The sequence below is a fragment of the Bacillus rossius genome, chromosome 11 (assembly GCF_032445375.1).
Source record: "Bacillus rossius redtenbacheri isolate Brsri chromosome 11, Brsri_v3, whole genome shotgun sequence".
Classification (NCBI taxonomy): Eukaryota; Metazoa; Arthropoda; class Insecta; order Phasmatodea; family Bacillidae; genus Bacillus; species Bacillus rossius.
The window spans coordinates 32,019,884-32,164,062 of NC_086338.1; the positions used below are offsets into that span (position 1 = coordinate 32,019,884).

At 39.9% G+C, this 144,179-nt stretch overlaps 2 protein-coding genes across 7 annotated transcripts in view; both read right to left on the reverse strand.

Annotated features, from left to right (window-relative positions):
• Positions 1-14,921: 14,921 nt before the first annotated feature.
• LOC134536758 (phosphatidylinositol phosphatase PTPRQ-like) lies at positions 14,922-114,734 on the reverse strand. Its single transcript, XM_063376668.1, has 22 exons — positions 114,587-114,734; positions 97,957-98,480; positions 90,675-90,932; positions 88,295-88,552; positions 87,046-87,303; positions 85,724-85,981; positions 82,793-83,050; positions 74,508-74,765; positions 70,761-71,018; positions 66,834-67,115; positions 52,681-52,965; positions 48,860-49,144; positions 45,876-45,984; positions 43,968-44,197; positions 40,660-40,733; positions 36,513-36,647; positions 33,773-33,895; positions 32,938-33,086; positions 29,561-29,696; positions 27,641-27,707; positions 26,478-26,615; positions 14,922-16,570 (listed from the first exon to the last, which is right to left on the reverse strand). Exons 2-21 carry the CDS (start codon positions 98,477-98,479, stop codon positions 26,479-26,481), a joined length of 4,341 nt encoding a protein of 1,446 aa, XP_063232738.1. The 5' UTR covers position 98,480; positions 114,587-114,734; the 3' UTR covers positions 14,922-16,570; position 26,478.
• Positions 114,735-139,643: 24,909 nt separating this feature from the next.
• LOC134536770 (Ca(2+)/calmodulin-responsive adenylate cyclase) overlaps positions 139,644-144,179 on the reverse strand; it is a 183,069-nt gene continuing 178,533 nt past the window's right edge. For all 6 annotated transcript variants that reach the window (XM_063376685.1, XM_063376686.1, XM_063376687.1 and 3 more), the window contains one exon: positions 139,644-144,179. This exon is cut by the window's right edge and continues 264 nt beyond it. In XM_063376685.1, the coding sequence (XP_063232755.1) occupies positions 144,091-144,179 (89 nt within the window). In that variant the 3' untranslated portion in view covers positions 139,644-144,090.

Here is a 144,179-nt window from a genome sequence, read left to right on the forward strand (position 1 = left end):
ATCCACCAACATTTGGTAACTGTTCAGGGCTCATGTTCTCACTGAAGTCACTTATAGGTTTGTTATCCATGATCAAACACCCCAAGAGCTTATAAAAGTGAACTCTACACGGCTGGATGAATGCTATAAAAATAATTTTTCCAATTGTAAACCTTCCTAATCTTCAAACACCTAGTATGTATGAGTGTCGAGTATCTGCCTTACTACTTACCCAAATGAATACAAGGTGAATTCTCTTTCTTACTGCCCCAATGTTGTTTAAGACTTTTGAAAGAATTAAATATTTGAAACAGTAAAACTTCACTAAAAGGCTTGATAATTGTATTTGTTGTTCTGGTGAAAAAATACATTTAACCTAAAAACACCCTCACGCAAAAAAATTGTTATATATTAAAATTAAAAGCATCGGTTTTAACTGTTAGTTGTCGGGATGAAATTAATAAATGGAAAATATAACCAAATATTAAAGCCGGTAGTAGGTTACTAGCTCCTATTACAAACACCATAAAACATTACATGCCTAACAAAAATATCTATATACAATATTAATGCCTTATGTTTTGCAGTAATATAATATATTCTTATCTACCTACCAACAGATACTTCAAACAAATTTACTAACCTAAAATGATATTTCTCCCAAACTACGATAGACGTGGGGAAAAAAAAAAAAAATTATTGTATTTTAGCCACCCCAATAAAACATTTATTTTAAAACGGTTTACAGACGTAGATAGGAAAAGATCGTCACGATATAATAAATGACATTTAAACCAGCATGTCAAATTTACGCGCACACGCGAATCAAATAAATGAACAACAAATTTAAAAAACACAATCTGTGAGAGAGTATATTTGCGCCATCTTGTGTGAAAATAGTAACTAATACGTAATTGAGTTCTACCATTTCTTGAAAGATCGCAGCACACGGTGATATAACGAACAGTGATAACCGAAGTTTTAAGTTTTGTAACATTCTAATAAATCGTTACCAATCACTCCTCCACACCCCATTTAAAACTGTTTTAAGATTTGCTTTGAGGTGCTTAAAATAAATGTATTACAAATTAATGTTATGTATTGTTATTATGCAAAGTTCGTATTTTATCATATGCTTGTGTTGCGTTTTGAACAGGAAGAAATTACAACTTTTCTTTTATTTGATTATTTAAAAATAGCTGGGAGCAAGGCAGTAGTACCTAAAGTCCCACTGAGGCATGATCTAAAGGCATATTTGTTCCACTTCGAATTATCTTCTCCATGGAACAATCTGCAGCAAACAGCCGCACAGACCCGTGCCTCAGCCCACTGGACCATCCCAGCACTTGTTAATTAGTCTGTTATATGATAGAAATAGAGTGTAACTATTTTTAAATTATAATGTTTTTATTCAATTTTTTTTTTTAAGTCTCGTATGAATTTGGAATATATTTCTACTTTTCGCCCTCCCCCTTCTACATTCGACTACAACCAAATATTGTAGGTAAGTTAACAGGGGCGCAACAACTAAATTTCCAAAAAGGGGAGGGGGGGGCAATACACCTTTTTATAAAGAATCATCAATCCCTCCCCCCCCTTTTGAAGCGGGGGGTCCTCCCCCAGGAAAATTTGTATTTCAAGGTGGAAAAAGGTGCTATTTAAGCAGTTTTATATCTAAAAATTGATTACACAGCACTTTCTTTGTCCCCGTTTGCCCCCACTTCAAGGTTTCAGAGGGGGGCAAAATACCCTTGCCTCCCCCTGTTGTTGCGCCCCTGGGTAAGTATTATATCTACTACAAAGCCTCAGTATATTTTCACGATGCAACGATACCCCATTAACAAAACAGTTTTTTTCAAGACAGGAAAAAAAAAATCCGTAAAAGTTTTTTCATCACAAAAATTTACTTTTAAATTAATGTTTTTTTTTTATGAGACTAAGATATTAAACCGTTATATCAATACAGAACATTAATTTATAGATACTAATATAATAAAAAAGTAGGGTAGTGAATTTGTTTGATTGTAAAAAGTAAACACTCTCGTGTTCATAAATAATAACCTTCTCATACAGCACACTTTATGCTAGCAATTTTCTTATAATGTTACAGTGTACAATACTCACTATAGTGTTTAACAGCATGTTACATGCACATCGCCTCAAATTTATAAATAAAATATAATTTTTGTATCAGCATTATACATTGGACAAGTGGCGTGACAAATTTTAAGTTAAGTTATATGAATTATGACGGTTACTGTGGCCGTCTAGTATATGCGTGGAACGACATTTAACAGCTAGCAAAATACATACTTTATCTATGGTCAGGATTAGATTCATACATATAAAATTACTGCAATAACAAATTTATATTTATTAAAAAAAAATAGCAACTGGGTCACTACAGCACACTATAATAATGACAATCCGTATGATGACCAGTGAAGAAATAATGTTCAAAGCTAGTTGCCGTTACGGTGCACACAATTATTTCAAAAGTCATTTATATTTATAGTGTTCTAAAAATCTCAGGGAATGTTTTTCTTAAACTGCTCCGGCGTAGTTCGGTAAGGTATTTCAACGAAACGGTACTCAGGACTAGTCTTGGTAACTCTAGCGTGTGAAAATGTATAATTGAATTTGTTAAAATGTCGAAATAGTTCACCTTGAAGTCCTAAAGTCACTAGGGAAACGTGATATAACGTGGCATCACCTCAAACCGTAATAGCAACAGCCTACCTTAGCCGATGGATGCTGGGGTCCAGATGTGAACGCAGATATCACACTCGCGCACGTAATAATCGCGGAGATTATTACACACAAATGTTCACGGCGATGTCGCGAAACCGATTTAATATGACAAGAGTGTCAGTGCGCGGATTATTAACAAAATATCCCGATTGCCGAGACACCGTCGGCGCGGCACGCACTCAGGACAGCCGTCCAGGAAACCTTCTATATTTTACATTGTCGCTTTCGTACCGGCCGCTCCTCGGCCGGCCAATCACGACGCAACATCGCGGAAACGTTACGCGGGGGGGGGGGGGGGGGGGGGCGCTCTGGTTGCTCGCGCGCCATTGGTTGGTAGTGTACGACGTCACTGGAGGGACAGCTGGTCGGGTGGAAGTAATGCCGCGCAGCGACGGTAATCGCCGGAGCTGTAATTAGGGATGCAAGATCGCTCTTAAAAACATCGATATCACCAACATCGATGTTCAAACGAAAAAGCATCGATGTCAAAAAACATCGTTCTGACAACCGATACATCGATGTTTTAACCGATGTTTTTAAATATCAGGAAAAACATGCCAAAATGATTTAAATTATAGTATGTAGCCAAAAACCATACCTACTATAGGTTCCTGACCACAATATCCACAACCCATTTACAGTCGTGTCCCATGCATAACAAAAACATGTATTAAAAGAAATTGAAAAAAAAAAAAAAAAAGGGAAAAAGCAAGAAGTGTATGTGCAGGTTTAAAATGTAGCATTAATTTACTCAGAGCTAGCGAGACCGTATCGGTACCAATCAATAGCTTGAGTGTACAACAAGCTATGAAATTGTCCATAAAGTTTCGCTGCTTTTTCCCTATATTTTTCAAAATATAAAAGAAAATTATTATTTAAACAATTTTTTAACGGTATTTATTTTTTCCAAATGATTTTACACATTTTAAAGTACTGGAAAAAAAATTGATACTGAAATCAACCAAACAGTTCAGTATTTACAACATTTTTGATACGTACTTAAAAATTTAGGTTTTTATAGTAAGTATAATGTTACAGTGTACAATACTCACTATAGTGTTTAACAGCATGTTACATGCACATCGCCTCAAATTTATAAATAAAATATAATTTTTGTGTCAGCATTATACATTGGACAAGTGGCGTGACAAATTTTAAGTTCAGTTATATGAATTATGACGGTTACTGTGGCCGTCTAGTATATGCGTGGAACGACATTTAACAGCTATCAAAATACATACTTTATCTATGGTCAGGATTAGATTCATACATATAAAATTACTGCAATAACAAATTTATATTTATTAAAAAAAATAGCAACTGGGTCACTACAGCACACTATAATAATGACAATCCGTATGATGACCAGTGAAGAAATAATGTTCAAAGCTAGTTGCCGTTACGGTGCACACAATTATTTCAAAAGTCATTTATATTTATAGTGTTCTAAAAATCTCAGGGAATGTTTTTCTTAAACTGCTCCGGCGTAGTTCGGTAAGGTATTTCAACGAAACGGTACTCAGGACTAGTCTTGGTAACTCTAGCGTGTGAAAATGTATAATTGAATTTGTTAAAATGTCGAAATAGTTCACCTTGAAGTCCTAAAGTCACTAGGGAAACGTGATATAACGTGGCATCACCTCAAACCGTAATAGCAACAGCCTACCTTAGCCGATGGATGCTGGGGTCCAGATGTGAACGCAGATATCACACTCACGCACGTAATAATCGCGGAGATTATTACACACAAATGTTCACGGCGATGTCGCGAAACCGATTTAATATGACAAGAGTGTCAGTGCGCGGATTATTAACAAAATATCCCGATTGCCGAGACACCGTCGGCGCGGCACGCACTCAGGACAGCCGTCCAGGAAACCTTCTATATTTTACATTGTCGCTTTCGTACCGGCCGCTCCTCGGCCGGCCAATCACGACGCAACATCGCGGAAACGTTACGCGGGGGGGGGGGGGCGCTCTGGTTGCTCGCGCGCCATTGGTTGGTAGTGTACGACGTCACTGGAGGGACAGCTGGTCGGGTGGAAGTAATGCCGCGCAGCGACGGTAATCGCCGGAGCTGTAATTAGGGATGCAAGATCGCTCTTAAAAACATCGATATCACCAACATCGATGTTCAAACGAAAAAGCATCGATGTCAAAAAACATCGTTCTGACAACCGATACATCGATGTTTTAACCGATGTTTTTAAATATCAGGAAAAACATGCCAAAATGATTTAAATTATAGTATGTAGCCAAAAACCATACCTACTATAGGTTCCTGACCACAATATCCACAACCCATTTACAGTCGTGTCCCATGCATAACAAAAACATGTATTAAAAGAAATTGAAAAAAAAAAAAAAAAAGGGAAAAAGCAAGAAGTGTATGTGCAGGTTTAAAATGTAGCATTAATTTACTCAGAGCTAGCGAGACCGTATCGGTACCAATCAATAGCTTGAGTGTACAACAAGCTATGAAATTGTCCATAAAGTTTCGCTGCTTTTTCCCTATATTTTTCAAAATTTAAAAGAAAATTATTATTTAAACAATTTTTTAACGGTATTTATTTTTTCCAAATGATTTTACACATTTTAAAGTACTGGAAAAAAAATTGATACTGAAATCAACCAAACAGTTCAGTATTTACAACATTTTTGATACGTACTTAAAAATTTAGGTTTTTATAGTAAGTATAGACAGTTAAAAAAATTGTATCTTAAAAACTAAATGTCGCATCGTAATGTTTTTTTATATATTCAATCAATATTCATGAAATGATAGCCAAACTATTATAAAAAACTAGGTTAATTTTAATGATGAACGATGTCGATGTTTTTGGACTTTTTCGTCGATGCAACGGCGATGTATCGCTCTTCAAAACATCGATGCTAACATCGATGTTTCATGAACGATACATCGATGTTATTGCTCCAAACTACATAAACATTTTACTTTCAGAAGCAGATACAGTAGCAAAAACAATGATTCGCAACACATGTATTTTACATTTATTTTGTAGATGATATTTATCAATAAATTACTTCTGTGTTGATAAATGTTTTAGTCCAATTTTTGAATGTAAATTTGCAGTTTTTTACTTGTAAAAAGGAAAATTCTTAAATTAAACGTATGTATAAGCTTAAATATATCTCAATGTCTTATCACTGTAAAAGAAAAAAAATCGTAAACAGTTTTATTTCTGCATGCATACTAGCTGCTAATATAAATTATTAGGCAATGTGCCCTCATGCATTTTTATTATCAAATCTACGCATACCATAAGCATAGTGTTTCAAATGTGAGTAGGCCTAGCAGGCGCGTAGGAAGCAAATATTTAATTTGGGGGGGGGGGGGGGGGGGCAAAGGAGAGTATCATTATAAGTGCTGGATTTAACAAAGGGGGTGTCCGGAGGCTCTCCTACGGTAGAAAAACATTTTATTCTAAGGATCCAAATGGTGCTATTCAAGCATCTTTCGTACATAAAAATAGAATGTTCTACTAGCAGAAATTTTAACTTTTTTTTGTAACAAATTAACTTAAGGCTCGGCATCACAAAACAGTTGTTCACTTTTCAGTTTTCGCCTCGTAGAATTCATTTTAAAGGCAATTTGTAGAATTTTCCCACTGCACAGAGTACATAAATCACAAGCACCTTCAAATTTAGTCCCCAGATATCATCAAGTTATCTAGAGCTGTAGAAAAGGCAAATATGTATTTATAATTAAAAATATGTTTGACTAATTGCATCATAATTATATGACGGTGGTTGAAGATTAATATTTGTAGTGTGAGATAATTTATATTTTGCCAACTATCTATAGCTATAGTTACATTTTCTTAATATGTGCTAACAAACAACTGCAATAATGAAAACAAGCTCTAATCAAATATTTAAGTGAGGCTGAGCCTTGAGTAAACAGTTTAACAAAGACATCATTATTCCACTCATTGCCCACTCTTAAGTAATTCATTTGAATATCAGGACAGGAGAACTCTTAATGTTACACACCTTTAATTAAATATTCTTAAATGATGCCAATATTCAGAATGTATTGACACAGGCATATGGTGTACCTAGTGTCCACTGAATATTAATTTAAAACGTGACAGAAAAACTGCTTTACCATTAATAAATCTGAAAATCTAAATATCTTATGATAAGTTATATGACAAAATAACACATTCAAATTGATAAAGTCAAATCACAATATAACAAAACTCGGAATAGTGAGCCGTTTGACATATTACTATCATAGCATTTTTATGTTCCTCATAATTTAATTTACAATACATAAAAACATTCTCGAAATTCTCAGAATTATTTGTAAGATCAATCCGTATTTTTTCATTGACAACTACACAGCTACTAGAAATAGCATCACAAGTTTTGATGTAAAGGAAAGAATTATTACAACACCCAGACTTCATGTTTTGATGAGTAGCAACAGAAAAATTAAACTTTACCAAAAACGCTCTTTCTCTCGTCCTTGCGACAGACAAATTCTTTCATAACCGACTTGATGTCTATTGATGCAGTTTTATCACTATGGATATGAAGCAAAGTCAAATGAGTGAGACGTCTTTGGGACATTGAAGATCGCAAGTATGTCTTCAAACGACGAAGTGCACTAAATGAACGCTCTGCAGATGCGGCTGGAGCAGGCACAGTCATGATGAGTATCATGAGTCGAGTTACTTGATCGAGCATGCTGCACAAGTGTCGGGGACATTTCCACGAAGATTCTTCAATAGCTGCAACTGTGTAAGGAGACTGTCTAAATTGAAATCTTCGGCAAAGAATAAAATAACGCACAGACAAGAAAATCCCACGAAACCAATTAGCATTGCAATGAAAACAATGTCTCTTGTTCATCTGATTCAATGGCCGGGCAAATCTGATTCAATGACCGGGCAAAACCATCACTTTGCCTGGCCATGAAATGTTATGGCCGGGCAGTCGCCTGGGTCGCCCCCCCCCCCCCCCCCCCCCACAATCGGTTCCTACGCGCTTGAGGCCTAGTAGTACTCCAAAAGTTAATGGCAAAAATTTGATACAACAATGCAACTTTTCCAAGTGGCATTTTATACACATTATGTCGCGATGTAAATTTGTATTACTTACATAAATATAATTTTATGAAGAACAAAAAGACGGCTCAAACCGTGTTTCCGTGACATTATTTATTTATACAGTTATAAAGTCTCAAGCTGAAATATATTAATTTACTATAGGTCATAAAATTGATCCTATCATTTTTAAATTAATCTTTAACATGTTTACAGCGGTTAGACCCGAATATTGTAAAATACTCCAACCACTTGTTTACCGACGTGTCACTTAATAAATTGAAGTCACTCTATGTTTTATTTAAAGCCTACGACCCTCCCTACATAAACTTGACCTGCCAGCTGTCATAATGAAAAAAAAACCTATAGCAGTTTTAATTGGTATATTAAAATATGTACTTAAGAAATAATTATTTCTCTAACGAATTCTCAATAAAAAGTTAGAAGTTTAAATTTCTAACATTTGAGGGTATGGCGTACCTGATAAAAATCTACATACATTATTGTGCTAAAATCATACATAAGGTCAAGAGAATGTATAAGGTTTTGAAGACTAGTTTACTATAACAAATAACGCCAAATTATAAAGTTAGAATTAAGTAAACACTAACGTAAATTACCTGCTCTTCCGATGGGTCCTTTGTTGACACTGTTTGTTGTGCATGCCAATTGGGTATTTGTTGGGAAGGAATTGCATTCGGTCGCAACTTCTTCCTTACTGGCAAGCGCAAAAGCTCGTTCCTTAAGTCTCGCTCATAGTCTTCTGAAAGAAAGTGGACTGAACACACGCGAGCATTGCTGATATTAAATTTATCTTCCCGCTTGCATCGTGATACCCACACCTTTTGAAGTTCGAAATTTGTAGGAAAACAATGGTAAATAATGTCTGAAGTCTTGCGTCCATAGTTACTGCAGCTTGCTATTGCACAGTTGTGATTGCTTTTACTCATTGTTGAACAGGATAACTAAAAATAAAATTATTTCTAGGAAATACTGTGAAAAGTTCAGGAAACATTTCCCGACACTCACACAAATTTCGTTTACGAAACGTCAAACATGTTCGAAAAAGATACAAAATATTCACGGATAAATAGCTACACAAGCATACGAAAATGATGAAAGATATTCAATTAAATATCGTTCAGTGTTTTATAAAATAGTACGGAAAACTATTCACAACACAATAACGTCCACGTCACTGACCAAAAGTCATAACCAACTAACAACTGCTATATTGCTGATTGTTGATCGCTCAAGCGGTGTGTCTCGTGTCCCCCATGTGACGTCACGGCGTGCGGCGAAGGGGGGAAAATAAAAGCGCGCGAGCCCGGAATGGCCTCCTTTTGGAAACGGCTGTTGAAGCTCTAATTAATTTCTTTATTTACTGAAAATGGTTTAAATTAGCGCAAATAAAACGTCCAAGTGTATTTAAAATTAAAATAAATAAGTCTGGAATGTTTACTGTTTATATTTGTAACAAATAAAGTTTGTTGCTAAGCAACGACGGGAAAATGTAACACACGGCGGGCGGACAGTGTTAGAACTCGGTAATATAGTAGATACATGTTACAGTGTATTTCACCTAGTTACATGCACCTTGCTTCAAAGTCATAAATGTGACATACTGGTTGTGTCATTCGGCACATTAAATGCAAGTTGCTGTAATGTTACTCAGTATGCACATATGAAATTTAATTCCAATATATTGTGACGTTGAGGGAAAATACCAGCCTCGGGGTCGATCTGGGCTATCGAAATCTGCAGGCATCTGGATCTTGCCTGATGGAACTAAGAACTGACTAAATTTTGAGATCTGAGTAACAAGTGTTTATAACTTCTTTGTTGATGGGTTATCAGTCATTCATGTACATAAGTAACATTACAAATGCGATGCAGATTAAAGTGTCTTTCAGCACTTTTCATTCATGCTGCCTCAACGTTATAAATGTGAAACTCTGTTAGTTCAACTCGGCACATGAAATGCCAGGTGCTGTGACTTTGCTAGTGCGATGTTGCATTTGTCTTTCAGCATGTTACATGCACAATACCTGAAAGTTATAAATGCGGCATTTTCTTTGTGTCGTTCGGTACATTTTATGTGCCTCTGCTGTTGCTTGGAATGTGCGAGCAACATGCTTCCTGGAATGTGAGGGGCAACATTTTCCTGGAACGTGTGAGCGACGTGCTGCTAGGAAGTTGCGAGGAATGTGCTTCCTGGAATGTGTGGGCAACATGCTGCCTGGAATATGTGGGCAACGTGTCGCTTGGAATGTGCTGTTATGGCGTAGTTTCTCCCTCAGCTACCCTTTGTTTAGAGACATAACATTAATAACAGTGTGAGGAGCAAGCGCGAGTGAGGCCGCCTGGCCCATTCCTCGTCCCTGGAGTGTATTTGACCTGCATGCCACCAAATTAAAAATTTTGGTTATGCAAAAAACCTCCGCGAGGTCTCGGAGTTCAAATCAAATGACACGAGGCCGGAAAATTCTCGCCAGTGGCTTCCAGATGGATCGAGTCATCGCCAACCACCATCGCTGGCCGGTATAAAAGCCCAGGTTTTGAGTGCAAGAATAGCCAATCAAAGAAACCGCATCAAGCTGCCGGAAGAGACATGACCAGACTCCGTTGCTGTCACGCTGCCCGACGTCACCCAGCTGCCCACGTCCATCCAGGACTAAGCATAGTTTATGCATAAGCCTTGTTTAAGTCAGTATTCAAGATAGTAGCCGGATATTATGTTACGGAGTGTGAATGCACAGGTCAAGTAACAAATAAAGAATACGTAAGGATGATAAGACATTTTCTTGGTGTGTCTACGAGCGAGTGACGAGCGAAGAGGTAATTGGGCTAAGCGGTTTAGAAGCAGTTGGTGCAGCTGGCAGTGACAAAGGTGTCGGTCTTGTGGCGACAAACATACATTACCTGACTTGGACGTGAGCCGATGTGAACGTAACAACAGTGAAGAGGTATGAGTGAGCGAGGAATCAGTTTACAGGCAAACCCTAGAGTCACCGTGTGGAGGGAGGTGCAGCCAAACCGAGGGACGACGATGCACTTACCGAGGTGCCAGATCGCTCCTAGTAAGAAGTTGGAGAGCGAGAGACAGGTTCGATCATCATGGACGACCAACCGTCTCAACAAGAGCACGTCGGTGCCAGGACAGGGTGACCCAGGCACCCAACTGGCGCGAGTAGGAGCCGCCCAGCTGCAGAGTGGACATCAGCGAGCTGCTCGAACCCCAGAGGTCTTTGCTAGTGGAGAAGAGACAACCCGTGCTACCAGCGCGAGTCTTCGGCCGCTTCAAAGGACCCCAGCATAGCCTAGAGGCGAGTTTCCGAATTTTCGGAACCACATGGCCGGCGGCAAAATTAACAGAGAGAACTTAACTCGTGGATTATAACTCTCGGCATTAAAATTGTGCGTTGATAATCAGACTTTGACATTGAGCCAGAGTTCTAACTTAACATTATATTTCGTTATCAGCTCTTATAATTTTACATAAAAGTTATGAAAATGAAATATCCTTGGTTATGTTTAAATGTAAAATATGATAGCCTATATGTGTTTTGATTATATTTTTAGTGTTGAAGGGATAGCTGTTAGAGACATATTAAGATTTTTTTTAAATTGAATAATTGCTGAAGTGCTGCCTTAAATTCATGTTGTTTGTTTGGAAACTCGCAAGTAAATGTTCAAGCCAGTTGTTTGTGTGTTTGGGAAAATGAGTGCGAGAAATCACGTTTGTGGCATCAGCTCCTCTAATTTTTTATAAAATGTACTTCTTAATTGTTATTTTCAGATTTGCTAAAATTAAATATTTTTCATTTCAGTCGTACATGTGTAACAAACGAGCTTGGAAGACAAATGATTATCTGAGATGTTTCGCAAATAAAATGTTATGTGCATTTAGCCCTCTCGTAAAATAACTTCCATTGTTAGGAATGTCACCCACACCCCTACCCCCCAACAGTGCATTAAACATGCACCTGAACCTTCGCTGTCCTAAGATATTAAGCTAGTCCAAGGTAGTCCAGTACACATTGCCAACATGTTGTAGCAACATTACAAAGTTACAATGAGACGTGCAGGGAATGTGCATACATTTGTGTGTTATATTGATTATTTGGCTAAAATTTCTTTTTTGTGATGATTTTGAGAATTTTTAAAACAAATCCTCGTTCAATTCCTTATATTTGAATACAGATACATACATATGAAAAAATATACGAGATTACATATATAAATATAATTTTAACACATTTTGATTTCTAGATATGACAAAACATTGTAGGACCACAAAATTTACATGGTCCGAAAGGGGAACTGCGCAGTAAATAAGTCGGCGTGTGACGTCAGCCCGGTCAGGAACTATATATATATATACAGGGTTTTCGCAAGCACAGAAACATGACGTGTCCCGGCAACAGCGTCCAGTGCTGGAGTGGCTTGAGGTGGGGTGAAAAGCCCGCTGGTATGCTGGCAGCTGCTCCTTGTCTCTCGGATGCCTGCGTTTTGCCCTCTGGCTGGGCAGGGGAACAAGGAAGGGGAAGGGTCCTAGAGCATAATCCTCAGGAGGCCGCTCCAGGAGGAGGGTCCTAGAGCGTAATCCTCGAAAGGCCGCTCCAGGGGAAGAGGGATGCTAGAGCGTAATCCCGAAGGCCGCTCCAGAGGAAGGAAAGAGAGAAGGAATGAGAGCAGAGAGGAGGAGAGCAGAAAGTAATATTCCCAATTGTAAATTCCTGCTGTGTTTCCCCAGATTTCTCTGGGGTAAGGATCTCTGATTGGTTCAGTACAAGCCAAGCTTATATACAAGTCGGTTACATAATCATTACAGTCAATATTTACAGATTTAGCCTTTGCAGCATGTTCTATAAGATGTCACTGACTGTCCTGATCATATGCTAATTCCTGACTCTCGGGATGCTCCCAACACGAGTGGAAGCCCGCTCCTTTCCAGAGTAATGACACAATGAATCCCACTTATTTACATTCTGCAGCAGGCGCCATCTATTGGCGCCGGGTGCATCACCATCTTACAGGATAACTAGCTTAGGCATAGAGATTAGGTAAAAAAATTCCCTGCGGTGTCGGGGCAGCCATGTTTGTTTCAGGGATGAGCATGTAGCACTCGCACAAGGGGGCCGAGGCCAATTGCAGGACACGACAAACACACTAGAAGAGGCATTAGCAGACCATTGCCATGCTGTGACTCCACATAAGTGCAAGGGCCTGCAATAACATCCGCACACGACGTAGTGCGAGATTCAGCCGGCGAGTAGCCCCAGTTGGGACGACCAGGAGGCTGGGCACCGTGTCGACGCTCGCACCTTACTCGCTGGCGAGGAGCGAGTAGCGGGTAACAGCGCCGGCAAGCGAGCGGGCGAGTGCTGCGGTGCCGGCTGCCTCCGGAGCGCCGCATCGAGGAGTCCTGCAGTCGGGGAGCGAGTCAGCTGCAGTCGGGGAGCGAGTCAGCTGCAGTCGGGGAGCGAGTCAGCTGCAGTCGGGGAGCGAGTCAGCTGCAGTCGGGGAGCGAGTCAGCTGCAGTCGGGGAGCGAGTCAGCTGCAGTCGGGGAGCGAGTCAGCTGCAGTCGGGGAGCGAGTCAGCTGCCGTCGGGGAGCGACTTTTCAAATGGAAGTCGATGAATGCTGACTCATTCGCTTCGCTGCCAGCAGTTGATGCCCAAGCAATAGTGCTTGGTTTAACAGTATAACTCGCTGAGCTAGTTTTTGTCGGATAACAGGCGACGTAAACTATGACGAATGAATAGGTACTGTTTTTTGTTTGCCTCGACAGGATTCTGTAAGTAACACGTCAGCGATTTTATCAGTGTACCAGTGACTCGCAATAAATGAGTAAAGCCCATTCGAAAATTTACCAGACCCTAAGATTAATTGTTATAATTTTGTGTTTTTATGCAGGATCGTGAGCACGTGGTCATTTATGTGCCCGCAGGGTATTCCTAATCACGAGAAGGCCGTTCAGTTGTTTATTATTCAACAAGAACGTGGACGTGATGTCATACTAGCTGGATACACACACACACACACACACACACACACACACACACCTTGGCATTAGTGTTGGGAGGTCAGTCTGTCGGTGACCTCCGTGGAGGAAGGGTCCGTGGCCATTTTTTGTTTTGCTCTCACAAGGTTCATACCGAGGACTCCATTGCGTAAGTGCGTTTTTAAAATATTTTTTTTAATTTGATTAATTATATTTTATAAATATTAAATTTTTTTCATTCACTAAAATCTGATAATAAGTACGGATTTTCAAGATGGCGGACGTGAAGTCATAGTACAAGATGGCGGAATGTTTTTAAAAATTTTAATATGTTTTTAATTCAAAAATTTTTCCCGAATTTCTAGCTTAATACTTACAGATTTCCAAGATGATGGCCGTAACGAAAATTGCAACAATGAAGTCGCAATTTTACGTGGCGGCCATGAAATCCTAATTGTCGAGGTCATGACCTCGGCAGCTTATGACTGATTGCTTTTAGGACTTTTAAGCTGCGTTTAGAACATTTCAAGCAGTTGAAATTTTTGAGGACTGAAACGGGAAATTTTCCCTCAAAACGGGCATTTTTTTTCCCTCAAAATAGGGAAATTTTTATTGATCTGATTTTTTGTCATTTTTTGCCTGATTTGTTTCTCCACAAAACTGGAAATTTTGGCGGATTTTGGGCTAACTTTGAGTCATTTTTGGTAAAATTTGAAGGTCAAGTACAAAGGTCAAGGTTATCCAATATGGCCGCCGTGACGTCACAATCCAAGATGGCGGTCGGCTCCACGACTCCACACACTGAACCCTGCCGCCGGACCGGCCAATATATACTACTGTGCTAGGTCCCCGTGTGTGAATTGCGACCAGCACTGATGTGGATCTCGATTTCCCTAAATTGCAAACAAGAATAAATAATTTAATTTAATAGCAAATAAAGCAAAATTACAAAACAACCAAAATTTCTCTTAATTTAGAATGTTCTATAATAACAAAATTTACATCAAAATATATGTACAGTATGTATCTGATTTTGAGACCAAATTTTGATTGAAAATTTATTCTGTTTCTTCAATTTGTGAGATAATGGTAGTCAATGTAAAAAAACAGGCGTTTGTTCAGATTTTAATGTCTGTGAAGGAATTAATCAACCAGCAAAATTTTTACACACATTTCAAAACAAATAAACTTAGTACAACTAAAGTAAAATAGTACATCTTTTAGGCTTAGCCTACAAAATTGTACAACAAATTTCTAGTCACATACTTCCAAATATTTAATTGTATTTTCACTGTAGATGTGAAGCCAGTTTAAATGGTGGTACTAACAGAGGCGAAACAAATATGTGATAAACATGGTGTACGGATTTCTTCAGAAAAAACAGTTTGAAATACCGTACCACTACTATAACTACCAAGAAATCTTTGATTTTTATTTACCACACGCTCTACTTATTGTCCCTTCACATAAAACACACAGGTAAAAAATATCTGACAAATTACATTTTTAACTTAAGTACGTGCCATTAAGAAAACTTTATAAAAATATATAAATTTTAATGTTTACAGCTAAAACATTACTATGTACATGTACATACAAGATTTTTAAGGTTTGATTTTTAGCTCACTTACGTTTTTAAAATTTAAAATTTCGGCGTTATTGTTAAAGATGTAAAATGTCGCTTAATACTTTTTTTTCCAACAAAATAGCACTTTTTTTTATAATGGTACAAGCTATATTTTACTCGTAACAAAAAATAAATAGACAATAATTTGTGACTTTCAATTACATATCACAAACTTTAAGATAAAAATTAGGTAGTAAATGTACATTATCAATTGAGGCTTAATTATTAGTTACAATCCACTTGGTCTGAATATTTTGTTAGTAATTACATTTTACAATTAAAGTATTTAATGAATTTCGGAATTTAATTAATATAATCTTGCGATTGAAGTCAAATTTTGCTGAATTCTTTTTCATTTCACGAATTATTGATGAGTATTTAGGTGTTTAGTGGTGTATAAATTTCAATTTCGGTGTTACATGGTTTATTGACATATATTTTGGTTTCATCGCTATTCACCATAAGATCTTGCATCTACTTAAATGGGCGAGCATTTTTAATACCTACATGGAGTCGCTCTATGTCTTAAAACTAAATAATTTTTTTCTGTCAGTTAAAGCCACTAAAAAGCTACTCATCAAACTCAAAGACAAAAGCTAAGACATACTAATCTTTGTCTTTTGTGCATATCTCTTCGGAAGACTGGCTCAAAAATTGCCAATAGAACTACACACATACACTACATACACTAGACACTACGCATTTATCTGTTTACTTAAGATCTGGTTTTCAATATTCATTCAGTCCAGACTCATGCATTTGTTTACATAAAATATTATTTTATGCTAAATAGGTTGTATAAAATTAGGGCGTTGTTTTGTGCGATTAATTCACGTAAATACTGTTTTTTTTTAAATATTAGATTCTAATATCAAATTTAAAAATGAAAACTTTGCACAAACATCATGGTTTTATGTACCTACTATTTACAAAACACCAATTCACTTTTGCACTGATAAGCAGAAAGATAACCGCCGAGAACCCAATGTCATGTGTTTTAAACCGTTCTATTGGCAATAAAACTGTTGCATGCTGGACCAAACTATGATACCCGCATAGCTAATTTGAGGTTGAACTTCGTCATATTCTTCATATGTCAGAATTATTGTTGTTCTTCTTGTTTCTCTTGGATTTCTGAAATTCATTAAAAAAAATACACAATTAGTAATGTGAGGTAACTAATTTCATATAATATCATAAAATGTCATGTAGCAGCAAACAAAAAATTAAATTATGGTAGCAAAGACATATCCAAGTAAATTAATACAATAAAAATCAGAAATGACATTTCAAATGTTATTGCACAGTAATTAAAACAGTAGAATACAGTATCTTAAATTTAAATATTTTAAATCAGTAGCGGCAAAGACGCAAGAACTAGCGTCTGTGCTCTTTCAGCAAAGTCAGAACTACTTTTAACTATAGAATAAGGTAGACACACGTAACATGGTACTGGAGGGCCACATCATATCGTCATCCTCACTAGGTCAGACCCTGCAGTCCTTAAGGGGCCCGCCTAGTCAGGAGTGTATTTGTATTCTTAGGGCGGGATGGTAAGTGCGACGCTCGCTGGTGCTTCTAGTGCGGTGTCGCCTCTAAGCACAAGGCTGTGGACTGGCGCGCAGTCTTTTCGTCGTGCGTAGGACAACTAATGGGATTTGAGTGGTAACCATAACATTTTAAGCAGGAGAAATTAAGACTTAAGTCGTAATGCATATCCCTTGAGTGCTTTCAAGAATCTGTACCGGACGTTTCATGCCCAAAAATTTTATTCTTTATACACGAATTTAAGCCATTTTCACTCTTTTAAAAATACAGTCTAAAAACGAAATAGTAAAAAAAACTTCTCATTATCTCTAAGCGTATTACTAAATGCTATTCGTAAATAGATCCCACTTAGCAGGGGCGCAACAACTAAATTTCCAAATGGGGAGCAATATAACTTTTTATAAAGAATCATCGGGGGGTCCGGTATTTCACGGTGGAAAATGGTGCTATTTAAGCAGTTTTATTATCTAAAAATTGATTACACAGCACTTTCTTTGCCCCCGTTTGCCCACACTTCAAGGTTTCAGAGGGAGGGGGGGGGGGCAAAATACCCTTTCCCCCCCCCCCCCTGTTGTTGCGCCCCTGCCACTCAGCTATCTTAATCAGTTTTCAATTTGCGTGGATTTTCCTGGAGCTCTGCACACCGTATCGATGTGTGTCCAGACAGGCGGGGCTATTTGGTGGCGTCACACCCTGCATCACCGCACACAGTGAGTTAAGGTGGGTTTACTATTGAAAAAATGAAGAATTATAAACGTAATCTGTACACCGTCGAGCACATGGTTAAGTAATATCCAGTTTAGGATTGAACTAGTGGTCATTAATTCTAGCCAATAAAAAAACAGGCCTGAAAGCAGCCATGTTATCTAAATTGAATTTTTGTATTCGTAGGTATCGTCTGAATTTTGAAATAGATTTCTGTTTATAAGCGTTGTTGGTTAATAATTTGTTTAGAGTAACATTTTTAGTCATTGTAAATTCATTTGTACTTGAAAAACCGACACATGGCTACGATTGAACGTAAAAATTGAAATATTTAAGCTTGTAACCTAGAATACATACAAAATTCAGAATCGAGGATATTTAACTTTAATATATTAACACTAGGTCACGTAATGGTAATATCATCAATTCCAAGCCATCATAAAGTGACTTTAGAGTAAGAAAATATATTCATGAATAGTAAATACATATTAATATATTCGCATAGTAGCTAAAAAATACGACAAATTCAGAATAATTAATTTCGGATATCATTATATATATATATATATATATATATATATATATATATATATATATATATATATTCCAATCAGAGATTTTCTTTTAATTTTCGTGCATTTTATCATTTATAAACATGATGCTACTTATTTTGTATTGCCTACTCATTTCGTACTACATCACAATCTACTTTCCAAAAGAAACATTATTTCGCGCCAAGAACACACTCTACTGTGCTCTGATTGGCGCTTCCCTTAGTTCTAAAGAAAAAAGATAAAATATAATCATCTATCTTAAGTTTTAATTCATCATATGATTCGCATACGACCCGTCAAAATTCCTACACAACAATCATAAACAATTCCACTAGTACACCTATGACCTATCCCTCACTTAGCACGACTAATGCGTTCCTAAAAATGCTCGTGTTATTCGAAATCGCGTATTCTGAAGCATTAGTTCCCATAAATATCAAGGCTAATTTATTTAATGTGTTCCAAAATTGTGTAGGAAAATATACTTTTCATACTAATATAAATGCGTAGAATAACGCTCAACGATAAATATGTATGTCACACCATTAATCTTTATGTGCCTCCCACCGCACTTTGTAAAACAAATACGACACTGCGTAACGGTTGATAAGTGGTTATGTACTTTATCGTCAGTTGGCTGGCTGACCTGCCCGCTAGGGCGTGACCAACTCACATCGCGTACCTTTCTAAACCAATCTTTACTGATAGTGAAACCGATATTACTGACCGGATTATTACATTTCAATTTTTCAAAAATTAAAGTGCTTATTCGCGTATCACCACCTGGTTCACATCAATCCTGTCAGGCCAATGATTATTTTTTTCATTGCAACATTCATTTAACAACCTTTTCCATGTGAATCATGTTTATTTCTGTTCCGGTATCTAATTACAAATATATTCCAGCTATTACAACCAACAGCATCAGACACACAAACTTTCGATAGAGTCCTTATTTCGTACGATTGTGCGCACAGTTGACTTGCTTAAAACTAAAGTGCGACCAACATAAGTGTGGCCTTCATGACAATCTGCGCGCCGTAACACTTCTAGTTTTGTCTCAAATACTTGAACACGATGCATTATGCTCTCACTTGGAAGCCTGAATCCATCATGATTCCAACTGCAGGTGATTACGCACGTACAGTTACCGGCAGATTAATGAGCAGACGTTGCTTTTGTTTGTGTGTATTCCCTGCCACTGGCTAGACTGAGTTCACGGCCCGGTTTGTGGCTAGGCGACAACGGTACGGCACGGCGGCATACGCGCGGATGTAAAAACATTTTGGTCCTTTACACTCCATAGCCGCAACTTAACTTGCCATAGCTGATGTTTGTACAACAGCCGATAGTGTAGTTAGACATGCACGCGCATCTCTTCTCCCCCCCCCCCCCCTTATATATAAGTGCATGCCACGGCACATCTGTTGTTTACAGAAGTTGAAACAGACTTCGTGGCGTCATGCACGACTTTTTTTTTTCGTACGGAGATTTCGCGTTGACTGAAATTTACAGACGTGCTATTCAAGACTGGGGCAGTAAAATTTTAACATCGTGCTAAATGAATTCGCGCAATCTGAAGACGTGCTAAGTGAGGGATAGGTCTATACATAGTCATGTGTTAAGTACACAAATAATTCTTAATTTATAATTCTTAATTTTCAATCGTAAATCCAGCTTTACACTAGCTGACATCCTTTATAAATACTACACCGAATCTTCACTCACCCGTTTCTCGCTCGACCTTTCCTGCACCCCCAGAGAGACAGCTGTAGCGCTCAAACACTGCACCTCCTCAATTGGTCGCACAGACATATTAAGGGAAAGAGATGGAAACCGAGATAGGCCTTGTTTTCAACAGTTTTTTACAACGCAACAAATTTTTAACTTTTACAATTGATATTTTACCTCCGTTTAGGGTTCCGCCTACCCGGGCACACATACAGTGTGCAGAGCTTCAGGAAAAACAACGCAATTTCAAAACTACTCAAGATATCCGAGTGGGGTCTGCTTACGAAAACATTTAAGAGTTCACTGAGGGCCGAAAAGTACTTTTGAATTCGGATTAAGTTTTTAAACCGTATTTTTAGAAGAGTTAAAATGGCTAAAACGCATGTTTTCAGAGTAATTTTTAGGCGTAAAACAGACAGTACTGATTCTTGAAGGCACTTAAGGGACTTGCATTACATCTTTATCTTCATTTCTGGGACATACAATGTTACAGTCACCGCTCAAATTTCACAGTTATCCTGTAACGACGAGAAGACTGCGCGTCAGTTCAGAGCCTTGCGCTTAGAGGCGATACCGCGCTAGAAGCACCAGCGAGCGTCGCGCTTATCATCCCGCCTCACTAACACACATACACCCCTGACGAGGCGGACCCCTTAAAGGTAGAGATCACCCATTAAGGCCCATTCTACAATTACACGAACATGTAGACGGATAGCGTAAACGGAGACGACGGAACTCCTGGAACATTTCACTATCGCGCCTGCTGCTTCAACAATGCACGGAAATGTAACAAATGCCAACCAACGAGATTGCATTTCAAGGTTACGAAAAAGTAACTCAAATTTATATATATGTATATATATATATATATATATATATATATATATATATATATAATGCTTTTAAATCATAGCACGGGCAGAATTTACATATAAAATAAAAATAAATGACAAATTATATTCTTGTACTAAAAAATAATTATTAACGTATTTAGAACACAAAGAAACATGGCTACCACCGAGGCCAAGTACTGGTCGCACGGAGCAACGTAAACGGAAGAGCTCTGCATTGCCGAGTTAACCCGTAAGGATCCGTCTCCGGTCGCGTACTATTGTAGAAAGAGTAATGGGAAACCCATCTCCGTTTCTGTGTCATTGTAGAACGGGAAAATTAAGATAATTCCAAAGATACTGTGACTATTGGCAGTTGGTATTATTAAAATTGTAGTCATTCCCAAATACGCATTCAATACCTACTCAACAAAACGACTTCACAGGTAAAACTATCGGTAGCAGCCGGTAACTGTTATATTTAACGAAGACAATTTTTGAAAATCAAACGACAGAAAAATGCTTTGGTCTAACATGTGTTGAAACCAAGATGGCGCCTCTCGGTTCTTATCCTTCTCCCTTAACAGAACATGATCCAAGTTTCTCATCATCGTGTGACGCTTGAAGCACGCCAGCATTTTTTAAAATATATATATATATATATATTTTTTTTCCCCAGTTCATGACCTCAGCGGCTTATGGCGTATTGCTTTTAGGACTCAAGCCGCTTTTAGAACATTACAAGCCGTTGACATATTCGAGGACTAAAACGGGAAATTTTCCCTCAAAACGGGATTTTTTTCTCTCGAAATAATTTTTCAGATTTTTTCAGATTTTTTGAGGAATATCTTTTTCCATATAAACTGGAAAACTTGGCGGTTATTACCGAATTTGTGGTAAATGTTTATGAATTTTGAGTCTTTTGGGCAATTTTTGGCAAAATTTTGAAGGTTAATGTTTAACGTCAAGGTCATCCATGATGGCCGCCTTGACGTCATATTCCAAGATGGCGGACCTGCACTCAATCCTCACTGCGACTCCAGGGGCCGACATACCAAACTATACTACTGACGGAGATTCTAATATTCATAATTATCAGGGGCGTAGCCAGGTTTTTTTTTAGGGGTTCAACCCCCCCCCCCCCCTCTTATCTCCAAATCTTTAATTAATTTCGTATTCATCACTATAACAAATTTCATATTAAAATTAATAAAAATTTTACCATTACAATATTTAAATTTAAGTACCGAAAACTGCTAAAATAGCACTATTTTACACCTTAAAATCCAAATTTTCCCGGGGGACGACACCCCCCGCTTTAATACGTTGGGGGGGGGGGGCGGCATGCTTCTGCACAGTTCCCGTGATGTTTTGGACGTGACAATGTGGGCGACGGCGAGGTAGACTACGTGACAGCATGCCGTCTCCCGACAGTCTCCAACTCCGTGGTGGCATTGAATATATATAACTTATAGAAGTCGCGAGGGGATAGGATTTATTATTCCAATTTTCGGATCCAAAACTGTGGTAGTTGTTAGCTCCGCCGCTAGACAGCTCTTCTTTCCACAAGAAGGTACTCGTAGTTACCAGCTTCCACGCCAGAGCGCTGTAGCGTCGCTTTTTTCAAGGTCATGCGCGTAATTCTCTGTCTCACTCTATCGAGAGGCGGTGCCCTTTTGTTGAAATCCGAGCGCTTAGATACGGGCGAGCGCAACTGAATTGGAGGAGTACGGCCACCGAAAAAAAAAGTGCGGTTAAAAGATGCCAACATCAAAATTTAAGTTTTAATTATAAGAAAACAACAGAAATTTCTTAAACGTAATAATGTAAAAAAAAATTACTGACATATTCGTAGTTCAGAATTTATAAAATGTTGTGTTAACGGAGTGGCGCATTGAGTAAAATGGCAAAACATAATTTGGAATAATTCTTGACAACGTTGAATGATTTTGGTAGCTATGAAACAACTATGGCTGCGATGACTGTTCAAACGCGTGCACGTAATGTTATTAGTAACTGAAACTAATGGTATGATGTCATACCATTAGTAACTGAAACTAATGGTATGATGTCATACTTTGTGGCTATGCAGTTTATATTTTCTTTTAACATAAGATGAAGCATTTTTACATAATGTTTTGGTTGTTTCGTAATTCAAAATAAATAATCTTAAACGTTATATGGTGAATATTCCCAGTAAGGAATGACCACTAAAAAAATAAATTTTGCCAACATAGATCTGAAAAGTTAACGATTTACTATGTTAAGTTGCTTATAAATAACTCACATTTTCCGGATCTCCAAAGAAAATAAGAGTTTTTGTTATAGCATTGAGTTGCCACTCTTTATATTCCTTGCTTTGAGGTTAGATACACAAGTTATGCTCGTAAAAACGATGCGCAAGTATTTTGAATACAAATATATTTTCTTTTAATAACCGAAAGGTAAATATTATTTCCATGAAATATAATACTATTATTTAAACATAGACAACATATAAGAGCTATTTGTATTTATTATTCCATCTGGCGTGATAAATATTATATTTTAAAAACAGTTTGTGGATTTTTAATATAAAATAAATATTTATTAATGACATCAATTTAAGTTGTTCAAAAAAATTCACTTTGGTATGAATTCAACCAAATTCATGTTATTCAGGGCAGAAAATTATAAACTACCAAAAAAGATTATCCACATTGCTGTTTTGTGTAAATCTGTGCACGGACTTAGTAAGTGATATATTTATAATTCCTCATTTTAGCAACCCATTTTAACACAAGAGAAAAAGGATTTTATACTAAAAATTATTATGTTAAACCATTAATTAGCAGGAAACATGTATGAATAATCTATTTAAATTTGCATTTGAACAGTGAATACTATTTTGCAATAATAAATATATTTTATCATCATATATTACGGATGAAAAGTTTGTATTTCCATCTAATCAGAAGAATTATGACACAGTTAATTAAATTGCTTTACAAGTTTTTATTCGCATGAAAATCATTAAAAATTGGTTGGGAAGTTATATAAATATACAAAAACAAATCATTATACATACAATTTTATTATCTTAGTGGATTTAAATTAATGGTGTCCCAGTGACTACTGCGAAGAAAAAAATCTTGCGAAAGGTTTCCTCGTAATTGAAATTCGTCAAAAAAAATCTATCTCTCATTTTTGGTGACATTTCTGACAAGTGGTACGATGAAATTTGAGACTGGCAAATGAATGTTGTGAAGCAATAAACAAAATATCACATTCGTTAACTACAAATGTATAGTTGTTTTTATTTTATAGTAAAAGTATATCTAATAACCCGTGGCTTTGCTCACGTAATTTCCGGGTATTGCTGATATTCTACCATTTTAAGAAAAGTATGTATTAAATTCCAAAGATTTTTGAAGAATTATACACAAAGAACTGTCAAGTATAGAACATATTTAATAAATAAAAATATTTTTACGACTTATTTTTAATTGGTTTAGCGTAAGCCTATTTTAACTTTTATTTAAAATGAAGTACCTACCTTATTTTCTATCTCCCGGTTTAGTGACTTTGAGAATATATTTTTCCTTGATGAAATCTTAACTCTTTTCCATCTGACGAAGAAGCCAATTAAAATATAAACTAAGACTCGCGCACTTATTGTATGTTAAGACTGCCATCGTTTTAAATTACTGTAATTTTTTTAGTTATAGTCATGCTTAGGATAATAACATAATATGCCTTATTACGCATATATTTCAGTATTCATGAAACCAATGCATTTTTATTTGAAATGTAGAGCGGTTACCAAATTTTTTTATCTCGCATATTGATTTTTTGGTATGGCTAGTATTACTTAAACTAAATTTTTGAATTTTCACTGATGTACTCTTTTCCCTTTTCTATGTGATTTAGAAAATATAGCAATATACGTAAACCAATTAAACCAAAATCCTGAATTTTTATTAACGAAAAAAGTTAAATACAAAAAAAATTTAATATGCGTATTTTATTATTGAATTTATATATATCTTGCCAATACTGATTTAGTGGGTTCCATTTGTTTTATTTTTTAAAATAATATCTACCCCTTTTACTACTTAATAGATAACGTTGAATAAAAGAAGGTTGTTTAAGGTATGTTGATTTTCCTTGCCAATATATAAAAGTAAATTTGTACAAACGCGAAATATAGTTTAAATAAGTATTTTACTTTTAAAATAAAACCATATTTTGAACGGAACACTGACTATTGGCCCAATACAAAGTTTTAATAGCTAATTTTCACTTCACTCGGGTACAGAATCCCATCATTCAGTGATTTCCGTGGCTAGCTTCTTTTGGGATTTCATCATTCTCAAAGCGACGGTAAGGGAAGCTCCTCTTCAAGGTCGCCTAACGATGCTGATAAGACCTGCAGGGTAATTTGAATCGTTGGTCTTGGATTTTCGGACGGTGCCTGGGGGCGGGGGGGGGGGGGGGGGGGTGAAGGATGATGTCACGACTGGGCTGGTTAACCAAGTTCTGCCAAATACCACCAGGGGCGTATACGGCCGATACCCAGCGATGAAAGCGATCGCAGCGGCGGAGCTTGGAACTACAACAATTCTTCTGAGAAACCGGACAGAAAATTTAACCTGGGTTCGCGACTTCTATACATTATATATATTCAATGGTGGTGGGGACTCCAACGGAGTTTGCGAACGGAAGACGGACGGTGAGCTAGCCAGGCAAGGAAAAAGGGGGTTTGGCCAGCAGGACACTAGCGCGTTGGGCCAGGATTCCAGAGCCCATGAAGGGACGAGTCAAGATGTCCGACACAAACACTCGCGTGTTTGATTACCGGCTTCTACCACTGAGGAAAAGTGCATACCTGTGGTGGTCCTTAAAGAGGTACTTCCAACACAATGGCGTCGTTCATAAAAGGCCTGATAAGCTAGTTACTGATAAATTCACACAGAATCAAGGAAAACATTGTCAATCTCAGAAATTCTTAAAAAAAAAAAAAAAAGTTAAATGTTGGGAGAGAACGGAAGTGTTACCGTAGGAGGACGTAGCGAGATGGAGGTATTGGTAACTTATGAAATATTTTAATGAGATACGTAAAACCTCGTTTATCCGGCCTTCTTATATCCGGTTAGCACACGACGATATTTCTGACAGTGCTTCATCCAAACGCCATTCATGTTTGAAATAGAAGAAAGTGACCAATTATTTGTAAAGAAATGACGTGAAAAGTTAATTTTATATAATTTAATGACTTGTAAACAATGTAGTTCATGTATACAATGTAATTTTGTTACAAAACATAGAATTTTTTTTTATCGTAGTGAACGGTAAGTCTGCTCCCGATTTAAGGATTTTGTTTTGCTTACTACCCATATTACCAGGATTATCGGGATTTTCGATTATCCGGATGAACAAGGTGGTGGCGTGAGTATGTCATGTTTGGCCACCTTCATAAACAAACGATTTCAGACCGTATCCGGAATTTCCTTCTACGTTGCAAATGAACTGTAATTTAAGTGAATTTTTTTTTTGTGCTCGAGAATCAGTTGACTTTTTTTTTTACGTCTGATAAGCGGTGTTTCTCGCGCGCAGGCGTGCCGGCGCAAACAAGCTGTGTTTTGGCGGAGCAATAGCTGAAGCATGAACTGCGATGGTTAGGAGAGCACTTACGCTATAGCTCGCTCTCTGAGTCGCTGCAAGCGATGCTCACCTTGGCCAGTTTTTCGTACGACGTGCTGTTTGTCGTCAAATTTATGTTCTCTACATTCTCGTAGATAGGCTCCAACGAAGCACGTGACGATGATTTATCTGGAAACAAAAAGCCAAGTCACATCATTGTTGTCCACGCGGATAAAAATGTTTTATTTGGCCTTTGTTCGAAAATAATTTTTTTTTTACGTGATAACACCTTATAAATCGATGAACGCCGGCTGCACGCACGAAAAATGTTCACATTCCGCCTGAGCCGAGCGTGCAAGAACCGGTCAAACCACCGTGCGAGAAAATCTTATATAATATCAAACAGGTAAAGGCGGGCTTTTTAACTAATTGTTCGTGATTATATTTAAACGAATTATTTAAATTAAATTTGCAAAAACTGTAAATAATATGTGAAAATTAAAAAGTATGCAATTTTTCATCAATGTTTTCTTATGACGTTATCACGTAAAATTATCGTCCGTAAACCGACTTTACAGACAACCCCCTTTTTTGAAACTATTTTCACATTGTTACACAAAATACTGTTACACAAAATATTGTTGTACAATAAGAATCACTGGAAACCACACAAGAAGGGTTGAATGTATTGAGGATTCAATAAATTAAGGCTATTCATTCGTGTGAAGAAATCAACTAAAGAGCATAACATTCAAAATCTGGAAAGCAATATACTCAATCATATGCATAGGTATGAAAATAGATTATCAGCTTCGTAGAGGATTGAAGACACTTTTTTTTTTAAATAAATTAGAATCAAACATTTTACATGTGGTGCATTACAACCATTTAATTGCATCAAAATATTTTCATATTAACAAAATATTTAATATTTCACATTTACAGTAAATATTTTTATCATTTGTATCTTGTTCTAATTTTACAAAGTTAACAATGAGCAGTCGTCAGTTTTGTTGGTAATGTGGTACGTAGGTGGTGACTCTTGCTCTCTACAAGGTTTCTTACCGACACTATAGGCACAATAAAGCACAAAATAGTTAAATTTGTTTGGAATTCTTTTTATCACTGATCGATTGGCGATTTTAAAATGAGATTCTTGTTTGGCACTGGAAAAAAAAGAAGCGAAATAAGGACTATTCTTGGCAATACCTTACCTGGATGCATTATTGTTTCATCATCCAGGGCGTCCCGAATGCACTGGTAGATATATACATATTGTGCCTAAATAAAACAAAAGAAAACGAGAATTAACATTTTAGCGGAATCACAGTCAATAATCATAGATTTTTTATTTGTAAATGGCTATCAATGGGATTTAAATGTTAAGTTGTTACAAATGTTTTCTCGAGTAGTTCACCAAACATCAGAAAATAAAGAGTATTTCTTCAACCGTGTCTTAATGGATTCCTTACTTTCTCAACTAATGGAAAGGGCTTCGATCGATCTGTACTTTGAATGCGTGCCGAATAAAGCTACCCCGGAAACATAACACTCAGTCATCCCACGTGGTACTGAATTTAAAGTAACGACCGCAATATTATCACTCATCGAGACAAAATACAAACAAATGATTGCCATTGCTGTCAAGTAGGCTATCACGGACTTTCCGTAATTATCACTAGTTTAAAGGTGTGTTATATATTTATTCATTATGGAAACAGACAAACTTAATGACAAGTCAGAAATACCGTATCTTTATCACCGTTTCACACGACAATTCTCGCGCAAATAGCTGATACGCTGTTGGCACAATAATTTTGGTTGCAGTTAATAGGCGTGCTACAAAAACAAACATATTCCCAAGGAAATTCAATAATCAAAGCACACAAAAATTTCATTATCAAATGTTAATAAGGAAACCGTTTGTAACGAAGTTAACATAAATATTAATCCTGAGACTTATTTAGTTTTTATTAAGTTTTTTTTTTTTGTTAAACCCGAGTAATTTTAAAACTATTTAGTACATGAATCAGCACATTGCTGCATAACCGTGTTAATTATTTTGTAGTGTCTGTTGTTTGGAGTAAGCTTTATTTAATTTTATTGTTTGCATAAATGTGTTACTGATGGATGTGCAGCACTGTATTATCAAACCATCCTCGCGTCAATGTACATAAAGATTGAATTGAACAAACACCAAGAGAGAAAAAAATGCGAGCGAGTCATTCAGTACCCGCCAGAGATGTGTAACATCTAACCTCGGTAATGAGCAAACTCATGTGTTCTCGTGTTGTAAATACACTTGTAACACGAGACTCGGACACGAGATTTAACGTGAAATACTTTAAAAAAAATAATGCCGAGCGTGATAAATATGCGCAAAATTTTGGTCCAACTACATTTCCGGACGCGAATCACACGTACCTAGTTTCCCCCACCCGCCGCTAGAATTCGCTGCCGGAGCAGCTACGTCAAATATTAAATCATTTTACTGGCAGACCGAAATTTTAAACTATCAAATGAAACGGCTCCGATAAAAACGAAAAAAAAAAGAAATACTTGGAAAAAAAATTACAAAAATCCCGGATTTTGACTTTATTTTCGACAAGGAATTTCATTAAAATAACGCTCAACTTTTTTTTTTTAATTCATGTTACAGTTAATACTATCATGTTTATATTGGTTTTGTGGCTTCGCGCCATCCGCCACAGATGGCAGCACCGTGGTTACACATTTCCGTTCCATCAGTGGCGTAGCCAGGATTTGTGTATGGGGGGGGGGGGTGTTAAGAAGCATGCCCCCCCCCTCCGATTTAAAGCGGTGGGTCCGGGGTCCCTCCCCGGGGAAAATTTGGATTTTAAGGTGTAAAATAGTGCTATTTTAGCAGTTTTCGGTACTTAAATTTAAATATTGTAATGGTAAATTTTTTTATTAAATTCCATATGAAATTTGTTTGAGTGATGAATAAGAAATTAATTAAATATTTTATGCTAAGGGGGGGGGGGGGGGGGTTGAACCCCTAAACCCCCCCCCCCTCCTCCTTCCGGCTACGCCACTGCGATCCGTTCGTGAAATGATTGCTACCAAGGGCTGAGATATTTCACTCCGGTGCGCGGGGCCTGCAAGCAGCTTACCTCGGACTGCACCATGTTGACGCGGTGCTGGCGCAGCTTGTACACGGTGTTGAAGATGTCCACCTTCTTGTTCTCCTTGATCTGCTGGAGCAGCACGTCGACCGCGATGTAGGTGCCGGTGCGGCCGACGCCAGCGCTGCGAACAACGTGCGACGACAACAGCGTGTCAACTGCGACCGTGGCGCCGTGGTCAGGCCAGGCCCGGGGTCCGGGGAGAATCAATCCCTGTTACTTAAGGGGCCCGCCTACCCGGTCACACACACGGTGTGCAGAGCTTCAGGAAAAACAACGCGATTTCAAAACTACTCAAGATATCCGAGTGGGGTATGTTTACGAAAAGCATTTAAGAGTTCGCTGAGGCCCTAAAAGTACTTTTAATTTTGGATCATGTTTTTAAACTGTATTTCTAGAAGAGTTAAAATGGCTGAAACGCATGTTTTCAGAGTAATTTTTAGGTGTAAAACAAGTGGTACAGATTCTTGAAAGCACTTAAGGGACTTGCATTACACCTTTATCTTCATTTCCCCGTAATATAAAAATACGGTCACCGCACAAATTTCACAGTTATCAATTGACGACGAGAAGACTGCGCGCCAGTTCAGAGCCTTGAGCTTAGAGGCGATACCGCGCTAGAAATACCAGCGAGCGTCGCGCTTATCATCCCGCCTCACTAACACACATACACCCCTGACGAGGCGGGCCCCTTCCCCTCCAGTGTTTCAGGGGCACTACGCAACCCGCGTTAACCTCATAAACATTCAATGTTATTTTCATTTTGCTTATAACTTATTAACTAATATAGATTTCGAAATGATGCTTGCTTGATATGTAAGACAACGATGCTCTTATCAAAGCCCCTTTCTTCAAAAAACGTGCATAAATTATGGTTAAAACCTGGACAAATACACTTATGCATATTAGTAAAGATTAGTATAAAACCATAATTTATGCAAGTCGGTTCACGGACGATAGTTTAACGTGACGTCGTCATAACAAAACATTGATGAAATGATTGCATACTCTTATGAATAAAATTGAATTATTTTTTTATTTTAATAATAAAATAATAAATACTTGAAATTATACTAGTAATCAGATTTTTTTTAAAATGCAAGAATAATCAACCTTTATTGCCGAAATTGATGTTGTAATAAGCAAGGAAAACCACATTAACTTTTCACTTCACTTTTATAACCGGTCGACGAAACAGTTCACATGTAGATTACTTGTAATTAATTTTTAAAAACTGGCGTTTAAATATAAAGTTTAAATATAATTATGAACAAGTTTTCATATAAATAAACTGTAATCAAATATCTATCATCAATTATATGAATCACCATAATTTTTTAGTCAATTGTAACATAACCTATTATTACTGCACTCGCCGACAGCGTAACGGAACACAGCGTAACGGAACAATGAGCGTAACGGGACTCAGCGTAACGGAACAATGATCGTAACGGCACACAGCGTAACGGAACAATGTGCGTAACGGGACACTTTTTCGTGCGTGCAGCCGGCGTTCATCGATTTATTAGACGTTGTCACGTCAATAAATATATATATCCAAGTATTATGTTATTGCGCAAGTATGAAATTGTTCAAGTATGCTGCGTCATCTCTCTATCCCTTCCCCTGCCGTCTCCTCCTCTGCTGGTTCCCCCACCACGTACCTGACTATTCTCCTCCATTCATGCGATCGGGATTTTCATCATACGCTCGAAAAATTGTAGCCCCCTCAGAAAAGAAGTTTCACTTCAAAGTTGTTAAAGACTGTAAACGTTACACTGGTCATAACAGTAAGCGTGATCTTTTCCTGTAAAATATATCAACAATATAGGCATGTAATTGAAAATTTTGGTCATATCAGGGTAAACCCAAGCATTGAAAAAAAACTTATAACTCAACCGGGTGGCTTTCCCCCCTCCCCTGGTCAACCGACCACGGGGATATTGCTACCCCCCTCCCTTTCCACTTCCCCTAGACGTCAGTGGCGGATAAAGCTTAGAATTTTGGGGAGCTGGGGCGGACGCCAGGGAAATTATTTGGGCGATACGTATAATATCTCCATGTTAAATGTAAAGTCCTTATTTTAAACTATATATATACTTGAAAAAATATTCTAACAAATTTATAACGCCTTGATTAGATTTTTCAAAAAAAAAAAAAAAAAAATGTCGTACACAGTACAGTAGCACTAAAAAAAATAATTTATAAAATAGGTACACATTGTTACAAAAAAAATTCACTGCTGCTTCATTTATACCTCTCCCCTGCCGTCTTTCCATCCGGCCGTTACAACTAGCATATAGCATGCTACGCTACGTACATAGTCCCCATCCTCCCTTTTGCCGTCTTCCCTTTCGACCGCTAGCGCATGCGTTGGAGTGGCGTCGTCGCAGCTGACGCACTCTCTCCAACCACGTACCTAACTATTCCCCTCATGCGATCGTAAATTTTTTCGCAAAGCTCGGAAATTGTAGCGCCCCCCCCCCCCCCCCTCTCCTTCTCGGAAAAGACATTTCACTCCAGAAACATCCCTGAAGGCAGGCAGGTAGCAATGCTGTCGAGACATCATGGAGTGAGGGAGGGTAAACCGAGTCCATCCCAATCCACCGACATCATTTCGCCAGGAGACGCGCTCCTAGTAGGCCACTCCTCCAAGGCTAAACTCCGCCCAGGCTAGAAGTATTTTGTGCTGCTCGCGCCGGATTCTGAGTAGCTATGGATGGGCAGTACGGTTCATTCCAGTGAGTGGTTCGGAACCAATTCGTTCTTCAAAGTGAACCAGTTCTTTTAAACGGTTCAGTGGTTCATTAAAAAAAAGTCTGGTACAACTCGAAGGAATCGCTCGTTTTCTCTTGATATCACGAGCGAGAGTCGAGAGAAGTGTAAGCGGATATCTGGGGGAAACAGAGAGAGAGAGAGAGAGAGAGAGAGAGAGAGAGAGAGAGCTAAAAACAGTGAAACAGTATCCTGGCGATCTGGCTGATTGCGTATTATTTGAATTGGGGGGAGGGGGGAGGAAGTTGTCGACGAGCAAAGAATCGTGGAGAGCGAATCAGCGTCCAGCGATGACAAGAAGAAAGGAGGAGGAACCAAGAACCACGAGTCCGCGCCGGACGCGATAGCCGAGAGTTGTGGAGGAGAAGGAACAAAGAACAACTAGCGAACCTCTCCTTCAGTGTTCTTCCCACTGCCCGCGATTGCTGAGCTGGTGAACCACGGTTCTTTTTCTGGGAACTAGTTCCTGAGTGTTCTCGGACACGAACCGTTTCATTTGAGTGGTTCGTGAACCATCGGCCCATCTCTATGAGCAGCCGCTTGCCTACATACCACTCTTAAACCCCAGGTCGACGTGAGGTGCTGCTCACCTGCAGTGCACCACGGTGGGGCAGTCCCTGCTCTCCGTGTTCTGCCGCCCCACCTGGCAGAACTCCAGCATCACGTCCGTGTTGTCCGGGCAGCCGAAGTCCGGCCACTCGCGGAAGTGCAGGTGCTTCACGGACTTCTTGCGGCCGTCCTGGCGCGCCAAGGGCAACAACAGACACGCTGGAGCGCGACACGTCGCCAGCTACCAGATGTGGTGCACACCTCATCTGCTAGAAATCGCTGCGCTCAGCTGAGAACGGACTTGGAGAAGTGATTTTTTTTTGTGGAAATTAACGTAATTCAGAATATACTCAAAGTATATTATCCAGACAGACAAAATGTGCCCCCATATACTATCGTATAAAAATGACAGTTGAAAATATTATGTTATTATAAAATGGCAGAAAACATTTTTACTTTCTTAAAATACAATTATAATAAATTATATAGGCTTCAAATGAAATTTACTGCAAGAAAAAACATAAAACGTTGTCTATTCTCACAAAAAAAAATTACACAATTATATTGCAAGTCCAGTAACAAGTGGAATTCGTCTGAGATTACTATACACGTGTAATTAAATATCAAAAGTTACGTTAACATTGTTGAATGAATTTTTATTTTTATTTTAAAACAAGCTAGGCTAGCTAATACTAGTGGTTAGCATTAACTATGGCCATCTTCATGACAATTTCGCTTAAAGATGGAGTGTATTTTGTTGACGAAATTTGCTTCTGAATACTAACAATCCTGCACACGATGTAAACATAGCTCTCTCTTCTTTTTTTTAAACGAAACAACGACAGGTGGTAAACACGTAGTACAGGGAAGCAGTACCTTGTATATGATGAACGTGCGTTGAGTGTAGATGGGGAACATCATCTCCGTGGCGCAGTGGACTGTGATGTCCCCGAACTTCACATTCCCTCTCAGGCCAGGGAAGTAACGGAAACATTTCACCTGGAACGAGCGAGAAACTGAATAGCGATGGCGATCGAAGAAAATCAAACCTATACACATATGCTATTGTTAGTACGATTTACCGGGTTCGTAAAGGATAGCCCAATTAAAGATTGTATTACATTCACGGTTTTATTTATTGCCACTATTTACATTACTAGCAAATAATCTAAAACATGTCAATTAATCAATTGTACTTTAAAATGTTGCTTCCTCAGTGACTCGTTTTTACACACCGCACACCTCGCTGGGCCGCACCTCTGGCGCAACTCTCGCCGCAGCACCCCTAGTGGTCCTCCGTCGCAAGACTCCGTCGCCGCACTTCCGCCGCCGCCGACGCACTTCCCCTTCGCCGAGATCCCACTCGACGCCTCGCTCGGAACTTCGCTCGGGACTCCGCCGCGCCCGCGACACTATCGCCCGGAACTGAACTCTCTGCCCTGGAACCTTCGTCCAGGGACTTCGCCGCTCTATCGTCCGGGAAATCCGCCGCGGGATAACTCCCGACTCCACTGAACTACTGCCCTGGAACCTTCGTCCAAGGACTTCGCCACTCTGCCGCACCCGCGGCACTATCGCCCCGAGAACTCCGCCGCGGAAAAGCTCCCGCCTGAACTCTGACTCAACTCTCCACTGCTCCCGGAGGCCGGCGTCCCGGGCTTATGTATCACAGGCGCCGCTTCTCGAATTCACCAGCGTGGCTGGGGCCAGTCGCGTCATTCCGCGCCGACGCGACGGCAGAAATCTCTCGAAACACGTGTCGGCGGCTCGCGTAACTCCGCAGCTGTCAGGTTTCGGATGTCTATCAGCGACGCGCGGGGAGCTGAGGGCTGGAGGGAGGGGAACGGCGCTCCTTGTAATCTACCGCGCGTCTCATGTTGCGGCGGCCGCCAGCCAGCTTTGCACCTGCACGTGTCGTGGTCTTGCTCACGTTCGTAGCGAGAAACTGAATAGCGATGGCGACTGAAGAAAATCAAACCTTTACACAGACACTATGTTTACGACACAGACACGTAAATAATTTGCAAAACAATCGCTGCTTTCCAATAATAACTGTACGTAAGGTATTCGCCATTTCGATCTGATGAAACGATTAAATACTTTTCAAGCACTGTGCTTGAATTCCAAACACACCATGTGTCATGAAGTCTTAATTCACTCCATGATTAAAACTTGGTTGTTCAATAATCAATTCTGGTAAAACTTAGAGGTCAAAGAGGAACTGTATCTTACAAGATTTTATTTTGTGATAGCCATGGCGTAGTCACCAATTTTTTATGGATTATGAAAGAAAAAAAAAGGGGGGGGGGGGGTCGTGGGGAACCGGTAGTTTGGAATTCCCCCTCCCCAATATAACCAGCGGACCAGAGTAAACTCCTTCACAAAAAAAAAAAAAACTTTAAAATGTTGAGGAATAAGTAAGAAGTTTTACTTCTGTCGTGCGTGGACTACATGCACACATTTTTTAAATTAAATATATCTGTGATATTTATGATCATTATCTGATTTTAAAATTTAATTATAAAATTAAATTAAACAAATTATCTCCTAAAAATTAACCGTTCATATGTGGCAATTGTATTCAAATACTTTATTTCGAGTTTATAATCCATAAATAAATAAAAATCAGATTTCTCCAAAACCCTGATACAAGTAAGGTTTCTGTTGTTTTTGGAAAAATAATTTTTTTTATTTATGAATGATATACTAAAAATAAAGTGTATGAAGACGAAGGCTACACACGAAAGGTTATTCCAAAAAAAGGTACACCACAATATTCCGAGCTTCTAGTACACGCGAGGACTGTCAAACATTTTATTTCGAGTCAATAAAAACCAAAGTACTTGTTTAGTAGAGAAATTCTTTTCATAAATAATTAAATTTTGTTATATATTTAATTTATTTAAAACCATGTGGAAAAATAAACGAAATATTAGGAGCAAATTATTTCAGAATACAAACATCCTTAAAGCGAATAAGACAGAATATCCTAATATATTGAAAGTTTTTGATATAAAAAATATTTAATTAAAATTATTAACTTCTACCCGATGATAACTTGTAGTTTACAGATAAATAGTTTATTAAATAGTTTATGAGTTTACATGCATACATACACATACACGCATATACAAATATCCACATATATATGTGTATACACACGGGGGTAATCTAGTGTAAATCAAGGGAATGCTGACTTGATGTAAGCTTTTGGACATACGCCATTGCTAAGCACATGTATGCCTGTAGAAGAAAACTAAAAAAAAAAAAAAAAAGACAAAAACACAAGTTAAGCAAAAAATTTGCTGTTGTCAACAGGATATAAACACCACATAATATTCCAAAACAGGAATATGGTCAACAAACAAAGAACATATTCCTGTTATGGAATATTATGTGGTGTTTATATCCTGTTGACAACAGCAAATTTTTTGCTTAATTAGTGTTTTTGTCTTTTGTGTTTTTTTGTAGTTTTCTTCTACAGACATACATGTGCTTAGCAATGGCGTATGTCCAAAAGCTTACATCGAGTCATGCACTCCCAATTGCGCAAATATTTCGAAGATAACAGGGAATGTTGTGAGTGTGGGATGATGACACGGCGGGGCGCGCGCACCTTGTCGTTCTCCTCGAACTGCGTGAGCATGATGATGAGCTGCACGTGTTGCTGCAGCACCATGTTCCAGAAGTCCTCGCACGTCTCCTCCTTGGGGCCCTGCGTGGCGATGTACTCCACCGCTCCGGAGTAGCCCTGCGCACGCACAGGGACAGCAACACTCAGGGTGTGGCGCAGTCCCACACCATCAGTCCAGACCAGGGGCGCAGCCAGGGGGGGGGGGGAGTGTTAGGGATTTCAAACCCCCCTCCCCCACTAGCACCAAATATTTAATTAATTTATTATTCATCACTCAAACAAATTTCATATTAAAATTAATAACATTTTTACCATTACAATATTTAAATATAAGTACCGGAAACTGCTAAAATAGCACTATTTTACACCTTAAAATCCAAATTTTTCCCGGGGGAGGACCCCCGGACCACCCGCTTTAATACGGGGGGGGGGGGGGGATGGCCGCATGCTTCTCAACACCCCCCATACACAAATCCTGGCTACGCCACTGGTCCAGACTGAGCAAGGACGGTGGACTGATCAGTCCGAACTGAACGGGTCGTTACCACAACGTCAAACCTACAATAACGCCGAAAACCATAACGCCGAATGCCAAATTGACCGCAACGCCGACAGCTAGAAAACTGCTGTGCACCACAACGCCGAAATACAGTAACGCCGAAAAATGGTGCTGCGGGGAAGGGGGGGGGGGGGGGCACAGGAGCAAAATGAAAAAAAAAAAAAAACAACTGAATGAATTTGTGTGCTAACCTTACCTAACCTAACCTTTGCGGCAGTCCTGCAATGACATTTTTCGGCGTTAATGTATTTCGGCGTTGTGGTACACAGCAGTTTTCTAGCTGTCGGCGTTGTAGTCAATTTGGCATTCGGCGTTATGGTTTTCGGCGTTATTGTACGTTCGGCGTTGTGGTATTTCGGCGTTGTGGTGCGTCCCCGAACTTGAACAGCCGTGTGATCAAGGACGGTGGACTGATGGATTGACGAATTTTTGGCTTCCCGTCGAATCGGCTGGAGAACACTCAAGACACGTGTGGGAACAGCGTCTGGCCAGTCCAAGCAAACAGTCCATCCGTCCATCAGTTGAGTGTCATGGCAGATATTTCGGTTGTAGCCTTATACCCTTTGGTTACTTTGCTATATTTCCCCCTCATTTTTTTTCTAGCTGAAAGTGCAACTGCAATTGCGACATTCAAAGTTTATGCCAATTCCTTATTATAATATAATGTACTAATTATAACAAAAATAAACATCACTACTGCATTCTCAAAAAAAGGAGAAACAAAATAAATATTAAAGCAATGACCAACCAGTAACCAAATTCTTTTTTTTTTCTAAATCAATCCACCGTTACACCCAACTTGTTTTCGAGTGTAAACACTAAATTTGAATTCTCTTCTCCGAGGTTCCGCCTCTGGTTTAATTTTGTTTTCTTAACTAAATATTAACCAGTATGTTATCTGGCCCTTTATTAAAGATTCAAATTATTTTAATGTTGTGCAAATGAAAATTATTTTCGATAAAAAATAATTCACAAAAATGTTTTTTTATAAAGAAGCTCTTTAAAAACTACATTACGGGTGGATTGTCTCATTCAAAAATTTTTAATGGATTATAATGTCATATTCACATAATCAAAATTGATTTTAGTGATAACTTGAACATTTACTTGCTTTGCGAAATTAGTTAATCAAATTAGAAAAGTAAAAAAAATCAATAGAAAATCACAACTTAAAAAAAAAACCTTTCTCTCTAACTTCTAGCGCCATATTTTGATGAAAAATTTCCAATGAACTCCTTAACACACATAAAAAATTGGTTGTCTGTAAAGTTGGTTTACGGACGATAGTTTAACGTGACATCATAACAAAACATTGATGAAATGATTGCATACTTTCATGAATAAAATTGAATCATTTTTATTTTAATAATAAAAGAATAAATACTTGAAATTATACTAGTAATCAGATTTTTAAAATGCAAGAATAATTAACCTTTATTGCCGAAATTGTTGTAATAAGCAATGAAAACCACATTAACTTTTCACTTCACTTTATAAACAGTCGAAGAAACAGTTCACGTGTAGATGTAAGTTGTGTGCTGCCGCTGTCTTTCTTCTCGGACGCATAGGCCAATCGAGTGGAAGAGAGATAGATGCGGCGCAAGCGTACAATGAGCGTAACGGGACACAGCGTAACGGAACAATGTGCGTAACGGGACACTTTTTAGTGCGTGCAGCCGGCGCTCATCGATTTATTAGACGTTGTCACGTCAAAATGAAAGTGTAAACGTGTGTGAAACAGCAAGTGCGGCTACCTGCAGAGTGCCGGTCTCAGACTCCTGGCGTGTGACTTCCCGCCTCGCACTGGCATTCTGCAGGCAGGCGCTATCTTTAAACGTTACCGAGTCCGTGAGCCAGTGATGAGCGTCGGTACCTGATTTCCTGATAGATATATTTTGACAAACGATCGAACGTGTCAATGTTTACAACAGCTGAATTTAATTGCTCTGCCAGCAATAGCAGTGTGATTTATTACACATATAATAATATAAATAAATTTACCATGACAGTATGACAAATTACAAGTCCAGTGCTAACAGAGTTCATTGGAAACTTTTCAAGTTAGGCAGTTCATTGGAAACTTTTCAAGTTAGGCTATATGCGCAGGTCACATGTGCAGTTATAGCCTCGGTAAAGTTTACAGTGTTGATTTTTGACGTGACAACGTCTAACAAATCGATGAACGCCAACTGCACGCACAAAAAAGTGTCCCGTTACGCACATTGTTCCGTTAGGCTGTGTCCCGTTACGCACATTGTTCCGTTACGCTGTGTCCAGTTACGCTCATTTTACGCTTGAGCCGCATCTATCTCTCTTCCACTCGACTGTTTATAAAGTGAAGTGAAAAGTTAATGTGGTTTTCATTAGTTATTACAACAACAATTTCGGCAATAAAGGTTAATTATTCTTGCATTTTAAAAATCTGATTACTAGTATAATTTCAAGTATTTATTCTTTTATTATTAAAATAAAAATGATTCAATTTTATTCAAAAAAGTATGCAATAATTTCATTAATGTTTTGTTATGGCGTCACGTTAAACTATTGTCCGTAAACCGACTTTACAGACAACCAATTTTTAGGCTTTAATAATTGTTTATTATTTTTTTTTAATTTTGGGCTTTGAATAATAGTATGTTAAGTGTTGGTGATCGGGCCCGACAAAGTTATTTACCCGCTCTACAATGTCTCGGGAACGGAGACGAGACGGATTTTTCGGAATATTTTACTGTCGCGTCTGCTGCTCCCGCGATGCACGGAAACTTAACAAACTGCAGCCATTGAGATTGCATTTTAAGGTTACGAGTATTATTTTAATTAAAATATGCTTCGAAATTATAGCAAGGGCAGAATTGACATAACTAATAAAAATAAACGGCAAAGTAATAATAGAAAGCTATATATTCTTATGATTTGTAAGCTTTTGGACATACGTCATTGCTAAGCACATGTATGTCTGTAGAAGAAAACTACAAAAAACCAAAAAGACAAAAACACAAATTAAGCAAAAAATTGCTGTTGTTAACAGGATATAAACACCACATAATATTCCATAGCAGGAATATGGTCAACAAACAAAGAAAGAAAGAAAAATGGACTAAGAGAACAGACATACATGTGCTTAGCAATGGCGTATGTTCAAAAGCTTACATCAAGTCATGCACTCCCATTGCACAAATCTTTCAAAGATAATATATATTATTATACTTGAAACCATTTTTAACGTATTTAGAACGTAAACAAAAATGGCTAACACCGAGGCCTAGAACTCTGCTTCTATTGGTTGCACGGAGCAACGTAAACGGAAGAGCTGAGCATTGCCGAACTGATCCGTACGGGTCCGTCTACGTCTGCGTGCCGTTGCAGAAACTCTTTTCCGTGATATCCGTCTCCATTCTCATGTCATTGTAGAACGGGCTTTAGTTTCTCTCTATGACATTGACGTCGGAACACAGTTTTGAAGATTTCCACAGATTACCTACACTATGTATATTTCATGTTAGTTTGAAACACAGAATCCTAACTATACTAAGAACTTCAGAGAATGAGTCATGCAATCATTCATCTTACCTTGATATATGATGCATTGATGTAATCCGACATGCCTTTGTTACTCGTTTCCAACTTCACTCGAGTTGCATCGACTGAAACATAGATGTTCCTAATAACACAAAAGGGTTTAAAATGTTCACGATTGCCCTCATATGTTTTCCAATTACCTTTGAAAATAAATACAATTAAAATGGAAGTTACTTCATAATTTTATAAGCTGTGAACGAAAGCATGCATTTAAGGACTAGGCAATGTAAAAAAAAAAAAAAAAAATTCAAACGATGTGTTTTACAATTTGCCTGACTTATTAGGTTGTGACTTATCAATACAGATTAAATTTCTGAACTTCCACAGGCAGGCAAAACATACAAATCTCATTTTCGAAATAATTCTTCAGAAGAATATAAAATTAGCAAAAATCAAATCAAATCTAACATAGCGAAGAGGCTGTGCCTTGAGGAAGACACTAATTCATAAGTGTTCTATAGTTCCATAATTAACAGAAATATTGTGTTTTATTCCGTGTAATTCCTTGAACACTATTGTATATATGGCATGAATACGTGTAACCAACATTGTCAGTTAGTAGACTTTCCTCAGTGGCTGACGCATTTTTTTTGGATGTGACTGTACACTACAGAGCCTTCACCGTTCCTATTTTACTTCGCGTGCGACGCAGAGTAGCCACGAGCGATGTACTTACCAGACTCTCGTCGAAATCTATAGGTCATGCACATTCTTCAAGTGTCGGGAGTTTCAACACGCACTCTGAACTCCTGTTTTGTAAAGTTTACATCTTATGGGTATTAAGCACATACCTATATTAATCAGAACTATGCTTGTTGTAGCCGCCAGTCTTTTGGTATTTGAATAACTTAACTGTTACATATTTCCGTTCCTTGACTTCAGTCGCATTAACGTAATTACTCTCACCAAATTCTGTATACTGGGAGCTAAGACGTTACACATCAAAAATTATAGAAGTGAAGTTTCAACGGGGCAGGGCAAACAGGGAGGGGATGGCCTTCCCATCCCCTTTCCACCCGTAATAAACTTAATCCCACTAGAAACATTATTTAAAGATGTCGCATTTTGTTCTCCTCTCAACCCCCCCCCCCCCCCCCAAGCAAATTAATAATGTTGGTATGGCCCTGAGTTATACAAACATTTTGTACATTACTGATTTTAAAATAAAGATTCAAAGTATTTGTTATAATTGAACTATTTCGTATACAAAAAAAAAGGCGTGTTTACTTGGGTACACATGTTTGAAGTTATACTTAAATGGCATTACTAAAATATTAACCTGTAACATTAAAAAATAACTTATTATAACACTATGTTTTTGCTTAAATGACTGAAATAAGTAGGTATGTAAAAACTTTATTAAAAAATCCTTAAACCTAGGTTTTCTTTTATTTTATTTTTATAAAGCTGACTCAATATTTAACATTTGCAAGTAAAGATTTAATAACGAAAATATTTTATTCAACATGGAATCGAATTTATGCAAGCTATCAATTTGTTGTGTCTCTACAGTATGATAATGCTGAGCTCATTCTACATTTCAAAAGTTAACAAAGGTTTTCAAAATTGTAATGCCAGGATTATAATGTACTTTTTAAGTTGTCATTATTTCTTTTTATGACTTTAATTATAACAAAAAGAATAAGGATATTTGTACTATTATAAAGTTTTATTTTTTAAATACCTGTGCATGGTGTAAATTCTGCGATGTTCACGAAAGCAATATTTATGAATGAATCACACATGTCCGTTTATAATTTTTGACATTTCCGAGGCTTCCACAAATTGCAGCACCGTGCTTACACATTTTCGTCCACTTCGACTTCCTTTTCACTCACGCAATTAGTCCTACCAAAGTCCGTATAGCGAGAGCTAAGATGTTACACATCGAATAACCAAGGAGAAACAAACCGAACATGCTCAAACGCTCCTCGGAATGGACTGGTGTGAACACAAAGGCCCTACGCACCATCAGTCCAACTCCCAGTTCGGACTGCTGAATTCGAACTGACAGTTTGGACTGAACTGAAGCCTTCCCCACACACGATCAGTCTTGTGGTTGCTTTTACTGTTGGATGTATCGTTTCATTGTAGAATTTGGCAGAAACTTTGGATTAGCAGTTGCAGTTGCACTTTTAGTTGGAAAAGGGGAGGAAAAATAGCGATGTAACCAAAGCGTATACACAAAGATGTCTGCCATGACACTCGGTTGATGGACTGATTGTGTTTGGACTCGCGAGACGCTGTTCTAAAATACGGCAGTCCGGACTGAGGATCTCAAGCCTACAATCCGCTTTGTCGGAAAGTCTGATAAGTCCGAACCATTAGATCGCGAGTGTGGGGGGCCTCCAGGTTTTCCAAGATTCAATAGCGGTGACTGTTCTCTCTGCACAAGTACTTTAGTGACTGCGTGGGTGTGTGGGAGAGAGTGGGAGAGAGAGTGGGAGAGTGAGTGGGAGTGTGGAAGAGAGGGAGTGTGGGAGTGTTGGAGCATGGGAGCGTGGACGAGTGGAGGTGTGGGAGCGTGGGAGCGTGGGAGCATGGGATCGTGGGAGGCGTGGGAGGCGTGGGAGGCGTGGGAGGCGTGGGAGGCGTGGGAGGCGTGGGAGTGTGGAAGCATGGGAGTGTGTGAGCGTGGGAGCGTGGGAGTGTGGGAGAGTGGGAGAGTGGGAGTGTGGGTGTGTGGGAGTGTGGAAGAGTGGAAGAGTGGGGTGGACAAGAGTGGGTGGTAATAATGGGCGAGGGAAAAGAGTGGGTGTGTGTGGGAGCGTGGAAGAGTGAGAGTGTGGACGAGTGGAGGCGTGGGAGCGTGGGAGTGTGGGAGTGTGGAAGAGTGAGAGTGTGGACGAGTGGAGGCGTGGGATTGTGGGAGTGTGGGAGCGTGGAAGAGTGAGAGTGTGGACGAGTGGAGGCGTGGGAGCGTGGGAGTGTGGGAGTGTGGGAGTGTGGAAGAGTGAGAGTGTGGACGAGTGGAGGCGTGGGAGCGTGGGAGTGTGGGAGTGTGGGAGTGTGGAAGAGTGAGAGTGTGGACGAGTGGAGGCGTGGGATTGTGGGAGTGTGGGAGCGTGGAAGAGTGAGAGTGTGGACGAGTGGAGGCGTGGGAGCGTGGGAGTGTGGGAGTGTGGGAGTGTGGAAGAGTGAGAGTGTGGACGAGTGGAGGTGTGGGATTGTGGGAGTGTGGGAGCGTGGAAGAGTGAGAGTGTGGACGAGTGGAGGCGTGGGAGTGTGGGAGTGTGGGAGTGTGGGAGTGTGGGTGTGTAGGTGTGTGGGAGAGCGTGTGTGTGGGAGAGCGGACTCACACGGGATGACGTTGATGTAGCGGTTCTTCTTCTTGTTGTCGGGCAGGTGGCCGACGGTGGAGGGCGTGGTGGCGCTCAGGTCGGCGCACAGCGACACCAGCAGCTGGTACTCGCTCTGCACGCGCGCCGGCGCGCTCAGCAGCTGGTCGCAGTACGAGCGGAAGTCCTTCAGCGAGATCTCCCTGTGCGTCACGTCCTTCCTCCTCTGGCCCGACTTCTCCCACGGCGGCCTGGGGTCCACGGCTGCGTCACTCACCAGTTCATCATCACTAGGAGTTCCCAGTGGCGTAGCCAGGATTTGTGTATGCCCCCCCCCCCCCCCGTATTAAAGCGGGGGGTCCGAGGGTCCTCCCCCGGGAAAATTTGGATTTTAATGTGTAAAATAGTGGTATTTTAGCAGTTTTCGGTTCTTAAATTTTAAATATTGTAACGGTAAAATTTTTATTTATTTTAATATTAAATTTGCTTGAGTGATGAATATGAAATTAATTAAAGATTTGGTGCTAAGGGAGGGGGGGGGGGGGGTTGAACCCCTAAACCACCACCACCCCCCCCCCCCCCTGGCTACGTCCCTGGGAGTTCCACTTGGTTCGGAAATGTCGGGAGACAGCGTGCCGTGACTTTGTTGAAGTTACCTATTTTTGACTTGAAAATGTCAGTTCGCTCGTTTTATGGTGATAGTCGGTTGAATTTTCTTGTGTGACAAAATACCAACAGATCTGAATCGCTAATATCTACGAGACGACGTGTTCAACAATGGTTGAGCCCACAACGAATGGATCATCTCGTGTTTGTCGCGCAGTATTTGTTTTGCCTGTGACGTCATAGTTCCAGGCGTAGACGCATGCGCGTGGTTGTTTGTAAACTGGTGTAGCGTGGAAACGCGTTTAGCTAGGACATTAATTATTCGGGTGTCACTGTGGAGGGCTTGCGAAACATCACTAGGACCCAAAGTAGAGACGGTAAAAATATTCGCGGGAATACAGATTTAAATTGAAAATCACGAAGTATTAAAAGATTTCGTTTCATGTGACTCGCAAATACGCTCGAGATTATAGAAAATACAAGTCAGAGGAAATCTCACGTCGAAAGGAATCCAAAAAGTTTGAAAAGTACAGTGCCGAGCTAATGAGAGCCACGGCGGCTGAATGACTTGATGTTCGGGCAAATCGGTGTGATGCCCGTGACGATTCCTGCCGCTACAACACTCCGCAACACACACATATGTATGTATGTATGTATGTATGTATGTATGTATGTATGTATGTATGTATGTATGTATGTATGTATGTATGTATGTATGTATGTATGTATGCATGCATGCATGTATGCATGCATGCATGAATGTATGTGTGTATGCATGCATGCATGTGACTTTGTCCGAGATAACTGTCGAAGTGTTTATTGGATTCTCATGAAATTTGGTAAGTTGTTAATAAAGTTTTTAAGTTCTTGTATAAGCAAAAAACTATCGATGTTTTTTTTTTTAAAATATATTCTATAAATACACAAATAACTTTCAAAATAACACACATTATTTCTGGTTTGGAATCCAAGCAGGATACTGTCTGAATATAAACAATACTTATGCATTATTTATATTCGATGGTACTAATAACCTTGATCATTACATAACATAGGTCTTAGTTCGGAGCGAACTAGCAGTAAAGTTTAATTTTATTGCTTTAACAACTGTTTACAACCACGGAGATTTCTTATTTCGACTTTAACTGTAATTTCATACTCCGTGATATAGTACTGAAAAGACTCGACCGTTATGAATCTGAGGTAGTTTTCTCTTTACAGTATTCTTTTTTAAAATTATTTAAAAATCACATGGGAAAAAAATTCGAAAGGAAAACATTTTAAAAGTTTGTGGCGTTAACTGCCGTTAACTTGCACACGTACCATACCAGGATTCCTTTACGGTACGTGTAGATCGTGCAGATTACGATGCCGCCCAACAGCAGCAGACTGATCACCACGGCAGTGACAACCTCTGACGTGTTCTGTGGTTCTGGAACACACGAGTCGAACACACACACTGCAATGTTTTATGTATATCCACTCAGGGACGTCGGAACGTTTTGATGGGTTGGGGGGGGGGGGGGGGGCGAAAAGATGTATCACACTTACCTCAGTCTTAGAGCGGGGAATCGGGGGGCCCTCCCCCGGAAAAAATTTGGAATTTTAAATGCAAAATTGTGCTATTTAATGAGTTTCCGAACCGATATATTAAATATACCATTCCAAGAATTTGATGACGTAGTATGTATTAAATACTATTCTGACAGTATATGCAGTACAATTTAAATAAAATACCATCTAGGAATTTGCAATCATTTTACAGTATATTGACAATAATAAATTTGATTTTCTAATCAATGTGATCACCAATGCAACGTTTGTAACTACTGGTTGAGAAAAATACTACTAAGACCAAACATTTATTCTGGGAAAAGGAGGGGGGCGAAATGCTACTCTCGCCCCCCCCCCCCATGCATAACAGCACGGGGGCGACTCGCCCCTGCTGCCCCCCCCCCCCCCCCCCCCTTGTTCCGACGTCCCTGTATCCACTTAACAAAACTCTGACGCTGATTGGCAGTGTGCCACCAACTAGTATTTTTGGCACAATTCTAAATTTTAATTTTTAAAAAAATAATGTCTCCAGTCTTTTTTTTTTTGCTGCAAGAACTTTAACTTTTTCCGCCTCCTGTACACTCCCGTTTAATCTTTGTCAGACCTGTCTCCCCAATCGTTCCCAGCATAAATATAATTTTGTCTATCATCTAATGACCCAGCATTATATCTTCAGAATAACATTAAATCACGACCTTGAAAAGATCGGAACACCAGAAATTTTTCTTTCGGGACTTTAATCGCTCTAAGCGTACTGGGATTGTAAAAACTTAACGTGTTTATTGTTTCTGATTATATTTTAATTGTGTACAATGATTAATGCTAATTTTCTAATTAGGGCCAGCCCATTTCTTAGAAAATGTAATTTCAAATCCATGTTAGTATAATTTAATAATTTTAATATATTTGTCAATCAATTTATCAAGTTTATTATTCTATGTGAAAGTAATCAAAAGTTAAATAAACATAGAGGTACTTATATCTAGAGGAAATCATTATTTTACCTTTTGAAACAACAAGATCCACCCGTTACACAAGTAATGAAGAGAGAGTGAAGTGTGACAAAATAATAGCAGAGCTTAGGTTTACTGTTTTCTCTGTTATTACTGACGTGTAACAGCAGACAACGCACAGCTTAAACCGGTTGGTCTAGAAGCATGACATTTTGCATAGGAGTTCCTTGTATAACGTAGTTGAGCACTAGGAAAGGATTTCGAAAGTTCATTCCCTAAGGGTTTTTTTGTTTGTATGGAAGTTGATCATTGTTTGAAGTTAGAAATATGGAAACTGGTTTAAAAATAAAAGTAAGTTGTATCAGCGTTTTTGGTGATTCATCAGAATTGAGGATCAAATACTTTCCCATCGAGCACACGGCTAGTTTATAATGTTCCTGGGGCACAGTTACAACATAGGTGCGTTTATTTTGAGAGATAGGCCGTGGTGCGCCGTTATTGCATGAAGGCACAAACATGTAAATACACAAAAATCGTTCCGTAATTCCGCACTTTCGAACAGGAAAGCAGAAATAATTCTATGCACTCATTCGGCGTTCAGTTATTAAAATGATTGATGCAAAAACTTCAAAATACTTCATTGTATCGGTAATATTTATAATATTAACTGGATTATTTTATTCCATTACCTCGGGGGGACTTCTACTCTATAAACTAACTACAAAATACCACTTATTAAATATACACTAGACTATCATTTAAACCGATAACATTTAAAAATTGCATCATACCCACCAAACGTTCGAGCCTTATGACGCCCACGCATGAACTACTTTAGTTTTAGACCAAGGATCGAACCGAGAATTGAGGATACACGAAGTACTTTAAAGTTTTACTCACGCCGGTTTTAGAAGCGAGGAGTTTTGGGTTCGAGTCCCGGGTATGGCATGGGGTGCAAATTTTTTAAAGAAGTTATTGTGAACTATGAAGATGTGATAAAAGAGTTTACAACTAGGATTTGAGTGGTTGTTAGCAGGGGCGTAGCCAGGATTTCTTTTCGGGGGGTGTTTACTTACACCCTGCCCCCGTACTAGGGAGGGGGTTTCCGGAGGCGCTCCCCCGGAATTTTTTTTTTGATTTTAATGTGCGATTTGGTGCTACTTAAGCACTTTCGTAATTAAAATATTGGATTTAAATAACATAAATTTTTTGTCCCGACTTTATGATATTTTTAACGAGACACTGTTGAAAACTATTGCTGAATATTAAGGGTTATCGGCTCAAGGGTTCTTTCATAGTTTCATCTAAGTGCATTTGCAACAGCTAGACAAGTGTAAATTTTGCTATAAGTACATATATATATATATTTTTTTTTTTTAATATTTCGGGGGGTGTTTGGACACATAAAACACCCCCCCCCCCCCAACTGGCTACGCCCCTGTTGTTAGCCCTGGTCCTACATACAACCAGTGGCGGATTCATAGGGGGGGTGGGGGCGCAGGGGGCGCACGCGCCCCCCCCCCCTTGCCCAGGGCAGCCCAGCACCAAGCATGGTTCTTGGCAAGGGGAGGGCGCGCACCCGGCCGCCGATGTTATACAATACACATTCATACACTTACATTTAATATTCGGGCGAGACGTAAATGAAACGGATAGAGCTTGGAAAAAGATCTCTGGCTGCATCCAAGCAACCAAGGTGACGTAACAAGGAAGTGTGTGGAAGAGGTAGACCTGCGCCCCCCCCCCCCCCCTGTATCCGCCACTGCACACAACACGGGGGAGGAGACATGGCGGCCTCACCGCTGGTCGTGAGGACGACGAGGTGGACCGGCTCGGAGGTGAGGTTGCCGCCGGAGACTGCGGCCAGGCTGAGCTCGTAGCGGCTCCCGGGCTGCAGGCCGGCGATGAGGCGGCCCGTGGAGGCGGCGGAGGCGGCGGAGGCGGCGGCGGAGGCGGCGGCGGGCCCCGTCCACGTGAGCAGGTAGCGCGCGACGCAGCGCGCGTGCCTGGCCGGCGGCAGCCAGCGCACCGTGGCGTTGCGCGCCCGCACTGCCTCGGCCGTCAGGTTGCGCGGCGGGCCCGGGGCTGCGGTCAGACAGTCAAGGTGGGTTTACGATTGAGAATTAAGAATTAAGACTTAAGGGGCCCGCCTACCTGGTCACACACACGGTGTGCAGAGCTTCAGGAAAAACAACGCTATTTCAAAACTACTCAAGATATCCGAGTGGGGTATGTTTACGAAAAGCATTTTAGAGTTCGCTGAGGCCAGAAAAGTACTTTTGATTTTGGATAATGTTTTTAAACTGTATTTCTAGAAGAGTTAAAATGGCTGAAACGCATGTTTTCAGAGTAATTTTTAGGTGTAAAACAACCAGTACAGATTCTTGAAAGCACTTAAGGGGCTTGCATTACACCTTTATCTTCATTTCCCCGTAATATAAAAATACGGTCACCGCACAAATTTCACAGTGTTATCCTGTGACGACGAGATGACTGCGCGCCAGTTCAGAGCCTTGTGCTTAGAGGCGATACCGCGCTAGAAATACCATCGAGCGTCGCGCTTATCATACCGCCTCACTAACACACATACACCCCTGACGAGGCGGGCCCCTTAAGACTTAGTCGTGTACTTACCATATGACTCTATGCAAACTAGTGGAATGGTTTATGATTGTCGTGTGTGAATTTTGACGGGTCGTGTGCGAACCATATGATGACTTAAGACTTAACAGAAATATTTTATATTTTTCGTTAAGACTTAAGGGAAGCGACCAATCACAACAAACCGGAACCTTTCAACCGGAAGTTTATGTCTTATTATTGGACCGAGCGAGGCAGTATTTTGGGTTAGAATTCGCATATTTGTCATTTGTAATCATCATCCATTTCGAAAAATAGATAGTATCCCATTTGTCAATAACCTATTTCAAACCTGCTTCTCCGTTTCGAACAATTGCCGACCATGTGTTTTGTGCTGTGATTGGTTAGAATTAACGACTTCTATGTCAATCATAAACTGGAAAATGTAGTTTTGACTTAATAGTGTGCTCGATGTTAAGTTATAATTCTTAAGGAAATCAATCGTAAACCCAGCTTCAGTGTCCCTGGTCGGGAAGCCTACAACTCACGTAGTTTCGGTTCCCTACCACGTTCGTGCAACTTCGGATTTCTCTCAAAAATTGAAATTTAAAATAAAAAAAAAACGAAGGGCTAGGTTAGGTCAGGTCTGTCACAACATGCTTGTTTTCATTGGAAACTTCTGATTTAGCGGCTAAAGTGGCGTTAATACCAAAACGCAAAACTTCGGAAATCTTCGGAAATTCTTGCAGGGAACCGAAACTATGTGAGTTGTAGGCTTCCCGTCCCTGGTCGGCGTGCACTCAGGGTGTCCACAAGGAAAAAAATATTTCGTACCAACTTAAGCGAGAAAAAAAGTACTAGATTTGAGAAAAAAGTACTAAATTATAATTTGTTATGGTTTGAACAATTTAGGAAGTTATTATAACATTGCAATGCTCTAACCTGAATATCACCACACACACACACATACAGTCCATAGTTTTTAAAAATAATTGCGCTTAATAATAAAACATATTGGAGTTACTGTAATATTATTATATTAAAGAAAAAGTACCAGATCTGAGAGTAAATGTACTAGACCACTAAAAAAAATTTATAAAAGTGCCAGATCTAGTACTAAAGTACTAACTGTGGACACCCTGCGTGCACTCTAGCTGCTGCAGACTAGAAGGAGCATGCCGTGTCTGCGGACACACGGGCCAGCAGCGATCCTCGAAGGACACTACAGGAGCTCAACACTGATGTCGAGAAGAGGCTTATACACCTTGCCTCCCCTCCGGCCGCTAGCTACACTGTTAGAAATTATAGTAAATGTATAGTCGTTTCAACGAATAATTCATCCTGAAAATTAATGTACAGTTCTTCGTCATTTCAGATAACTATGTCTTCGTAGAAACAACGTCGGAACTTCGACTTCCAATTTCTGTGTTTTAGGCATAAACAAGGTTAACACACTCGTGGAAGAAATAATCGAGTTTTTTTTTTTGCAGTATATTCTCGTGGATTCATTTTTTGAGGTAGCCTACGTGAACATTGGTACCCGCAAATCTACGAAGATAACGGGTGGATCTTCGAAGACCCCTGGATTATTTTGTAACCTGCGTTCTTCGTAAGTTTTAAGGTGGACATTTTCCAACAGTGTAGCTCGGGGACGTAGTGAGGTGCGGTAAGCCCATCGCCTGGCGCGCCACAAGAACATCTGCGACGCGCTCGTTCAAGCCGTGGACACTGAAGGAGCTCGCGTCGAGCGAGCCGGGGGAAAAAAAACACACACACACACACACACACACGCCACGAGAGCAATGCCAGAGCCAACATCAGAGAAAAAGAGTTATATTCTCAGGGCGCTATATAAACTGCTGTTGCACGGCGGGAAGATTCGAAGATCTGGAGGTGACCCCCAGCGGTGCAACACCTTTCAGGGGGCTGGGGGCACATTCTTTGGTTTTCAGAAGAAGGAGGAAAAAAAAAATATTTTTTTGACAGAAACTAATGTGGCGTGTATAAATATATAAATATCTATATTATAAATAATCTTATCAAATTAGTGTATTGTCATCGGTCCTCGATAAATCTACAAAGTTTGGATGAAATCTGGCCGTTTTTAAGTGGGTCAAAATCGCACCCGAAGGAGTCGGTTACAAACATACAAACATACAGGTGAAGCTAATATAAAGCGTGTAAAAAAAAAAGTTTTAAAATTTCTCTATGCCCAAGTTTTTTTTAATTTTTTTTTTTATCAATGAATGGGTTTAGATTATTACAAAACCGAATTATAGTTCTTTTTTTACACATCTACTCAACAAGTTTACTATTTGTTTTAAAAGTGTCACTAATTCAATGATAGCAAGTTGTAATGCTTATCCAATCAGAGTAATCCAAACATGATAAAGTATTGAAAGCAGTGGCGTAGCCAGAATTTATGTATGGAGGGGGGGGGGGGTTAAGAAGCATGGTCCCCCCCCCTCCTAATAAAGCGGGTGGTGGGAGTATCCACCCCCGGAAAAAAAAATTGATTTTAAGGTGTAAAATAGTGCTATTTTAGCAGTTTTCGGTACTTAACTTTAAATATTGTAATGGTAAAAATATTATCAATTTTTTAATAAAAAAAATTGTTTGAGGGATGAAGTAAGAAATTAATTAAAGATATTTTTATCCATCCAAGTGTCTTGTTTACGTCCACTCAAAATCATAAATCATGCTCGAAGCTCGACAATACAAAAAAAAAAAAGGAATAACAAGGGTTTGGGTTTCGGCAGAACTGATCTATTCCTGGAAACAATAATTAGCTTTAGCTTGAAGAGTTACATGACACCATGTCGTCGTCTCAATTCTATACACACACAGCGATCATTACACTTTTGGAAGCCCAGTCAACGCCGGTGATAGCAGTAAGACACCCAGGCTTTCAGCTAACCTGCTTTCAGTTAAGAAAAAAAATAATTGGGGCTAAGGGGCGTTTGGGGGGGGGGGGTTAGAACCCCTAAACCATCACCCCCCCCCCCCCTGGTTAGGCCCCTGATTGAAAGTGCAGTGCTCACCGGCGTCTCGTGTTTGAGACAGGGTGCTGACGGGAGAAGACGACCCGGCGCTGCCTTCGGCCGTGACGGAGACGTTGTAGGCCGAGCAGGCCTCGAGGTCTTGCAAGGCGCAGCCGGTGGCAGCAGAGAGGGAGCACCGCTGCTCCGTGGTGCCCGCAGCCACGTCGCGCCAGCACACCTTGTATCGCAGCGCGCAGGTAGGGTTGAGCGTCGGCGCTCCCCACACCAGCTGCAGTCGCGAGGCGTCGCTGGCGACCGTCGCGACGCCCGGGATGCCGTCTGGAACTGAGCAAACCCTCCTCCTCTCAGGCTGTCGCCCACCCGGCTAGATCGCAGCTTCACTTATTATATCACCGCCTCTCAGACGGCCGGCCCGCGCTGGCTGCCGCCACTAGCTTTGGGCCCGCCCCGCTAGATGGCAGCTTCACTATTATACCACCGCCTCTCAGACGGCCGGCCCGCGCTGGCTGCCACCACTAGCTCTGGGCCCGCCCGCTAGATGGCAGCTTCACTTATTATATCACCGCCTCTCAGACGGCCGGCCCGCGCTGGCTGCCGCCACTAGCTTTGGAACCGCCCGCTAGATGGCAGCTTCACTTATTATATCACCGCCTCTCAGACGGCCGGCCCGCGCTAGCTGCCGCCACTAGCTTTGGGCCCGTCCACTAGATGGCAGCTTCACTTATTATATCACCGCCTCTCAGACGGCCGGCCCGCGCTGGCTGCCGCCACTAGCTTTGGAACCGCCCGCTAGATGGCAGCTTCACTTATTATATCACCGCCTCTCAGACGGCCGGCCCGCGCTGGCTGCCGCCACTAGCTTTGGGCCCGTCCACTAGATGGCAGCTTCGCTATTGTATCACCGCCTCTCAGACGGCCGGCCCGCGCTGGCTGCCGCCACTATCTTTGGGCCCGTCCGCTAGATGGCAGCTTCGCTATTGTATCACCGCCTCTCAGACGGCCGGCCCGCGCTGGCTGCCGCCACTAGCTTTGGGCCCGTCCGCTAGATGGCAGCTTCGCTATTATACCACCGCCTCTCAGACGGCCGGCCCGCGCTGGCTGCCGCCACTAGCTTTGGGCCCGCCCGCTAGATGGCAGCTTCGCTATTATACCACCGCCTCTCAGACGGCCGGCCCGCGCTGGCTGCCGCCACTAGCTTTGGGCCCGCCCGCTAGATGGCAGCTTCGCTATTATACCACCGCCTCTCAGACGGCCGGCCCGCGCTGGCTGCCGCCACTAGCTTTGGGCCCGCCCGCTAGATGGCAGCTTCGCTATTTTACCACCGCCTCTCAGACGGCCGGCCCGCGCTGGCTGCCGCCACTTGCTTTGGGCCCGCCCGCTAGATGGCAGCTTCGCTATTTTACCACCGCCTCTCAGACGGCCGGCCCGCGCTGGCTGCCGCCACTGGTTTTCTCGGGGTATCTCCCACTGGACTGTTCATTACCTCGAGCTAAACCTCTATACCGCCTGGTGACTATTGCGATCTCTGAAATTGAGGAGATTCGTTCGTAGTACCGGACGGTTTGGCTACGAATTGAATTGAATTGAATTGAATTAAGAGGTTGTGGACTCTGCCCCCCCTCATCGTTGGGCCAATGGGTGGCAACGATTGTTGGCAATAAGTCGGCCAGCTGGTTTATTTACAGTTGAGAGCGTGAGCTTTGCCGCCATAAGCTCCAACAACGGCTAAGAGGGCAGCAGGTCGGGGGTTTAAAACCCACTGCAGTAAGCAGAGACCTGACGGTCAATAGTACCGATAAACTGAACAGTCCATTGTCCGGCACATAATGACACAAGAACAGAAGAAATGGTTCGAAGACCTATTGGAACCTCCTAGTGCGCCTTTTCAAGGCGATTGGTCAGAAAGACGGAAGGCAATGGCTGATGCCATAATTGGAAAAAATCTGGATGCAAAGAAAATTACTGTATTGGTGGACAAACTGCTGGAACCAAATATTAATTTGGCAAGTATTGGAACTCCTGGTCGAGAAGAAAGAAAATGGATTGTAAATATATGGCCCATTATCCATGGACAAGATCGTGCAGTCGTAGGACTCATGCTAAAAGATATTTTGAGTGAAGAAATGCAGAAGAAACATGCTGATAAAGATTTTAGTCAAATTGAATCTTTAGATTCAACAAACTGGGATGAGCAACAATTGTTATTTCAAGCTGAAAAACTTGTTAAAGATCTTACTTACTACTCAACTACTGAGATTTCTAAGGTAAACAAGAGTGCTACAAACTATATGTTTCCAAGAATTGTGGAATTAAAAGGATTAGTAGACAGAGTATTACTTGATAATGCAAAAATGAAGGGTATTATTGAAACCCAACAACAGATGGCCTCACGAGCTGTTACTGCTGGACCAACTTATTCATCTACCTTGATAAGTGGGAAAATTGACGAAACAACAGAATGGCCTATGTTGAAGCCAAAGAAGGAAATTGTGTTTGTTCTTCCTGAAAAGGAAGATCAAACAAGTGAAGGTACAAAAAAGGATCTTCTAAGAATAATTAATCCTATCAAAGAGAAAATGCAGTTCCAGAGTATTCGGAAGATCTCAAGAGGAGGGATTCTTATAGAATCTGAAGATAAGGAAACTATTGCGAAATTATTGAAGGATGAAAGATTCAAGAAATCGGGGATTCGGGTTGAAAAACCTAAGTCAAGGGGTCCAAAAATTATAATTTTTGATGTGCCCAAAGAGTATGACTCTAAAAAATTTTCAGAAGACCTTTATGAACAAAATCTCTCAGAAATGGATATTTCTAAGGAAGAGTTTATCAAAGATTTCCAAGTAAGAACTAAACGTGTACGTAAGGATAAGACAGACAGAATACACATGATAGTAGAGATAACACCTAAAATAAGAAGTCTTCTGAAGAGAAAATCATCTATATATATTGGATTTTCATCATGCCATTTTAAGGACTTCATATCTGTATCTCGCTGTTATAAATGCCAATCATATGGTCATATAGCCTCTAAATGCCATGGAAATTTAACCTGTTCGATATGCAGCGAACAGGGACATAAATATCAGGAATGTGGAAAGAAACAAGATGGTGATAAATGTATTAATTGTAGAAAGGAAAATCGGGAATATTGTCACCGAGTAGATTCTACGGAATGCCCGGTATATAAAAGATTTCTCAAAAAAGAACAAGAAAAGATAACATATGAATAGACAACAAATTATTAAAATTGGACAGTTGAACATGCAAAGATCTGCTGTGGTAACTAATGAATTAATTCAAATTGCTCAAGACAAGGATCTTGATATTCTAATGCTTCAAGAACCATATTGTGTTCGTGGGAAGATTGTTGGCATACCTGGCAAGATAATATGTGCAGGTGAACATCCTCAAGCTGCTATTTGGATTCGAAATCAAAGATTAACCTGTATGCCATTAGCAGGACTGACAAATCAATACCATGTATGTTTATTAGTCGATTGTGGAATCTTTAAGATTAATCTGGTTTCTTCATATTTTAAATTTTCAGATGATATATCAGTACATCTGGAACATTGGCAGAAGATAATGGATGTACTTAAGAAATCTAGAGTATTATTCTCTGCTGATTTAAATGCCAAATCTGCATTATGGAACTCTCCTATTACAGATGATAAGGGAGAAGAAGTTAACAATCTACTTATTGCAAATGAACTAGAAGTATTAAATAGAGTTGGCACACTCCCTACATATGTTTCACCGGCATGGGATACTGAGACTTATATTGATGTAACTATTTGCGACAGGACTTATCCTAAGATTTCGGAGTGGACTGTATGCCAGGAGAGTAGTAGTGATCATCGATTAATTCTATTTCAAATAAATCTGGATGCTGAAGATGTAATATATCAAGCCTATAGGAAAAGATACTCTCATAGAGCTATTAACTGGCGGTTATTTGATAAGGATTTATGCAGAAGATCGCAAATATTACTGGAAGATACTCCTGACGATATAGAATTATTTGTTCATAATGTAACTGCATTAATAATTGAACTATTTGAAAAATACTCTAAAGTTCTGCACCCCAAAAGCCCTGAACATCCCTGGTGGGATGATGAACTTGAGAAACTAAGGATCAAACTTAAAAATTTAAGAAGAAAATTGAAACAGATGTGGACTTATGAAGTAATGCACACACTTAAAGAAAATTATAAAGATACGAAGAAAAAATACAAGATGTTAATTAGAGAAAAAAGAAGATCATCTTGGCTTAATTTAGTTACCAAGAAAGGAAATGAAGATCCTTGGGGTGTAATATATCGACTATGTGCTGAGAAGAATAAGCTTCCTACAGAAATACCAGGCCTTGTTGTTGATGGATTACAGATATGCTCTATATCAAAGAATTTAAAAATTATTCTGGATGGACTTCTACCGGATGATTGTTCTGCAGACGAGGATGAATTATGCAAACAGAAGAGGGAAGAAATGAATCAAGTTCCTGCTACTCTTCCCATACCTGAGTTTACAATACAGGAGTTAAGGAAAATTATAAAGGAGCTAAAGCCGAAGAAAGCACCTGGACTGGATAATGTAACTGTAGAAATGCTCTGGAGAGTATATACTAGAATGGAAGATGTATTGTTGAAAATGTATAATAGGGCCTTGCTCCAAGACGTTTTCCCCAGTGCCTGGAAAAAGGGTTTATTGAAAGTTATATACAAAGGATATGGGAAGGACCCTTCGCTGGTTAAATCTTACAGGCCTCTTACTATGTTACCCATTTTGGGTAAAATATATGAGCGCCTAATAAGTAAAAGACTACATGCTTACTTGGAGAAAGTTCATGGTTTACATAATCGCCAATATGGATTTCGCAGAGGCAAAAGTACAGAGCTGGCTCTGATGGATGTGCTTTCTACAGTTGAATCAAGTTCTTATGAATATATAATGGGAATAACAATCGACATATCTGGGGCCTTCGACAATGCTTGGTGGCCCCAGATTATGTTTCGATTGAAGCAACTGAGGTGTCCCTCAAACATTTATAAAGTGATACTTGATTTCTTATGTGATAGAGAATGTACATGTCAACAGGGACACATAGTATATAATAAGACATTAACCAAAGGCTGTCCTCAAGGCTCAGTTCTTGGTCCACTTCTTTGGAATGTGTTATTTGATCCACTTCTTAGAGAAGAGTTACCAGAAGATTGTGTCATATACGGCTACGCCGATGATGGATTTTTATTAATCCCTGCTAATTCAAGATTCATGTTAGAAAAGAAGTCTGAAGAGGCTTTAGGTATTGTTCACCAATGGGCAACTGCTTCTAAACTAAAGATTGCTCCAGAAAAAATGGAAGGTATTTTACTCAAGGGTAAACTTAGTGTTAATAGACCTCCCACAGTTCGCTACGAGGGACGTGTTGTAAGAATTAAACAACTTGTTAAATATTTGGGAGTACAGATTGGGACTGGATTCCGATTCCACGAGCATATCAAGTACATAACGAAGAAATCTGCAATATTATTCCACCGATTACGATCTACTACACCTGTTAATTGGGGCTTAAACTATAAGACCCTAGAGATTATTTATAAAGTAGTTTATGTGAGTATTTTAACATATGCAGCTGGTGTTTGGAGTCGCATTGCTTGTCAAGTTCATCCTCGAAGAACTTTATTATCCAGCCAACGAACTGTACTTATTGCTATAACTAAATCTTATAGAACAATTTCAACAGATGCACTCCTAGTTATAGCCCGACTCATACCCATTGACCTAGTTATATATGAACGTGGGCAAGTATCCCAGTTAAATAGGGATAGGAAGATCTCTGTGGCAGAGAAGAAGGAACTTCGGCGGAATGTTATATCAAGATGGCAGGAAGCTTGGGACTCCTCAACAACAGGAAGACATACGTACAATATTATACCTGACATTAACGCAAGACTTAAATGTCGGTGGATCACACCGGACTATTATGTATCGCAATTTCTCAGTGGCCACGGAAATTTTAAATCAAAACTCTATTCACTTGGATTAGTACAGTCACCTCTTTGTCAGATTTGTGAAGTAGAAGATACAGTACTGCATGTTTTAAATCAATGTAAGAAGACAGAAGATATCAGAGAAAACTATACTCAAGAATTACTGACACTAGGATATGACTTTAAAGATCTTCGAAGTCTTATCCATAATAAGAATTCTTTTGAAATTTGGAGAAACCTAGTAACAGAAATGGGGAAACGGTTAGAAGAATTTAACCGGTGGTATGCATCTGTGGAAATGGACAGCGATGAAGATTGACTGTAAGAAAAATTTAGAGGATTTTCTCTCCAGTTGATTTATGTGATAAACATTATGAAGATAAACTCTAAATATAGATGAAGAAAATTTAGTTCTGGTTATGGAATATAATTAAGGTTTGAAGCAAGAAGGAAAATTTGTTCACTTTCAAGATGTGATAAATATAATAGTCTAAAACCCATTTTAGGTGAAGAAAATATTTATTATAATTTTTGGTGATGGTATATATTCAGAAGATTCTGAAGAAAGAAGAAAATTTTTGTTTAATATTATTTATTATGTTTACTTTAACATTTATTTGGATAGAGGAAATTAATCTTACATGAAGATATATAATATGCATATAACATTAACTATGGGGACAAGTCAATATAATTTTTCACTAACCCCGATAAACCTTTTGAAAATAAGTTAATATAAAGATTATATGATTTGAAGATAAAATATTACTAGATTGATAAATCTCCTATTATACCCTAACAGGGATTACATATAGGAATGAAGCAATAGAAATAATGCCTTTATTATTTATTGGAGAAATCTGCCGCCACTAGCCGCCACGCCTAATAAGTAAAAGACTACATGCTTACTTGGAGAAAGTTCATGGTTTACATAATCGCCAATACGGATTTCGCAGAGGTAAAAGTACGGAGCTGGATCTGATGGATGTGCTTTCTACAGTTGAATCAAGCTCATATGAATATATAATGGGAATAACAATCGACATATCTGGGGCCTTCGATAATGCTTGGTGGCCCCAGATTATGTTTCGATTGAAGCAACTGAGGTGTCCCTCAAACATTTATAAAGTGATACTTGATTTCTTATGTGATAGAGAATGTACATGTCAACAGGGACACGTTGTATATAATAAGACATTAACCAAAGGCTGTCCTCAAGGCTCAGTCCTTGGTCCACTTCTTTGGAATGTGCTATTTGATCCATTTCTTAGAGAAGAGTTACCAGAAGATTGTGTCATATATGGATACGCTGATGATGGATTTTTATTAATCCCTGCTAATTCAAGATTCATGCTAGAAAAGTAGTCTGAAGAGGCTTTAGGTATTGTTCACCAATGGGCAACTGCTTCTAAACTAAAGATTGCTCCAGAAAAAATGGAAGGTATTTTACTCAAGGGTAAACTTAGTGTTAATAGACCTCCCACAGTTCGCTACGAGGGACGTGTTGTAAGAATTAAACAACTTGTTAAATATTTGGGAGTACAGATTGGGACTGGATTCCGATTCCACGAGCATATCAAGTACATAACGAAGAAATCTGCAATATTATTCCACCGATTACGATCTACTACACCTGTTAATTGGGGCTTAAACTATAAGCCCCTAGAGATTATTTATAAAGGAGTTTATGTGAGTATTTTAACATATGCAGCTGGTGCTTGGAGTCGCATTGCTTGTCAAGTTCATCCTCGAAGAACTTTATTATCCAGCCAACGAACTGTACTTATTGCTATAACTAAATCTTATAGAACAATTTCAACAGATGCACTCCTAGTTATAGCCCGACTCATACCCATTGACCTAGTTATATATGAACGTGGGCAAGTATCCCAGTTAAATAGGGATCGGAAGATCTCTGTGGCAGAGAAGAAGGAACTTCGGCGGAATGTTATATCAAGATGGCAGGAAACTTAAGACTCCTCAACAACAGGAAGACATACATACAATATTGTCGCGGGTTGAAATTTTGCAGGGTTGTTGAAATCAAATTTAGGGACTTAACTGACGGGACTCTGGGCTGGCTGCTCTGTTCACTCGTCAGCGCAAGTGGCGTGACCATGTAATTGGGGCACGGGGCCGGCGCGGCGCGCTGCGGGCTTGCAGAATTTTGTTTGTTTGTTTGTTCGGCCGCGCGCTGGCGCAGCCACGGGCCGCAGTTACTGGGGCGCGCTGTCGTAACAAGCCGCGCGGTGTGGCCTGCACGTCGGGGTAGAGGGGGGTAGTCTTCCCAGATGTTCTAGTTAGTTGTTTAGTAAATTTGGCTTCAATAACGAGCGATTTGTTATGCTAGGCGCGGCAGGGCGCGCGAATTTAAGCGCAAGTGATTGGTAGCTCGGGGCTCACTCTGGCGGAAGCTATGGCCGACGCCAGAGGCAACGAGTTACTTAGGTCGTAAAGTAATTCAAGTTAGGTCATAATGTAGTCGTCTTCAAGCTTTCGGGCGGAGGCTATGGCCCTCGTCACTAGTCGTTTAGTTCTAGTTTTTAAAATGTAATGTTCGTTCGGGTTTTCAAGGGCAGGAGAGGCCCCTACGTTTGTTTTAAGTAATCGATCAAGAAAGGCTTTTCGGAAAATGTGAGTATGGACTTATCTTTGTTTTAATTTTAAGTATTAATTATGATTTGATGTATTCGGAAGGATTAGGGAAGAGTTTAGTGAAGTTCTCTCTTTCTCTCTTGTAAAGATTGTTCAGTAGTTAAGGAAGTAATGAAAAGATTATTGTTTTAAATTGTAATCCCATTATTTAAATGTTCTTTAAAAAAGATGTTGATTATTTGACGTTAAGAATAAATTCATTTTAATTTAGTATTATGTTATTTTGCAAAATCTCCTTAGTTCAGCTCTCACCAGACATCCTGTACGGGATGACGAACCTATGATCATAGGTACAGTAAAGTATTTTATGAAGTTAAGAGTAGTTAAGGCCAAGCGAGTGACTAAAGAGCTACAATTCTCTCCCCCCACTGAAAGTGACACGTGACAATATTATACCTGACATTAACGCAAGACTTAAATGTCGGTGGATCACACCGGACTATTATGTATCGCAATTTCTCAGTGGCCACGGAAATTTTAAAGCAAAACTCTATTCACTCGGATTAGTACAGTCACCTCTTTGTCAGAAGATAGAAGAAGAAGAAGACAGAAGATATCAGAGAAAAATATACTCAAGAATTACTGACACTAGGATATGACTTTCAAGATCTTCGGAGTCTTATCCATAATAAGAATTCTTTTGAAATTTGGAGAAACCTAGTAACAGAAATGGGGAAACGGTTAGAAGAATTTGACCGGTGGTATGCATCTGTGGAAACGGACAGCGATGAAGATTGACTGTAAGAAAATTTTAGAAGAATTTCTCTCCAGTTGATTTATGTGATAAAAATTATGAAGATAAACTCTAAATATAGATGAAGAAAATTTAGTTCTGGTTATGGAATATATAAAAGGTTTCTGAAGAAAGAAGAAAAATTTGTTCACTTTCATGATGTGATAAATATAATAGTCTAAAACCCCTTTTTAGGTGAAGAAAATATTTATTATAATTTTTGGTGATGGCATATGTGCCGTGTATTAGGGATTTAGGCAAATTTTATTTAAAATTTTGTAATATTAAATATTCTTGGAAATAATTTTTTTTCCTCTCATCTTATTTTCCTTACGGCCAGGCCTTCAGCCTCTGTTCTCAGAGGCGAGCTGATTCTCTTTCCCAGCCTCATGCTAGGCTAGCATTCTGGCTAATATTTCTCCCGCCTCCAGGCACGTCGGGGCCGGTAACTTGATTTCTTCGCGTGACTACCTTTTGCCTACAGCAGCTTGTGAAGCAGTGCTGAGCCCTGCTAACTCTGTCACGAATCGGTATAAGGTTTACTAGCAGCAAGACACGACAGGAGGATCCCGTGGGCCTTGTGTCCCACAGACCATGCATTTTTTGAAGCCATCCTCCTCCTCCTGCTCACCCACCACTTTCTTCTCAGAAGTGTGGCTAGGGGCGACGACCGCACGGGTACGTTAACCGAAGTCAAGGCCATCTCAGGCTTGACAGCCGCAGTTACGATTCTGGACTTTAGCGACACCTAGCGACGGCTGTGGTAACTAATGCCACTTGTGAGGCGTCGGCAGCGCCGACACTACCGCGCTCGCGCGGAGGTAACGACAACCTCTCTCCCCTCCTAATGTCTCAGGCCACTAGGTGGCACCGCTGGTTACTCCATTACCCCCTAGCTTGACACACTCGTCGGTCACTAGTCGATTTATTAGTACTTCTTCTCGCCACCAAAAGATAGCGCCTCAGTCGCGCAGTCACTCCAGTAAGATCTAATTTTTTTATGCCGGACACCTTCGGGTGGACTCGGTAATTTTCGGCTCAGAGCCTAACCCCCCTCCCATTCTCTAGAGACCCCGCGCTTATGATATTCTGGTGATATCCCGCGCTGAACTTACTTCGGTGCTCGCCACCTGACTGACTGGTACCGTTAATAACTGCGATCTTCGGCGAATCATCGACATCGCATCGTACTATATTATGTAGTCTTCTCAGACTAGAGGGATGAAGTCCCTATCCAAAATTAATATTAACCAGTCAGTAGCTTAGATGAAAGTAGAGAACCTTAGTTTTTTTTAAATTATATATACATATTTTTTTTTAACTCATGATGACTTCCGTGTCTACCGCGAATCGTGGTTCGAGTTTTCGGAGACGAGACGCCCTCTCCTGAGCGCCAGGACCAACACCCTGTTTTGGTAAGTCTTGACGTCATCCCCCCCTTTAATTTTCCTTCTATTGGCCTTTTGCGCCATTTAAGTATACTGTCTGGAAACAGGTCTAATTCTTTGGAATTTGGACCTCTGTTTCAGACAGGGTTCCAAGTTTGGGGCAACCAAAATCCTCTGCCAGGACCCACTGGAGTCGGTTCCTGAGCAGAATCCAACATCTTTAGGCCTACTACCTCCATCACCGTCTACCTACAGCCCCGGGTGATACCCGCATAATTCTATCTTTTTATTCACGAACTCAGAAATAGTGTAACCCAGTTAAGACAGCGGACAGTAAAAAGCAGTTCGAGGAGAAGAAATTTATATTATGTTTTGGAAGGACTATATGTACAACCTTTAAAGTTACCAATGTTGATTTCATTCATGTTTTTAAGTATTGTTATTTTTGTTAAACATTCAGGGCCGGCCCGATAAGCAATGAGTTCAAAAAATATATATAATATAGTCAGTGTAATTGTGAGGGATTTAAATAAGATCACTTATCAATAAAAAAAACCGATATAACTAAGGAAAAGTCAATCTATAAAAAAAAAGAAAATTGATTAATAAAATAAGGAAGTCTATAGACGTAACAGTTGTTTTTATTTATTTAATATATAATAACGATCCTTTTACTCCCAAGTATTCGAAGGGAGTCTCTAAATTTTCTTTGTTTACTCCTAGTGTCGCCTCTGTTGTTGACTTTTATGGTTATTAATTGAGGGCCCCAGTAATCAAAGCTTCCAAATCTTTTAACCTTATTATTTAATTATTCTTTAAGACACTTGGGGTATTACACATATATTCAGAAGATTCTGAAGAAAGAAGAAACTATTTGTTTAATATTATTTATTTTGTTTACTTTAACATTTATTTGGATAGAGGAAATAAATCTTACATGAAGATATATAATATGCATATAACATTAACTATGGGGACAAGTCAATATAATCTCTCACTAACCCCGATAAACTTTTTGAAAATAAGTTAATATGAAGATTATATGATTTGAAGATAAAACTATTACTAGATTGATAAATCTCCTATTATACCCTAACTGGGATTACATATAGGAACGAAGCAATAGAAATATGCCTTTATTATTTATTGGAGAAATCTGCCGCCACTAGCTTTGGGCCCGCCCGCTAGATGGCAGCTTCACTTATTATATCACCGCCTCTCAGACGGCCGGCCCGCGCTAGCTGCCACCACTAGCTTTGGGCCCGCCCGCTAGATGGCAGCTTCACTTATTATATCACCGCCTCTCAGACGGCCGGCCCGCGCTAGCTGCCACCACTAGCTTTGGGCCCGCCCGCTAGATGGCAGCTTCACTTATTATATCACCGCCTCTCAGACGGCCGGCCCGCGCTAGCTGCCACCACTAGCTTTACGCCCGCCCGCTAGATGGCAGCTTCACTTATTATATCACCGCCTCTCAGACGGCCGGCCCGCGCTAGCTGCCACCACTAGCTTTGGGCCCGCCCGCTAGATGGCAGCTTCGCTATTATATCACCGCCTCTCAGACGGCCGGCCCGCGCTGGCTGCCGCCACTAGCTTTGGGCCCGCCCGCTAGATGGCAGCTTCGCTATTATACCACCGCCTCTCAGACGGCCGGCCCGCGCTGGCTGCCGCCACTAGCTTTGGGCCCACCCGCTAGATGGCAGCTTCGCTATTATACCACCGCCTCTCAGACGGCCGGCCCGCGCTGGCTGCCGCCACTAGCTTTGGGCCCGCCCGGCTGGATGGCAGCTTCACTATTATACCACCGCCTCTCAGACGGCCGGCCCGCGCTGGCTGCCGCCAGTAGCTTTGGGCCCGCCCGGCTGGATGGCAGCTTCACTATTATACCACCGCCTCTCAGACGGCCGGCCCGCGCTGGCTGCCACCACTAGCTTTGGGCCCGCCCGCTAGATGGCAGCTTCGCTATTATATCACCGCCTCTCAGACGGCCGGCCCGCGCTGGCTACCGCCACTAGCTTTGGGCCCGCCAGCTAGATGGCAGCTTCACTATTATATCACCGCCACTCAGACGGCCGGCCCGCGCTGGCTGCCACCACTAGCTTTGGGCCCGCCCGCTAGATGGCAGCTTCACTTATTATATCACCGCCTCTCAGACGGCCGGCCCGCGCTGGCTGCCGCCACTAGCTTTGGGCCCGCCAGCTAGATGGCAGCTTCACTATTATATCACCGCCACTCAGACGGCCGGCCCGCGCTGGCTGCCGCCACTAGCTTTGGGCCCACCCGCTAGATGGAAGCTTCTCATTGCGACAGGCGACGGAACCGGCGAAAAATAATTCATCTTTATTAATTATGGTTACAGACCGGAAAAAATTCGCGGATTCATTTCGCGATATGCTGAAAATTCAAATAATTTTTTACCGTTGCGCCGCTTCTGCTATTGGTTCACTGTTAATGTGTAGGACTCTTGGTCAATTAGAGACCATCAACCTCAAGAAGTATCCAACCACAAGTTACCCACTGAGACGCCCACAAAATCCACCACTCAATGAACGGGCGCCGTTTGCCCAAGTAGGCAGAGGATGGTGGAGTCTATCCTGGAGGTCATTGAACTCGCGAATTTTTCCAGTCTCTAGTTATGGTAGATACATTTTTTGTGGTTAAACATACCGGAAAGTTTTGTTTCTCCTACTTATACACAAAAACTGATTACATGTTTTTTTTTGTTTTTTTTTTGGCTGTCAAAATCGTTAACAAATTTAAGAAATTTTGAAATTCCAGGTAAAAATTAATTAATATTTTCCGAAAGAAATTCAAACCATTTCTTGAAGTAGCCAGTAGTGACATTGCAGTTAAACCTAAAAAAAAGTTTCAGTTCTGCAATAAATTAAATTATCCTTATTTGTACAACCCAAAAAAAAAACGTTATAAAAGGTATATTTGGCTGCTAATTATGCAAAAAAGTATGCGCTGTACATATTTTTTACATTTTGCGAAAGTTAAACAATTGAGGAAGCCTACAAGTTCATCTCTAATTACTGTAAGTATAAAATCTTGAACTGAAAAGGGGAGGCACCTCCTTGAGACGTTGGCGTAGCCAGGATTTGTGTATGGGGGGGGGGGGGGGGGTGTTAAGAAGCATGCCCCCCCCCCGTATTAAAGTGGTGGGGTCCCCCCGGGAAAATTTTGCTTTTATGGTTTAAAATAGTGCTATTTTAGCAGTTTTCGGTTCTTCAATTTAAATATTGAAATGGTAAAAATTTTATTAATTTTAATATGAAATTTGTTTGAGTGATGAATAAGAAATTAATTAAAGATTTGGTGCTAAGGAGGGGGGGGGTTGAAAACATAACCCCCCCCCCCCCCTGGCTACGCCACTCCTTGAGACTCGTCGCAAACCACCAGGTACACGCGGGAGACCCTCACCCAGTGGAAGCGTCTCCGCGTGCACTGTCTCGTTGCCCGAGCTGTGCGACGGCCCGACGGCCGCCACCGCAACCTGGTACAGGGTGCACGGCAGCAGGTGCCCCACGCTCAGATGCTCCGTGTCCGTGACGCTGCAGCTACGCTCGCCGCGTCCGTCCGCGCCGGCGCGCCAGCACACCGTGTAGTTCCGAGCGCACGCCGCGTTTACGGACGGCCGCCTCCAGAACACTTCCAGGGACGTGTGGTCGGGGCGGACGCCGAGGTTCCAGACCGGTCCTGGAACTGAGCACGGACAACAATGAAACACACCACCGAGGTACGTGTGGTCGGGGCGGACGCCGAGGTTCCAGACCGGTCCTGGAACTGAGCACGGACAACAATGAAACACACCACCGAGGTACGTGTGGTCGGGGCGGACGCCGAGGTTCCAGACCGGTCCTGGAACTGAACACGGACAACAATGAAACACACCACAGAGTTACGTGTGGTCGGGGCGGACACCGTGGTTCCAGACCGGTCCTGGAACTGAACACGGACAACAATGATACACACCACTGAGTTACGTGTGGTCGGGGCGGACACCGTGGTTCCAGACCGGTCCTGGAACTGAACACGGAAAACAATGATACACACCACTGAGTTACGTGTGGTCGGGGCGGACGCCGAGGTTCCAGACCGGTCCTGGAACTGAACACGGACAACAATGAAACACACCACAGAGTTACGTGTGGTCGGGGCGGACACCGTGGTTCCAGACCGGTCCTGGAACTGAACACGGACAACAATGATACACACCACTGAGTTACGTGTGGTCGGGGCGGACACCGTGGTTCCAGACCGGTCCTGGAACTGAACACGGACAACAATGATACACACCACTGAGTTACGTGTGGTCGGGGCGGACACTGTGGTTCCAGACCGGTCCTGGAACTGAACACGGACAACAATGAAACACACCACTGAGTTACGTGTGGTCGGGGCGGACACCATGGTTCCAGACCGGTCCTGGAACTGAACACGGACAACAATGATACACACCACTGAGTTACGTGTGGTCGGGGCGGACACCGTGGTTCCAGACCGGTCCTGGAACTGAACACGGACAACAATGATACACACCACTGAGTTACGTGTGGTCGGGGCGGACGCCGAGGTTCCAGACCGGTCCTGGTACTGAGCACGGACAACAATGAAACACACCACTGAGTTACGTGTGGTCGGGGCTGTCATCGAGGTTCCAGACCGGTCCTGGAACTGAACACGGACAATAATGAAAGACAACACAGTTATACATGCTGTCGAACGAAGCTTCTAGTGAGCCAAATTGAAAATTTTGTACATTCGCCGGCATACTGGGTTCTGATTGTCACCCGGGCATTCCTCCAATTGTTAAAGTTATTTGCAAACCGCTCCCTGACTAGCTTCCCAGTATTAACTGCTGCACATTAATAAACATAATGAAATAAAATAAAGTTAAATGATTGAAAATTCGACTATATTTTCCGTGATTAAAAAAAAATAGCTTGAATGAATATGAGTTTACATAAAATATCTGCGCCAATTTTACTAAAAAAAAAAAAAAAAAAAAAAAAAAAAACGTATATTCAAAATGCAGATTTAACCATAGCCATGAGTCAGACTATGTTACAATTTTTTTTTGTGGTATTACAAACTATTTCTAGGCAACTGGTTTCGAAGGGAATGTTTTGTAATAGTACAGAAATTGTTTTTTTCTGTGCGTGCGTGCGTGCGTGAAGTAATCTAAGATTGGCATGAATGCCTTATGGCCGATTCACACACAGCAATGATGCGGGGTTAAAAGTGTTCTTGTAGGAGAGAAACTCTAATTGCAGAGACTCACGCCCAGTTTGTTTGAAGTAGTTTTGAGCCAATCCGTCAGCTAGTAGCTTTCAAAACATATTACCAAAAATATCTACATTGATTGTGAGAAGTAATGCATAAGCTTTTTATCAGGCAAACAAACCACTGAAAATTACTTAGCTATATTTTGTCAGCCACATATTTTGTGGTATGGCATACCATATCAAACATGCTCTTTTATTATTCGCACAGTATAAATATATTTTAGTGAGAAATTAATCGTCAAGAATTTAAATTTATATTATAAACATAAAACGTCGTATTTTAAACGCTAGTCCGAGAAATGTTTTGCTAGTAGTTATGAGCCCATCCAACAGATGTCGTCACATGTCGCGCGAAACGTGGTCTCGGTTTCCAATCTAAGAATCGCACTTCTTTATCTCCCTTGTTCTATGGTCAGCGTGACGCGACCTGCCGGGAAGATGGCGGGCGATATTTTCCTCGTTCCGCGGCCGTTTTGCTGGCGGAAGTAGTAGGTCTAGGGACGGCGATAACCGCGCGCAGATTTTCCACTTCCGTCACGTGGATTGCAACCAGAGCCCTTGTTTCCAAGCGCTGCCCATTTCATCTACATGTACGTCTCGGGCTAGCCTTCGTTACCGTTGCTGCATGATCGTGCGAGCTGTACGCAGTCAAGATGCCAGATTGTGAAGTGTGTGGATGTCACGGCAACTGCAAATACACTAAATGTTCTTTAATGAAATTATATACCTACTTCTCCTTTCCAAAGAATAAGGATATTTGTTTAATTAAGTTTCAACAATAGAAACACTAAGAAATTAGTAACCATTTAATGTCTGTACCAGAATAAATTTAAAAAAAATTGGTTGTCTGTAAAGTCGGTTTACGGACGATAGTTTAACGTGACGTCATAACAAAACATTGATGAAATGATTGCATACTTTTATGAATAAAATTGAATCATTTTTATTGAATTATCACTATTTTGTATGGATACAAACTAGCAGTGAAATGAAATATACAATTTAATTGATAAATGTACTTTCATTTGCACTCATGAATTCAAATATGTTTATTACTTTAACGAAGAGATTATTTTAACTATAGCTTTTATACATGTTTGCTATTTAACTTATTCCAATCTGTGTTATTCTGTTAAGGATAGGACGATGATAGGAAAAGTAGGAAACGAATGGGAGTGTTTCAAGGATTATGTGAAGGAAAATGGCTTATCCAACACCAAGATGCAGTCAAAAATAATATATTTGCGCCACGGACTCTGCAGCAATGCTAGGAGGAACGGGTTAGCAAAGGGCAATGAAAATGTTACATTGAAATGCATGAAAACAGAATTACGCCACGGACTCGGTCGCAATGCTAGGAGGTCCAGGTTAGCAAAGTGCAATATAAAATGAGCGTAACGGGACACAGCGAAATGGGACAATGTGCGTAACGGGATTTTTTTTCGTACGTGCAGCCGGCGTTCATCGATTTATTAGACGTTGTCACGTCAAAAATAAGAATATTTACATGTATAAACATTACAAAAATAGTATGTAGGTATCTGGAATTTACTATAGGTACATACTATGTAGCAACACACTTTCTCCCACTAAATTAGAATATAAATTTTTCATGTTGTTTACGAAATCATGTTTGTTTCTACTGAAATTTTTAACTGTCACGTCGCAAAAAAAAAAAAAAAAAAAAAAAAAAAGACACATGAAAATTAAAAATTCGTATTTTGGTTACATTTTGACAGTTAATTAGTTTATTTGTTTTATTGCATATAGTTAAACTATACATAAAAAGAGTACTCAAGCTAATTCAAACTAAGTGATGAACTATCTGAAAGGACATCTCTTAAACAAATTATCTGATAGTCGTGGTGAAAATTACCGTTTACGAATATTTCAAAATGAATGGTCAGCAAAATTTTACATGTGGACTGGAAAACATGGAAAATTCAGGGAATTTCATATTAAAAAAAAATGTGTACCAACGCTGAAAAAAAAATACTGAACTATACTTTCGTTGAACGCAGCGCCTTTCGTGAATGTCGATGCCGTTTTCAGTGCGGCTTACCTGCCGTCAGAGTGTCACTCAGGATGGAGACTGTGGAGTTCCCCGCCGCCCCGACCGCTGTCACGGATATGCTGTACTCTGTGCACGCTGACAGGTTGTCTATCATCCAGTGAGTGCCCTTGGTACTGTTGCACTCGTCACTGCCCCAGCACACCGAGTACTGTTGCACACAGGCCGTGTTCTCTGACGGCGAGTTCCAGTTCAGGTGCACGCTGGAGGAACTAGCGGTCGCTTTCAGGTTCTTGACGGTGCCTGGAACTGAACACAACAATATTCCTCGTCAGGGCCGCAACTAGGGGGGGGGGGCAAGTGGTGCATACGCCCCGGGCGCAAAGCTGTGGGGGCGCCGAAATCGCGGGCTTGCATTGTAATTCCTACTACAACTGGTAGTGGGTTCATACATGGAAGTTACAGTAGCACAGAAACTGTTACATGTAGGTATGAAAAATGCTTAAATAACACATTTTTTTCCGTGGGAGGGCCCCCGGACCCCCCCCCCCCCCGCTTTATTGATGTGGTATGTGCAAAAAAGAGGGAGGGGGGCGCATGAATCCATTCATGTCCCGGGTGCCAGAGACTCTAGTTGCGGCCCTGTTCCTCGTTACCACGAAAAAGAAAAAAAGAACACAGTTCTTATATATCTGGTTTAGTGAGATCCGATACTAAAAATCTTCGATGGATAATAGAAGAGAGAAAAATGTTTCGTGAATGCGACGGAAGTCAAGGAACGGAAATGTGTAACAACCACGGTGCTGCCATCTGTGGTGAATGGCGCGAACCAAAGTTCACAAACACAAAATGGAAACCTTATAGTATTAACTGATTAATGAATTTTCAACAAGATGGAAAGTATTTCAATAAAATTATATGTCGAAAATCAGGTCCAAAGCCGGGGGTTTAGTATTTTTTTTCAAGACTTTTTCTCTTTTATCGGAGCCATTTCATTATATAGTTTAAACTTTCGCTCTGAAAATAGAATGATTCGATAGTCAACGAAGTTGCTCCGGCAGCGAATTCTGGCAACGGGTACGGTAACAACGCGTGGTTCGCGTCAAGACATCAGTGCCGGATCCAGAGGTTCACTCTAGGATTTCAGAGTAGGCAGAGAAAAAATTTCTTAAAATTACTAAGTTTGTATTTAATCTACTCACACTACACATAACATCCAACCACCAGATTTTATGATTCTACAAGAAATTCATTAATTATATTAAAATATTTTATTGGTTTCAGAACCAATAATTTTTGTCGGCAATATTAATGTAGCAGACAACTGGTTTTTCGGGGGGGGGGGGGGGGGGGGCACTTGCCCCTGGTGCCTCCCCCCTCCCCTTGATCCGCCACTGCAAGACATATACTTGAAAACACAATGTTCGTATAATTATCACGCTCGGCATTATTTTAAAGTACTTTTAGTTAAATTTTGAGTCCGAGATTTTTCGTATTGTAAGTTTAGTCGCAACATGAGAACACATGAATTTTCTCGTTAACGAGGTTATATGTTACACATATCTGGCGAGAACTGAAAGACTAGCTCACTTTTTTTTTTTTTTTCGACGAGCGACTATCACGATGACAAAAAAAACAGTTGTTACGGACAGTCTGATTGGGCCGTACATGGCGCCACCACGTCTCGATTCCCGGAGAACGTATCGCTTTTCCTGAGCTCTTCGAAGAAGCTTATCTCGAAATTCGACGTCGGTTAAGATTTCAACGTTGATGGTGCGACCACTCAATCCACGCACGATGTCCGAGGGAAATTTCAACTGCATAGACGGTGAGCAACGGTTTGCCTGCGATTGACCAGTTTCACAGCCGGGCCCTATTTAATAAAAATACAAGTCTACAAACTACAAGTTATTACTTACAAGTGAACGTTTAACCGCTGTTAAACTGAAATATCCTAATAGAAATTTGATTTGAGTTGTAATAGTTGGCACACTTATAAAACTGAATTACAAGTCTAAAAATCAGTCGGGATTGTTTATGTTTAGAAGGAACTTCGTATTGAGAGAGTAATTTTATGTGAGATTTTAAAAATCAGCTTGAAGAACCCAAAAATGCATTAAAAAGATCTGTCAGAGCTTCACATAAAAATAAAGAGCATAAAAGGGGAATTTAAAATTTTGGATGTTGTTAGAACATGTTTCCCAAAATGAAATCTTTAAGCATATCAGAAATGTTCTTTGGCAAAACTGGGTAAAATTCTTGATCATTCAAATTAAATTTGATGTGTAACATAATCTTTTCTTTCTTCTTGCTGTTTATGTAATTGTTTAAATGAAGTGCTGAGTTATAAACATAACAGCTGAAATATTTTTTTATTAAAGAGTACGTATCACAAAGTGTTGCATCAAATATTTTAAGGCTAATTGATGCGGACTTGAGTATAGGCCTATAAATAGAAAAAAAGACAATTTACATATTCTATAACAGTCACAAAATCAATATTAATCGTGGGTCTGAAATTACGTGGTCTCTTGACCCCAATAAATTCTTCCAGTTTCGAGAATAGTAAGTACATCCATTATACTTCATATGAAGCATACAAATTGTACCTGTAAAAATATTTAACTTTGGTCCTAAGACTAGTATCAATTGTTACACATGTTACACACTATGAAAGTTACAATAAACTTTATGTAACACGAGTGTAATATTACTTGTAGAAACATCTTGTGACTTGCAGTCTCTGGGTACCTAGTTGTAAATTAAATCGGAAATATTTTTGCCCTTTTATAGGTACAATGACGGTGTACTACAAGAGTACAGTGTACTAACACAAAATAGGACATTGAACAGTTTAACACTTGTTGTAAGTATAATTTAATCCATAAATTCGAATGAGCAGTACTTTGATAGCGTTACATGATTTAAAACATATTCGAAGTTATCTTTCAAAATTTATTTGATGGAGAATATTGTAAACCATTTTCCGTCCAATACTTCCCCTCAAACTCTATTGTCAAATATATCGGAGACAAATATTTGACAGTGTGGCAGGGCCTTTGGTGTGGGGACACTTGAAGATTTGGTCACCCAGGAGCCTGCAGCGTGTTACTCTCCACAGCTCACGCCTGGGCTCTATGAACGTGTGCGACGTGCAATGGCATGTCGCTGCAGAGCTTGTGTTGAAGCAGAATGCCGTTCATCCGAATAGTTTTTGTAATACGATTACAAAATTATTATAAAGGATTTTCGTGAATTGCCGGGTGGCTGGGGATGCCAAAACAAGCAATTTTTCGTTGAGGAACACATGTCCGGAAATGCAACTCTGAAAAGCAAACAGCAGCGCGCAAATTTGAATATCGCTAGATATTGTTGCACTGGCTGAGAAGAGAGTGTGCGATTGCGGTGCCGTGAAGATTGAAGATGTAATTTTAACCAACTTGTAAACGTGAACAACTGATTGCCGAAAGGTATTTTTAATTGTTGACGCACAAGATTGTGTAATCGTCAAATATATTGGGGTACCAATTTCACGGCTAGCTTTTGCAGCCTTGAAATAAAAGTATCCTTCGGTAATGATTGAATAGATAAAGACAACATATTTTTCATTTCGTAAACAGCATAGATTACTGCGGTACAACTTGTCTTGCGACCAAACTACGGGAATCATAGAATCTGATGAATTCAGCGTCGTAGGATAGCACCTCCTCAGCACAATGGTAGGGTGCAAACACGGGGGTCAGTTGTTCTGTAAGGAAAACACAAGCGTGATGGGATTCTTGCAGTGAGTGCTCTTACCTGCCGCCAGAGTGCCGCTTAGAACGGATATGGTCGAGTTCCCCGCCGCCCCGACCGCTGTCACGGATATGCTGTAACTTGTGCACGCTGACAGGTTGTCTATCATCCAGTGAGTGTCCTTGGTACTGTTGCACTCGTCACTGCCCCAGCACACCGAGTACTGTTCCACACAGGCCGTGTTCTCTGACGGCGCAGTCCAGTTCACGAGCAGGCTGGAATAACTAGCGTTCACTTGCAGGTTCTTGACGGTGCCAGGAACTGAAAGAGATTTTTACTTTAACAACAACTTTTGTAGTTTACTACCAAAATCCCAACATTATTTGGTAGATATGTCGTCGAATATCAAACTACGATGGATTAAAAAAAAGAGAACAACAAATATTTTTATACATTTTATCATCACGATGACGTACTGTTGTTAGGAATGATATCACTTGCACGCACATGCTGCCATCATTTTTCAATGGTAATCTGTACCTGCATATTCTGTAGGACACATTGCCTGAGCTCCCTGAAGATATTCCTTTTGGTATTCGATGTTGGTTGTGGTTTATGCACAACGGTGCGACACCTTATTTCCCTCGGGACTCCCGAGGTAGTTAAAAACGGTGGTGTGTGTGAGAAAGCAACGGATTGGCCATGGTAAATCAATCGCACATCTCACGACATGATCTATCCCCCCCGAATGCACCACATAGACCAATGATAACATAGAGTGATGTTTTTTTTTCATGTGGCTCCAAAATTGGTTTACGGTTTGCCAATATAAGTGTGAATACTTTCTGATGTAAACATGTGCGTTTTGACGCGGTACATAATAATACACTAGTCACTAAATACCACACACTCACTGCATATAAACTCGAACGTTCCTGCGTCTCCCATGACACGTGTTTTTTGACAGTTATAATGGAAAATAAGTGTTTCCATGTTGGGGGCCACATATGATTTTTCTACACATCTTGCCTACAAGGACTATCTGATCAATACGAGGAGGGACCCAAAAATAACAGGAATTTTAATGTTGCGCATCATGTACTTGCAGCACCAGTTTACACCGCTGTTGCAGGACTTCCCATGGGTCAGTCTGCCTAGAGGCGTCACCCAAAGATGGTGAGTGTGGTTCTCTCTTTCTCTCTCTCAATCTCTCTATCTCTCTCTCCCTCTCTCTCTCTCTCTCTCTGTGTCTTTAGTGCATTCGGGACACGAAAAAAATTGCTGATTCTCACGAACAACGTGCAGCTGTGAAGTTTCATTTGCGCTCTTGCCAAAACTTCACAGCCACTTTACACAAAATTATTTTTAGGCCCCCTCCCCCTCGTATTTTCTGCCACACCACACTTAACTATTTAGTGTGAGGACACTTGAAGAGCATGGTGTTAAATACTGCAATTAAATCGGAGGAAGAATTTTACGCCTGGGTTAGAGCAACTGCGTACTCTTTACAGCACATATGTAGCATGCAATCATGGCACGCTTTTGTAGTAAAGCAGGCGACCGCTATTTTGAATAGTTTTTTTTTCTATTGGAGTACGATTGATCGCAGGTGAACAAACAGGTATCATCTGGAAAAAAAATTGGTTGTCTGTAAAGTCGGTTTACGGACGATAGTTTAACGTGAAACGTCATAACAAAACATTGATGAAATGATTGCATACTTTTATGAATAAAATTGAATCATTTTTATTGAATTATCACTAATTTGTATGGATACAATGGAGTGAAATGAAATCTACAATTTAATTGATAAATTTACTTTTATTTGCACTCATTAATTCAAATATGTTTATTACTTTAACGAACATATTATTTTAACTATAACGTTTATACATGTTTGCTATTTAACATCATCCAATCTGTGTTATTCTGTTAAGGATAGGACGATGATAGGAAAAGTAGGAAACGAATGGGAGTGTTTCAAGTTTAATGTGCCTCGAAAATGTCAAATCGATGGTTGTTCCAATCGAGTGGAAGAGAGATAGATGCGGCGCAAGCGTACAATGAGCGTAACGGGACAATCTGCGTAACGGGACAATGAGTCATCCTTTTTCGTGCGTGCAGCCGGCGTTGATCGATTTGTTTGACATTTTCACGTCAAAAAAAAAAGTTTGAACTAATCCTATTTTATTGAAACCATGCAAATAAAATTGTACACATTACATCACAACCAGATAGTTTGCGCACCGTTTTTCGCTATTGTTATTGGCGAGTGCAGACGTCTCCCTCTTACACCCTCCTTTTGCCGTCTTCCCATTCGACCGCTAGCACATGCGTTGGAGTGGCGTCGCCGCTGACGCACTCTCCCCTTCCACGTACCCTCATGCGATCGGAATGTTCATAACGCTCGGAAATTGTAGACCCTCACCAAAAACGTTTCATTAAAAAAAATTGGTTGTCTGTAAAGTTGGTTTACGGACGATAGTTTAACATGACGTCATAAAAAAACATTGATGAAATGATTGCATATTTTTATGAATAAAACTGAATCATTTTTATTGAATTATCACTATTTTGTATGGATACAAAGGAGGAGTGAAATGAAATCTACAATTTAATTGATAAATTTACTTTTATTTGCACTCATTAATTCAAATATGTTTATTACTTTAACGAAGAGATTATTTTAACTATAACTTTAATACATGTTTGCTATTTAGGCCTAACTTCTTCCAATCTGTGTTATTCTGTTAAGGATAGGACGATGATAGGAAAAGTAGGAAAGAATGGGAGTGTACAAGTTTAATGTGCCTCGAAAAAGTCTAATCGATGGTTGTTCCAATAGAGCGGAAGAGAGATAGATGCGGCGCAAGTGTACAATGAGCGTAACGGGACACAGCATTACGGGACAATGTGCGTAACGGGACACTTTTTCATGCGTGCAGCAGGCGTTCATCGATTTATTAGACGTTGTCACCTCAAAAAAGTTGTCGAGTGAAAAGTTGTGCCGGGTGACAGTTTACAGAACGTTCTAAAACTGCTTGATCCAGGCGATACCGCGCGACTACAGCAGTATTCAGCGTCAGAGGCCGAACCAGAGCGCCAGAACTCTCAACAGAGCGAGTGAGGCGCCTTCGTGAGCGCTGGGCGCTGTTGCAGGACCGCCTATTGCGTCGACCCTGTACTAAATGTGAAGTACCTAAATACTTATTTACACTTGGTAAATGTAAACTATCATTTTAAGATCAACCATCAGAAATATAAATAAAAAACATTCATATAAAGGGCGAGTTTAATTTATTTCCTCTTATACTATACCTGATGGTCCACGAGAGATGTTTCCACTTAAAACAAATTACAGTAGAGTAGCGTTATTACCATCTCGTTTTTTTCCTACACAATACTTAAAAAATATTAAGTTACACATGTTGGACAGCTAGATAAAACATGCATTTAGATAAATACTAGCTGCAATACCCGGCGTTGCCCGGGCTGAACACAAGGTAAATTGTCTTCTTAATTTGAATGTCAAGTGTGAAAATAATTTATATCACTTTCAGATTCCGACAGACGTTCTGCCACTTTATAGTTATTTACAGGGCCGCTGAGAGAATTTGTGGGCCCCTGGGCAGCTGGGGTAGTAGGCCCCCTTCCTCTTTTTTTTTTGCATACCACTACTACGTAGGCCTATACCATAAATATATATGGTATCGTAAAATTGCATCCTTCATTTGAACATACATAATGATTTCCTAGTTACTCAAAAAAAAAAAAAAGAGAGCATTTGCATGTATTATCTCAGTGCACTTTTATATTGTCAATCCCATCAAAATACAAATAATAATTAATTTTGATGTATATATTGCTAAAAAAAATATCTTAAATGGCAATCAGAATTTGCATTATTATTTGAATGTTTAAAATACATAAGTATAATAATTTATTCTGAATGTAAATATTATTAAAATAATGTAAAGTAATAATCAATTTTATTACTTCGAAAACATCAAACACACTGAACCACGTTCATTACATTGAAACATTAGAAATACATATTAATTATTTATAATGTTCCAGGGACGTCGGAATGTTTTCATTAGTTGGGGGGGGGGGGGGGGCGAAAAGATGTATCACACTTACCTCAGTCATACAGCGGAGGGTCCGGGGGCCCTCCCCCGGAAAAATTTGGAATTTTAGATGCAAAATTGTGCTATTTAATGAGTTACCGAACCAAAATATTAAATATACCATTCCAAGAATTTGATGACGTAGTATGTATTAAATACTACTCTGACAGTAGGTGTAGTACAATTTAAATAAAATACCATCTAGGAATTTGCAATCATTTACAGTATATTGACAATCATAAATTTGATTTTCTAATCAATGTGATCACCAATGCAACATTTGTAACTACTGGTTAATAAAAATACTACTACGACCAAACATTCATTCTGGGAAAAGGAGGGGGGCGAAATGCTACTCTGGCCACCCCCCCCCCCCCCATGCATAACAGCACGGGGGCGACTCGCCCCTGCTGCCCCCCCCCCCTCCCTTCCTGTTCCTACGACCCTGTAACGTTCCCATTTCTGCTACTACGTATTTTGGTGTGAACTGAATGTTACAAGTACCTTCTGCTCGGTTAGGTTATTGGTTATCGACTGTAGTTTTAGGAACACAGAAAACAATTTTATATATATATATATATATATATACGTACAAGATGTTTTAATAGCAGGGGAAAAATGTTTTTCTAGCCATTTATTTTCCACTTCACAGCCGGGCGCCCGGGCCCCTAAGGCTACCGGGCCCCTGGGCATTTGCCCCTATTGCCCCCCCCCCCCTCTCGGCGGCCATGGTTATTTACCTGGTCTGTATGTAATTTAGACTTTATAAAGCAATATAGAAAAAAGCTGAAAAATAAGAGATTAATAATATTGAAAAGATTCCATTATCTATCTAATGCTCGGCCTGCATTGCAATGCCTCATTTAGTTTTGTTTTGTAATATGTTTTAAGTAGTTCCACATATACAAATCATCTATCCATCTCTATATATATATTTATCTCTATCTACATCTATATACATCTATGTATCTCTCTATCTCTATTTATCTCTTTATATCTACATATATACTTCCCACTATCTCTATATCTTCTATATATAAGTCTCTATATAGCTCTATACATTTATAGGTATATCTCTTTATCTAACCCATTTCATTCTCTATACCTCGCTCTATCTCAATTTATCTCTCCGTCTCTATCTCACTCTATATATATCACTCTATCTCTGTCTCTCTTTTATATTTAAATAAATTGTGTCATGCGTGCGCACTTATACAACAAAAACAGACGAAGTGCCGCTATATAAAATGAAATAAACACATTTTTGACACAATTCGTGCTCCAACTATTGAAAAATAGTTATACCGTCTCAGTAGGTAACCTTCACGTGCATGCGCAAACAAATCACCAAAATTTCATCGCAATCGGATGAATGGTATAGGAACGCATACGGCACAAACAAACGAAAATTAAAGACATGACAAACGCATCAAACGATGGTGCGTTTAAAATTCAAGGCAACTATCTGTTGACGAAGTTAAGAACAAAACTGTTATTAGCGCCTTTATTTTGCTAGCCGCTGCGAGCTCCACTAAGCGGACTGGTCTCACCAAGGAGAAAAATATTAATTTGCCAGACCTTACTATGTGTATGATCGTGTGTCAGACATAGAGAAATGACACTCACTCACTATTTGTATGTCTATGACAAATGATTTTTTCTGTTATAAAATGAAATTATCACTTTTTCACTCCCTTAGGGCCGGTTGCACCAATAACTGTTCGGATCCGAGATCGTAAGATCTTTGTTTCAGTGTGATCTCAAGTCGAATCTAAGATCCAGTGTATATGTGTTGCACCAAAGTGAACTTACGAGTTCAGACATTCGATCTCACGATCTAAGTTTAGGTTGGTAAAGATCGATTGTAAAATGAAAGCAAGTTTTCTATTGGCTACTGAATTCCGTCTAGTCACAGAGAATTTTCTTTAGCATGTTTGAAGTTCTTGCTGTAAATGTTGGCATCGTGATATACTGATATTTACATACAAGCCTATTTGTTTACTGATTACAAACTTGTGGCAGGTTGCGAGTTGACTGTAGAGGTGTAAAAGTAACGAAAAAAAGCGTACCCGTATGTATTCGTTACTATAACAATTAGTACTCGTTACTATCGTATCGTTACGTTACTCTTTACTTCTGATACCGCATAACAAGCTATGTTATGTTGCAGCAACGAATCGAGTCGTATTGCGTACGCGTACAGTATGACGTCGCGTAAATAATAATAAATAGAATATAAACAATTAACAATATTTGATAATTAACAGTTTTTGTTAACCAAGAAACAATTAAATCTGATTAGAGCGGTTTTATTATATTATCTCTTTTAAGATAAAAAAAAACCGTGAAAATATGCGATAATAAAAAAAACAAAAACATACATATTTCTAATTTGTAAAAAATACTTTCTTATAAATAGTAAAAAACTTGGACCACGAATTCCCAAATTATACTTTACTTAATAAACAAACATCGTTCTTTGTAACGTAAATTCGTCGAATATGCGCGCGCATGCGTAAAACATACGAAAAATGCGAGTAACGAGATGCCGCCGTGTGTAAGGTTTCGTTACGTACTTGTTACTAGATGGCGCACCCGTTACTCAGTACCGAATACATACGGTTTGCTACAGCTCTAGTTGACTGGGTTACACGCGAGTACACATGACGATGGAAAAGAAAATTTCAGTATCTAAAAAAAGTTTTTTTCTCTGAAAAAGAAAAAAATCATCCTTGTCGATTTGGTGCAAGAAAGACAGGATATTTTAGAGTATAAGGAAACTGATGGCGTGTTTTGTAAGCAGAAGGAAGAAGCTTGGCAAGAATTGGCATTATATTTTAAATAACATTATGATGACAATTACCGTACTTCGGGCATACCTAAAAACATATCGGCCTAAATTTCCTGTAAACTATTGTAACCCATCAAAATATCAATTGTAAACAAACCAGTATCTATGCAAACACGACTACAAAACACAACAAACCAACGAAAAATACACAAGATCTCGGATCCAACTGCTCTGAACCATCAATTTCGGTGGTTCAAACAGAGGTTCACCTCAATCCTCTGTTAGAAGGTGAACTCGAATGGTGCAATCCGTTTGTGTGACTATCCTGGTTCATTACCTCGTATGATCTCGGATCGACCAGCGATCTTCAATGGTGCAACCGGCCCTTAGAGATGGAATTTCGTATTAATATGGGGTCTATGTGTTAATCCAGGTTATAAGCTAGCTGTAGGCCAAATTTCATTCAAATCCATTCAGTAGTTTTTACGTGAAAGAGTAACAAACATCCATTCATCCATACTTACAAACTTTCGCGTTTATAATATTAGTAGGATTAATTCCATCGAACCCATTTAAAATACTTCCTTTCTCTTTTCCTGATAAAATCAAATAGGGTTTTCTTTCTCCCTAACCCAACTAAAACTAAGTGTATATGTAGGAGTGATCCGGGTTAGGGAGGAGACTAAGTGCGTCTCAGGCCGAAACCTATACGCTCTACTCATGCAGGGTGTTAGTTATGCAGGAGGGGTAGCATGCATCATGTGCTAGGAGGGGATTGGCCAGCCATGGTAGCGATTGGCGCCATGACTTACTCCCCTCACTGACTATTGTAGACTAAAACTAGATAAGTTAGGCCCAGGTAAAACTTGCATGGACACGAGGAAAACCTTGGGCACTTACATGCGGGATGCAAACATTTCATGCATTAATATCAGGCAGGTCAGTTACGAGAAGCAGAAGGATGGATCTGGAAGAAGAGTTGGACAGAGTAGAAAAGAGTCTACCATGCGGGGGGGTTGGGGGCTTGGACATTGCTGTCCGCATTGATTTTGGGTGGCACTGGTTGTTTCGGGGGCGAGATTTTGTCGTTTCTCGCCGGGCTGCCAGCCAGCTCAAATCAGATAGGATTAACTCCACAGTTATTTTAGTTGAAACATTCTTAAAACGCCAGCAACAGGACAATTCTTGTATTCCCAATAACTCTCAAAATAACAGGACATCCTCAGTGGGTGTACAGGGATTTATTTCGGAATGGTATTCGTGTGTTTGTGTGTGTGTGTATGTATGTATATGTATATATGTATATATATACATACACACACATACATACATACAAAGAACTTACTTTCAAACAACAAAAAAATAGGGTAATAAAAGGGATTGAGCGAGGCGCTGGAGTCGCCCTTGGCGTTCGCAGTGAGTGCTGTTACCTGCCGTCAGAGTGTCACTCAGGACGGAGACGGTGGAGTTCCCCGCCGCCCCGACCGCTGTCACGGATATGCTGTACTCCGTGCACGCTGACAGGTTGTCTATCATCCAGTGAGTGTCACTGGTACTGTTGCACTCGTCGCTGCCCCAGCACACCGAGTACTGTTGCACACAGGCCGTGTTCTCTGACGGCGAGGTCCAGTTCACGAGCAGGCTGGAAGAACTAGCGGTCACTTGCAGGTCCGTGACATTGCCTGGAACTGAGACAAGAGGTAGTTTAATAGATGCATACAGTCGCTAAACAGACATAGCAGTTACACATTCCGTACAAAACCCATCCAAACAAAGACTTAAAATACACCTTAAAGGGTGGTGGAACAAGCTATTTTCTTTATTTGCATATTATGTAAGTGTATTAAATAAAAATCTAACACTAGTTAAAATTTGAATACTGTTTACGATAATGTATTATTACAATTTGGCTTCTCGACACTTATTTAAAAATACATAAAAAAATTTCCTCGGAATCTTAGGGGATCATTAATTATTACGCACAGCCAACGTTTTCGTCGTTCCTGTACACATACATATACAAATAATTAGTTATATAAATGAAATACATTAGTAACACAGATATTCTCAAGCACATAAGGCAGCTTAACTTAAATATCTGAGTTGGCTCTGAACAACTAAAGTAATCCTTTTGATGTTTTGATTGGTGGTCATAAATTGCAGTTACTTTGGCGATGAAGGGCTAGGAGTTTCCAACCGTACAAAGTACAAAGAATAAAGGTCTAAATGGAAAGTTCTTTGTAATTTCCCAATTTCCTCTCAATTCCTTAAATGACAAGCTTGTATCTTCAAAAAAAAAAAAAGGACTAACATCGTATTCAAAATAAAAGCCTGCAATGTTGGTTAGTTATTGCTCAAAACACTAACATTTTTATTGCTTACCCTACAAGCTATCAAACAGTACTTGCAAGTCCTCAAGGTCATCTGACAGATATAATGAAACTTCCGCTTTGAATATTTTACTTTTTGGCAGTCAATAATATTGTTACGAACACGAGAGACCAGACCACGATGCCAGGTTCAGACCGGGCTGGCGGCCCCTCACAGCCACTGACGTCACGCGCCATCAATTGACGTAAGGCATACCACGCGTGCCTGCCTGGATTACGAGGGTCATCGCTACCACCTCCCCCCTCCGCCACAACTGCATTGTCCTGCCTCGGTGCTGTTATCTATCGCTGAGCGGCCTTGAGAATTCGGCGGGCCGTGGAGTGAGCGAGCGACGCCATTCTCGACGCATTTGATCGATTCTACTGTTCACATGACTATGATAAACTCCATCCCGCTGAAAATATATCACGTTACGCATGAGGTACGACAGCTATCTAAAAAATTGGTATTTAGGGCGAGTTCTAGTTTTCATTACTTCAGATTTAAAATCATAATTAGCGATAGGTACGATAGTAGGTACGAATATTATTTTTTTGATACAGTTCGCAACAAATCTACAGTTTATGACCGGGTTTATAAACTTCGTAAGAACCGCAAGATAGCAAAGGCGCGACATGCAACAAACCGAATAAATTTTTGTTATCAATGATCAACAGCTTTAGGCTAACGACCTAAAACTCTCATCTTTAACGACATGGGTGGGCGCAGAAATGAGGGGGGATGGGGGGAAGAAATGTATATATATCCACCCACCTCGAAATCCTAATCAAAATAACATGAACCCCCCTTAGCCAAAGCCAATCAAATGAAATCCTGTGTATGCTCCTAGTGAACGATACCGAAAACCATAGAAACATGGGTTTTTCGTGGATTTGAAAAAACCTAATTTTTATATTGATTTAAGTTTGATTTACTAAACATAAAGATTTTATGACGAAGGCTACATGCGAATGGAAAATCCAAACCTGTATACCAAATGATGTCATGTTTTCAGTACAAGAAAGCATAACACATTAAAATTTTTCCTTTAAGTTCATATAATTAATATCAATAAATAAGAAAGTTTTTATTATAAAAGGCCTTTTAAAAACAATTAAATGCAGTGATAGCCTATTATGAATTATTTTTTAAATCATGTCCAAAATTACGAAATATTAGAATAAAAATAACTCCATTGCCTTGAATTCACTAAAATTGTGAGCATACAAAGGTTTAATCATATAAAGAATACTAATAATTAAAGATAGTATTAGAATTTGAACAGGAATAATAAGGTGTATTTTTATAAATAATTTTCTTGTAAAGATTAATTATAACTAACAAAAAAATAGATCGTAAAGAAAAAAAAAGAATTTTCAAAACTGAGAAACAAAATTAATTTACCACCATAAACCGACACAGCAAAAAATTAGTGTGTATTAAAATAAAATTCTTTTTAAAATAGTTGCTCAAAAATATTTCATTGCAGTGCTTCAAGTAAAATATTGTACATTTTATAACAAGTTTCTGTTATATCATCAAAATTAATTACGTAACTCAATGTTATTCGTAATTTGGGAATCTACAATTCATTATAATTCAGGTTTTGAGAAGACAGGGATTTAAGTTACACGAATATGTCAGAACCAAATGTTTACGGAACCTACAGGGTCCTAGCGGGTTCCCAACCACATGGTAAAAGACTCAATGCTCAATAATTTGAGTCATGACACCCTCGCTATACAGTCACCAAAGACCCTCACTCTTATTCAGAAAACCCGTTATTTCACTACTGCCACAGCAATGTCCTGTACAATGTGCGAGTGGTTTATTCCAACATTCACAACATCTGCAACATCAGTGATTCACTACTACCACAGTAATGTCCTGTACAATGTGCGAGTGGTTTATTCCAACATTCACAATATCTGCAACATCAGTGTTTCACTACTCCCACAGGAATGTACTTTACAATCCAACATTTACAATACCTGCAACATCAGTGCTGCCTTGGACGGAGGAAGTGGAGTTCCCTGCCGCCCCGTATGCTGTCACGGATATGTTGAGCTCTGTGCACGCTGACAGGTTGTCTATCATCCAGTGAGTGTCCTTGGTACTGTTGCACTCGTCACTGCCCCAGCACACCGAGTACTGTTCCACACAGGCCGTGTTCTCTGACGGCGAGGTCCAGTTCACGAGCAGGCAGGAAGAACTAGCGTTCACTTGCAGGTCCGTGACATTACCTGGAACTGACGTAAATGTTTGTTAAGTACCAGTTTTTTTTAATGCAGTATATAAAGTCATATTTTAGGTGTACATACATCCCTACGTGTAGATAAATGTTGTAAGTATGCTGGGTCCTACATACCCGAAGTCTTTTACATGATTAGAGTCAAATTTTAGACGAATAACCTTCGAGACCAGCCTGACATTACTGTTGACAACAACTTTGATAAAACTCTTCCCTTTTTCAAGGATTCATACCTGTAATATATAAGGTGGGTGTGTTTCTAAGACCACAAAATTAACTGAACATACAATTAAACGCAAGGCCAATCCTACCCCAGTTTACACATCTCCAATAATAGTAGCGTCATATAAGTACGAAAGCACATGTCGCACTGGCAACTTAGTTTCTATAAACTGTTTCCAACTTTCAAGTGAGAAGATAATATCCTTGGAGTTTGTGGTTTATTTAAAATACTTTCTTTTTATAAAAAAAAAATTAGCACTGCCATCTTTTGATAAGTAAATGATTGAAAGTTTGATTCAATGCCAATTGCTTGTTGTCTTACTCGCATTAAGACTGTACTCCAAACAGCTTACTGGAATTTTGTTAAAAAGTAGATACTGATTAAAGGGTAATCTTAGTTAACAAGCACAATTGCTTTGCTTCATCGCTCAACGTAAGCCACAATATATATGCATTTGTTCAAAAATGTAGAACTGCATATATTTACTATACATTTTTAGCTTTCTGAAGGATATAAATGCATTGGCTTTAAATTAATAGTGCATAACCAAAAATATACTTACTAGTAATGTGTTTTCTTTATATTAAAAAAGAGATTTATAACTTATAACTTGAGTGTTCTTTATTAATACCGCATTTTTAAATAATATTGCTAATGGTGGTGGCAGCATAGAAGATGGGTATTACTTATCAACAGTACAAGATAATAATTAATTCATCCATTTTTTTTTCGTTGGTTACCTAAATGATAACATAACTAGAGACTTAAAGCAACAACCAAGCTAAACTACAAACTAAGAACATAGTGTACTGGTTGTGTAAGGCAAATGTAAGTAGTACCAGCTGCTAGAGTGCGGCCGTGCTTGGCGGTAGTGGAGTTCCCTGCTGCTCCGACCGCCGTGACGGATACACTGTACTCCGTGCAGGCCGACAACCCGATAATTGTGTATTCAGTATCCTTGGTACTGTTGCACTCGTCACTGCCCCAGCACACCCAGTACTGTTCCACACAGGCCGTGTTCTCTGACGGCGCGGTCCAGATCACGTGCAGGCTGGAAGAACTAGCGTTCACTTGCAGGTCCGTGACATTGCCTGGAACTGAGACAAGAGTTTATTTCAAACACATCTGAATCGTTTAATTGAGTATGCACAATTATATAAACACATAAATTTAAATCTTCATTTAAATAGTGTTGTTTGTAAGGCAGGATAATGACAGCCGTGTATTTAAAGTGAAGTGTTCCGAAAACTTTTAAAAACCAATCACGGTGTTGTTTTTATTTTATGCGCTACGTTTTCACTTGTTAAACTTTAGCAAATTAAAAGATAATAATAGTTTAAAATATAATTATATACTATTAATTTTTTTTCATAAACATGAGTTAATGAAAGAAGGGCGAGGGAAAAATTATTTTCTATTCTTTTTTTTCAATTTCAAGTTGTAGGGTTGGTGAAGTCTTGCTACTTCCGTGCTTCATGAACGACTGTGTGTTCCGTTTTGCGTCGTTACGTTATATAGTTAAAAACCAGGCCTAACACCGCCTCAGATCTTTGCGTCTTCAGTAGCAAAAGCCTTCCTAAGCAGCTGAACAGTCTTCTCTCCACTTTGAGATCGTAGTCGTCGCCAGTTTTTGTATGCGGTTAACACTAAACCAAACTATTTCTCAACTGGTCGGCAGAAGCACTAAGATCGCAATTGGCTACGGAAAATATTGTAGCTTTCCGACTGTGCTGTAGGAATGTAATGGATAGCAGGCACTAGGCCGAAAGTCATTCAACCGCAATTTCGGTCCAGTGCTTTTCGGCCTAGTGCCCTTCGGCCCAGTGCCTTTCGGGTAAGTGCTTTTTGGTTAAATGTCTTTCGGCCCAGTACCTTTCGGCTTGGTGCTTTTTGGTTAGTGATTATCGGCAAACTGCCGCGACCCCATCACATCAAGGTAGTGTGTCTGAGCTGAAAATGTACTTAACTCCCAAGATGCGAGGACGAGACACGGCGGCACAACGTGATGACAGCGGCGGAGTGGGGTATGCAAGTTCTTCCCGCAACAATATTGTAATTGTGTGGAGAATATCCTTGAAAAGCTCTTACCAGCCGCTAGAGTGTAGTTGGGGAAGGAGACGGTGGAGTTCCCTGCCGCCCCGACCGCTGTCACGGATATGCCGTACTCTGTGCACGCTGACAGGTTGTCTATCATCCAGTGAGTGTCCTTGGTACTGTTGCACTCGTCACTGCCCCAGCACACCGAGTACTGTTGCACACAGGCCGTGTTCTCTGACGGCGAGGTCCAGTTCACGAGCAGGCTGGAAGAACTAGCGCTCACTTGCAGGTCCGTGACATTGCCTGGAACTGACGTAAATGTTTGTTACCTACCAGATTTTTTTAATGCAGTATAAATAGTCATATTTTAGGTGTACATACATCGCTACGTAGAGATAATGTTAATATGCAGGGTCCTACATATCCGAAATCTTTGACATGATTAGAGCCAAATTTTAGACGCAAAAACTCCGAAACAAGCCATAAATTACTGTTCACAACAACCTTAATAAAAACCCATATTTTTTTGCCAGGATTTATCCCTATAAAATGTAATTCATGTGTATTTCCTAATACCATCGATTTATCTGATCGTAGAAGAAAACGCAAGGGTTTGTTTATAGCATCCGCAACCACCCAATCCTAGGAAAGTTTACACGTCGCCAATAATAAAGCATCCTCTAAGTACGAAAGCACATTTCGCAATGGAAACCTAGTTTCTATAAAAAAAAATTGATTGTCTGTAAAGTCGGTTTACGGACGATAGTTTAACGTGACAAAGTCATAACAAAACATTGATGAAATGACTGATCCAGAAGTAAAGGAAATATCATCATATTCGGCCTGAGACTGAGCCGCAATAGGTTTTTGCAACCAAACCATTTAGGCATTAAAATATTATATTCTTTGAGGAAGAATTTTTTTTAATGTTTCTATCTTTTGTATGATAAAATCTACCTCTGCATAATTTTATGAATAAAATTGAATAATTTTTATTCAATTATCACTACTTTGTATGGTTACAAAGAAGGAGTGAAATGAAATTTACAATTTAATTAATAAATTTAATTTTATTTGCATTCATTAATTCAAATATATATATTACTTTTGAAATGTTGCATGCGTCGTATTTATTTTTACAAGTACAAAAAAAAATTCGCAGCTGCCGAAGATTCGAACCAACAACATTTAGATTGGAAGTATTCGTATATCCGCACGGCCACGAGGCCATACTTAACAAATAATAGTTTCAAATGTTATATATAGATTTATAAAAATTTTGTTCACGGTAGGGGAATAATATTATTTCGTTTTTATAACACGATTTTATAACAAATACGCATCCCAGATACACCAAACTTATTTATAATGTGTTACAATATTTTTTAAAACATTCTTCAAAAGATCCCGGGTGTAATTTGAATTAATATGTGTAACTGTAAAACACCATTGTTGGTTCAAAACGTATTTGAATATTCAACATTGCTTTTAAATAACCGTACCGATTGTGTTGAAAATCGGTGGACGATCGTTAAATTACATAATATTAATAATTCAAACGACGAAAATATGATTGAAAAGTCAAATCGATGGTTGTTCCAATCGAATGGAAGAGAGATGCCACGCATGCGTACAATGAGCATGAAGAGAGATGCCACGCATGCGTACAATGAGCAAACAGGACACATCCGTAGTGGGACATCCGTAGTGGGACATCCATAGTGGGACACTTTTTCGTGCGTGCAGCCGGCGTTCATCGATTTATTAGATGTCACGCCAAAAATTCAAACTTTCAATTGAGACGATAATAGCCTTGGAGCTTGTCGCTTTTTAAAACTACTTTATTTTATAAAATGTCTAAATTTGCCATCTTAGAATAAGTGAATGATTGATTGTTTGATTCAATGTTAAGTGTTTGTCTTACTCGCATTACGATTGTACACCAAACAGCTCACTGGGATTTTGTTAAAAGATAAACACCAATGCTTTGTTTTATTTCTGCAATTAAGACTTAAAATATATGCATTAGTTCAAAAGTGTATAGCTTCACAAATTTACTATACATTTTTAGCTTCCTGAAGGATATAAATGCATTGGCTTTAATAGTGTAGGCCTACTAACCATAATGGTAATTTTAATGTATTGTCTTAATGTTACTTATATTTATATTTAAAAAACCAGTATAACTTATAACTTAAGTTATCTTTATTAATACCGCATTTTTTTATACAATATTACAAACGGTGATGGCAGCGTGGGAGATGGGTATTAATTATCAACGATACCAGTTGATTATTAATTCATCACTTTAATTTCATTGTTAAACCTGAATGACAACAGAACTAGAGACCTAAAGCAACAACCAAGCTAAACCACAAACTAAGAACATAACATAGTGGTATAGGGCAAATGCATTAGAAGTAAGTAGTACCTGCTGCCAAAGTATCACTCAGGATGGAGACTGTGGAGTTCCCCGCCGCCCCGACCGCTGTCACGGATATGCTGTACTCTGTGCACGCTGACAGGTTGTCTATCATCCAGTGAGTGTCCTTGGTACTGTTGCACTCGTCACTGCCCCAGCACACCGAGTACTGTTCCACACAGGCCGTATTCTCTGACGGCGAGGTCCAGTTCACGAGCAGGCTGGAAGAACTAGCGCTCACTTGCAGGTCCGTTACATTGCCTGGAACTGAAACAAGAGCACAAAAGTCCGAGGGACCGCTGAAATTGGCATCGATGTATGAAAAAATGCCTCGATTTTCAAGGGGGTGACAAAAAAAAACAACAAATAAAAGGGTGTGTATACTGTCTTTTTAGTATTGGTAGTAAATATATTCGTGTGACGAAGAGAAATTTATTTTTCGAATGACATAAGTGGTTGTTGTAGAAACGTACAAAGTTAGTATAACTGATGTGAAAGAATAAAGATTGCAGGCTTTCACGGCCATTCTGGTACAGAATTGTCGATGGCACATTCGTAATCTGGATCCATGGAGTGGAGAGACTACATAATTTCCTAGACAACCTCAACAGCCTCCACCCCAGTATACAGTTCACCATGGAAACAGAATAGGATGGTCAGCTACCCTTCTTAGATGACCTTGAAGCAGTGCGGGCACTGCTTAGCATTCCTTCCCCTCACCCCTACTCCTTTCCCCTTCCTCTCCAACCTCCCATTCCTACCCCCCTCTTCCTCCCTTCCCCGCCGCGCCCCCAGCGCACTCTGACGTGTATTGTTCCCGGCCTATGTAACCTCGGCACCCAGGCTATTTGCCGCAGTCTATCGGTCGTCTGACTCGAAGGCTGTCACTTGGGGCTGGCGTCGCGTTGGTATGTACTCGGCTGTGAAACTTAGCTCCTGTAATTTTCTGTAATTAGTATGTTCTCTTATTCTTGCTTGCGCGTTGTGGCCGCGCTTTCATTTTTTTTGCCATGTTTTGTAATGTTTGTAAGCCCTCTTGGATCCTTCAAATATAGATTTTTTTTTTCTACAGGCTGAGCGCCTCGCTAAATTCAATTTGGTGTCAGCTGGCGCCTTTATGAAAGCTCTGCTTAGTAAGTGTACTGGCGTGTATGTGTCTAGACTAACAGAGGCTATCGTACAGAAGGTAGATTTTCATACTTTTAAGACGTCGGTACTTCGTGCTGTGTGTCCGCCGCGCGTCATGGATGCGTGTAAGCGCGATTTGATTTTCAGGTTTCAGCGTCCTAATGAGTCAGTTACTCATTACATTGATGAGGTTGTTTCCTATGCCGATGTTTTGGAAATTGACATCGCTGAGCCTGAGTTAGTACAGTTTACTTTAGGCAACTTTGCGCCCCATGTGCTCACCCACTGTGGTATGTTAGCTCCACCTACCACCCTTGATGCTTTGCGTGCCTGGGGTAGTGAGGTAGAGGCGCGGTTATTAGCGGTGTCTAAATACGAGGCCGAGTTCTCGCCTCCCCCTAGGTCTACGTCCGTGTCACGTGTTCGTGACAGGGGATTTCACAGCCTACAGGTTACTTCAGATTTTCGTGGCAGTGACGCACACGATGCTGACACTCGTTTTACTCACGCACGAAGATAATAGTCGTCAGCCTCGCCTTCATGACAGCTCATGTGTGCGGCGTTCACCACCACGTAGATTTGACAGCGGGTCGCATGGGTGCTTCCCCGCTGGCGGCGCGGGTAGTGGAATTCCTCCCCCTGGCCGCCCGTCTGCCCCGCCTCTTGACACTTCCCAGCCACACAGGCGTTTGACTGGCAGCACTGTTGCCACTTCTACGCAGCCGGTACAGTATGCTCCAACATTCACTCGCGATCGCTGCGCAAATTGTTGCGTGTTTGGACATGTGACTCAGGACCGTGATCAGGCACGCGTTGATATTAACGCACGTAGATGTTTTTCTTGTAGGGGATTGGGTCATTACCGGAGTAATTGTCCGGGAAACGGCCATTGACAGGACGGAAAAGAGGTCGTTCCTGTCGGTTCTATAGGAAAGCCTCTCAATCTGTTTCTCTGAATTTCTTGTCCATGTGTATTCACGAGCGTTTCTTTTCGGCTCTCGTTGATACCGGTGCTACATGCTCGGCTATTAGTGAGACATTTCTTCAGACCTTAATTGAAACATTTCCTAAATTTTCTTTTCGTGTATTTTCTGAAAACCAAATTAATATTTGCGTGGCGAATGGCGAGTGCCTTCGCGCAAATACGTTCGTGGTTATTCACTTTAAGATTAAACATTTTTTCTGGAATTGGAAGTTTCTTGTTGTTCCTGGTCTTCCACCTAATTTTATTTTGGGTTTAGATTTTTTGAGCAAGACTCGCTGTGTCCTTAATGTGGGCCAGCGTGAGCTCTGTTTTGACTTTGCCCCTTCTGTGAAAGTTCCCTTACGATCGCAGCCTAGTAATTCTGTTATCTTTGAGTGCCGCTATGCTGATAGCATTGCTCAAGGGCAGGCTATTGCTGACCTAGTTCACACCTTTTCCGATGTTATCACCTCTAAATTAGGATGTTGTGACATGTTGCCCTATAAATTATATTTAAAGGATGAAGTTCCTGTCCATGCTAAATAGCTCAAGGTTTCACCCCCTAAACTTCAGGCCATGCGCGACATCGTGGTTAAGCTCTTAGCCGCTGGTGTAATTTCACCTTCTACATCTGATTTTTGCACTCCTACTTTTTTAGTGCGTAAAAAAGACGGTGCGAGCTGGCGCATGGTGCACAATTAAATTCCTCTGAACCATAAAATTGCTAAAGACGATGTTTATCCACTCCCTACTGTCGCATCTGCCCTTCAGCATTTAGGTAAGGCTAGATATTTTTTGGTTATTGACTTGAATCAAAGTTTTCACCAGTGCCTGCTAGATCCTAGTTGCCGCAATTATACCGCATTTTCAACTCCTTTTGGCCATTTTGAATTTAATTGTGTGCCTATGGGCGTTAGGTTTGGCAGTCAGGCTATGAGCCGGATCCTTGATCATGTTCTATCTGATCTTAAGTATGGTTATGTGTTTAATTATGTCGATGACATCATTGTTTACAGTAACGCCTTTGAGGATCACATTACTCACCTGAAGGAAGTCCTTTCTCATTTACGAGGGGCCAATCTCACTGTTAACCCGAAGAAGGTTACATTAGGAAAAAACATCTGTTAAATTTTAAGGTTATGTTATTTCACAAGGTACCCTCCTGATGGATCCTGACAAGATCGCCCCTATCATCCAGTTTCCTAGGCCTGTAAATTTAAAGGGAGTTCAGCATTTCTTAGGTATGTTAGGATATTTCTCTAGATTCATTAATAATTTTGCTTCCTTATCTGCTCCCTTAAATATTTTGCGTAAGAAGGATTCAGTTTTTGAGTGGGGCCCCGAACAAGAGAAATCTTTGCAGGTGCTGAAGTCTTGTATAGCTTCACCCCCAGTGCTCATTCTACCCGATTTTAGTAAACGGTTTGCGTTCAGGTTGATGCCTCGCACAATGCGCTTGGAGCCGTCCTAGGACACCTTGAGGAAGGCCAGATTAGGCCCATTGCCTATGCTAGTCGCTCGCTATCAGAGTCTGAGCAGCGATTAGGTGTCTATGAGAAGGAGGCCTTGGCTTGCCTGTTCGGCCTAGAAAAATTTGAAAGTTATCTTGATGCTCGGGAGTTTGATTTATTTATCGACAACCGAGCCCTTAGTTGGCTGTTTAATCATCCTCATCAGCTGGGTAAGCTGGGTCGCTGGATTTTGAGGTTATCACGATTTCAGTTTGTCATCTATCACATTCCAGGTAAAGATAATGTTATAGCTGACTCTCTCTCTCGCATGTTTTGCACCGATGAATTCGAGCCTTTGGAACCTCGCTCTTCTGACGCTACTAAATGTATTACTGCTTTTAAATTTTTTCCTGAATCCTATTTTAATATCAAGGAATGTCAGAATCAGGACCCCATCTGCCAGCAAGTACTTAGAGATCTTCATGATAAGAAGGCTGTTCCCTATGTTGAGGAGAGTGGTATTTTGTATTTTACAGGAACTTCTGGCAGAGCCCGAAAGGCTGTTGTTCCAGCTGTCTCGAGGCCTATGGTGTTAACCTAATTTCATGCATCTATCCTAGGTGGTCATCTAGGAATAGATAAAACTTTTCGCAGAATTTCAGCGCACCTGTTTTGGCCCGAGCTTCATGCTGATGTTCAGAGCTTTGTTCGATCTTGTCTCGACTGCCAGATTTCTAAGCCGCCGCATAATTCTAAGGTGGGTTTGTATGCTGCTGATCCTCCCGTTGCGCCCTGGTATGTCTTACATATAGATATTTTTGGTCCTCTGACACGTTCTAAGAAGGGTAATGTATGTTTGCTTGTTGTTTTGGATATTTTCACAAAATTTGTTATTTTATTACCTCTCAGAAACATGAAAGCTGCTACTATTGTTAAGGCGCTTAAGGAACAGGTTTTAAAGTTGTTTGGTCCTACGTGTATGATTGTTTCTGACAATGCCCCGTATTTTCAGTCTACTACCTATAAGAATTTTCTTTTTGAATGGGCTGTTAAACCTATTTATAGTTCAGCGTATTTTCCGCAGGGGAACATGGTAGAGTGGCAAAATAAGGTTCTTAAAGGCATCCTGATTTCCTTCTACCGGTCTGATCAGACTCTTTGGGATTCAGATCTGGAGTATATTAATGTCGGACTTAATTTGGCTCTTCATTCAGCTACTGGTTTTCCACCCTCAATCCCGTTCCTAGGCCGTGAGCTTACCATCCCCTTACTGAACCAGTGGGGCTTGCCGTCCCTCGACACCAGCCTGGACGCCCAGGCATTGGAACGTGTACTCGACACGGTTTCCAGTAACATTTATAAGGCCCGTAAGGCCGTTTCTGACAATTATAACAAGGCTAAAGCACCTCATGGTTATAATATTGGCGATTTAGTCCTTTGCAGAGCATTTAAATTGCCTAAGTTGGCTGATCAATTGAATGTAAAGTTACTTCCTCCTTATGAGGGACCTTATTGTATCGACAAGTTTTTGGGTGCCAATACCCTTTTGTTAAGGTGCTGTAAGCGCAAATTGAAATTTCGAAAGGCTCATGTAACCCAGGTGAAACCTTTCGTTAAATAATTTTTTATGGGTTTGTTGTAAGTTGTTTGCAGTATTATATCCAGATGCAGTATTATATCTTTGTTGTTGTACCTATTATTATGAGATTAGCCTATTGGCCTGTTGTCTGTGTTTGTGTTCCTAGGAACTTGTGTTTGAAATTTGTATCTGCAGTTTGTAATTGTTGCATTTGTGCGTGGTGTTGCAGCTCCTTTTTTTTTTTTAGTTTGGCGCGCCATCCCTTTTCCCTGTTACCCGTGCTTGCTGTGCCCGACTTCCGCCAGCGATCTTCAGCTTCACCTCACCGAGACACATCTCCGTGGGACCTTCCGTTCGTCGCCTCCTCCCTACTGGTGGTACCTGTCTATGAGAGCCCATCGTGCTACTGCCTATCGTGCTACCATGAACTTGTCTGGCGGCTTCCTCGTCGTGTGGAGGCTCGATGCTGTCTCGCCGCTTCTGGGTCTTGGAGAGCGATCGTGTTGATTCCGGCTGAGTGCTTCCCGCACCGCCGTGAGTCCATGGCTGCCCCTGGCCCTTGCTTGACGGGCCCTGGACATCGTAGCTGACCCCTTCGTCAGCCTGCTAAGGCACTGCGACTTGGTACTCCCTGCTGGAGTCCCCTCCCATGCCTAGGTGGTTCCGACTCGCGGGACAGCCCTTCTCAGAGCCCTTGATCTAGGCTGAACATCAACTTCATTTCTAGACTTCTTACTCTGTACTCCGCATCAGCCCCTGGCTGCCGTCTACCGCTGTTCCGAAGACCTGCGTAGCGTGTGCCTACGTCCGAAGCCATCTCGTTGATCGCCGCTGCGATCCTGAAGCTTGCTGTTTGATGCTGTCTCCAGTCTCCGATTTCAATGTCATGAACTTTCTTCATCGTGTGGATCTTCTGGCTCTCTGGGCAGGGACACTTTAGGGAGGGGGGTTGAAGCAGTGCAGGCACTGCTTAGCATTCCTTCCCCTCCTTTCCCCTCCCCTCTCCTCCTTTTCCCTTCCTCTCCAACCTCCCCTTCCTACCATCCTCTTCCTCCCTTCCCCGCTGCGCCACCAGCGCACTCTGACGTGTATTGTTCCCGACGTATATAACATCGGCACCCAGGCTATTTGCCGCAGTCTATCGGTCGTCTAACTCGAAGGCTGTCACTTGGGGCTGGCGTCGTGTTGGTATGTACTTGGCTGTGAAACTTAGCTTCTGTAATTTTCTGTAATTAGTATGTTCTCTTATTCTTGCTTGCGCGTTGTGGCTGCGCTTTCATTTTTTTGCCATGTTTTGTAAGGTTTGTAAGCCCTCTTGGACCCTTCAGGTCATTGTTTGATTTAGTTCTTTGCCTTAGTTTCTTTTGCTCACGCCGAGTACTACCTGTAGCTTATGTAATATTGTTTTTCTGCGGTTGTATATGGGCACGCCACGATGGCTTTGGACACTTCTTGTCGAGCCGCATCATAATGGTAATGGTAATTGTAATTTCTTTCTTTCTTGTTGTTGCTTTTAGCCCAGCGGCCCATATGATTTGTGCTACGTTAAACGCGCCGTCAGTTGGCCCCATTTATCTCAACATTATTTTAACTTGTATTGTATGAATGATTCCCGCGGGATGTATTGCTATTGCTCAGCAACGACTTATATTATATGCATTGTATGCATGTTTTGTCTCTATATTTTTTATAAATAAATTGTGCCTTATTATTTTGCATATTGACTTTATTTCTTGCAGCACCAGCGTACCACTGTTGTCGGTCTTACCGGAAAGACCCCTTGTTATTTATCCATTTTCAGTTGTATCCCAGTTGTCGCGGCTACATCCTGGTGTACAAGAAACAGAACTCAACACTGGGCCACAAAGTGTACAGGGACCTTCTCATACTGTGTGTTGGGAGGTAAGAGACGATCAGTAGAGAGAGCCATATTGAGAGTGTACTGTGGACTAGATGAAAGAATAATTAATTTGTGGACAGATATTTTAATTGCTGTAAATAGTATTTAGTAAATTATTATTTTTTTTAACTGGGCTATCCTTTATCGGGTCCTGACAATACGAGGACTTATAAACAGGTGATGAAGAGTTTCGAATCAGGATTCGAGTGTGTGGTCGTTGGCGCAAAGCGACTGCATGAGTGGGGGCCGAGAGGGTTTTGAACTCGCACCTCCGCAGGCCTCCGTTGTGGTTTCGACGTCGGGCGCCAGGGTCGTCGCACTGGACGGGTACGACTCGGAAGTCGTGTCCGGGTCCGTGCCGGTGGTCTTGGGCTCGACGCTCATGGGGGACGAGGTCGTCGCCGTCGCGCGGTGCGCCAGGGTCGTCGCACTGGACGGGTACGACTCGGAAGTCGTGTCCGGGTCCGTGCCGGTGGTCTTGGGCTCGACGCTCGTGGGGGACGAGGTCGTCGCCGTCGCGCGGTGCGCCAGGGTCGTCGCGCTGGACGGGTACGACTCGGAAGTCGTGTCCGGGTCCGTGCCGGTGGTCTTGGGCTCGACGCTCGTGGGGGACGAGGTCGTAACCGTCGTGCGGTGCGCCAGGGTCGTCGCGCTGGACGGGTACGACTCGGAAGTCGTGTCCGGGTCCGTGCCGGTGGTCGCGGGCTCGACGCTCGCGGGGGACGAGTTCGTCGCCGTCGCGCAGTGCGCCAGAGACGCGACGAGCGCGCAGGCGATGAGTCCGCGCAGCATCCTGCAAGCAAACCCACGTGGTACACCTCGGAGCGGCACCGCCGCGTCGGGAGACTTATCCCGCTAGTGTAGTCGAGGGTTTAATTTTTATATATAGCTGTGCTCATCACTGACTCGCTGACTCTTTAACGCCAAAGAGTTATGTATACCTCGGAGACAGGCGTATCATGAAGCACAAATATTAGCCTACACCACAGAGATGTGTACGAAATAGAAAATGGAAGTGCAACAATAGAGTAACATTTTAAATACAGCTACATAAGTGGATCATGCCTTGATTATTAAATTTAAGTGTTTGTTGTACTCATAATTTTTCAATGGGTGCCTTAGGCGCCTTAAGAATAACTATGATTATAATTACTAAAAGGGCTTATGTCTCAGAGAGTTTAGCTGTAAACGAGAAACTGTAAATATTTTTTGCCTTTTCGATCCAAGTTTGTGTCACTGGGAATCTTTTGAAGATATTTAGAATTTTGTACTTTAGAAAATTTTTGTTATTATTGACGTGACAACATCTAATAAATCGATTAACGCCGGCTGCACGCATGAAAAAGTGTCCCGTAACGCACATTGTCCCACTACGGATGTGTCCTCTTACACTCATTGTACGCATGCGTGGCATCACTCTTCCACTCGAATGGAACAACCATCGATTTGACTTTTCAATCATGTTTTCGTCGTTTGAATTATTAATATTATGTAATTTAACGATCGTCCACCGATTTTCAGCACAATCGGTATGGTTATTTAAAAGTAATGTTGAATATTCAAATACGTTTTTAACGAACAATGATGTTTTACAGTTACACATAATAATTCAAATTACACCCGGGATCTTTTGCACAATGTTTTATAAAAATATTGTAACACATTATAAATACGTTTGGTGTATTTGGGATGCGTATTTGTTATAAAATCGTATTATAAAAAGAAATAATATTATTCCCGTACGGTGCTGCCATCTACGGTGACGGACGCGAACCGAACGAATCGTGCTATCTACTAGCTGTTGCGGGAACCAGGCACTGTTTAATACATATTTTCCTTTGTTTATCGCGAGGGGCGTTATTATTAATGAATTATAAATAAAATTACATGCCCGGGGCCACAATTGCATATCATTTTGAGCACTGGAAGACATTAAAACGTAAAATATTCTCGACGAACTTTAATCTGTGGTTTTCATTGCTTATTACAACAATAATTTCGGCAATACAGGTTAATTATTCTTGCATTTTAAAAATCGTTTTACTAGTATAATTTAAGTATTTATTCTTTTATTATTAAAAAAATTAGCATCTGTCGCCTAGTGCAGTAATAATAGGTTATGTTACAATTTACTAAAAAATTATGGTGATTCATATAATTGATGACAGATATTTGATTGCAGTGTATTTATATGAAAACTTGTTCATAATTATATTTAAACTTTATAGCTAAACGCCAGTTTTTTAAATTAATTACAAGTCATCTAGATGTGAACTGTTTCGTCGACTGTTGATAAAGTGAAGTGAAAAGTTAATGTGGTTTTCATTGCTTATTACAACAACAATTTCGGCAATAAAGGTTAATTATTCTTGCATTTTAAAAATCTGATTACTAGTATAATTTCAAGTATTAATTCTTTTATTATTAAAATAAAAATGATTCAATTTTATTCATAAAAATAAGCAATCATTTCATCAATGTTTTGTTGTGATGTTGTCACATTAAACTATCGTCCGTAAACCGAATTTACAGACAACCAAATTTTTAAAAATATATTTATATCTTTGAAGTTTATAATTATATTAAAAATTACCTTTGGTGTTTGCATATTTTTTATAGTTACGCCCTTTTGAATTTTTATATTATATTCTTCTTTTGTGAGCACATTATTTCTTGCTGCTAACATTACCAGTAAATAGCACAGTTGCACTATATATATCTATATACAATCAGAAATAATTTTCTTTTGCACAATATTAAAACAAGAAATTGAATTTTTAATAAACATTTTGTGTATATTAAATTAAAATGTTTATCATTATATTTCAAATGGCGCCGTAGGTGTCTTACAACCTCCTAGTGTATATAGTTATATGTGAATGTGTATGTGTATATATATAATATATATATACATACACGCTTATCACTGACAATCTGTAAAACTGTATTAATTCTGTTTTCATTTGCTTACAGTGTACCATTTTCAATGCTCTATGTTAACCTGTTCCTCCTAGCATTGCATGGGAGCATAACTTCATATTTTGATGAGGCCGATAGTTTCAGCATTTTGCAGTGATAAAGTAGCGAGCTGTGGCTTAATTTGCCAAATTTTGGCCGCGTATCTGTTTGATATACTCGTAATTCAAGTTATTGGCATCCTCTTGCAAATATGAATCTACCAACCACTGTTGTCAATTTTCCAGGGCTAATGATAGGATTAAAGTGATCGCGAATAGATGTTAAGGCGCATTTGAATTGTAGCATGCTAATGTTGTTGCAAACTCATTTGATCGAGCACTGTCATACGAATCGCACTGCCAATACGGTTAAAAGACAATAAGGCATGCAGCAGACCAGCTTACCACAAACACGAACATGGACGTGACCAGCAAAACCGAGGAGAGACAAAGAAGAAGAAGGAAAGAGGAAACGAAGATTTTAAGATTGGACACCATTTTAAAAGAATTTTAGAACAAAACGAAAATTTTGGATGTTTTAAGCAAAGACTTGAAATATTTTTTCGGATGCTCATCAAGATCCAGGGGATTTTTAATATCTCAGACCCAAATTTTACATACGGACAAAATTTTAATGAATTGACAAAAGAAGAAGGAACCAGAACGGACAGAAAGGGAACAAGAAAGCAGGTGTTGGAGTGGGCTGAAGAGTCAGCAAGAAGGAAAGGAGTGGCAAAGGACAGTAGTCACAGAAGGCAAAGACAGAAAACCCAGAAAGGCAGTGGGATCGGTGCCCTTGCATGTTCATTGCCCCGGGTACTGGCAACCGTCCCTGAGCAATGGCATACAAGAGATCCCACGCGGAGTGACTGAAGAGTTTTAACATCAGCATGGATGCAATTGACAAAGGATATTATAAAATTGACAAAGCTATATTCTGGCTGCAGGCACGGCGGCTCAAACAGAATGGATAAGTTGTTTCTGGTTGAGGCAAACGAATGGTGTTTAACCATTCAAAACCATGGCATATGAACATCTGAGGCCAATCATCCTGATGCCATTAAGACCAGGTGACATCAGAATAGAAAGAAGAAAAGTTAGTGCTCCTGGTATACCCTAACGGGTTCAGACCTAGGAGGTGGAGGTGGTGAGGCTAGGCCGGGCTTCGGCCCGAAACAACTTGCCAATACGGTTGCCATCTTGACGTATGTTGAATCGAATCCACAGCAAGGCTAACACAATGGCTCATTTAAGCAAATAACTTGGTAGGTTAGCACAATATATTTTTTTTACAAAATGAATATATAGTAAAAGTTATTTTTGCCGCATAAGTCGTGCAAACAATCCTCCCCCCTCCCTCCTTATAAAAGTATTTTATTTTGAATTGTAATAAATATTAGGGTTATTCGTGGTTGCGTAACAGGCTGTCGAATCTGAGACAAGTTACGTGGCTCAGGCTCTAGCGCTATTGGCGTGGAGACAAGACGTCAGCGACTGCGACCCGCCCCGTCGTACGAGACGAGCTTGTCTCTGGAGACCCTGTCAAACTGTCAAACTGTCAAACGTTCTCTTTCAATACCTTCCAATATGTTGTGTCAAATGATGTTGAAGGGTTACGTCGTCACCGAAAACGTAACTAGCGCAGCCACGTTTGGTTGACAAGTTGGAGGACTCCAGTTTCCATAAAATATTTTGCATAAAGGAAATGTTGGGATGCAATCAGCCAATCAAAATCGTGCCTAGCGAAAACGGAAATTACATCCGTTTCCAACACAATGAATTTTAAAAATGGCGAAGAACATTAAAAAGGTCAAAAAAGTTAAATAATTAAAAATTTGTTAGTGCGAAATAATTTTATGTGTGGAAAGGAAATTATGTTTCTATAACGTTAAAAAAAATAATAATTAATTGTATTATGTAACAAATATCACAAATAGCATAAGAAGTAAAAAAAAAATTCCATGCAGCACTGTGATGCGTTAGTAAATTTCAAAATGAGATTAAAATAAAAAAACCTGAGACAGCTCAGACCAAAATAAACTTTGATAGTGTGACATGATTTTAAAAAAAATTGAGGTTATCTGTCAAAATTTATTTGATGGAGAAAATTGGAAGCCATTTGCCGTCCAATACCAGCTCTCCAACTCTATTGTCAAAATATGGTTGGAGGAAAATATTTGAACGTGTGTCAGGGCCTTAAGGACAGAAGGAAAAGTCAAGTGCCTCAGAGAAACGTCCGCCACGTTTCGTACGTGGGGTAGTCCGGGTCGTCTTGTTGGCAGCGGGTGGTCAGACAGACGTCTGGTAAAAGTCTTTATGGTCTGTCCGCCTTGGGAAAATACTGCGGCGGCCGCATTAGCCAGATGTTTCACGTCCCGGTTTGTTTATCATCGCGATTAAAACATGCTTTTATCAGATTCAAATCAAAGGTAGGTAGGAATGTATTGCAGCGTAGTCTTTACGGTCACGTAGGCTACATTTTAATTACGGGAATCTGTCGAAGTACTCGGCCATAACATAAAGTAAAGAACTGTCTCAGCATTTCAGTAAGGATCGACATTGTCTGAAGTTGCCTAGTGTGTGGGTTCTGAGCCCACTGAATATGGAGATTTCACAAAGTGTTTCGGTCAAAATTGTCATCTTCGGGTTACCAAACTAAGGTGGTTAAGTAACTATGCTACCCTGCAGATGTCGACTGAAATTTAAACCGAAACGTCGATGCAGATGCAGCCCTCGAGTTTCTGGGACCCTGGGACATTTACTTTTGTTGGTTAAGGCTAGTGGGAAAAAAGGGGTGAATTGTATGCCTTCCCGGAAAATTTGAGAAGTTTTAAAGCCAAACTGGAATTTAAATTTCGTCGAAGGTTTTTGCTGATTTATCTTAAGATATATCGATATTTTCAAACTATGTTCATGCCAGAGTTATGAACGCTAACGATCGAATGCCGATGAAATAGCGTCGTTGCACGAGACAGGAAAATCTTCACAGCTACGTCGGGGGAACCACGCAAAACAGAGCTCAGATCGCCCGGACAGAGACTCGAAAACGCCAGGACCTCCTGTGAGGGTGATTACATCTCAGCGCTGAGTCATGAAAAGCACTGGTGATGGCTGTCCATAGACACTCATAAAAAAAACACTGTAAATGATATGCAGTATTTATCACGTGGCGGTTTATATGTTAGGATTGTTACAAATTCCACGGTAAAAAAAGTTGACGAAAGGCAGTTCAGTCCTCAGCATGCAACCCAACACTGCTGGTGACAAGGATACAGCCGGCCATCCTATTACGTCACAGTCTGACGTCACCGCGGTCTGCGAGGAAGTCAGCCGTCGCATTTCCTGGCCTTATCTACAGTCCCCGTCAGAAGTTCAGGAAACTGTACAAAAGTTCGCGTCTTTTGAACTTTTGGTTCAATCTTTTGTGATGCACCTTTCCACCGTCGTTACCATCAAACCACAGTTTCATGAATTTGAGTTACTGAAATCTTTTTATAAGTTTACGAGTAATGATGTTCTACAGGTATCATAAAAGTAGAATTTTGGTACTTTTTACTATATGTAAAAATATGTAGACTCAATGTATTTCTGGTATCTTAGTGTTATATTTTATTTTATGTCACTTCTTGATAATATGTATTTAATCCCGAACGCAAAAATAGGGGTGTCATAAGTTCGAAACCTGTCTGTCTGTGTACCTTTCTGTGACATCGTAACTCCCAAAAGGATGGACCGATTTTAATCCGGTTATGTTTATTCGAATGGCTGGTTTTATCGGGATGGTTCTTAGCAATGTTTGATGAAAATCTGTCCATCCGTTTAAAGATCATTAGCTCCTTTATACAATTTTGCGTTCGTTAGCATGGAGGTAGATATGCATGTTTTTGAACATTCATAGTAAAAATAATCCCTTTGGGTACAGCCTACAGGCATAGGAGATTTCGAAGTAGGCTACCTTTATTTTTCTTCTGGAAATGTTCTGGCAACTTCTATAAACATCTGGACCATTTAAAGAATTTAATGTACATTATATCCTATGTGTCTTGTAGATCCTATATGATCTATAAAAATGTTTTTCATATTTTTATAAAAATGTTTTTAATGTTATTAATTCGGTGAATCCAGCATTGAATAGCTTACGAAGAATTAAATATTCTACCTACTAAAGTAGTTATGATTTTTTTTTAACTTGAACTAATACACGGTCGTATAAAATTTTGCTTTTGACCAAGGTTTAAGATAAAATTAAAATTGTTTAAAATAAATTCAATGAATTGTGAGTAAGTTTTTATTTTTTTAACACCTATTTTTATGGCAATAGCTCGTTCCATCAAAAATTCTTTAGGCCAATGTGTTTAGATAATGTTTAGAATTTTAGCAATAAATGATAACGGATTTGATATTATAACTACTAAAAATGTTACGATTGTTTTTGTCTTTCTGAACATGTTACGTTTTATTATTTTATTATTTTTATTCCAACCCCTGGTTTTATCAACCCCTTGCAGTAATGGGTCGCCTTATTAAAAATTGTTTCAGACCAAAGTTTTGGATAAATTTTTAGAAGATTTACAAGTTATTGTCTTAGATTTTATAGTTTACCTAATTATATGAGAGTAATGAATTTTTAAATTAAACACCTGTTTATTTCACCCTTAGCAGCAATGGTTGGTTCTATCAAATATGTTTCTGGCCCGTTTTAGTTAACATTTATAAGGCTTACAAACAATATTAACGGATTTGATGTTGTGCTTACTCAGGGAATTAATTAATTTTTTGTCCTTCAACACTTGTTTTTTCCTTGAAGAATGGTTTGTTGTATAAAAAATGTTTTCGAACGAAAGTTATCGATAATATGTTTAAGGTTTTACAATAAAAAAAAGAACGTATTTAATAGTGTACATAATGCCGAAATTATGATTATTTTAAATTCTACCCCTGTTTTTTTCTTCATCCCTAGCAGAAATGTTTCGTCTTATCAAAAATTGTTTCACACAAAGGTTTTAGATAAAAATTATAAGATTTATAAAAAATACATATTGTTACGATTTACCGCGGGTTCGTAAAGGATAGCCCAATTAATAGATTTTTATCACACACACAGTTTTATTTATTACTACTAGTTGTCACTTACAAATAATCTTCTAAATTGGCAGATAAATAATTACAGGTAAAGAAATGTCAATTCCCCAGTCACTCGTTTCACACACCTCGCTGGGCCGCACTTCTGGCGCAACTCTCACCGCAGCACCCCTCGTGGGTCTCCGCCGCAGGACTCCGTCGCCGCACTCCGCCACCGCCGACGCACTTCCTTTCGCTGAGATCCCACTCGACGCCTCACTCGGAACTTCACTGACTCCGCCGCGCCCGCGACTCTATCGCCCGGAAACTCCGCCACGGGAAAACTCCCGACTCCACTGAACTCACTCACTCCCTGCCCTGGAACCTTCGTCCAAGGACTTCGCCACTCTGCCGCACCCGCGGCACTATCGCCCGGAAACTCCGCCGCGGGAGAACTCACTCAGTCACCGACTGACTGACTCGAAGCTCGGCCCAACCTCCTTATATAGCCCTTGGGTTCCCGTCCAGAACAATCGGGAATGTCTCCGAGATATCGCGCGACCTTCGCCGTCGAAATGTCCAGAAATGCGTCGTGAGTCCTGTCGAAGGACGCGGCGGCTGCTCAAAGAACACAGATGAACGCAACAAGCATCGTGTTCCCACAAAACGAGCCGATAAACATGTCTGAGTCCTTTTATGCCGCATTGCGGCCTCTTTTAAGTAACTCAATATGAGGCAGGTGCGCGCTGCGAAGGTCAGGATTTCGCGAGATAGTATGACACGAGATACCAGGGAGAGAATGCGGGTGGAAGGGGGCGCAGACAGGCCGAACGAGATCGGCGATGCCAAGCACTGCAGCCAAGCGCGATCGTAACAATATTTTAAAGTACTGACTAAGCTGAGTAAACATAGTCAGCTCTTATGCTATGATATTCGACAGTGATGTAAGATTAATATCTTGAAGATAACGTATCAGGTCGGGTTAGAAACTACGTAAGGAACGCAACGCGCAAACAATGGCGTAAGCAAATTTATTATACCTATGCAAAATATGAAAATTCAATTAAAGTTTTGGCACCGAACTGAATACATTATGATAAAAAAATATTAATCTTACTCTACGGCCTTCAAATATTTATACTTTAAAAATCAGCTGATTTTTGATTCAGACAAATAGTTTTGGAATTTTGTCTTTTATATTTGTATGTTATGTAAATGAAATATTTTTGGGAAACAACTGCTCTGTAAGGAGAAGAAATTTTTTTTTCGAAAGTTTTTAGTAGAATGGATAGCAGAGTTAGTTGGATGTGTTATAGTCAGTTCTCGTTCATTTTGAGTTTAAAGATGCATATAATATAAGCGCGAAGAATATTATGACTGAGAACTCCAAATATACTTTAGTTGCTTCTAGAATCTGCAAAAGATTTATGGTATTTCTCCGAGAAGAGAAATAGTCGTCGGTGTTGAAGAAACTGCTATAGCTCAGTACGCACACATCGCGATAAAGCTACTGAACTGGGTTTTTAGGTACTACGTCGAGTTGTTTATTTGAAATACGCAGTGTCCTCAAGAAATGATAGCAATTACCAAGCTCCTACCAGAAATTAATTCGCGACCAAGAAATTGGTGTCGTCAGCGATCTACCAAAATAACTTGTAGTTTTGGTAGCACTTAGCCATTCAAGAGGCGCTATGTGATTTGACTTGGATTCGTGAATACACCGTTAGCTGTAAGAAGAGTGGTAGATGTCACATGACCACGAAGTGCAACTTTCGCAGCTGATCATGTTGAAATATTCCCCTGGAATAGTCACCACGACGAAACTAATTGCCTCTCGGCGATAGGAGGACTACGATTATCAGGTTAGGTTGTAAATATTATAAGAAGAACGATTCAGGTATTTCAAAGCGTGAAAAAACGGTACGTAAGGCGTTTTGTTTGATTGTAAGAAAGTGTTAAAATGTCTTGATAAAATAGTATCTGAAATATCATGCTTACATAACATTTGGAACCTAACGTATCGAAATTTGGATTTTATATATGCACATGATTTTTTTTTTCTTTCATTAGTTTTTAAACTGCACTTACGTTATTATTTGCCAGAGGTTCCTGTAATTGTTCAGAAACTCAATTTTATTGTGCTCTATGATTGCTCATAGCTTGGAATAAGTTTTAATTTGTTTTTGCTTTACTGGAAAAAAATGTTTGTTTCAAATGATACCAATAAGATTAGCTATGTTTGCATCTACCTTTGATAAGTTTATCAAGCTTGAGATATATTTTGATGCTACGACGAAAAGAATTTATTTGTCACGTATCTATATTTATAACCTTTGGAGTAAAACCAATTACACTGTGCGTTAAGTGACACATTTTGATAGTCTTGATGTAAGAATTTGCATCACCGAATTATATAAGTTTTGAAACTGTCAAGTTTAGTTTAAATGTTAGATAGTGAGATAGACCAGATAGTATTCCTGCATCCTTAGTATTTCAGTTAGGTAGATTGGTGCCCGAGTACCACTATTAGTGATCAGTCTTTCTGAGCGAAACATTAGTTTTTTCTTCTAATATCATTAAATAAATTGATAAATAAACCTAAAGAACATAGGGAAGTGCAGATGGTTTAGGACCCCCAACGGTGGCCTTTAGAATTACCTAAAATAGTTTAAACTAATTTCTTCCTAGAGAATTTTTTTTCATTTTTAAATGTTTATCATTAAACTATTTGACACTGCTAATAATTTGATTTGAAATTGTTATTGTCTTTCACTGTGCGAAAGTATAACAACTGAAAACGTGACGTATACAATAAAAGCATATAATTGTGGCTCTCTACGCATAAAACACCCGCGTCTTAAAAATGTTTTTTTTTTCAACACTCCACTTTTAATACGGAAGTCGGAAACGCAAGCTGAAACGCAAGAGGTTAAAATTTGAGCGATGCTTGCATTACGATTTCGCGTCTTGCGTATATAGTTAATAAACGGGTATTTGAAAGAGAGAGAGAAAAAAAGAGTCGTATTGAACTGGTTGTGTTATTGCGAAGTTCATGAACTCGACTTTACACGTAGTAGTTATCGGTTTGAAACATTGTGCAATGAAAGGGGGGTAAAATATATAATTCCAAAGATGTAGATATGTACTCGGCTGGCAGCCCGGCGGGAAACGACGAAAGTCGCCCTCGAAACAAGCAGTGCCACCCAAACCAATGCGGACAGCAATGTCCAAGCCCCCAACCCCCCCGCATGGTAGACTATTTTCTACTCTGTACATCTCTTCATCCAGATCCACCATTCTGTTTCCCCTAACCAACCTGCACGCATAATGCATGACCTTTGCACCCCGCATTAAATGAGCCCATGGTTTTCCTTGTGTCCATGCAGGTTTTACCTGGGCCAAAATTATCTAGTTCTAGTCTAGGATAGTCAGTGAGGGGAGTTAGTCATGGCGCCAATCACAGCCATGGCTGGCCAATCCCCCTCCTAGCACACGATGCATGCTACCTCTCCTGCATGATTAGAGCGTATAGGCTTCGGCCTGAGACGCACTTAAGAATCTTCCCTACCTTGACCTCTCCCGCACACTCATGGCTTTAAGATAGGTAAGGAGAAGAAATATTCAAGCGACTGTGCCGTGGTATTAGTTGCACCGATGCGGTGTCTGATGGGGGCTTGCACCGATGCGGTGTCTGATGGGGGCTCGCACCGGAGCTCGCTTGCTGCAGGGACGGGAAACCTAAGATGCACATAAAGTTCTGCCATTCCCGATTACACCCGAACAATTCACCTTCGGCCAACCTCGGGTTTATTTATATATATTTATATTTCTCTGTTTATTTTAATGTAGCTAACCTAACCGACCACTTTTAATATTTGAATCCATTTGTCCCGCGCAAAAATAAAACAAATCTCGAAGTTGGTCGAAGGTGAATGGTTCGGGTGTAATCGGGAGTGGCAGAACTTTATGTGCATCTTAGGTCTCCCTGCTGGGACGGACTGGGCACGTCGCCACACTCTCGCGAGTGGCCTTGCTGGAGTGAGTCACAGGTGCAGCGATAAGGCTGACCTTCGTGTGCAGATCGTGTTAACACTCGCCGATGTGACCCAGGGGTGTTAGACGTACCAATATAATGGTACTTCATACACGTTTAGAGCCTAGTGTACCACGGTGAAACCTTTATGGTACGAATATTCGCAAAATTTCCCTGTGCTAGCTCGGCTACCAAAGATTTAGTTTCGATTTTTTAAATGCATGGATTTGTTTATCCAGGATATTCGATATCTTACTTATCACTTGATTTGCTTCAGAGACAAGAGTGGTTACACTTCGTCTAAAATGTATTCGAACTATGGCGGCGAGAGAATTTATGGCCCCTGGGTAGTTAAAATAGTATGTTTCTCTCTCTCTCTCTCTCTCTCTATTTTTTTTGCATCACAGCACTTATACCAAAACTATCAATATTGAAGAATGTTGCAACAATGCATCGATCATTTGAACATATCTAAAATATTTCCTAGCTACAAAAATACAAGAAGGTATTTGTATTTGCCTTTTAACATAGTATCTTTTACATTCAAAATCCCTTTTACAATTCAAAAAAAAAATTCAAATATGTGTGCATTGTTGGATTACTAAAAAAAAATCCGCTCAAATGTCATCCACAATTTCATCAATATGAAATTGCTTCTGACAATACATTAGTCATTACTATGATTTCTTCTTCTGTATGTATATGTTCAAACAAATTACGATATATATTAATAGTAATAACTTTTACTATAGACTCAAAACGAAATATAAGTAATTAATTTCAGAAAACCAAATTCGGTTGCATCACAAACATTCAAATACGTATTAGCAGAGACAAGATTTTTTTTTTTTTTGTTTTATTTGTAAATCTATTTCCTTTTTAAAACAGGCAATTTCGGGTATATATATTTTTTTTTATTTTATTTTATATTGAAGATTGAGCATTATTTAAATGATCAAATTATTTCTATCTGTATCAAATTATTTCGTATTTCTTTTTTACCAAATAGATCCCTTATTATTAACAATTGATGCCATTTTTAATCATCATGTTCTGAATAAAAAATATCGCCAAGTATTTGTGTGTTTGAAAAAGGTACCAACGTCAACAATGTAAAAATGTCCATCTAATAAAGAAATACAAGCACAAGTATAGCAAAAAATAAAAAAATAAAAAAATTCAGTCTATTTAATTGTCACATTTTAGTACAAAATTCATGCTCAAGAAATTACAATTATTGAAATTAATAAATTAAAATAATTATTTAAGTGCGTTAAAGCTTTGTTCAAATGCTGTTTAATTCATTATTTTAGTTGCATTTTGATACATTATTGTATATTAACTAGCATTTCGGTGTTTTTTTTTGTAGTATTGAAATGCTTTTCGGCGTTATTTCGGTTTTATCGCAACACATGATAATAATCTTGTCCCTAAAAATTAGTAATTACTCGCAACAATTAGTAATATGAAATGCATTTGTTTCGGCCCTTGAACTTCTCCAGTTGGTGCCAATATCAAATTGTCAAATGTCTTCCAATTAAAAAAAAAAAAGCACTTTTAGTAATGAACATACAGTTGAAAATATTGATTGCCCGACAATCTTTTAGATAAGGGGCCTCCAATCCTCACAGCCCAATGGCCACACTGACTCCTCCGCCAAGAACCAAGAGGTAGATTTATAAATGAGAATCATACTTTTGTGCATACTACTCAAACGCTCATACGCTGTTACAGGAATTGCGCAGAACACTTGAACAGCGATGCACACGTTTGGAAATAAACCCGCAGTGTGTTCACAATTTGGAATAGTTTCAAATGGCATGAACCTATGTTCGAAACATGAATTAAATTGGAGCTTTTCCTCCATTATTTAAAACAAGAGTCTCCAAACTAAGGCCCGCAGGCCAGCATCTCATAAATATATACGAAAAACAATGGCAACAAATTATCCAGATATCTTCGTAAGTTAATGTTAATCGTCTTAAATTGACGGGCACTGAGTTAACTGTTATGAACATAATTCCTCTACAATGACCTTGACGTATTAATAAAATATTCAAATACTGGTAAAGTCTCCATACCAAAATCACTCCTCTTTATTCCAAGCGTGTGTTTACGACGCAGCACAAAACTCGGAATATGGAAACCACCGTAGTTTCTACGAAGATTAGTTTGCGTGAAGTTACGAAGAGCTATTCGTGTTTTTGAGGTGTTTTCCTCGTTGACGAGTCCGTAAATTTACTGAAATTTCTAACAGAGCGACCAGCGTTAGGGGACAGGACGTGGTGGTATCCGGCCCGCCATAGTTCTACAGCAAGCTGGTGTGATGAACTAGCTAGGTGTTGGCTCTTGGAGGAGCAGTCAGGCAGGGCCGCAACTAGAGTCTCTGGCACCCGGGGCATGAATGGATTCATGCGCCCCCCCCCCCCCCCTCTTGTTTTGCACATACCACACCAATAAAGCGGGGGGTCTGGGGCCCCTCCCACGGAAAAATGGTGCTATTTAATAATTTTCAGTACCTACATGTAACAGTTTCTGTGCTACTGTAACTTCCATGCATGAACCCACTATGTCCATAAAGTAGTCCGTATAATCACTAGACTTGTTCATTAAATTGTCGTCATAAATGTTTTTTAAATATTCGAATTCAACTTGCGAGACCTTTTTGCAACCAAGATTTTGATGATATCATCATAGCAAATAGAGGATGCTCTTCCTCACAGCCAGTGGTACCACCCTCTCTGACAACATTGTACTGTATTCGTATAGAGGACGCATTAAAACTTTCTAACTTCTCCCTTTACAATATTTTATGTTAATGATGAACTTAACATTTTTCTCAGAGTATTAAAAAATAAATATGTTGAGACGTTATATTGAAAATCAGATTAGACATTCCTGGCATGCAAGTTAAAAAACGTTTTACTGGTTACCAGTTGTAGTAGGAATTACAATGCAAGCGATTTCGGCGCCCCAAAAGCTTTGCGCCCGGGGCGTATTCCCCGCTTGCCCCCCCCCCCCCCCCCCCAGAGTTACGGCCCTGCAGTCAGGGCTGTGAGGATTGGAGGCCCCTTATCTAAAAGATTGTTGGTCAATCAATGTTTTCAACAGTATGTTCATTACTAAAAGTGCTAGTTTTTTTATTGGCAGACATTTACCAATTTGATATTGGCACCAACTGGAGAAGTTCAAGGACCGACGCAAACTTACAGTGCTCGCTAAACATTCTTGTTTCTGCTAATCCGCAAACAAGCACTGCTCTTTTAGGTCATTGGTGTTCGGCAGGTGTTTTAGAAACACAGAAGACCAAAAATTGAAATAGCAGATGTTTTATTTATTGAGGGTAATTGTTTCCTCAACTAATAAATTTCCTTTACCCATACGGGCATCTAAGGGGGCATTTGTCCCTTTGCCCTCCCTCCCCCCCTCCTCCAAAAATTATCTTTTCTCTCGGCGACCCTGATAAATATTGGCGATGTTTTATTTTTATTTGCGGTAGGACTGTACGTGAGTCAACTACACAATTAATTTTTGTGCACAGATATATTCCGTGTAATCAATCAACTTACATTACTGCGAAAATCACGCTATTTTAACATGTAGTCTTATAGCAATGTAATTTTTTGGACCTAATATGATTAAATGAAGTTCAGTGAAAGTATAAAAGCTATTTACGACTGAGCAATAAATAATTATCAATAAAAATTTGTTCTGTCCTTAAAATAACTCTTTTGTATGCTATTGTAATGGTTTATGATGATTGACAGTATAGTTTTAATTCGTACACGTTTTAATTCTATATACATTATGTTTTCACATCATCTGCGAAATAAATAAATATGAATATATTTGTTCAAATTAATTGCGTTCACATACTTCATGCATCTTGACTGATAGAATTACAAAAAATCAGCTAGGGTCATGTACTGTTGATTAATTGATTTTAAGTTGAATTGATATTGATTTTTGGCAAGATCAGACTAAATTTTCCACATTTGTCATAGTAGTACTAAATAAAGAATGAGCGTAAAGTAATAATTTTTGGCTTACAGAACGTAACTTTTTATTTTTAAAATTGTATATGCAAATGAACTAAAGCACTTTAAAATTATTAGATACATGATCAAATGTACCAATTTAATTCTCAATATTTTAAATTAAAAATTTTAATTTATGGGTTTACATGTTTGAATGTCCCGCCACAAACATTTTTTTTTTAAATCTAGTTTGAGTAAGCACCGTCATCATTTATATGGGAAAAAAAAGTAAATCTATATAACCTACTCTGTTCTATTTCATTGTCATCGACTCGATAGTAAAGACGGAATGAGTAACAAACATCCAAACTTTCACATTTGTATAAAAATTGCATAGGAATTTTTTTTTAGCAGTGTTATAAATACACACCAATTAACCAAATACAGTAGCGTAGGTACCAGGCTTATTAGTGTTCTTTCGTATAACTACTCTTTTGGTAACAATCAGTGTTGATATTATGAAATTCGAAATTCTTAAACTGTGGTCTCATCATAAGTAACATTTTTAGTCAAGTTAAGAATAAGACGGCATTACAAACCTTTTATTTTTTAAGAATAAAGATACATGTAGATATTTTAGCAAAATAATTCGACGACGTACGGAGGATGCAGCATAATTGTCAGAATTAAAGATACATGAACCCTTTTAGTTCCAACAATGGCGTTATCGTTCGTTCGAAGAACGTAGACTATTGTTTGTGTGCGGAACACGATATCGTGGCCGAATGAAAGATCACCTTGGGCTCGGCTGAGCCACAAATGACAGGCGATAACGAGAACGTGAAGACGGGAAAACATTTTGGTGACTCACCTGCGAGAGGTGCTGGTCTCGTTCAGCAACACGCCATGGCACGGGGACTCACAGGGTGTCACGCGCAGAGAACAATCGCGCACATGCCCGACGACACACACACTGAAGAAACGTCTCTGCCAGTCCCCCAGTGTTCCGTCGCCAGGCCCTTATCTCCGGGAAGTGCGATAACATTCTTATTCTGCACTGGCCGCGCGCCGGCCGCCGCCATCTTGTGTGTGTGTGTGCGCGCGCATCAGCTGACTGCTGCGAAAACTCGCGGACTGCGACACCGCTGCGGCGCTGTAGGGATGCGAACTGAGGACAGGACGTGGGTCATATTTCCGCACTGAAGTTATCAGCTCTTACTTTTGTTGAGACATAACCAGTTGGATTTTAAGGTGTAAAGTAGTGCTATTTTAGCAGTTTTCGGTTCTTAAATTTAAATATTGTAATGGTAAAAATTTTATTAATTTTAATATGAAATTTGTTTGAGTGGTGAATAAGAAATTAATTAAAGATTTGGTGCTAAGGGGGGTTGGTTGAACCCCTAACCCCCCTCCCCCCCCCCCCCGCCCGGCTACGCCCCTGGACATAACAGTTAGGAATAAAAGAAATACGCTATAGCTATGTTATATAATACGTTGTAAATACACACGGCAGGCTCACTAGCGAATATGGTTCCGTATGACGTGAAATTCTTTGTTTATTGACGTCGAATTGGTTAAAGCGCTGGCTGGAAAGCATGGATTAAAAAAAAAAAATCAGCTAGCTAAAGATCTTCAAATGTTGACATCATCGTCGCACGTTTATTCAAACGATACAGGCGAATGGGAATATTCTAGAGCTGTAGCAAACCGTATGTATTCGGTACTGAGTACCTAACGGGTGCGGCATCTAGTAACGAGTAACGAAACGTTACACACGGCTGCATCTCGTTACTTGCATTTTTCGTATGTTTTACGCATGCACGCGCACATTCGATGAATTTACGTTACAAAGAACGAAGTTTGTTTATTAAGTAAAGTATAATTTGGAAATTCGTCGTCCAAGTTTTTTTACTGTTTATTAAAGGTATTGTGTGTGTAGACAAAGCTTGAGACTGAAAAAGAAACAACGTAAGAAAGTATTTTTTACATATTAGAAATATGTATGTTTTTGTTTTTTATTATCGCGTATTTTCACGTTTTTTTGTTCTTATCTTGAAAGAGATAATATAATAAAGCCGCTCTAATGAGATTTAATTGTTTCTTGGATAACAAAAACTGTTAATTATCAAATATTGTTAATTGTTTATATTCTATTTGTTATTATTTACGCGACGTCATACTGTACGCGTACGCAATGCGACTCGATTCGTTGCTGCAACATAACATAGCATGTGCCATGTTATGCGGTATCAGAAGTAACGAGTAACGATACGATAGTAACGAGTACTAATTGTTATAGTAGAGAACTGTGCCTAATATCGCACCCATTTTGAAAATACTGATTTATGTTGAGACAAATTTCCTAAAAAAATAAGTAACCACGGTTTTGCACATTAGGGTTATTACTGCAAAACATGTTATGTTGGACATAGTATTATTTTTATTAATTCGCAATTTATAACAGAGAAAGGAAATTGATGCACTTTCGTCATTTGAAAAACAGTGTTCCTAATATCGCACTAGTGTGCGATATTTGGAACACCATTTTTTTAAACTAATATATCTGGCACATCTTCCATTAACAAGAATAACTAACACATGGTTCAGTTTACATCGTTCTTATGCTGGTATGTTGCAAAAGAAGAGTTTCTAATTAAAACTAAATTTTAAATGTGCATTTTCAAACTAGAACAATGAAATCAATACGAGTCACGTAAATCTTCAAAAAATTTGTAGCATTTCCCTTCCAAACAAAAATCACATATGAATGAAGTGTAATCATCTGTTCCTGAACACTCTTCATGACACCAAATGCGACAATTTGTACAGATAACCCATTTCCCCCCCTGCCTGTCTTGTAAATACAACTGGTTGCAGTAAGGACACACATAATCTTCATCATCACTATCTTCTTCATCTGTGGAAACTGTCAGATGTTCAGCCATCTCTTCTTCACTTGATTCTGAAGACAGTGATATCTTCGTCTTCCGTTTCTTTTGTTTGTTGCTCTTGTTTTCCGTAACAGATTCCTTCTTGCTAAGAGTTTTGCGTGTCTCACAACTTCTTTTTTTCTCTCATGCAATATTCTTCTTGTAGCCCATGTACAGCTGTTTTGTCCTTCCCTTCATAGATATGTTTTTCACATAATCGGATAGCTTGTTTTTGTAATGCTAACTTGTCAGTACGGCAGCAGGGCAGGTTGGTCGACCTCTCCCTCTTGATGTTTTTGTTTGGTTGGATTTCAGAGAAGGCACAGGTGAAATGTCAGCAGGACCTACTAGAATCCCTGACGCCATGCTAGTGCTTGGCTGAGATGATGAACAGATGTCACTAGGACTTTTATGAAGCTATTGTTGGATAGACCTACTTTCTGTTGATAGGCCTAACGACTGATTTCCTTTGTTTTGTAGTGGCGGTGTCGTATGTTTGTTTACTTGATCGTCATATAGAGGGCTACTGTTGAGCTCGCTAACAAACTCATGTTGACCGAAAATGTTGCAGTTGCAAGGGAACAAACCAGTTTTCTTGAAACCACTTGTAGCTGTTGCAACAGTAGCTGCCTTGTTGTAAGCTTCTCCCAGAAGTCTTCCAACTTGATAGTGAGTTACCACTCTGCCTACATTTTGCTTGAGCCAAGTTTTTATTGCTTGAGCAAAGTAAGTTTTCAGGGGCAACATAAATGCAGCATCAAGGGGCTGCATTTTGTGTGTGCAGTGGGGGGCAAACACACAATGTGCACACCAATTTTCACGAGCAAGCTCCAGTAGTTGAAGATTTCTGGTATGGGAATAATGTCCATCAAGCACCAATATGACAGGATATTCTTTGTTAGGCTTCACAATGACCAAGAACTGCTGTTAAAACCACTGAAGGAAACTGTCAATTTTTATCCAACCAGATTTATGACACACAGTTATAGAACCATTTGGAGTGCTATCAAGCAGTTCTGGTTTCATGTTGACTCTAGGAAAGACTAGACGTGGTGGGGCATAGTGACCCGAGGCATTCATACACGTAACTACAGTCACCAAGGAACCTCTTTCGGCAGAAGATACTGCTCCGACCTGATGTTTTCCCTTTACTGAAACCACCCTACTAGCTTTGTGCTGCACAACAGTGAGACCTGTTTCATCATAGTTGTAGAGCCTATTTGGGGAATGTTTAATCCATCAATGGCTCAAAGATGTCAAAAAATAGGTTAACATTTTCTTGTGTGAACCCTCTTATTCTTCCCAGTGATGTTGCTTGGGGTTTTCTGAGGCTAAGTTGTGGATGTCTCTTCATGAATGAACGTAGCCATTTCCATCCCGCTGCTTCTTCTCCCTTAGAAAAAGGATGACATTTACCATTTTTTCTGCCAGTTCCAAAGCCATTCGTTTAATGTATTTAGCTGCTAAGCCATAAAACCTAACCTCCATTTCCAATGTGTACCTTACTGTAAGCTACACATCACAGTTCATTCACTCAGATAGCATTACAGGCAGCCTGCTTGCATTAGTGCATGTGTGACTAAACAGTTTCTAGCAAGCGTGCCTTGAAAAGCCTGCAGCAGGCATGAATATAGAAACCAAATACTTTTAGATTATTAAAGATTTAATTGTTTTATCGGCCTAACTTTTGTGGTAATCGTACCTGGACGATGATGTCGTTTGGCGGGTTTTTTCCCGGGAATTCAACGTTATCCCACCTTTAATTTCATTCTCATGATATTTTTCATCTGCTTTCAAATCCGCACTGTTCAGAGCCACCAAAATCTCTACTAACTTGACTTTAGGTATAGTATGCTTGGTTATAATGAACACACACTAAAAATATCAAAGAAATAAACCATTTTATAAACCCTAAACGAAACTGTAATGTTTCTTACTAATTAGAAAAATTAAAACGCCATAACACATTAAGTGATTAACAGTACATTTCGATACTTTATTCTTCATAAAAATGTGATGAAAATAGAAATTAGTGAATTTTAATCAATGCTAACAATTTTAAACTGTTTTGGTTTCAACCAATGTATCGTTTACTATTTTCAAACTACACTAAAGTAATTTCAATACTTAGGTATTTTTCTAATTATATGACATATTTTGTTTTATATACTATGTAAGTAACATGCCACATACAATAATGTATGATATCTAACTAGATAATGGTGTAATGCAGGTTGTATTGTATTTTATTAAGCTGCTAGTCGTAGAAAATTTAAGATATTCCTAATATCGCACCATGCGATATTAGGACTACTTCAATGTGCGGTATTCGGCAAATGCAAGAAAAACAAAAGGCGGCCATTGTTACAAAAAACGTAACTTCAATTAAAATAACCACTCGTACTAGCAACACTTTGGTATTATGACACGCTATTTATACCTTTGTTGTTGAAACAAATCGAAGAAGTGACCCCTTACAAATATTTAGCTCACAGTAAAAAATTCATTCTCTCCTAGCACACGCAAATCTTTGTGAGGACGCTATATTCTTCCACCGACACGATACTTCGCCCGTAGCAACGATTTGTGCTTATTGCCGCTAGGTTCAAGCACATACCGGCCGAGATACCATGGGGAAGCGGTGCGGTATTAGGCACAGTTCCCCTAACGAATACATACGGGTACGCTTTTTTTAGTTGCCTACTTTTACACCTCTAGAATATTCAGGGGGTGGGGGGGAGGAGACTTGAATTTGGAAAGAAAAAAGAAAGAAGAATTAAATTTATAATATGATAATTATCGCAGTTTGTTTTAGAGCACGCGTAATCTGTTTTCACGCAACTCGCGCAATGTGTTCCGAACATTCCAGTTGTAACTGGACAATACTGTTTCCTGTGGAAACGTTCTCTTATTTACTGGCTCTACTGTACTGGGAAATAAATAATACGATCATTTGCTTGGGTCGAGCAAAGCTGCATTTTACTGGAACTATAAGAACTAGGTACCTACGTTAATGTAGAAGGGGCGATAATGAAGACTGTATTGTAGGTACATCCTATAAATTCTTCTTCACCTGCATGTTTCCATGCTAGTTTTGTTTTATACTGGGTATCTTTTTAATTAGTTTGTCACAAAAATGTGGGTTTAATGCCTATATTATGTTCTACAGATTAGGTTTGCCCAAATTCAGACACCAAATTGTATGAGCACTCCCTAATGATTCCTTTAGCTGTCACAAGAAAATAAAAGGCCTATCATTTTCAGTTCAAAATGCGTAGCTTATGGTTTAACGAATCAAAACTGCATTCAACAGTAATTTTGACAACTACTTCCCTCCCTCCCCCCTTTTCACCGTAGTCATCAATCCCTGACATATTTCGGTGAAAGCAGTTTGTTATTTTTGTTGATGCCTGGAACAAAAAGCTACACAAGAAATGATTCATTTTGAGATTGATAATGTAACATTCCAGACCCCTAATTGTTGTCTTAAGATTTTGAATACACAGATTAAAATATAATATATAGGCTATATATATACATATAATATATATACACCAGTGGCGAGGCGTGAGGTTTACATGAGGGGAAGCAATAACTCCGTTCACACCAAAACATGATGAGGTTGGGGGGGGGGGGGGTGTCTGGGGGCCCTCCGCCGGGAAAATATGGATTTCAAGGTACAAAATGGTGCTACTTAAGTAGTTTTCTTAACTGAACATTGACTATTCCACAGGTAGAAAAATTGACATTTTTTTTAAATACATTATTTTTGAAAAATAATGATTGACTTACATTATTCTGATAGTAAAATACCTACTCTACATTACTTATATACTAAGTGGGAGTGTAGTATCATCGTACGCCCACAAATCCCCCACGCACTGCCAGCCAACAGCCCGCGGGAGAGATGCACGCGCCCCGAGAGACGACCGCCGACTGAAACGCGACATCGCCACCTGCCGTGCCGAACTGTACCGGACATAGCCGAAGCAGTCGGCGGAAAAATTCCACCGTCTGCTTCGGCCATGTTCGCTCCAGTTCGGCAAGAAAGCGTTACCTTCGTAACCTTCGACGTAGGCAGCGCGACATTAAAGCGAGAATTAATGAATTACAGAAAATAATTTCCGATGAAATAACTCTATGGAGGAGCAGCCAATGGGAGACGAAAGTCTCTCAGCTACAGGTGCAAGATGGTAGCACCTGGAGTATGACAAAGCGATTCCTTCATAAGATAGATAAAATACCTCCGCTACAAACACGCACTGGGTTCGCTTTTACACCGACAGACAAGGCACAAGCCTTCGCGAATACCCTTGAATTAGCCTTTCAACCTAATATCGAACCCTGTGACCCGCAATTTAATGCCAGAATATACAGAGACCTTACAATTAAACTTAATCAGCCTTTAACCTCAAAACCTTACTTAACTCAATCTCAGGAAGTTAAACAGGCTATCAGGCGTATGAAACCACGTAAGGCACCGGGAAACGATGGCATTCAGGCAGTAGTACTTAAGAAACTGCCCGATGAAATTTTGGAATACCTAGCTCAATTAATAAATGGAATACTTAAACTACAGTATTTTCCATCGCAGTGGAAAGAAGCGAATGTGATAGTTTTTCATAAATCCGGAAAAGATAAGACACTGCCCCAAAATTATAGGCCCATTAGTCTGCTGAGTACATTGTCAAAAGTAGCTGAATGCATAATTCTACAGCGACTAAATGCTCACATTAAAGAAAATGACGTACTGCCGGACGAACAATTTGGTTTTCGCAGCGCGCATTCAACAACGCATCAACTGGTCCGTATGACAGAACAAATAATAACTGCGTTCAATCAGAATAGCTATAATCTCGCAGCGTTTTTGGACATAGAAAAAGCCTTTGATAGAGTACTTCATGAAGGCTTAATTTATAAATTATATAAAACTGGCTTCCCCGATTGTTATATTAAATTACTGGCCTCGTATTTAGAAAATAGATCGTTTAGAGTCACGACAGAAGGAGCACAGTCCGATTTAAAAATAATTAAAGCAGGAGTCCCACAAGGCAGCATCTTGGGGCCGGTTTTATTCAATATTTATATCCACGATATGCCTAAGCCCGCACACCGATCAGTTCAGTTTGGCTGCTACGCGGACGATACGGTATTGTTTAGCAGATCTAGTATTCTAGAACTCGCAGCAGACAGATTACAAACCGCGTTAAATTCAATAGAACAGTGGTGCACAAAATGGCGAATTAAGGTAAACCCTACTAAATCAGAAGCTATAGTTTTTACGCGTAAACATCTCCCGCCACTTGAAGATAGACCACGACTAACACTTTTCAATGAGCAAATTCCTCACAAAAATGTGGTTAAATATTTAGGCGTACACATGGATAGGAAACTACTATGGCGCGATCACATAGAGGCGAAAAGAAAAACAGCTTTCACTAGGCTCATGACCCTCTACCCCGTCATGAGCAGACGTTTAGGTAGCTCTGTTAAAAACGGAATAATAATTTATAACGCACTAATAAAACCAATAATCACGTATGCAGCGCCGGTGTGGGCAACAGCAGCGGAATCTCACTTAATCAAGCTACAGAGAATTCAGAATAAGAGTATTCGTATTGCGACAGATGCGCCTGTGTATTGCCCCGTAAGGGCTATGCACAGAGAGCTCAAACTCGAACTTTTAAAACATTATTATTTCCGAACTGCGCAAAAATTCTATGATAAATGTGTCATAAGCAGAAACCCATATATTTCATCACTGGGCGAACAAGATCCAGAGTTGCATGGAAAATATAAAATGCCAAATTCAATCTTGGCTCACAGACCTCCGTAGTGTGCTGTGGCTGGTTGAGCGATCGGCCAATCAGTCTCCCGCGAGTTGAAACTTAAATTATAGACATTAACGAATAATTTGCTTATTCAAAATGGTCCGAAGCACGCAGGTGTATGTTCGGCTCCCGGGAGTTCACTGCCTGTTGTGTTAGGGCTGACTCCCTATGTCCGATGGGCATGGCCCGCCTGGCAGGCTTCACCTCCAGTGCCGGTTGTGTTTCTGAAAGACATGGGATTTTGAATTACAAGCTTGCAACAAATGCCAGAATGCGAATAGGTCTTGACTTAATTCACCTGTAACTTTATAGGTACACCGACAGTTCCTCTATATTTAACTAGTATTATAGTAGTAGATATTAGAGATTTGTAAATTAGTAATAAGTCCTAGATACTAAGTAATAGCCATCAAAAATATATATATTTCTAAAATAATAATAAAAAATCTATAAAAAAAATAAAAAAAAAATTAAAAAAATATATATATTTTTAGTTCTTATTTTAGTTTTATCTTAAGCACTGCACGTCCATCCCTGATTTGGGTGTTTGCATATTTCTTAACGAAATGCCTAGTTTGTAAGTCATTTATCTTTTTTCTGTTTTAGTTTCTTAGTTTTTTTAGGTGCTGACTGGCGGCGGAGTGAGTGGTCAGTGCAACCACTCACCACCAGGGGCGCTTGCGTCCCTGGTCACTAAATCCAGTCCTGGATAAAAAGCAAAGCGGACTACTAGTCCAAGTGCCCAACCCCCGCATGGTAGACTCTTTTCTACTCTGTCCAACACTTCATCCAGACCATCCTCTGTCTCCTGTAAACTCCTACACGTAATGCATGCCAATTTGCATCCCGCATGAATGTGCCCAGGGTTTTCCCTGTGTCTATGCAGGTTTTACCTGGGCCCAACCTATCTCTAGTTATAGTCTAGATTTAAGAGTGAGGGGAGTTAGTCATGGCGCCAATCGCTGCCATGGCTGGCCAATCCCCTCCTAGCACATGATGCATGCGACCCTCTCCTTGCATGGCTAATCCCAGCATGACTAGGCGTATAGGCTTCGGCCTGAGACGCACCTAGGTCCCTCCCTAACCCGGACCCCTCCAAAATACACTTAGTTTTAGTTAGGTTAGGAAAAAAAAAAAAAAAAAAATCGTAGCTTCTACCGCGTATTTTTCCAGCCAATCCCCTCTCTGAACCTTTGAACCATGCCACCCCCCTTCCGAAAGGAAACTACTGCGGCAGCCTTCCTGCTGAAAGCGATCCTACCAGCGCTTCTAAACCTAGCAACGCTTCTAAAACAGCATGTTTTTGTGTCAACGAGTTTTTTTTTATAGCGCACAGCGCACAGTATTGGGTCCCAAGAAGATAGTGTAAAAAATACATACACCTAACTGCACGAGCCAAAGTAAAATACTATTCTGAATAAAATATTTATTTAAAAAATACAATGTCTGGAAACTGCCTGGGCAAGCACTGCTTGCCTTGCTTGCCCTGACGAGACGCCACTGATATACACACACATTGAGGCTTGGTGCCGTGTAATTTGGCCCGTGGATCCTCCAGCAAGGTCCGTTGCTCCTAAAAGTGCTTTTTTTTTCTTTCAATTTTTTTAGAGACATTTTCGACTATGGTTTTTGACCTCGTTTTACCTATATCATCTCCATGGAAACGGCTTTTGCATTGTTGATGATATAATGATGCTTTCTTCGTCTCCTGGCAACGGCTACTGCATTTTTGATACTTTCTTAGTCTCCCGGCAACGGCTGTTTCAGTGGCGATGCCTTAGTCACTTTCGGCTCTTAACCCGATCTTTATGTAATCATCTTTGCCATCATATTGAACAGAATTGGTTGAATAAATGCGAGTATGAAAGCCCTTAAAAACTGTTTAATCATAGATGGCGTATTTTGTTTGTTTTTAAATTTCTTCCCAGTTGTATTAGTTCTAACAATTTTTTTTGTTTCACGAGTTGAATTTTAAAATTTGATTTTTTTTTCTAGGCGTGGCAGTGACATACCCTCGAATTTATAACGTGTATAGAAAGCGGTGTAACGGTGTTGTGGCTGTAGACATCCGAAAACAGCGCAGGTGCATAGCTGGTATAAATAACATTTCTTTTCGCCTCGAAATAGTTATTTCCATAACTATTAGCAGTTATCTTTTCCTACTCTTTTGCACTTCAGATCGTAACATTCAAATATAATCCATAGTTTTATGATCACTGTTGTAATGATATAGATATATAAATATATGATGAATCATGCATAAATGCATTTACAGAAGACTCTCTTACACAGTGCAGTCGATTTTATCACAATACAGTGAACATCTACGCCAATCTGAACACTTCTGGAAAACCTTTCCAATTTTTGACAAATTTAACTCGACATTGTTGTTAATGGGCTAGACCAGGGGTCGGCAACCTGCGGCTCGCGAGCCACATGCGGCTCTTTGGATGTGAAGCTGCGGCTCTTTAGTTCCGTACCAGAAATACTGCATAACAAGGTCATTTATACAGAAAATACTTTTTTTTATTACAAACCAGTAGTAAGTCTGGTTTTTTTCCCACGCTTGTTATATTTTACTAAACAAAATGTCATCAAGCAGTTAAATTATCCATTTAAAGCTATCCATCCACCCGAGTACTTACGGGCCCACCCAACAGATAGGCTTATATATGAATAAATTTTTCTTATGAATAAATAGATTAGTTTTTTATCAAAAAACTTTATTTATGCAAGTAGGTACTATTTATTGTAGGCAATAAAAAAAATTGTGGCTCTTTAAAAAACATTGAAATTTTGTAAATTTTAATTTTTGGCTCTTCCGACTCAAAAGGTTGCCGACCCCTGGGCTAGACACAAACTCCGGCGATGTTGCGTAATATTTTCAAATCGGAATAGGTACTCAATAATAAAACGGCTTCTGACTAGGGTAGATGGGAGCACAATGAAACAGTGGTTGTTTCCTCCATATTTGAAATAACAGACTGGTGGCACTGGTGGTGGTTGGGATTAGTACTACAACATAGAACATTGGACCAAGTAGAAGATGCTATCATGTATACTATGGTTAGCACGTGACTTTAGTGGTTTTGGTAGCTCAAAAGTAAAAATTTTGGATTTATGTTAATTTTATATTTCAAATATTGTTTTGAAAGCACATGTTTGTTGAAGAGACTGTTGGAAAGGGTGTAGATCACTTTTTAATCAATTTAAGTATCAGAAGTGTGTGTTTATATTAATTTAGAGGTTAGGTATGTTTAATAGTAGAGTGTTTGGAGGGGCACAATGAAACACTTTATAATTATTTTGTTTCATTGTGCCCCAGTTGCAATATGCTTGTTTTTATATTTATAGTAGGTAAATTTTATCGACATATCTTCACAGACGAAATTTCCTCTGCAATTTTGTCAGTGACAGAGTCCCACCTGAACAGGAACAACATGAGCAAACTCTACCAACAACTTCTCTGCATTCTACAGAAATGGACCCATCAGCATCCCTTCAGTCTACAGAAATAGTTGAGCTTTCAGTGAATGAAGCTGTAGATAATTCAGTTGTTTCTGAAGCTGCAAAAAAAAAAAACTTGTAATTCTTCTGAGCAAAGAATCACACCTAGAAAAAATGGCAATTGGACAACTTACAAAAGCCCAGAGTTGTTCAAGGGTTATCCGAAAGCTGGCAACCGGAAACGAAAATGTAATCAACTTAAAAAACAAAGCATGATTGCCACTAGTACTCCAGAGAAAAATAAATTTATAGAAAAGAAGTAGCTGCATGAAAAGAAAAGGAATGTGACAAAAAAGAAAAGTAGAAAAGCTCTGTTCAAGGCACATCCTACTACGTCCACAGACGAGGATAGTCCAATGGAGGTTCCTTACGCAGACTCTGAAAATGATGAAGAACATATTGAAGATCTGAGAGAAGAGTTGTGTCCTAAAAGTTTTGAAGACATTGAGTGTAAACCCATCATCGGAAATTTTGTTCTCGTCGAATATGATATTCCGGGAAAGAAAAGTAATTTCTACATAGGAGAAATGATGAAGGATAAAAATACTGAGAATGATTATGAAGTCAGTTTTCTTCGTAAAAGCAACAAAATGACCATTAAGTTCATAAAACCTTAAATCGAAGATAGAGAGCAGTCAACGTCTCTCAAATACGATATGTTTTCTCACAACCCACATGCTATGGGCAGACAAAGAGACAAAAGGGTTATCTTTCTTTTGATTTTGAGTTTTCGTGTTTGAATATTAAGTTAGGTGAATTAAAAGCGAGGTCTTCTAAGGACAAATATTTAATTTAATTTTGCTGTAATGTGTACATATTTGTAGTAGTGTCAAAATGTTTTTCTACTGTTTATTGTATTCACAGAAATAATGTTTCATTGTGCCCCTTCATGTGTTTCATTGTGCCCCTATCATGGGGCACAATGGAACAAATGCAATGGGTAAGAAAATATTATTTTGCTAAACTGTTTGTGGCCTTATCTTCAATTTTGTGTTTTCATTTGATAACCTATTCATACACATGTAGTGTAAATTTTTTCTGTTAATATCCATGCATAAAACTTTGCTCTTTTCAGCTTTGTAACTTTATTGTTTCATTGTGCCCCCATCTACCCTACTCCTCCTCCTCCAAAGAAATGCTTTGGAAACCATCTAGCTATATTCTATAATTTTATATACAACAATTAATGTGTTTGTCTGCTGTGTGTTTGTGCATCATTCATCAGTAGTATATGAATGGCGAAGCTGGCGCAAGTTCAAGGATGAGGTGTGAGGTGGGATCAATGACCGACCGCCATAAGACCGGCGGCCATATTGATGTCAAATTTGCTCAAAATTCCTCCGCAGAACGCACACAGACTTCACCTTTACAGTTTTTCACATGTCGTTTCAAATTATCATACCACTTAACCAAACGTGGCACTTATCGCAGGGAGACTTTATATGAGAAAGATTCGTGCATTATGGACAAATGCAAACGACATATCACAGTTGCTGCAAGGATGTATACTCGTTCAGAACCGAACCAGATGCTCATGTTACTACTGTAGTACCAATTCCTGGTGTACTCTTAGGCGCGTCGATGTATCGCTGTGAACTGTATGGATGGCATGACTGGATTGAGGCAATTTGCAAACTTCTTTAACTTTTCAGGTCCATCTTGCCAAACAAGAAAAGTGTCATCAACATAACGAAGTCAGATTTTAGGAGAGGTGTTGGTCATTGTTTGGACTTGTAAATATTGTGTGTAATTTAGTGTATAGTGTTAGGAAACATTTGAATTTTGAACTTCTCGCGCTGCTTGCTAGCAACGCCAAGTTTTTCAAGTTGGCTGCCTGCCAAGGTGGGTAGCCCTGCAGCTTCCGGCAACGAAGCAACAGTTGTTGTTGAACCATCATGGCGGTAAGTTGTGCTATCGTGCACGCTTGCTGCCAATCGAGTTGTTTGCAAGTGCATCATAATTAATTGTGTCGTTTCTTATCTGGATTTTACAGTCTTGTACGTCTCTAGACAAAACATTTGATCCTCTGGGCCGGATCGTTCCGGTTTTTTCTGGTGTTTGAAACGTGATTCGTGTGCACGTGGTAAACAATCACACTTCGTTCATGTTATTTCGTGCGCTATCATTCGTTATTTAGAGTATTTTCATGGTCAATATCTCTTCGGCAACGTGTTTTAGAAGAAATTAGCAGAGATTTAGCTATCTAAGAAGCTGCTATATTTTCTTTGTTTTCGTGGAATATATTTCGTGTTGGGGTTATGTTGTATTATTTATCGGGGTCTGCTCATGTTTTTCGTTGCGTTAGGTGTTTTTGCTGGATATAAATTTTGATTTGCTGTGTCTAACCTTGGTTATATTGGTCTTCGTTGTGTTTATTTCTTTGTTGTGCCTTTTTGGTGATGTCGTCCTTTGCTTCTGTGTGCGACCATGTCAGATATAGGTTCGGCACTCGTGCGTATCCGACTAGCAGAGGCTCGGCTCAAACGTGCTGTCGACCTGTCTCAAAGTGTTGTTGACGATGTTTCTAAGCAAGGATTGTTTCGGGCCACAGTTCGTGATCTACCCCAAGTCCGTGATAAGTTCGAGGCGGATTTTGTGGTTCTTGGGGCAACACAAAATTCTGACATCGATCTCTCAGAACTGACGGCACGTATGGACGATTTCGAAGAGAAATATTTTGAAGTCATGGCGATGGTAAGTGCCCTGGAGGGTTGTTCGATGGAGAGCTCAACATCGTCAAGGCCCAAGAAGAGCAATTCTAGGGTGGCTTTACCAAAAATTACGCTTCCAAGTTTTGAGGGTAGCATTAAAAATTGGCCTAACTTCTCCAATATATTTTGCACTCTCGTTGCTAACAATAGTGACCTTTCATCTGTTGAGAAACTGGCTTATCTGAAGACTGCTCTCAGTGGTAACCCCTCAGCATGATTCAGGTCTTGCCCATGTCTGAAGTAAACTTTGATGTGGCTTGGAAATTACTTGTTGGTAGGTACGAGAACAAGAGGCTCATTGTGTCGGTTCATGTGGAGGCTTTACTTAAAGCACCCTCTGCATCAGCTGACTCTCCCAAGGTATTGCGCCAACTGTTGAACACTGTTACAGAGAATGTGTCTGCACTTAAGGCCTTGTCTGTCCCTGTAGACCAGTGGGATCTGATGCTGCTGCCCATTCTATGCAAACGTTTGGATACTGCCTTACAAACGCAATGGGAAATGACATTAACAGACGAGTTTCCCACTCTTAGTAGTTCACTTCGTTTCTTGAAAAACATTGTCGTGTTCATGAGGCTGTGATAGCTTCCCATTCTAGGAGTTCAGGAAATCAGGTTCCCAAACAGACGGCTCAAGGGTACCAAAACAGCTGGAGGCAGTCTCGAGGTCAGTCTGTACCACACATTAGTAAGTTCTCCACTAGTAACAAAGTTGTCTCCTCTGTAGTGACATTCATGTGGTTAGGTCATGCCCATCTTCTCGCAGGGTAGCCCCAAGGAATGATATGCAATAGTAAAGGAGCATAAGTTGTGTCTGAATTGTCTTTCCCCATCAGATCGATCAAATTGGTGTCCATATAAGTCATCATGTCATCATTATAAGGCAAGTCACCATTCCATGCTGCATTTTGGGGGTCAGCCATCAGATGAAGACTCCATCCCATCAAACTCAGACAAGGAACCACAATAATCTGACTCTAATCCTGCCACTGTTGCAGTAACTGCTGCTAAACCTACCTCAACAACAACAATATTGTTGTCAACTGCTCAAGTACAGATTTTTGATCGTTCTGGTGTGCCTTGTGTTGTACGTGCTTTGCTAGACACTGCCAGTCAAGCCAGCTTTATCACCGAACAGTGCCTACAAAAGTCCGGCTGGTTCACAGACAGGCCCATCTTCCGATACATGGTTTGTCCAGTACACCTGTGAATGTGGCTAAATCATCCACATCAATTGTCATCTCCCCAGTGGGAAATCCAGATAATCAGTTTGCCCTGGATGTATTTGTGTTACCACGCATTACCAATAACTTGCCGAGTGCCAAACTTTCATCGGATGTGCATCGAGTGGCTCATCTGAAGCTTGCTGATCCTTCTTTCGATACCCCTGGTCCTGTTGACCTGCTTATTGGTGCTGACCTATTTCCTCTTCTCGTAACTGGAGGCAAAATTGAAGGGTCTCCAGTTGCTCTCGACTCTGTTTTGGGATGGATTCTCATGGGAAAGGTGGACACCAAACTTCCACCATCCCGCCTGGAATTGCATTGTGTCACATTGTTTACTTCTTACCCTCCATTAGATGATGTACGAAAGTTCTGGGAAATTGAAGAATTCCCACGTGTAGAACACAAGTCTTCTGAGGATGTTTGTTGTGAAATCATGTATGCCGAAACTCATGTCCGAAATGAAGAAGGTCGATATAGTGTGTCCCTGCCATTTCGCCACTCGAGACCTAAGTTGGGCACCTCTAGACCCAAAGCTATAAATAGGTTGATGTGCCTAGAGAGATGCTTGAAAGGTGACTCAAAGCTCAAAGTGATGTATTCATAGTTCATGGAAGACTATCTTGTCAAGGGTCACATGGAGAAGGTTCCAGATGATCAGATTAATGTGACTCCAGCATATTATATCCCCCACCATTGTGTCGTGAAGCCAGAAAGCTCAACCACAAAGCTACGGGTAGTGTTTGATGGGTCTGTTAAGAGCTCATCCGGTGTCTCATTGAATGACACGCTGCTAACCGGTCCCAAGCTACAAAGAGACATTTTTTACCTACTATTGAACATTCGGCTACATCCCTTTGTGTTTACGGCAGATGTTAAATAAATGTACCGTCAAATATCTGTTCTGCCCCAGCACCAGGACTACCAACGCATTGTTTGGCGCTTCTGTGATTCGGAACCTGTGCAGGATTATAGATTGAAGACGGTGACATATGACGTCTCCTCAGCTCCGTTCTTGGCCCTTCGAACTCTTCAACAACTGGCTGTCGATGAGAAAGACCACTTTCCAGCTGCCTCAAGAGTTTTTCAATCCGATGTGTATGTCGATGATGTGGTCACTGGTTCTCACTCTCTTGAATCTGCTCTGGCCATCCAAAAGGACCTTCTAGCCCTTCTTGCCAAAGGGGGCTTCAAGTTGAGGAAGTTCATGAGCAACCATTCAGCGCTCATAGACTGGCTTCCGCCTGAAGATGTTGATATGCCCCAATAATTTGATCTGGATCCTGAGAGTCAAGTTGTGGTCAACGTCTTAGGACTTCAATGAAACCCAGTCTCGGACAACTCCTATGTAATCAGAGGCCACTCGAGTCTTGTTACGAAGAGGAGCATCCTTGCCAATGTAGCCAGAATATTTGATCCTCTAGGATGGCTTACTCCACTGTTAATGTTTGCAAAGCATCTATTGCAACTGTTGTGGGTGCGGTCCATTGACTGGGATGACCACCACCCCCCTGATCTTGTTTCTCAGTGGGACCATTTTAGCCGGGAGCTCCCTCGTTTGTCCTCCAAAGCTGTCGCTCGGTTCATTAAGGGTCCAGAAGGCTCTACCTATCAAGTGCATGGTTTATGCGATAGTTCTGAGATTGGTTATGCGGCCGTGGTGTACCTGCGCAGTGTGCCCGGATGATCGAACCATCATTCGTCTGCTGATAAGTAAATCCAAGGTTGCACCAGTCAAAAGCCAAACCTTACCTCGTCTGGAGCTTTGTGGAGCACTACTGTTGGCTCGTGTGCTCAACCATGTGATTGAGACTTACCAAGAAGTTTTGCCTGTATCTTCCATCACAGCCTGGACAGACTCACAAGTGGTTTTGGCATGGATTAACTCATCTCCTCATCAGTTGAAGACTTTTGTAGCTAACCGGGTAAGCGAACTCCAAGAGCTTACCCATCCCAGTTGGTGGAAACACGTACCATCTGAGTTCAATCCTGCTGACTGTGCCTCTCGTGGTCTCTTCCCTCTTCAACTATGTATTGGATCATCACTTGTGGTGGACTGGTCCACCGTGGTTAATAGTCACCCGGACAGTGGCCTTCCCAGTCACCAGATGCAGTGGAAGTGGATCCCGCCGTGATGGAGAGGAAGACTGTCACCTTGACCACTGTAACATCCTCTGATGATCTTGGCCAGTTGGCAATGCGATTCAGTCGACTAACCAGGCTTCTGCGTGTTACGTGCTGTTTATTGCGTTTTGCCCACAATTGTCGCGTGTCACTGAAAGAGTGCAAGACTGACAATATGTCTCCTGATGAGCTGAATAAGGCTTTACATTTTTGGCTCTTCTGGGTACAATCACATCATTTCAAAGAGGATATAAGTGCTCTGAATAAGGGACAGTGCATTTCCCCTCAGATTCGCAAAATAGTACCCTTTCTTGATGATAGTGGCCTGATAAGGGTAGGTGGTCATTTAGCTCACTCCAGTGTTCCTTTTGAGCAGAAGCACCCGGTGCTGCTTCCAAAATCTCACCATTTGACTGATCTCATTATTAACCACTATCATGAAAAGAATCATCATCCTGGAGTTCAAACTCTTAGAGGAATTCTTAGAGAACAATTCTGGATTCTTGCAGATAAGGATGCCATCTCTCGCTGCTTGCATCACCAGTAGCAAGCACACCTCTCATGGGCGATCTTCCCGCTATGAGAGTGCAACAGGTTAAACCATTTGCCAAGGTAGGAGTTGACTATGCTGGTCCTTTTATGGTTCAACTTGGTCGGGTCCGTGGGGTAAAGGTTTTGAAGGCTTACCTTTGTATTTTCGTCTGCTGTGCGACAAGGGCCGTTCATGCAGAACTAGCTTCAGACCTGTCCACTGAGACCTTTTTTGGAGCCTACAAACGTTTTCTTGCCAGGCATGGGAGAACATCTGATATCTACAGTGATTGTGGGACCAACTTTGTCGGAACTCACAATCGTCTTAAGGAACTTCAGCAACTTCTGTCGTCGGCACCACACCAGCAGGCTGTCACTGATCCATTGTCCCAGCTCGGTGTCATGTGGCACTTCAACCCTCCTGCTGCTCCCCATTTTGGTGGTTTGTGGGAGGCCGGGGTAAAGTCTTTCAAGACTCACTTAAGTAAAGTTATTGGTGAACAAGTGCTCACATATGAAGAGCTTTACACCCTTCTAGTGCAAGTGGAAGCTACGTTAAACTCGAGACCCCAGTGCCCTTTGAGTTCTGATCCCAATGACATCAGTGCTCTAACCCCTGACCATTTCTTAACCCTGGAGCCACTGGTCACATTACCAGAGCCTAATTTGAGGGATGTACGGGTAAACCGCCTTCAATGTTGGCAACTTGTGGAACGCCTCCAACAGGACTTTTGGCATCGTTGGTACAGGGATTACCTACACACGCTCCAGCAGCGGCAGAAATGGCATGAGCAGGGAGTTAGTCCCACTCCCAACTAACTTGTGCTCCTGAAAGAAGACAGAATCCCACCTCTACAGTAGCACTTGGGGCGTATTGTGCAGCTCTATCCTGGGAAAGATGGTGTTGCCAGAGTGGCTACTATCCAGACTTCTAGTGAAACTTTGAAGCTTCCTGTGGTGAAGCTCTGCCCGCTACCGTACGATTGTTGAAATGAGACATTTAAAGTCGGGCGGTAATGTTTGGACTTGTAAATATTGTGTGTAATTTAGTGTATAGTGTTAGGAAACATTTGAATTTTGAACTTCCCGCACTGCTTGCTAGCAACGCCAAGTTTTTCAAGTTGCCTGCCAAGGTGGGTAGCCCTGCAGCTTCCGGCAACGAAGCAACAGTTGTTGTTGAACCATCATGGCGGTAAGTTGTGCTATCGTGCACGCTTGCTGCCAATCGAGTTGTTTGCAAGTGCATCATAATTAATTGTGTCGTTTTTATCTGGATTTTACAGTCTTGTACGTCTCTAGACAGAACAGTCATGATCAATGCTTCCTGCTCGTAACTATCGACGAAAATATTGGCCATGAAAGGAGAAAGTGAAGAACCCATTGCCATTCCATCCCTTTGCTTGTAGAATTTGTCTTTGAACTGAAAATATATTGTGGTAACACAGAAGTGATAAGTTACACGAATAATTGGATAAGTATTTCTGTTATTTCCTTCAGCATGTTGTCATTTTCCAATTTGGTTTTTATCACATTGGGTTTCTGGTACAGGTATGTTGGTGAAAAGGCTTTGAACATCAAAGCTCAAGTGTGTCAGTTGGTTATATTTCTAATGTTTTGGCTATGGAGTTGAAGTGACTAGAATCTTCGAAGAAAGTGGATGTCTTGGCCTGTGAGTGGTTCGCCAATTGTTAGCAGAAATGTGGGAAGTTCTTGGCATTGAGAATTACATGACCTGATGACAGGTTGTAAAAGCTGGTTTGTGGATTTTTCCAAGGCCATAAATGTGGGGTGGCTTGCTGCTATGTGGTGTTAGAGCACTCCTGGTTTTGTCTGGTATATGACACTGATGGTTTTAAAGGATCGGGAAAACTGTGCGCTCAATTCTGAAAGTAGGATCTTTGTTCAATGTAAGTATTTGCCAAAGGCAATGAGGTTGGTGATTTTATCGTCAGTCTGTTCAGTCTAATATGACAGTGGCACAGTCCTTGTCAGCTGGAAGGATGACAATGTCAGAATCGGCTTTCAATGTTTTGATGTCTTTGAGCTCATCAGAAGAGATGTTTGGTTTTGGGGACCAGGCTGATGTGATGACTGTCCGCATTCCACCGCAACTCCTCCCGTTCCGACTGCTCGCAGTTTAAATATTGCACTTCCTACATGAAAAATAATTGTAAATAGACAACCCTCACATCAAAACATAAACTATAACAAAATATCTTAGTTACGCGACCAATGAGTTAAGTGCTCGCCTGTCACTGGCCGTGCTAGGAGAGGTATCAAACACACACAAAAAAACTTTTTTTTACCATGTCTTCTATCAGTCTCTTTGTGCCTGATGACGGGAAGAGATGTCAGTTCCCAAAACGTCTTGACTGTTTGTTATAGGAAGCCTACTGTGATTGTATATGCCATCATCATATTGTCCAGATTATCGTTTTATGCCATTGATGGGTTCATGTTTGTCGCTGTTTTGTCCAAGGTGGTTGTATTCTCTGTTCTTGTTACAACTGTCTCGTTGTCAGCCCAATGTTTGTTTGTGCTGTGATATTATATCGACTAATACTTCCATGGAATAATCTGTGTGCTGCCTGGGTTTAACATTTGACATCAGTTGATTTTGTCTTGTTTTGTGCGAGTTTGTGTATTCACTTTTTTTTACTCATTCTTGTGGTTTCTATATGAAATACAGTTAAATCAACAACGGCATCAATCTCATCATTTCACAAATTATGTGTCCCTAACCACTTCAGTATAAATGAGGCATTAAGTCCAAACTCATTCGCTTGTGACTGTCGGCCAAGCATAAGGCAGCACAGATTACACACACATCACCCCCACTCATGCGGTCTTTCAGTCTGCACTACAACTAATGCACTCTCAAAGCTGTTCATATTGCACATTATTGCAGCTCCCTAATTTGCACATCCCACGGTAGAATGCAGGTGTACTAAATTACCTGCTCTGGTTTAAATCATACATACTATTTGGTGGTTAACTTTTTTTGTCACTCAGCATAGGTATGTCATCAACTGTGTTGAGCTCTCTTACCCTGTGACAGCACAAAATAAATCCACAATTTAAAACTGCATGATGGTTTGGTCTCTTGTAATGATGTGTCCGTTCTACTTTTTCCCTGTTACCGGTTCGTTTCGGATTCTTAAAAATTGGTTCTCTAGGGTAATCCACAACACAATATCCCGTCGAACCAAAGATGTAGTGTGTCCTGATAGATGGCGCAATAATTTGTTCAATATGAGTTCCAAATGCCCCACTTTACCATAATTCCACCACAATCAAGTCACCTAGCCCCTGGGCAGCAAAAGTGCTTTCTGTCTTACTAGGTGGCTTCAGTAGCTCAGACCCTACATCCTGTGTTGTTGAAAAATCTAGTAATACATATTAGGTTAAGTAATAAATGTTTTTCTGAGTCAATATTTAATTTATACACACAAAAAATTGCTTGAAAAATGTAAATATCTCTTCGCGAGAGATTAAATAAACTAGGTATATAAAAAAATAATAAAAACTATTATAACAGTAACAGCACATCAAAACAATTGCAAGTTATGTATTATAATGAGTAATGGATGTAACCCTCAAGTTAACAAAGAGGGTATACAGAGTTGAGTTAGAAGTGATGTACAGCTGCAGAAGTGGTAGCAAACACCTACAGTTCAGGAGTAGTAGACAACTGTAGTTTATTTTTAGTTTTAATATTTTAAAAAAAGTACATATATATAATGTGCCTGTGTTATCTTTCCAAAGGTCTATTGTTATTTAAAATGATGATCCCCCTCTCCAAGTGAAAAGAGGGACAAAAAATAGGCCGGGATCTTGGCACACACACTTTTGTTTACGGTGGACTGTATATCTCAAAATTGAACTGAAGTAAGAGAAGGGTAGGTAGGGTAGTTGTCGGGTCTTCGGCAAATTTTCAAGATTTTCTTTTTTTCACATGTATGCCACAAGGGGCTGAAATGGAAGTTACAAAACCATGTGGGGGTTGTGTGCTCGTGGTGTGTGTGTGTTTCTCGAAACATAACCTTGACATCGTCCAGGCCTGCGACCCCTTTTGAGTCCGATATACCACCGCCCAAACACCACCACCCTCCATTCAAACCTCACGCTAACAAGTGCGTGCGTGTGTGTGTGTGTTGGTCGCCCGGCAAGAGGGCGCTGTAGAGCCAGTGCGCCGCACCCCTAAATATAATTAAATGCATCGTTGTTAATTGTTTTTATTGTTTCCCCGAGTGTGATGTGACGGCAGATCGGCCAGGAGGGTTTTTATGTACTTTTATTTAGAGTTGTGTATTTAATTATAAGGATGTTTCCGGACATTCACGAAGCACACAGTAGGAAACCGAAGCTTGACACTGTTTAAATATATCCCTTAATAATTGTAATTTTTATTATCCCTTTTTAATATTCAGTAAATGTCACGTAATTTTTTAAGAATCGTTTTCATGTTACTTTAGTTCCCCGTGGCACGGAATCGCAAATACCATTAACGGCAATTGTTTTGGCAGGAGGACGCCATTGTGGATCTTTGTACCAGAGAGCTCGCCCCAGTCTTCCGCCATCACCGACCGAGAGTAGACTCTTCAGCACTCCGGGGACCTCACCGCTTGTTCATCTCTGCATAGTAATTCTGTTCGTCGTTAATTCTATTTAAATCTTTTTTCGTTTAGTCCTCGGAGCTTCTCTCGGTCGGGGGACTGCTTTAATAATTACATTGTGACCATTACTGGTCTTTTATCCTAATTATTCTAAGCAAGTCGATGTGTGACCACGTATTTGGTCACTTCACCTAAACCGAATCGTGCCGCAGGTGTTTTTAACAGTTTAAATTGTGTGAGTGTGTAATCGAAGTTGGCTAAATAAATAAGGGCGTGTAAATTTAAATCTATATTCAATTTTTAAACCTGTGTGACCATCTCGAGTGTGACACCTAAGAGCCCACGGCATAGGGAAATAGCATGTCCAACGCTGAGAGCAGGCAGAAATTAATACTAGGCTGTACACAAACGTGTACTTGAAGAAACTAATATTTTATTTTTAAATTACTCGTGAACGCTATCTCAGGAATTAACAATAGGGCGCCAGAGGTAATCAACAGGAACAACAAAATAACACTATCAATAATTATTTTTATTGCATTAACCATAGTATGAGAAACCTCGAGTCATGGAAGTAACAAACAAACAAATATTAAATACAGTCTATGGGATGTCATAGATAACCTGACTCTTGAATAAAACAAAATAAAATAAATTAAGTTCCTGAAATTGTTCACAAAGTAAAAAGTTTTGGGGTTTGCTCCAGCTTGCTCGAGCATGAATCTCCTAACTTCTGGACCTCTGAACTTGTGTGAGTAAATTCTGCAATTTTAAGTATTTTTGCCAATAATTGCCGAAAGTCAATATTCAATTAATATGATGATTATCCAAAGTTTATACTAATACAGTTCAAAGACGTTGACGGTAAAAATTACGTCAGCGTTCCAATATAACAATGATGCAGACCATACCTTAACTCTGGACGATTAACGTCATTCAGAAATTACGCCGTCAATCACGTAAACTGAAAGCAATTCTTCTGCATTCAATTACAGGGCGTCGCTTACTATTGCCCTGTATTTTGACGTATTTTTCACACCAATAACGCCGAAATTAGTCTCGCCACGTACAAATATTCCCCGAGGGAATACACTTCAACACGCACTAAATGGCGTCATTTTCCACTCTTTCTTTCTTCTCTCTTGCCGAAATTAAATTGTTACCTGAAAAGGGCCAATCACGGCCGCGACACGTTAGCGTCCTTTTTAATTAAGCCAATGAAATGTCATTATTACACAAGCATAGGCTCGTTGAAGCTGTTCCAAACGCCGCGCGATTATTTATATCAGCAGTTGTCATGACGACGCAGCACGAGCTGCGAGCGCCGCCATGCGAGAAACAAAACAAAACACTGCCGAAAGTCCGGGAAGCGGTATTAACCTCGAACGTAAAACAATAACAAACAGTTTCAGTTAGTCTGATAATACCGTAGTATTACAAGGCTGGCTTCAGGGAGAAGTTAAAATCATGTCTCACATGGGCGACGTCACGACCCTGGTGAAGAGTCTCTCATAGGTCCGTGCCCGTTGCATGGTGGCGCCCTTAAATTCCGAGCATTCAACGAAAACCCCCGCTTTATTAAAGATCAGAGGCCACGGCCCCGTATCAACCTTCAACAGCAGTTTACATAGGAAGTATAGTGTATTTTTACCAGTGAAAGGTTTGGCTATTAAGCTTTGTGTAACACTACAATACGGGATTATATTTACGGTTTTCGATGCTGGCTATTTTTCCGATAACCGGTGGAACCGAGTAGACACATCACTAGTCTCTTGTAAGTGTTAGGTTAAGAAAAACACATAGCAATAAAATTGTGTTTTGCATATATAAGATGTACCACATTAAGTTCCCACCTTAAAACAGCAAAAACACTTACCAACTAACTTTTCCTGCCTGAAGTAAGGTCAATATGGAAACAAAATGATACACAAAGTAGGGCAGGCTGCCTTACATTACAGACCCTTTGATATCCTGAAGAATCAGCTACATGTCTCAAAAATAAGAAACAAAATAACAACCACATAAAAAATAAAAAAAAATAAAAATTGTTACTGAAAATAATATAGCTTGTAAACCACAGTGAAAATTAGTTTTGTACGTTTCCCACCATTATGATGATTGTCTCAGAATTATTTTCTATAATTATCACATAACTTTATAAATTTCAAAGATCAGATCATAAATATTCATTGTCATGCCATGCATTACAGTGCACTTCTAACCTCTCGATACATTTGCAAGTGAATAAATTATCGGCTATTTCATTACATTCCCATGGTTTGTACATACATGAGAACACAAACATGTCATGGTTGGTTTTTAGAATAAACACCACAGCTCCTTAGTGTCGCTATGGCAACAAACAGCAATAGACTTCACCAGCACACACGGAACTAATCTATCGCCTGCTGGAGGTAAACAGGGGAAAAGGCCAAAAAATAAAATAACTTTAAACATTGATTAAAATGTGTATATTGCTTATTTTGAGTGAAAAGTTACTGCATTGTTCATGTTGAGGTAAATTGTAAATAAAACACAACAAATAGAATACACAAATGAATAAATAAATAAATAAATAACTCTTTACAGTCAAAATTTTACATCCAAATATTTTCTAATAGACTCTAATACAAATATATTAGTTCAACAGTACTAGATAAACAGCAACCGGCTTTTACGAAGCCACACAAAGTGTAATACAAGTAAAGAGGTCTCACCAGGACTTCGGCAAGCAGTCTTGTAGGGTTACGTTCTGGCAGATCGGGCGTTACGTCTTCGGTGCTGAAGACTCGCGTGATGTTCAACACTCGCAGTGGGCTCCACAACTACGACTGGCCAGCTGGCTGCAGCGGCAATGCTACTGGCAAGCTCCAGACACAACTACCGCTGGCAGTCCAACGAACACGCACACGACACCACTCGTGGTGCCGTGCACACATCAGGTCACCCAAAATGGAAATAATAATTTCCAATCAACAAACATTTTCTTTGTAAAGTAACTACACACATTAGGATAGTTGGTGCAACATAACTCCCAATAATTAAGGTTATTAACCGGTGGTGTTAACATATTACAAGAGTTGTAAGTACTACACACATTTCTAACAGTTCACAGTACTTCTCACTAACATATTTTACATACTTACTCAATGACTAAATTTGGAAATAGTACTTTCTCTTGTCTTGTAACTTTAAATAGTATGTACAGCAACATGCATTTATTAACTCGAATATGGATTAAAAAAGTGAGATAAACACACGAGGTTTGAATAAACTGTTAACTCTGTTTAAAACAAGGAAAGGCACATTTTATGCACTTTTTTTTCTTAGCGCTGAAACATATTTCATGTATCTGACTTCTTGCAATCACACATTTACAAGGATAAGTGATTTAAGTAAGATCAGCATAGCCGTACAAAATTCAACTGCAAAATTTCCGGATGCATGCCGCCGTCGTAGAACAATAAATATTATTGCAATGCTAACATGTGCTGTCCACTGCACGTACACATACAGATAAACTTCATATTAAAAATGATGAACGTGGTATAAAATCCCTTAAGTACTAAGACAAGAGTTACTCGGCTGCAAGATAAGCAGGCCCCCCCAAACCGCAGTGGCAAAGTGAGGACTAGAATACACAGCCACTGGCTTCTACTCACCGAGAGAGAGCTCGCCACGACACAGTTCTGTTTACAACAACCATCCTTCACAACAACCCGACGACATGTGTGTGCACGTGAACAAATTACATTACCGCTGTTGACATGCATTGTACACTCTCCGTTTCAAAGGACAACATACAGCGTTGAATACAAAAGAGTCATAACATGTAACCATACACTTGAGTAGAAAGGCAATTCCAACATATATTGAGGGGGAAAAAAAAAAACAAATGACACTTGAGGCAAACAAGTAACAAACATTTCAGAGAAAGACTTTGACGTAACAACATGACACAAAAACAGTAAAAAAACAACTAAGCATATAAGAAAAAAAACACCATTCCTTTTTGTTCCCTACTTGCATTTCCCTCCTGAAGATGTACAACTAATGGGCACCTCAACAGACATGGAAAAATGTTAATACTCAAAAGAGTAAATTTAATAAAACAATTCCATCTGGAAACATCAGAGAAGACTAGGGTGAGGCCAATCAAATCCTGAAATTCTCAAATACAATCAAATTTTTAGCGTTAAAAATGAAATTAAATATTCAAGAAAAGAGATTCAAAGAAAAATATTAAGAGAAAATAAAGAAAATACAAAAAATTCAACATTTAACAACCTCTGAAATTCCCCAAAATAGTGTACGTACTTTTAACACGTAATTATATAAATAAGATTAAAATATGCATTGATTCTGGAAACTCAGTTTGTGGAACAAACATTTAAAGGGTTTAATGTTTTTACACCACAGTTAATATTTTTAATTTCTTGTACATTATTTGATTTTTGACCTTTGAGACCTAGATTCATATTAAAGGGATATATTTGAGATACTCTTTGGGATTCAAATTAAAGATTTGGATTTGAAAATATCACTAGAAGACATTTAAAAAAATGCAAGTTCCTTACCTTAAGTCAGCAACACAATATGGAAATTGTAAAATCACATTGAAATGTACCCTAATGTACAACTTGCACACATTAAATATGGACACTAAATAAAAAACTCTTGTTAATCTCTTGCTCCAGGATCAACACATAAAAGACGCATTACAACTTTAGAGACTAAACATAGACTGCACCATGCATTAGCTTCCTAATGCTAATCTCATTCTATTGCCATGGCAATGCACGTCACTGCTGTGGGCAAGAAAACAGTTTTTCGATAGTTCCACGATAACGTTGCTTGGGTTTTCAAGGAGGAGAAAGGGGGGAGGGGAGGTAGGTTGCACAATAAAATTAAAATTTTTTTTTAGTTCTTTAACGTAAGTGAGTAATTTGAGGTTATCAAACTATATAACAGCTGTGAAAAGAGTAAAGCTCAAAACGAGTGAATGACACGCATCACACTTTACCTCCACAGGACTAGTCATACATCTTATTTTTTTCCTTTCTTTCTTATCTAACTTGATTATTTTTCAAAATTAATCATTACTATGGCAGTCAGCAATGGGAGATACTTGAATCATATCAACATCAAAGAGAGATAGAACGATGGAACTAAATTAATTTTGAACTTCAAGGAATAATGCAACACATTATATGGTCTGTTCAGAAAATTTTTTTTTTCAAGTTCGATGAAGAATGACTTAATTTGTGAAATGAGGGCATATGTTCTTAAATGTATACATATTTGTAATTGATATTCGTTAAACAAGCTGAGCTCAAGCACTGCATAAAAGATGACTAATGCAACATTCTGAGCTGATAACAATTAACTGTGACAGTAACCATTTGACCAGAGCCATCAAAACTGTACTAAATTGCTATGAAAAAAAAAAATGTTATGTTATGACCATTGATGAAAACTGTGACAAGCAAACCAAAACATGTTACAAAAAAGCCCCACATAAAAAAGAATTTGGCAATAAAAACACACACACAATATAAATTTTACATACACCCACCTCCCCCATGGCTCATATGGGAATAAAAAAATTACTGGTGTAAAAAAAAAGTCATGTGTTTGATGTAAGGTACTAGAGCGTAAATTATTTATGATATGATCCAGCATTATAATGCAAACCAGAAGATTAAGTACACTTCTGTTTAGTAGTGTAGATTCGTTTATAATTTCGTTATTGTCAGAATGAAACTGACATACATTGAACAATGATTTAAAATGCATCATTAAAATGATAAAGAGCCCTCACTACTTTCATTGAAGAAAATGCTCTTGTACTGTATTTCACCAAAAGTTTTTCATTGCATCGTGAGTTTTTTAATCACATTTCGAAACATTTACTTAAAGAACCAGTTAACTGTAGTTAAGTATTCTAAAACACAAATATCTGTTAAGATAATGTAACAACTGATGACATAAGAAAACATTCTACACAGCCATAAAATATTTGTGGGTTGGTAAATTAAAATTTTTCCACAACACTCTCGTATTCATGTCCTAAACTTCTAAGTCATGTTAACATACAAAAGATACAAGTGGTTCTAGCAATAGCTGCCCAATTTACAGTCAAACCATTCAGAGCTACATACTAGGTAATTATCTGCGACAATCAAATGTGTGACGTGTATGCATCTCACCATGCCGAAAAATTAATGTAAACAATTATAAATGGTTAATTCTATAGTTTATTCAGTTAATAAAATCCAATCTGCTGAAGTCCTTTACTGCAATGTTACATAACATTTCTCATGATTTAAACACTGAACCATTGATACTGCTGACAATAGTCACAAACGTACTAACAGAGCTGCTAACAAAAGCGGTGTGCAAACGTACCGAGTTCTACACTTCGCTTTAGTTCCTAGTCATTTATGATCATTCAGTAAGAACTGGAAGTGTGTTTATATTAACCGTTTCCGTGCCACAATCACGCAAACGTAAATAAAACTGCAGTTCATTAGGCTGTCTCATCGGAAGTAAGCATGTAAAGGTGAAGCAACGTGACCGTGTTGGTACTTAAGTTTCACCGCACGTTGCAGCTTCTTTCCTGCGGCACATCGGGAAATAAAAATAGTGTCAGCCTCACACACTCTACAAGGGCCTACCACCAAGGCCATCCGTATTACATTCTCGGCGAGGCCGAACCCCACAGTTTTTTCCATGAGCGGAGGAACACGATGGACGCTGCCTTGAACAGGTGGGTTTTCTGGAACGGATCATTTTGTCGACGATCCATCCGCGTCTCGTTAACACTCGCTGCCTGCAGTGACCCAGTTGTTGACGAGAGAGACTGGGCCTAGTTGAGTAATTCAGTTGCTTGTACACCCCGCTCTACATGTCGCTGTCGGGGTCCGTCTCGCTGCGCGGCTGCCCAAAGTTGCGGGTGATGCTCTCGGACATGGAGCGGATGTTGGCGAGGT

Excerpts from the sequence above, each read along its gene's own strand:
- LOC134536758 (XM_063376668.1), bottom strand. The coding sequence starts at position 98,479 with ATGCTGCGCGGACTCATCGCCTGCGCGCTCGTCGCGTCTCTGGCGCAC. Across the intron at positions 83,051-85,723 it reads AGGCAGCACTGATGTTGCAG|TTCCAGGCAATGTCACGGAC; the intron begins GTATTGTAAATG and ends CTCTTGTCTCAG. Across the intron at positions 27,708-29,560 it reads TCAACATGGTGCAGTCCGAG|GCACAATATGTATATATCTA; the intron begins GTAAGCTGCTTG and ends TGTTTTATTTAG.